The sequence below is a fragment of the Microtus oregoni genome, unplaced genomic scaffold, assembly GCF_018167655.1.
Source record: "Microtus oregoni isolate MIOR12 unplaced genomic scaffold, Mior012 000012F_ref0000307, whole genome shotgun sequence".
Taxonomy (NCBI): domain Eukaryota; kingdom Metazoa; phylum Chordata; class Mammalia; order Rodentia; family Cricetidae; genus Microtus; species Microtus oregoni.
The window spans coordinates 37,773,257-37,917,435 of NW_024543071.1; the positions used below are offsets into that span (position 1 = coordinate 37,773,257).

Below are 144,179 nucleotides of genomic sequence, written 5' to 3' on the forward strand. Positions count from 1 at the left end.
AAGAGCAGCTCTTAACTGCTGAGCCATCTCTCCAGCCCCATGTAATTGTTTTTTAATCACAATGGTTTTACAGATGGAATCTGGGTTGTGTTTCCAATGTGGTTGCAGGGAGCTTAGAAAAACAAAAACAAAAACACCTCATGTGCCTCAGCTTGTACCCAAAATCAATGAACTCATTAACTCCAATCTGGGAGGAAGACAGACAGTGGGGCCCAGGCCTGTGAACTTTTTAAGGCTCTCCAGGTGACTCCAACATACAGCCAAGGCTGGGCTCCTCTCATGGAGAAACTTGTTCCCTGACCTTTTAATGCAGTCTTGCAAACCTGTGTGGGTGGTCATCCTTTATTTCCGCCAATACCTTCTTGAAATCTGAGATCTCAACAACTACAGAGATTCACAAATACACACACACAAAATACATGCACATGTATTTTTGTTTATTTAACTTAGGCCCTAATTATTAGTACATAAATCAGAAAAACTGAGTGTCTTGAAACTTGCAACCCTTTCTAAATATTTTTTTAAAAACCTGAACTCTAAAAAAAAAAAGCACACATCAAATATATTTAAGTCATAATATAACACACACACATTCCCACACACAATTCAATCACCTTCAGGAACCATTACCCGGTAATATATCTAATAGGTAAGATCTCGCTGTACAAAAAAAGAAAGAAAAAAACAAACAAAAACCCACATCTGAAAAAACCCAAACAAACAAATAACCAGACTTTGATTAAGACACGTGCCCTTCCTATGAGCACTACAGTTGGCATGGTTTGTCACAGCACTTTGAGGTAGCATGTTCTGTCAAGGAACACAAGTCACAGAGACACACAGTACAGGCATCAGCCTCGGCCCTTCACAAAGGAAGATGAGCTTGTCTGTATGCATTGCTAGTGGCAGCCCTAAGATGCCTAGCTATTCACCCATGCAACTCCCCGCTGCACTGCAGCATTCGGATGCATCTTCCTTGTCTGCCAGGCCAGCCTCCTTTGCCACATGTGTCCCCACTGGCTGGAGAAAAGCCCAGTAGGAGGGGCACTGGACATCATGGCGTCCTTTCTTCTTGTGTTTGACAACTACATTCACGAAGACAGACTCCCGCTTTTAAGGCTATGAAGAGGTTCAATGTTGTCTCCATGATTCTGACCTAAAAAAGCTGTCTCCTTCCTCACTTGGAAACAATATCTATGGAGAAGCAGTGAGTTCTCTGGGATTTCCTGGTAGAATGATGAGCAGGGAAGCTTTAAAAAAAAAAAAATCCACACACCAAAACACAGGTACAAGATCAAAACCAAGGACAGATTTCTTTTCGCAAGTTAATTTTTGGGGGGAAGAGGGGTTGTTTTAGACAGGTTTCTCTACATAGCCCTGGCTATCCTGGAACTCACTATGTGGACCAGGCTGGCCTCCAACTCCAGAGATCCGTTTGCCTCTGGAAAGCTGGGAACAAAGGCATGTGTCACCATACCCAGCTCCCTTTGACAAGTTAAAATGACAGGGGTTTACAGTTTGGGAAGTGGCTTGCTTCTTTTAAGGAAAAGTCAGCTCAGCTCTTCATTTTAAATACAGATATACAGTCAAGACAGGCTAAGGATTAAAGCTGCGAAAAGGTCCACCAACTTCAGACCTGGGTGCAAGTAACCATTTTGTTGTTGTTGTTGTTTTTGTTTGTTTTTTTTTGCTCAATGGTCACAGATCAAAAAGATTTCAAAAGCCCTTTTGTCCCAATATGGTTCACCTTTCAAAGAGTTCAAAGGTGAACCCTCCAAAGCAATTAATAGACAAATGAGTGAAAAGAGTACGTGTCCAGGCAGGAGGAGCATGTGCTGGGCCTGAGTGGCCACTTAAAGCCCTCACCGGCTGTCCAGAAATGAGCCCCCGGCATCACTGAAGGCCAGCCACTGGAGTCGACTGCACAATGAGCATTAGGCTTCAAGTATCAAGGTGCTACAGCAGCCGCTGGGAAGCCCTCCCCGCACCCCACTACACAAAAAGGGAAGCGCTGCTGAGCGGCTTATTGGTGCGAGAGAACTGCTCTCCGAACTCAGCAGCCTCAGGAAGACAAAGCGTTCTTTACCGTCTGCGCAATGCCAAGGCGCACGAGCTGGTACTCGAGCGGTTGCTTTGAGTTCTTTCTTTCTCTCTCTCACTTATTTTTTTTCTCAAACAGGAAAATGGTTCTGTTGGGTTAACAGTGTCACCTTAAAATGTCATAAATTAAATAAGTTAGTTCACATTTTTTTTTCTTTCCCAGCACTTAAATTACAGTAAGTTTCTAAAGCACTTTTGAAGCCTGCTGTAACAGTTCAAGGTCTCTTCTGTGGACACTGCCGGCCCTGGGACACTCATAGTCCTCCATCTGCAAAGGGACGTACTGCTCGAGCACTCCCAGGCCCTGCTCCGCAGGACTCGTGAACAGCTTAGTCCATGAGGGTTTAAAGTTTCCGCTGAATCCCAAAAATACAATACCGTCTATAAAGAAAGAGAGAAAATTGAAGTATATAGCTACCAATTCCAGCAAGATAATGAGGGAGGTGGGTCAGAGATGAGCAACACAAAGACACACACACACATATGTATTAAATACACACACACACACGAACACCTCCACTTCCTTACGTCAGCAAGGAATTCTTGCCACCCAAATGACAGGCCATATCTCAACACAGTTCCTCTGACACGGTCCTTTATGAAGAAATTATTTCAACGACACTCAAGGAGGGCTCATGAAATCAGTCTAGCAGACAAGCAGCACCATAAAAATATTTTCACTGCCGCATCCTAAGGACGTCGTAGGATACTGCAAATACAAACCTTTACTATGGAGGTGTGCTGGTTTGACCAATCCCAGAAGTACTAATGAATCAGAGATATTCATCTGCTTCATTTCTCCTCTTGTGCTCAACAGAACAATTGACCTGTGGGTCAAAGTTAGAACGTCAGAACCAATGCCAATCATTCAGCACGGATTTCCTGAGAATCTTTCTGGACTGAGAGCAATGGAAGAACAGTAGACAAAACAAATTTAGAAAGGAAAACAGGCCAGATGCTTTTCATCCGCGGTGACACAAGTCTCAAGTCCCTGCTGCAAAGGGAACCTCTCATGTTCTTAGGAGGGGCAGCAACACAGGGAAACCCAGAGGAATGGTAACCAAGAGTCACTTAGGTGCAAGGGCACACTGGAACCAAGCCTTTCAAGGACTGGTCTATTCTCTAGAGTACTCTATTATTGTATGTGCCATTACCGCTTTATTATAAATGGGTAAACACAAACTTAAAATGTAAACATAAGGGTTGGAGTGCAGATTATTGGTGAGTATTTGTCGGTCTAGGATAGAGAAGCCCTAGACTCACTCTCCAGTATGCTACAATAACAGTGCTACAAATAAAAACATATGTAAGCTATTCTCTATGGTTTAAAAAAAATTTTTTTTTAAAAAAATTGTTTGTTTTAGTTGCCGTCAGTAGGGCTGCTGAGGTGGCTCGGCAGTTGAGAGCAGTTGCTGTTCCAGAGGACTGGGGTTTGATTCCCTACATGATACCTACATGAAAGCTCACAACCACCTGGGACTCCAGTTCTAATGTACCTGATGCCCTCTTCTGGTCTCTGCAGGCACCAGGCCCAAACATAGACACACAATAGTAAAAATGTACAGTACATCAACACAATGCTCAGAGCAGTTTGTGGATTCCTGCTTTTCTTCCTGGTATAGTTGCTATGGCTCTATGGTTTATTTTAGTATCTAACCAACACGCTATTTGTATTGGTATAATTTCGTTAAAAAGAGCTCTTCAAAGTAGATTGCAATACCAGCTGCCAAATACTACAGGAAAGTAAACTGTGAGTTCCCACATATAGAAAGTGTGCCACTTGCATAATCTAATTTAGTTAGGGATATCTTGTAATATTAATTTCTTCTTTTTTTTTTTTTTTTGGTTTTTCGAGACTGGGTTTCCCTGTGGTTTTGGAGCCTGTCCTGGAACTAGCTCTTGTAGACCAGGCTGGTCTCGAACTCACAGAGATCCGCCTGCCTCTGCCTCCCAAGTGCTGGGATTAAAGGCGTGTGCCACCACCGCCCGGCTTGTAATATTAATTTCCATCCAGAAAAAGAATGCCTCCTTTAACTCTGGCTGCAACCCCGTTAGCAGTGCAGATACTGTCTTCATTCGGGCTTTGGCAAGTGCTTACACAGTGCACTTGGTTGTAGTCCTCCTAAAGCAGTGGTGATGGGATTCAGAGTTCCTGGAGAGGACTGGCCACAGAAGTCCTGCAGTTCTCAACTTCAACAGGATGAAATTACCAGGCCAGTCTGGAGAGATCCTTACCAGATGCACTCAGGCATGCATGTCTGACGCATGCATGAACACACGGGTGCATGCATGCATGCAGTCTACCCATAAGCTCTCAAAAGAGACACTGTCAGTAGCACTAGGACTTCATTCTGAAGCTCTGGCTGTCTCACTTTTGCTAAGCAGACCAGGTTGGTCTCAACCTTATATAGTGATCTTCCTGTCTCTGCTTCCAGGATGCTGAGATTACCACTGCTTCTGACCCCTGCCCTGTAACTTCTCGACCCTGTATTAAAATGCAGTATATACTCCTAGCAATCTTAGGGTCCAATGCATACACTTCTGCAAACTAAACACAGTAATATAATCAGCAGACAGCTGGCAAAATATCTCACCCTAAAAAGTCTCTCTAAGATAGCCCTATTGCTGACCCCCTTAGTCACAGGCTCTGCATACATAAATTCAACAAGTCATTCACCCAATTTACTTGGGAAAAAGCATCAATCAGATGGCAGTGGGTGACGAAGGTACTTGCCATGCAAGCCCGATAACCCAAGTTCAATTCCCAGAACCCACATGGTAAAAAGAGAAGAACTGTAAGATACTCTCTGACCTCTACATGTGCCCCCTGGCATGCATGGACCCACATTCCTGTCACATACAAAGGAAACAGTGAAAGACTAGGGGGAACATCTGCATGTATACTGGAAACAAACACATGCCTTCCCTTAGCACTGTTTCCTAAACAATACAGTGTAACAAGTATTTACAAGGCATTTCCATGGATCTTGCCATTATTCAGAGAGAGAATTTAAAGTATAAAGAAGAACTATGAAGGTTATATGCAAATATTACACCATCTGAAATAAGGGACACAGGCATCTGCAAATTCAGGTATCTGCAGGGGGAACTCAAACCAAACTTCTCTGGATACTGAGGGAAGACTACAGAGAAATGACCTCCTACACACACACACACACACACACACCCACCATGCCCCCCCACACACACAAACAACACGTAAATGTTACTCCAAAATATTCTAAAGACTTTATGGGACTTATCAGGAGCAGTTCTGCAGGCTAGGAGAACATACATCATCAGATCAATGGGAAGGGCTAGAGAGTCAGGGCAGCCTCACTCAACAGGAAACTTGGGCTCTTTTCAAAAATGGCTGCACAGAGCAGCAGGATCTTGAGTTCATCACCTGTCCTCAGTCACAGTCCGGTCAATCCCGAAAAAGAAACATTCACCGGGGCCTCTTTTTTTCAGAGATGAACGAACAATAAAAACCAGACCCTGCTCTTAAAAGAGAGCTGGGACACACAAACAGTTACTCTTTTCCAGATACCAAGTGACCTGAGCGATGACCTCCTGAATCCCGATCACTGTACAATGCTGTGTGAGAGACCAGTGGCCACTGAAGAAAAAAACTACCACACAGAGCCTGAAAGGCTCATGGAGTGAACAGAGCTCAGAAGGAAACCTGGTAATGAGAAGTCACATCATAAGGTAGCTTTTCTCTGGTGCAGGGCAAGCTTGACCTACCTTGGAGGGATGCTAGTCTTTAAATACTCTTCCATCTGACTGACATCCGCAGGAAGGAACATCTTTTTTTCAGTCAGCCGGAAGGGAACTCTGCAGGCATCCACAACCAGGAGGAGCACACCTGCACTCCGGAAGGTGAAGTCCGTACCATTCACCTGAGAATACAAAAGTACCTCGAAGTTGCCACCTCCATTTTAGAAACATCCCTAGAATGCTTGAGTTTGGTTAGTTCCTTCTAAGCCCAGGCTTCAGAGTGTCTCCCTGCAATACCTAAAATGGTACCCATAATCCTGCAGATTTCAGCTTCTTCAACTGTAGGTCATGACTGAAAGGCTTCTTGGATGCACAAACCCAAAAATCCATTAAAAAATAAAACACATAATGCATCTTGGGTATTTCTGGCTGTACTCCGTCATGTTGCATCTTGTGACTTTACTGGAACCTTGACTCTGCACATCCAACATGTGGGCTTTACACTGTGCACGCTATCAGTCACATAGTCCCAGCAAACGCTGCTTCAGGCATCTCTGCTGAATCAAGGATTCTTTTGTCATTTTGTATTACGTATTTATGTAAGGTGGCATTCTCAGCACTGATGACTACAACATCGAAGTATGGATAAACTCCAAAAAAACACTGAAGATATTCTGCATCTTAGAGTATCAGAGATGCCGTCAAAATTTAATTCCTTTTGTGAAAATGAGCAAACCCAGCCATCTCACTATTCAAATTCACTTTAATCTTTGACAACAATTAGTAAAATTATGTGCAGACCAAGAATTGTTTTGAAATACATTTCTTTTAGTGTTTGATTTGTGTAGTTATTTTACATATTTATATAGTCGAGGTTTTACAAAAATTCCTCTGTAAAAAGAAGGCTATGAATGGGAAAACGTTAAGAAGTCTTGCTAGAGTCTGCCCCAGGAATTGTTGCCGGTCACATAACATCTAAGGGAGATAGGGCAGCCTCCGGCTAGCTGAACAAGTGACATTGACATGTTCAGACCTGAGCCATGAACACTTGGGGCATCACTGAGACTAGGGCTCTGGAGTCAGCGCTCAGGTGCTGGCACCCATCACACATAACCCTTCAGCATCTAGGTCCGGAATACCAAAGACAATGAATGTCTCCTTCCTCCTCCAGATATAGCTCTCCTCTGACATCGAAATGGCAACGTGGGTCTTTTACTGACACTTAAGTTATGAGGTACTGAAGCAAGACAGAATGAGGGAAGAAAGGAAATATGGGAAGGGAAAGGAGCCCTCACCCTGGAACCTGGCTGAGAGTCAAGACACGGCAAGGAAACAGCTAAATGAAAATTGCCCACTAAGACAGCACATGTCTTCCTAAGATATCTTAAAGAAGTTAAAGAAAACACGCCACATAGGGTCAGAATGTGTGTGACTGTGAGTTTTACCATGTTAGCACCCTAACAACCCTGAGCCCTAAAAGCACATCTCACAAAACCACCTTATAGCTTCACTTACAAAGTAAGAAAGCCAACTTGTATGTTTCCTTCCATGCTTACGTTTAATCTTTGAACTCCCCCCCCCCCAGTCCCCTTTTGGTTGCTGTCTCTCAGCTCACAATGTGAGCTCTCAGGGATCTCTCCAGTACCATACCTCCTACCTGCTGCCATGACGGTCATATTGAAACTGTAAGTGCCAATAAACTCTTCCATCAGTGGCTTTTGTCATGATCTCTTCACAGCAACAGAAAGTAACTACAACGCTCTACTTATTAATAAATTCATTAATATTGGCTTCTTGCCCTAAAATTCTTTCTATGGCAGTCAAGGACCCAGCTTTGCTGAGAGGAGGCCCTTGAGGTCTCTGGCAGCCACACTGTCCTACCTCTCCCTACCACTGACTGCATCACTACACTGTTTCACAAAACCTTCGCTAAGTGGCAATCTGTGATCTTGTCAAGAAAAGGAAATGCCAAGCGGGGGCGGGGGGCAGGAAGGCACACGCCGTAATCTCAGCACCCAGGATTTCTGAGGCAGAGGACCATGACTGCCAGGCTAGCCTGAGCTAAAAATCTTGGCAAAAAAGAAAAGGAAAGGAAAGGAAAGGAAAGGAAAGGAAAAAGAAGAGAGATAATGAAATAAAATAACAAAAGGGGAAAGCCAGAATTACCAAATATTAATTTCTCATCAATAAAAGAGAAAACAAAGCAAAAATAACTTCATACTGACCAGACACTGCTATCTATTAAGAGTAAATCCTATTACACTGACAGTTAACAAGGGCTCGACAGGTTCTCTCTGCTGTGCCAGTCCTTCCTGAAATATTACTTCTAACCCACGGCTTAGCTCATGAGAACTCAAGATGATTTGTTTAGCTATGGTTATGTTGCTCTAATTGAGGAAATAGTTCTGCAAATTCCTGATGTATTTTTTCTCCTTTTTAATTGTATGCTATTTATGTGTGGCGCGCGCGCGTGTGTGTGTGTGTGTGTGTGTGTGTGTGTGTGTATGTGTATGAAGAGATGTGTGTACTATGGCGTGAGTGTGGAGGTCAGAGAACAATTTACAGGAGTCAGTTTCTTCCTTATACTGGGTCCAAGGGACTGAACTCAGGTAGTTAGGCTTTGTGGCAATCACATTTAGCCACTTAGCCACTGTGACTCTCATGTGAAGAAAGAAAGAAAGAAAGAAAGAAAGAAAGAAAGAAAGAAAAAGGAGAGAGAGGGAGGGAGGGAGGGAGAGAGAAAAAGAAGAAAAGTGGATATAATCCTTTATTTACAAATGTCAGAGCCGGGCGGTGGTGGCGCACGCCTTTAATCCCAGCACTTGGGAGGCAGAGGCAGGCGGATCTCTGTGAGTTCGAAACCAGCCTGGTCTACAAGAGCTAGTTCCAGGACAGGCTCCAAAACCACAGAGAAACCCTGTCTCGAAAAATAAAAAACAAAAAACAAAAAACAAAAAACAAAAAAAACAAATGTCAGAATATTTAAATTTCATGAAAGACAAGAAATTTCATGATTCTCAGAAATTCAAACTGTGCTTGTAAAAAGCACCTTCCCCTCCCCCTGCCAAAACAAACAAAAACCATAAAGAAGGGGAAGAAGCTTCAGAAGGGGCTAACATCATGCCAAGGCCTCAGAAGTGAGTTATGATGTGTAAGTTCTGGAGAAAAGTGTGCCAAAGGAGTCTGCAACCGTTGGTAAGAAACCCTGGGTCGGGCGGTGGTGGTGCACGCCTTTAATCCCAGCACTCAGGAGGCAGAGGCAGGCGGATCTCTGTGAGTTCGAGGCCAGCCTGGTCTACAAGAGCTAGTTCCAGGACAGGAACCAAAAAGCTACGGAGAAACCCTGTCTCGAAAAATCAACTGGAAATCAGGGCTCAGTGGTGGCAACAGCACCCATGGTACATTCACATCACATGACTGGGCATAAGGCTAAGTAAGATGGCAAATTTCATGGTATGTGTATCTTTCTACCTTAGAACATTGAGGCAGGTGTAAACCTAACTTTGTCCCACACACTTGGATTTGGGATCATCTTACTCATTGCTTTAACACAATGAGTTCCTGCAGAGACCCCAGAAGGCTAGAGGGATGCTGGACTTCTGCTAGCAAAGAGCTCCTTACACAGAGATCCCTAGACCACCCTGACTTTGGACAGACCACAGTTGAGTCCTAGTTTCTAACTGGGCCAGCAGGCCAAAGTCTAGTGCTGATGCTATGACTTGCATTGTTCCACTGATGCTCTCAGAGAAGACGATACTCTGACACTGCTTTCTTCACAACCTTCCTTTAAAGAGATGGGGAGCCTTCAAAGAAAAGGCTAAAGGAACTTGGAGGCCATCGTTTCCCATATCTTAAACAGCCTGGGAATTTATTTTAATTCACAAAACAAGATTAGACATGGTTTTCCATATTTAATGAACATGAGAGTTATTCTTTAACTAAAGGTACCTTTCCTGTGTAATGGTGACTGAAAAGTATTTTAAACAATTTTTTAACACTAGCCTAATATAGCAAGCAGTTCTCCATCTTCCTAATGCTGTGCCCCTTTAATACAGTTCTTCATGTTGTGGTGATCCTCCATCATAAAATTATTCTGCTGCTTCTTCATGACTCTAATTTTGCACTGTTATGAATTGTAATATAAATATCTGATATGTGACTCCAAAGGGGACACAACCTCCAAGTTGAGAACCACTGGTCTAAGAGTAATCAATAAATAATCCTAAAACACAACCATTTAAGAGGCCTTTACACCTTAGCTGTATTCCTGACACAAGTAAATCAAATGGGGTAACAAACCCGTGATTGGTCCCAAAGTAATATATATCACTAGAACTGACAATCAAAGCAAGAAGCCACAGCAGTGCACAGATATGCAGTGCTCTGCACTTGGCAAAGGCCAAGAAGTGATGCTGTGGTTCAAAATCTGTGCTCCTACAAATTCATAGTCTGAGATTCTAATCCCCAAAGCGATGGTATTAGGAGGTAGAACCTTTGAGGAATGGGGGAAGCCCTGGTGAATGAGACGTTACAGGACACAGAGAGGAGGGCAGTCTAGGAGCCAAGAACCTAATCCTGCCCCACAGTACTTTACCATAGCCTTCATCTCAGACTTCCTAGATCTAAAACTGTGAGCAGTAAATTCTGCTGCTTCTACGTTACTTAGTCTATGGCATTCTGTTGCAGCAGCCCCGAAGACTGAGGCAAGGCCAAACTGTACTTACAGAAATAACAGATGGCTCTCCTCGCTGAGTTTCTGCTTTCCCGGGTGACTGGAACCGTACAGGGAGGTAGCTCTTGTGAGGGTCACTGGTAAACACCATCTAGACAAGAACACATTGCATCTTTGAAGACAACTGTATCCATGTCCCATGGGTTTCTCAAAACATATTCAATTATCCCAAGTGGCTATTTCTTTATCTGAACTTTATACACCCACTTCATGACCTGAAATTCTAGATCATGCATGTAATCCACAAAGTGTATGCTTCTTGATTTCTGGAACAATCATGGTTTCAAAGAAGAATCTTGTTAATGAAATCAAAGTGGCTGGGGGTCTGGCTCTTTGGTTCATCACACGCTTACCACGCATTCCCCACAATCAAGTCAATAAAACTAACTCAGTAATATGTGCTAAGTGTAAATCTTTGCAAATATGTCATGGAAAAACGGGCACACATCTCTTTAAAGATGATTTCTTTATTGTTTATGTATTTATGCAGTGTGTGTGTTTATATGAGTATGAGCACGTGTTCAGGTGTCCATGGGGGCTCGGAGGGGGATCAGATCCTCTGGAGGAGCTACCGATTATTGTAAACCAAACCACCCTCTATCAGTACTAGGAACCAAACTCCTATCTTCTGCAAGAACAGCGAGCCATCTCTTTGGTCCTGGAACACATCTTTTTTTTTTTTTTCCCCGAGACAGGGTTTCTCTGTAGCTTTGGTGCCTGTCCTGGAATTAGCTCTTGTAGACCAGGCTGGCTTCGAACTCACAGAGATCCGCCTGCCTCTGCCTCCTGAGTGCTGGGATTAAAGGCATGTGCCACCACCGCCCGGCTGGAACACATCTTTTTAAAACATCTTTTTCAGATCCACTATCCTGAACTGAGATTCATCAATCTAGGACCAAGGTTTACGGAGGGCTATACTGTTTACTAGCTTCTAGTGTCCTGAACAGGGCCAGGTCTCAGCCCCTCTCCAGTGTCTATAAAGTGCTGCATAAACACAGCCAGTCAATACATACAGGCCCCCATTTCCCTCTGTCCTATCACCCGCAAGAGCCAGGGCAGCCCTCCACTTCCCACAGGTACTCCTGTTCCTTCTGCCTCTCTGCTTTCTCTGATGCTGCCCTTCCCACCTTCACCTTTCCCTTTCACTGCTCCAGTTTACTCTTGGTCCCTAAAGCCCACCTCTCCGACCAATGTGTCTCAGTCACAATTCAGGCAGATGAACAGCATACAGTCCTTACAAATCACCATCAACAATTCCGTGGAAGAATAATCATCATCATACCAAGCAACATTTGGAAGCTGAGTATGTCTTTTGAGTCTTGGTTTGGGGCAGAACTATGTGAATCTTTCCAATTGTTCCCAATACACATGTGTTTGGCTCTAAGATATAACAAAAACACTCCTCTCAAGTTTCCAAGTAAACATGATGCTCCCCAAACACTTCAAATGCTTCGCAGCTGCACAGCCAATCAACTGCACTGTTCCTTCCTTTTTTCTTTGTGAGGTGGGTTTTCTCTACTGTAAACCAGGCTGGCCTCAAACTTGGAAATCCTCTCACCTCAGCCTCAAGTACTTGAGATTATAGGCACACATCACCACACCTGACATCAACACTTTTTAAAAATGAATTCTTCTAGATGTTTGTGGGTATAAGAACTAAGAATGCTAAAGGTAGGAGAAGAAGCCAAGGACACCAGTGATAATCAAGTTATTTTGAAAAGTCATTGATGTGGAATGTCCTGTATATGTGTTGCTTTTATTGGTTGATGAATAAAGCTGTTTTAGTCAATGACTCCGCAGAGTAAAGCTAGATGGGAAATCTGAACAGAGATATATAGAGAGAGAGTAGGCAGAGTCAAGCAGACACCAGCCAGCTGCAGAAGAAAGAAGACATGTAGAAAATGAGGTAACACTATGGCCACATGGCAATATATACACTAATAGACATGGGTTAATTTAAGATCTAAGAGCTAACTAGAAATACGCCTGAGCCACTTGCCAAACAGTATTGTAATTAATATAGTTTCTGTGTGATTATTTGGGTCTGGGTGGCCAGGAAACGAAAGTGCAGTCTGTTTATAAGTTAACAAGTTTATTCAGTATTGAAGGACATTATGAACACTGCACTAGACCATTCAGTGTCTTCCCCAATATTACCTAAAAGTGAAAATATTATATGGGACTGGGAATCTCTGTGGTAGAGTATGTATTTAAAATGTTCAAGGCCCTACATTCTGGACAAAGCAAGGAAAAGAATTTACATGAGAGTCAGGCGGTGGAGGCGCACGCCTTTAATCCCAGCACTCAGGAGGCAGAGGCAGGCGGATCTCTGTGAGTTTGAGGCCAGCCTGGTCTACAAGAGCTAGTTCCAGGACAGGAACCAAAAGCTACGGAGAAACCCTGTCTCAAAAATCAAAAAAAAAAAAAAAAAAAAAAGAATTTACATGAGCCAGGCAAGAACTCCTATCTAAAAGCATATACCCACATGCAAGCATTCTTCTTGCACATGGAGCCTGGAGTTTCTTGGTGGCTTTCTGTTTTACTTGAACGGGAAGGCAAAGTAAAAATACGAGAGTGGGGTGGTGACAGTGAATGACACTGCAGAACTGCCAGCAAGGTGTGGTGGCTGAGGCAGGAGGATCTAAATTTCAAAGTGACCTTGAGCTACAGAGACTCAGGCTCAAAACACAATATAAAACAAAATAACAAGGGAAGGGGGTACAGGAACCATCTTTTCCTTCACTTATTTGTTTCTTGGAAGATTAAGCATGTCGTGTGGCCATTAGTTCTGTACTTCTTCTTCACTTGGAACTGGTCTGACTGTCCTTGGAACCCCATTTGTGCGCAGTTCTAGCAGGTTACTTCCACTGCCACGTCTCTTCAAGATAACTGGGACATATTCTGAGCAGGCGCACTTTTACCACTAACCAAAGTCAGTCTGCATTTTCAATTACAAGAACATATAATAGCATATGCTTCAAAAAGTGACCATACACCTTTAAAAGGTAAATCAACTATCCAGACAATAGACACTTTTGATATAAATGGGGACTGTGTTGCTTCTTATGTGCAACACACTCTAGACAAAATCCAAGAGGGGTCAGCAAGTATTTGTAAAGCTGCATGGTAGGTTCCAAAGCCAAGTACTCCTACTGCCAAGACGAGAAACTGTGGCTTCCCTCCTCAGGTCCCCTCCTCCCTGCTTACCTGGTGGGTACCACAGCCCTGACAGAGTCCTACAAGCATGGCTGGCATGCGCTTGACTGCCGAGGGCTTTCGGTAATACTGCGGGTACGCTTTGGCCATGCAGTTACTGATGTCTTTGGAGTCTGTTGCTGCCTGAATCTTGACTCTTTCGCATCCCTGAGATGAACAGTAACTGTGACCATCTCTGTGGCTATGGGCTCTGAGATACAGAAACAATAACCTGTAAAGTAGAAACCAAGTCAATTGATGTTCATTCCTCTCAGAAGCATAAAATTTCCCAACTTTTAAACCTTAAAAGAAAAATATATTGCAAAGCTAATAAAATGTTTCACTTTCCTCCCTATCCCCATAGTGTCTCAGATCGCTGCCTTAGGGAGCGCTGTGATACTTTGATTCAATCGCCCTGAAAGACATCCAAGTTGATTTCTGGTTTAAATTAGTTCAAGGGGTCATCTGAGAGGAAGGAATTTAGCTTGCCTCAAAAACTTGAAAACTATATTTATATTGAGCTTAGAAATGGAAAATTAATATCAACTATTCCTTTTGTGGTTGCTGCTCATAAATCATTGTGGAGAGAAGGATAATAAAGTAGCTACTGTGGCTTGTTTAACTAAGGTCAAGACAATCAAAGCCTTGGGATGCTTTCCAAGAGCACATGGGCCTGGGGTCCATCCTTCTCCATGGGGCCAAAGCCAGTTCTGAACTAAAGTCTCCCTACCAAGATGAAAGGGAAATGTGCGTTCTAAGAAAAGCTGCAGTACTGTCTGCAAACCTAGTGTTTCCAAACCGGAGGAGTCAAGATGCAAAGGGCTTGATTAAAAAGTGACTGATTAATCAAGAGTTCACTTTTTTTTTTTTTTTTTTGGTTTTTCGAGACAGGGTTTCTCTGTGGCTTTGGAGCCTGTCCTGGAACTAGCTCTGTAGACCAGGCTGGTCTCGAACTCACAGAGATCTGCCTGCCTCTGCCTCCCGAGTGCTGGGATTAAAGGCGTGCGCCACCATCGCCTGGTTAAGAGTTCACATTTTAAGATGACGTCGATGCAAAGTTACAACTGAAAGGTAGCATACAATCTAAACTGATGATACAAAATTCCCAAAGATAAACAAAAACATTATAATAAATTGGTTTTAAAAAGTAAGAGCCAAGCGAGGTGGTGCATGCCTTTAACTATAGCACATGGGAGGCAGGACAAGTAGATAGATCTGTGAGCTCAAAGCCTGCCAGGTCTACACAGAGAGTTCCAGGCCAGCCAGAGTTTATAGTGAGACCGTCTCCCCCCGCCCCCAGAAAAAAAAAGGTAAGAAAATTGGTGACTGTCCAAAAATCTAGTCATTTTAGTGCAAATACTTAAAAAATAATAGGGGCCTAAATGGGCAAGAGCCTTTTAGTATATAATTTAAATGGTCAAAATGAATACAATTAAAAAGAAAAAGATCTTCAGAAGCTGGATGTTTTTTAATAACCGAACCGGAAAACAAAGTCCCATCTTTGTACGTGCACAATCACTAATTTGTGAACACTGGAATGTCCTTACAAATTTGGTCATTCCTTTTATTTTTGTGAAAATTCAACTAAGCGTGTGGAAATTCTGTCGTCATTAAAATAAATGTCCCGTTAGACTGCTTATATTTAATTAGAGGTCGAAACTCGGAGACTCTTAAGCTTACCACACTGGCTGCTGGGTACCGGAGGGCAAGCAAGCTGCTTTGTAAACAGAGGCTAACCAGATAGTTACCAAAGAGCCCCAACTTTCATCCCCCAAGCAACTCTGCTCCCACTTCTTCCCACTCTGAACCGTTTGTCTTCCCCAAACATGCCATGCCCATGTTAGTCCATGCTTCCATGCATCTGTGCACCGTTTCTTCTCCTGCGCCTCCTCACCCAGCTGTTTCCACCTCCCCGATTGCTCAAGATTAGCTAACGTGCAGCCTCTGCAGGATGTCACTGTCCTCTCAGCTCACCTGTGAGTTACCTACTAAGGCACGCTAACTACACCGCTGTAGACTTACAGCATTTAAGCCTTCCCCTCTCTGATAACTTCAGTGACTGCAAAATTCCTGCCAATATGGAGTCTATCTACGTCTGTATCTTTACACCCAGACAGCAGCTGGTCAGTTGGCGGATAGAGTTGGAGGGAGCATGCTACTTGCTGGAGAGAAGAGGAGAGCAAGCCTACCATAGCCCACAGGCTCAGAGACTGTAACTGGACAAAAGCAGACAAAGCCACCAGGACCCCAGGAGAGCAGGATAAGAATTAAAAAGTGGAAAGATGCAGCCTAGAGAAAGTTGGAAGCAAACACGCCACGGTTACACAGTGATGTTCAGAAACTCACGGTCAGCTTGAGAACTAACCTTAAGTTCGAAAGGGGAAATGGACTTCCAATGAAATATAAATAGTATCTCATGTAATTATTACAGAGTTGTTGCCGAAGAACAAACTAATTTCCAATTGGGCCTACTGATGGCTCTTGACAATGATAATCTCTTCCCCTAAATTGCCTTAATAAGTAAATAGCAAATATCTTCACTTGAGTCCTACTTCCAACAATAATTATTAGTCATCTGAGCTGTGCTCCTAACCCCTAACAGCAACATGCCCAAGTGCCCACGCCAACTGCTCTGCTAAAGAGCTGTCACACCCCGTCCGTTCTTAGCTATGCAGAGGAACAGAATTTCATCGTTAAAGCAAAACAGCATTAGTTCTCATCACTGCTTCTGTGAATTACCCTGTGCCAGAGTCAAAATAGAATTTCCTCTCGGACGGCTTCCTCTGCAGCTCCTCCATCGACTGTGCCGGCTCATAGTCTTCCATTCTGGACAGAGAGCCATTCTGCCGCTGCAGGAAGCCGAAGGTAACCTGAAAGCTTGTGTTGGATGGGTAGCAGAGGCCAACTCGGATCCAGTCATCCCTTTAGGGAGAGACAGCAGAGAAAGTTCATACCTGAGTTAGCCTCTTTAGAATGCTGCAGTACATGGACCTTTCAAGCATGACCTCTCTGTCTTTTGAGACCTGAGCCTGAAACACTTAACTGGTTCCCAAATAGCTTGTATTAATGTATCTAGAACAGAAATATGATCGACCAAAAAAAAGAGAATATTTAAATAAATTTAATATTTAAATAGTATATAATTTAAATATTTATATAAATATAAACTTATATATAATATATAATATAAACTTATATTTATATAAATATAAAGAGAAAATATAGAAAATTTCAAGAGAAGTTGGAATTTATTTGTGAATTAAAGTTAGACAACATATTCTTCAAACAGATACAGTTCAAGTTGCACAATTAGTTACACTACCATGAAACAACCAACATCCTGACATCCTGCTTTTCCATCCACGGCACAACTGAGAGGAATGAAGGCACGTGCCATTTATCCACACCACCAAACTACTGTAATGGTCTTCCCGAACATTCTTAGATATGAAATTATTTCTTTAAAAAAAAATAAAATATTTTCTTTCTTTTGGCATTTTCTCATGTGACATTTTTATGGTGATGAGATAAAATATAACCTAAACTTTTATCACTTTAATCATTTCCAATTGTAGAGTTCAGTGCATTAATTATATCCACAGGGCTCCACTACCACCGCCCTTGCCGTAACCTTTCTCTATCATTCTAAAGAGCCTTAACACACAGCCAGAATTTAAGCCCGGAGGTGGTGGTGGTAGTGGTGGCGGCGGCGGTGGCACACGCCTTTAATCCCAGCACTTGGGAGGCAGAGGCAGGCGGATCTCTGTGAGTTCAAGGCCAGCCTGGTCTACAAGAACTAGTCTCGAAAAATCCAAAAAAAAAAAGAATTTAATACTACTCATACATTTTACCAAGTAATCTCACTAAGGAACAAACATGAATGCAGACAAAAAGCTGTAAAAGCAAGGATGCCCTATGAGGTATCGTTTATAACAGCAGAGCATGGTAGAAATCCTCAATGTTCATGACTGTTTTTGAACAGCTAAGGTCCATCCACAGGTCAGAAAGTGTGAGGGTGAAGGGAAAGGGGACTCTAATGTTTATCTGCCTTGCGTTAGTTAGGATTAAGGGTTACTCAACTTGCTTTTTGGTTTGTCTGTATTTTCCTTATTATGTTTAATAAGTACAGCATTTAAAATTTTAAAGTGTTAGCTTCAGAAGTAGTGTGTAACCTCTCTGTAATTACACTAAATTCAGAAAAATTATTCATCTCTTCCTCTGGCCTCTGCCCGTCATGAAATTTTTATGAACTTTTAGCTAATTGGGCAAGGAAAAAATGACTTTATTCCAAGCTTGTGTTGATTTTTGAAACTTCTAGGCTCACTCCTTTTACCCTTCAAAAGTCTCCCTTGTCCAGAGCTGAATGAAAGTTTGCGTTGCACTTTACAGCACCTGTGCATCATGTCACTGGAGCATCCCACCTCGAACCCATGATCCAACTCAACAGAACTGGCAGAGCAGGGACTCTCTTTGGCATCTCTCCCCACCCTTCCCACTGTTCTTTCCTCAGTGGCTTCTTTGCAACTAACTCCCTGGCAAGATCAGGCTGGGCCTGAAGAAATCATACTAGGAACCAGGACTGAACGTGGGGAGACTGAGTAGGGGGCTGCTGCAGGCATCTGGGCAAAGGTGTTAGTGGCCTAAATTCAGCCATAAACTATGGAGACTGAACTGGAAATATCCGAGTGACATTAAGGAGAGTCTGCTAGCAATGGGATGGAAAGGGAAGGATTAGCATGAGGAATGAGGTGGGCATTGGGGCTTGGCGGTATCAGTAGGACACTTTGTAAGCTGTAATGTTAGAGAAGAAAATGATGGTTTATTTGCAGAACCCACCAATCTCACATCAAGAATGTCCACCATCGTGAGCACCCAGCCTTGGAAGTGAGCTACTCATCCCCAAACTCCCAGTCCGTTTCAACTGCTTATTAAGCAAAGGCAACAACTCAAAGCTTCATAGCCAATAAGATAAACAAACTAATCAATATCCAAGTATAGGCTTGAGGAGCTGCATGGAATCCCAAGAGCTTGGCCACAACAAAATTCTAGATTACTTTACCCTGCAGCTTCTACATAATCAACGAACCAACTGCAAATTGAAACTATTCAGAAAAACAAAACAAACTACTATAATTGTTCTGGAAATATAAACTTTTCCCCCACCATTGTTCCTTAACAATTTAGTGCAACAACTGCTTACAATGCTTTAACACTGAAAGCAATCTACAGATGATCCAAAAATACAGGAGCATGCACACGTGTGGATCACATGCAAACACCATGTGATGTGACCATCTATGAAGTTTAATATTTGCAAGGTTTCCTAAAATAAAGCTACCCAAAGACACCGGGCAATGACTATTGCTCCCCTCCATTCTCGTTTACATTTCTATGCCTTCTCTGATACTCCTTACATTCCTATTTACCAAACCCACCATTCTGAGACCAGGCCCTTTCTCAACTCTGGGCTTTTGAACAAGACTGACAAGTTACAAGATATCACTACCTCTCTGTGTCCTGGCTCGACTCCCCTGAGCAGAGTGCAGAATTAGTGTCCCCATCCTATGTCTACTAAAGAAGACTTGGAAGTTGATGACAATGAGGAGGAGGAGCAGCAAGAGGAGGAAGAGGAGGAGGAAACAAATATCTATTTACTTGATAACTTCCCCACCTCTCTAATGTGAGCTCATTCATCTTTATGTCAACTGACAGACAATAGATGAATAAACTAGTGGGAAATAGAGCCTTGGGTTAAACGTGATACTGTGAGGAAAGTCACCTGGTTAATTGAGACAGTGTGGTGAGACATTGTCTAGAAATCTCTCTAACATTGTAAGATTCTAAGGTTTTGGTTTTTTTTTTTTTTTTGCCTCTAAATGTAACCTTTATCTAAAGAGAGAAAAACAACACAAGATCTATATCCCTTGGCTTCCTTCCTTCCCCATTCCAACTGTTCTTTCGTCCTCCAGGATTGAACCCTGGCTAGGGCCAGGGAGCACGACAACCCCTCAAATGGGGTGGGGGCAAGGGGTATCTTTTCAGAGGAACTGTTGTAGAAGTCTCAATGTCTTGAAGTATCTTCTTGTCTTCTGCTGTGACCACGATAAAAGCCACACCATTATGGTCAAACTGACCACCACAACCAATTCTGTGGATGTAGTTTGCCCGGCTAATGGAACAGTCATAATTGACAGCTTCTGACCAGCAGATCAGGGGTAATACTCTTCTAGACCAGACCAGAACTCCCTCATGGTCACATCTCATTCCTTTTGGTCCATATCCCCAAACAGTGCAGAAACAGGGAAATCCCAGGCATGCATCCTCTCGGTGAGCCACATTTTCCTGCTGGTACTAGTAAAGACTACTGCCTGGGTGACAGTATCACACAAGCCACAGTGTGTCAAGCTTCCATCCCTCTCATTCCACACTGATGTACACTGGCGGATACCCTCCAGGTCAACTCTTCCTTCTTGACAAGAATCCACCCCTCTCATTCCACACTGATGTACACTGGCGGATACCCTCCAGGGTCAACTCTTCCTTCTTGACAAGAATCTGAATGGGGTCTCTCAGTGAACTTCTTGGTGACCTCAAGGCACTGCAGCTGACAGTAAAACTACCAGGTACTGTTGAGCTTTTGAAATATATCATAGATACGGTCCTTGAACCCATGGCTTAACGTTTCATCTGCCTTATACAGTACAAACATCTTGATGTAGTTGGAGGACAGGTATCTCAGGTTAAGCATATCAAACACCTGGCCAGGGATCCTCGCAATTATATTGGGGAGCTTCCATCTATAGCTTCTGTACCTAATCACATGCACTGGTGCTCCCGAAACAAGCAAGACAAGAGGCACCCATGCAGTCTCTTAGTGCCATAACTATGTTTCGTATCTGCTGAGTCAATTCATGAGTGGATACCAGAAAAGCCCTGAGTGGCTTTTAAATGTAATTCAATCTGCTGAAGAATTGATACGGCAAATGTAGCAGTTGTCCCAGTCCCAGAGTGGGCTTGAACAATCACATCAAAACCCCTTGACACAAGGAAGATTGGCTCTCTGCTGGATGGCAGAGGACTTCTCAAAACCAGAGGCATAAAAATCACAGAGGAGGTATTCAGAGAGATTCATGTCACCAAATCTCATTCCAGTTACTTTGGATGATGGCTTCAGGCTCCATCCTATCAGGGCCATTGTCTCTGGATGGAGAATCCTGATTCACAGACATGATCCTTAGTGAGACTGAAACTTTTGCTGGACCTCACAGCCAAGTTAAGAATACTCCTTGAGGCCACTTAAGACTGCTACCCTACCGTGTTCTCAGCCTGTCAGATTAACTTGCCTTTAAAAGAACACTGTACCAAACAACCTCACTTGCCTTGGATTTCCTATGTAATCAACTTTTACAAACTAAGTTGTAATTTTAAGTTATGCTCTCTTCTGTGTTCCTGACCCAGAGTATGTTATGGTAATAAATGCTGAAAATAGCAAACAGGTTGAAAGCAACCATATAAAACAAACATCCACCACAGATGCTGAAAGCCACACGGATACAGGCTGATAAGATTGCCTGCGGCGATGCTTGCAGTACCGTTTGTTACCTGGGACAGTTGGACTCGGACTCGTGAGTCAGTAAAACTTCATTCCTTGTGAAAAGGTTTAAGCTTTCTCTAAAGTGCCCACCTTCCTTCTCCATGTGATGCTTTCTGTGCTCTTCAATCGATAGAGTGAAGCCCGAAGCCCTTTGCTAAGGACAGATGCAGACGCAGGGACGGGGACAGACAAACAGCATTCAGGCAGGCAGATTTCCGCTCACACAATGGGCAGTTTACAGGGAGGAGGCAGGAAGAAAGAGAAGTGCAGAGCCCAAATCTGGGCTTGAAGCCTACTGGTGGGAAAACTGCTTCGACTGACTTTCCTGAGGGCAACACCAATGCATTCTGGGGACTCAGAGGTTATTATCGGTGCACTGAAAGTGACACAAGACAAGACAGAAGGATACCTCAAGGCAGGAGTGGAAACCTCAAGGCAGGAGTGGAAATACCTGTTGTTCATGCCCCAATATGCCTTCCTCTTGTCCTAGACGGCATTACCAACTACACACGCCACTTTCTTTTGTGCAGTCTACGCTTGGACTCAGCATTCACTGTTGTCAGCTATTGTGATTCACACCACAATCCTAGCACTTCGAAAGCTGAGGCAGGAGGACTGTCACAATTACTTCAAGGCCAGTGTAGACTACATAGCAAGGTTCTACCATTCCTCTTCCCCACTGGTGGAGGGTGGGGTAGTGAAAAAAGAGAAAAGAAAGCAAGCCAGCCTTTTAATTTAATTTTCCACATGCTTACTCAGAAAACCACATAAAACTGAGGCCAGCATTAGAAAACTGCAATCTCAGCAGATGGCTTCAAAACCTGTCTTCTGAGTTGATGATACGGCTTTGAGTAGAGCTCTTGTTAAGATACTTGAGGTCCTGGATTCAACCCAGCTACCTCAGACAGCAAAAGCAAAGCTGACCCCACTGTGAGGCAGCCTTTCCATACAGGACATCTGATAACAGAGAAAAGAGCTGAATCGGTCTGTGTAATCGATTCACACTATCACACTTCCATGCACACAGCCTGTACGGACTGCTTCTCCACAAGAGTAAAGTGCATGCCGTGGCCATCCTTTTCTCTGTGGACTGCCTGCGCAACGGTTTGCAATGACACAAATAAAAACATTACTTGTTGAAGTTCACGAGGTACAAGAAGGTGATACGTGGCGCCGGACCGGTCCAGTGGATGGTGTAGCCCTTCTCCAGCATGACGACGGGCTGGTACTGTGGGGAAATGGCCCTCTGGTTGATGCCCCGAAGCACCATTGGGTGGGATGGGTACTCATCTCGTGTGATGATCATGCTAAGATTCGGAGTGTTCCATGTCTGAACATACACCTTTAAGAAAAAGTGAAGAATTGAAGGGATGTGAATAAAAGATTAAACAGCTCCAAGAACTTACCCAGTACATGTCAAGAGTCTGTGCTTTGTAAAGGGATTCTGTGGTAAATGCCAGACCAAATACGCAGTAGTCAAGTGGTCTAAGCCATGCTTATGATGTAGCCTGCTTGAGCTAGACATGGCTAAAACCAGACCCTCATTCCACTAGCCAAGATCATCATCAATTCCAACACCACAGGCCAGCTTATTCATCAGAATGGAGAACGGCTGTGGCTAGCACAGCCTGTCACAGAAACCCATCAGCCAAGGCAGGGGAAACTGATATGCCCCAGGCAAATCTAAGACTCCCCTCTGATCTAAGAGGTGGTAAATTCATCTCTGAGGGCTTGGGCTTTAGTCTTCCATGATCTCCACTTGCCCAAGAAGTCATTTTTCACCCACTCATAAATAAAAGTTAAAAAGCTCTCTACAGCATCTGGAAAAACATGTTAAGCTTAAATAAACTGGAAAGTCCTGAAGTTTTTCCAGTAGCATCTGAGCCACGTTCCAGGCCAAACTAAAGCCTTCTGCCAAGGCATCCTCCGCAGGACACGCCTCAGAACAATTTCCTAAAATAAATCAATATCCAGCAACATTCTCCAGGAGAACAAAATCATATGCAGAATACTAACATTGTACCCATAATTCACTGGACTCTTCTAGAACTCCGTTCATACTGGCTTCTCCACTTGATGTTCTTGGAGTCAGAATATCTCTCCAATACATCCTCTTGAAGATTTTAATTGTGTACTGACCCCATTTAAAGATGCAAAATAGAAGCAGGAAACTTTGTAAGACTAGCAATTATGTTTCTTTAAATACATTTTGTGTGTGTGTGTGCACATGTGTGTTCATGTGCACACTTTTGTGTATTCTTGTATGTGTGCAAGTGTGTGCGCGAATGTGCGCATGGGACTGTGGAGGCCAAAGGATGACTCGGGTGTCATTCCTGCTCAAACACTGGCCACCTCATTCTCTAAGACAGGACCTCCTACCGGCGTGGCCTCATCTATTAGGGGTAGGCCAGCCAGCCGCTGGGATCGACTTGCCTCTGCCTTCACAGCAACAGGATTACAAGTGTGCACCACGTTACTGTGCTGTTCCCCAGCTTTTAAATATATATTTATTACAGACATGGCAGACATGATTATTATCGTAAGTGTATTCATACTTAGCATAGACTTTAGAGAGAAACAGACAGACACACCTTCTGCCAGAGGACAAGCTGAGGTTGTGGGCATAACCATGGGCTCCCAGCATGAGCGCTGTTCTTCCTGAGGGTCTCAACTTTCAAGCCAGTCAGAAGTGGATGGAAATTCCCCCTCAAATACTTATAAGACTAGCATAAATATAATAAAGAATAGCAATTTTGGAAAGCTAGGTGTGGGGGAACACGTCCTTAAGCCTGGCACTGGGAGGCAGGGGCAGGCGGATCTCTGAGTTAAGACCAGCGTGGTCTACAGAACGAGTTCCAGGACAGCCAGGACTATTCAGAAAAACTCTGTCTCCAAAAAACCATAAAGAAAAACAAGCAAATAAACAAAAAGAATGACAATTCTATCTTGACATCCTGCACCAAAAATGCACACTATATTACTTCTGAGTGAAAGCAAACAGCTACAGATTCGGGCTTCTGCCCAAATTTCAAATCTTCAGGAAAGAACTTCTAACCAATGGTCCCCGAATTCTCAGAGTCTCCTGGGAAGCATGTACAACTCAAGCCTTCCTTCAGCTACAAACAGAACTAAAATGACTGCCCTGCTTCCTAAGGTGGAATGATTAGGTTCGTATCTGAAATAGCATTACAAATCCAAAGAGCCAAATAGTGAACTGAGTAAATGAATGAGAATCTGTAGTATTTAATTTTTTTTTTTTTTAGTTTTTTGAGACAGGGTTTCTCTGTAGCTTTGGAAGTGTTTAGTTTAAAAAAAAACTTGGAACTTATGAAAATTACGAGCTATATAATCATATACCACATACTTTACAGATGTATAACATCTTCATTAGTGAGCATTCACCATTTTCAGTCAGTCTGGCACACGGAGACACACACACACACAGGTACACATGGTTAGTAAAATAAATAAATAAAAACAGCAGCTACAAAAAAAGTAAGCCGGGCAGTGCTTTAATCACAGCACTCGGGAGGCAGAGGCAGGAGGATCTCTGTGAGTTCAAGGCCAGTCTGGTCTACAAGAGCCAGGAAAGGCTCCAAAGCCACAGAGAAACTGTTTCAAAAAACCAAAGGAAAAAAAAAAAAAAGAATAAAGGCTCCTTATTTTTCTTTTGTTTTAATTTTAGAGTATCCATATTGACAGGGACATTTAATGTGGAGCTGAGCAAATCTGAATAAGAACAAAATGAGAGCTGGGATCACATTTTAAACCACTCTCTTTTCTTTTTTATTAGCTGTAATTAACTCTCCATCCACCCCTCATCCCCTCTGAAGGACTTGGTGCTCTGTCACCACCACCCCCATTCTGTCCAAAGGAACGAAAAATTCCCACAACAAAGAGTTACAGGAAATGATGTCCAGCCTTGATCCCTCTCGAGCCTTTTGCTTGTCTACAGAGAACAATCTAGACTTCTTTTCTTTTTTCTTTTAAGACTAACCTTCTTTTGAGTCATTTCAAAGTCAAAAGAGTAATGATGAATTCTGCTCTAAGGCAACGACAGAAGGCTGAGAAGACGAAAACCACATCAAACTTGGGGTACTTGAGGAAATACTGAGTGAGAACCCACAAATGCGTACACTTGTGTGTAGCAGGCTGGGAAGCCGCAGGAAAACCACACAACAACGAGAGGCCTCTGGTATGGGCCCTCAAAGTCCACTGTGATATAAAACACCCTTGTCCCTTGTTCTTCCTCCAGTATCCTTCTTTGTGTTCAAATCAGCCCCTTCTTTTGTTCTGTAATCTCCTCTGATTTTTTTTTTTTTTTTGAGACAGATTCCTACTCTGTAGCCCCAGCTAACCACAAAATAGAGATCATTCTTCATTAGCCTCCTGAATGCTGGAATCACAGCCCTGCATTCCCACACCTAGCCTGGCCATCTATTATAAAATCCCACATTTTTACTGCTCTAAATAAGGGGCTGAGGATTCTGTCCTCTTCCTCCAGATTCTGGGTAACTGACGCCTTGGTTCTGTAAGTTCTTCCATCACCCCAAATCTCATGGTTAAAACCAGCTTTGTTGCTTACAGCGACTCTTCAAACGGCAAAGGCCAGACCAATGCTAAATGTGTTACAGGACAGCCTCCCGTCCTGTCACTGTCCTCGTTACACACAGCCACAAAATTCCTTTGAATATGCCCACTTCTCATTCCAGCAATAACAAACGTCCAGGGTTCAAATCCCGCCAGCCTGACTTCAGAGCCTTTAATAACAAACGTCCAGGGTTCAAATTCCGCCAGCCTGACTTCAGAGCCTGTGCTCTCCAGCATGCATACTTTGCCAGTGAGCCTCTCATGAGTTAAAGCACACACTAGCTTAATCATTTCAAAGAAGCATTTCCCCGTGTGTCTGTCCGTGCTGTCCCTCTATGTCTCCACAGACTATCGTCATATCACTAGGACTTCCCTGGATTCCTTCTCATCTATGTATTGCCAAACCTCATTCTTTCCTTGAAACACTCGGCTTTCTCAGTGACTCACTGCTGTTCTGTCTCAGCGTCAGACTTGGCAGAGAGAAGGACACGGAAAGCAAACGACATACTTGGAGTGGGGTAAGAAAAACTTTAAGAGTCTAGAAACATCAGAGCTAACTATCAGTTTTGGTACATGCCTACAGTCTCAGCCCACAGGAAGCGAAGACACAGCCGGGAGGATTGCCAGCTCCAAGCCAGCCATGACTTCTCTTGTCCAAGCTCTCCCAACTTTATCTGACTAAGTGCATTTACCTCACCTCCCCTACTTACCCACTTCTCTGATCTAACTGATTTGGGGGAGCTTTGAGTAAAGTGAACCTCCTTTCCCTTCCATCATCACTTGCTTTTCTCCCCTCCCCCATAAAAACTGTTCTCGGGAAGCCCCGAGTCACCCTGAGGTGTTGCCATCCTCGGCCTGGACTGCCTGCCGGGCCTACCTGGGCATAGGTCCCACTGCAGACCACGGCATTCCACTTAGTGACGTTGATGCAGTTTGGATGGCGGATCAGGTAGTTGTCCATCCTTCCCACATAGGCATCCTTGTATCCCGTCACTGAGCCATCGACGTCATGGAAAATGGAGTTCTTGTCACCGTCCAGCTCACAATCTTCAAACCAGGGGCCAGGCTTCCCAAAGAAGACGTTCAGAGAGACCTGGGCAGAGAAAAACAGACACATCACAGACACTGGCTCCTGCCACTAAGCAGTAGTTGATCTGAGTCCTACAATACAGCAGGCCTGAGCATTTCTAAAGCCTCATGAAGCTCGACTGGGGAGCATTAAATTGCAGCTTTATTTTTTTTCTCTGCCCCACACCTTAAGCGATAAAGCTAGAGGAAGAGGAAGTGGAACCAGCCCTGTTTATTTGTAAACTATCATAAAGTCCATGTGTAGAGGGGCATGGTGGCGCACACCTTTAATCCCAGCACTTGAGAGGCAGAGGCAGGCAAATCTCTGTGAGTTTGAGGCCAGTCTACTCTACAAAACAGTTCTAGGAAGGCCTGTTCCAGGTCTACAAAGCTAATTCCAGGAAGAGCTGTTACTCAGTGAAACCCCGCCTCACAAAACAAAAATAAATAAATAATCTCCACACATGAGATTCTGTACATTCCTCTGTAAGCAAATCAAACCTGAGTTAAACAAAAATCTATTCCAAGTACACCAAAATCATTTTACTTCACTCCAAAGGACTTAGTTACTTAACCAGATGCACAGTCTCACCCAGCAAAAACTCAGTATAGTCCAAAACCAACACAGTGTTGGTGCTGGCTCAAGATGGCAAGGGCTGCTGAGCGCACTAGAATCTGCCGGGAAACAGCTGCTGTTGCATCTCCTTTGAACGCAAAAGATGCCTGGCTCAGGAGTCCTGTTAAAGCCTTTCCTAGGAGGCTGGGGTTGTAGCTCAGTTGGTGGCACCCTCGCCAGGGTATGTAAGGCACTGGTTTGAATCCCTAGCACAGCAGATGAAAAATGAGATGACATAGACTGTTTACTAAACACAGCATCCTGTTAGAAAGTTGGCTGTGGGTGATAGCACTTCCAGCTCTTAGCTATTTCCCATTAGGAGCCAACGTTTGACAGGGCACACAAAAGCGCTTCTAAACGCGTCTGTGACTCCTCAACCAGGGATGCCTGTGTGTCAGCAGCACATCTAAATGATAAGAGCCTCGAAGGAGCAGCATTGCTTGGAGTCAGCTGGCGCCAGGTTCTTGGCTACTGTTCCCTTTTCTCATGCATTCGCACACTGTTCCCACAGCATCCCCACCATAGGGAGGATGGAGGAGCCCCTGAGGGAATCACTATGGCTTCTCGTATGCTAAGGCTTGGAAAAACTTATCTTAAGCCCTATTTTAAACCAGACCACTCCACAATTTATATGGACATGACAAAAGAACTATATGCTATGTTCCAGTTCTGGCTGTCTGTGGGTCAGAGAGCTGGAGGCTCAGTCTCTCTCATGCCACAATTATGGCATGGTATCGGCAAGATGAAGCAGGCCTGAGGTGCCAAGAAGATTGTCCTGTATATTACGGGTAATGGTGAAATTGCTAAGAAAAATATTCTGGGGCAACTGCAACATAAATACAAATTCTAAGTCTTTTTATAGTCTTCTGTCTGATCCAATTTCTACCACATTGCCCCATTATGTCTCTTTATTCTACCTTTTTACACCCCAGTTTTCTACAAGTCACAGAGAAGTGACCAGCAGGCAGGACCCCAATCTCTCAGTGGAGATGGGTCTACTGTCCAGTTTACTACTCAGTGCTCCACAATCACATGCCATCTTTTCCTATGAAACTGGACAATCTTCCCATGTCATCACTCTAAGTCATCCTGTTGAAGACGTCACCTACTGTCAAAAACAGCCCAAGTCACACCAGACTTCCGTTCCCACCCCAAACTTAATGGGATTGAGTGTATAAATTAGCAGTTGTAACTATATACAACTTCTTCCTGTCATTTAGACTCAAGGCATGTCCTATGTTTGGAACTTGTCTGTGGGAACATGTTCTTCCCCTCCCCCACCCCATCTGCACCTTTTCTGTGGGTATGTGGTCTTCCCCTCCCCCACCCCATCTGCACCTTGTCTGTGGGTATGTGGTCTTCCCCTTCCCCACCCCATCTGCACCTTGTCTGTGGGTATGTGGTCTTCCCCTCCCCTACCCCATCTGCACCTTGTTTGTGGGTACGTGGTCTTCCCCCCCTCCCACCCCGTCTGGACCTTGTCTGTGGGTACATGTTCTTCCCCTCCCCCACTCCAGTTCCTGTGATGGAGTTATGAGAACGCACTCACCTGTGGACCAAACTTCACAAGGGAAACATTATTCCTGGGCGTTGTCTGCCAGGAATTCTTCATGAGGAAGCCAATGGCACTGCTGTACCTGTCTGGAGTTGGCATGTACTTCTTGAACGTGCTCTTTGTGAGATGAATGGGCCCATCATAAATCTGAAAACCTCGAATTGGGAATGTCCTAGTAAAATACAAGATATATTTAATAAACGTAGGCCAATCCCCTTCACAGCATTTATGTTTTATGAAGACTGCTAAGTATCTTATAAGTACCAAATAAAATTCCAAGACACAGTGGTAAGCAAGACACAGTCCTAATGAAGCAAAAAATACAATATCCTCGGAGAGACCAAAAGTAATGAAATAAAAATAAGGATAACTGCAGATAATTGGTGCTATGGCGACAATTAAGACGCGGTAATAAAATAGACTGGGTGGGGAGAGACCTGCTGTTTGGGGTGTGACAGAGGTCTCTCTAAAGAACTTCCCTGAATCAACTTTGTGGTGATGCTTGGTTTAGGGCTGGGGATATAGCTCAGACTGATGTAGTTGTAGAGTGATTACCTAACATGTTCAAGGTCCTGGGTATCATGCAAAAAATGAGAAGAAGGGGAAGAGAAGAAAGGGAGCAGAGGAAGATGAAAGGAAGGGGAGGATGCTTCATCTGGTCACACAGACAAATCTGTGTGAGCAGAGAAAGCCTTCTGTGAAGCCACAGAACAATGGTTTAAAAAAAAAAAGCAAGATATATAAACAGGTGAGACAAAGACAGCTGACCTGAGCTCGTGGGAGCTCACGGACTTTGGACCAACAGTTAGGAAGCCTGGACAGGATCCAGCACGATGCACCAGGAAAACCTACAGTCTGTCTGTCCAACTTCCCTGCTTCACCCTGAACCACACCCAGAGAGAACATTCCCAAAATGGGCTGATTCTCGATGCACCATGCATTAGCACAGAAGTGGGGTCTTGAGAACATGGCTGCGGTTTGACTGCGATTTTCCTCTACCCAGTTTTCCCCAAAAAATAATGTAGACAGCTCCAAAGTGAGCCTCAGACCCAGGTACTGGGCTAACAAGCTTTGAAGGATGTTCTATAGTGCTAACTGTTGTTTGAAGAACTCTCACTGTCAATATGGTAGTTCCATAGAAAATTGGGAATCAGTCTAACTCAAGACTCAGCTATGCCACTCTTGGCCATACATCCAAAGGACACTCCATTCTACCACAGGGACACTTGTTCAACTATGTTTGGTGTGACTTTATTCGTAATAGACAGAACCTGGAAACAAGCTAGATGTCCCTCAACCAAAGAGTGGATAAAGAGAATGCAGTACATTTACACAATAGAGTCTGTGTGACTCAGAGGTTTATGAAGAAAATGACATCATGAAATTTGCAGGCAAATGAATGTAACTAGAAAAATAAATGATTCTGAGTGAGGTAACCCAGACCCAGAAAGTCAAACATGGTATGTACTCACTTATAAGTGAATATGAGCTGGTTAAATGATAACCAATCTACAATCCACAGACCCAGAGAGGTTAGGCAGGAGGTCAGACTCAAAGAGGAGAGCTATAGGAGGAGCAAGGATCTCCCTGGGAAAGGAAAATAGAATAGATTCTGAGGGTGATTGGGTCAGATAAGGACCAGAATGGGAGAGATGGGAGGGTGGGGGATGGAGGGAGAGAGTGTGATGAGAGACAGCTGGAATTGGGGAGACTTTGGGAGGTGGTGTGGAAACTTCCTGGAATCTATCAGGGTGACCCCAGTGAGGACTCCTAGTAATGGAGAATATGGAGTCTGATCTTGCCATTTTTTATAGCCAGACAAGGCTTCCAGTGGTAGGACTGGGTTCTATTCCATTAAGTTGTTGACAAAGGAAGTCCTGTGGAGATCCTGAAACAACCCAGGCTGACGCTAGGACAGAACACTGCCCTCCGCAAACTGACAGAGGGGTCCCCTTGCCAAGGTCGACTTCAACGCAGCTCAGTGAACAGATAGAGGTTGAGCTGGTGAGGACTTGGAGCCTTCTCCTACCTTCTAGTCTCTTTGGCACAAGAAGGGGCCCTGTAGACTGCAGAAAGAGAAACCTAGACACCAAATCAGCCATAAAACCCTCGACCTACAATCTGTCCTGCAGGCAAGATAGCTGGGGCAACAGCGTGGCAGTGGCCAACAATGTCTGCTTTAACTAGAGGCGCAGTCAACGAGAGGGAGTTCACGCTCTATCTATACTGCCTGGGTGGTCAGAAACTGAAGACTGGGTGGCCCAGAGACCTAGGGTGGAACTAAACACAAATGGAGAAAAAAAAAAAATCACTGAAATGATTCCTAATGATATCCTGGTATATTCATCGGTGCCTTGCCTAGCTGTCATCAGAGAGTCTTCCTCTGGCAGCAGATGGGAGCAGGTACAGAGACCCACAGCCAGACAAAGAAGAGTCTAAATTGAAGGTCTCCATCGGGTCTCTCCCCCGAGAGATCGGGGAACCCCGCAGAAGAGGAGGAGGAAAGACTGCAGGAGTCAGAGGGAATGGAGGACACCAGGAGAACACGACCCACTGAATCAACTAAGCAGAGCTCACAGAGCTCACAGAGACTGAAGGGGCAAGCGTGGGGACTGCTTGGGTCTCCAGTGGGGCCTCTGCATGTAGTTATGGCTGCTAGCTTGGTGTTCTTGGGAGACTCCCAACAGTGGGAGTGGGTTTATCTCTGACTCTTTTCCTCGTATTGGTTCCCTTGTCCAGCCTCCACAGGAGGGCTTTCGCCTTGACTTACTGTATCTTATTTCGTCCTGTCTGGCTGTTGTCTTTTGGAAACCTGCTCTTTTCTGAAGAGGAATCAGAGGAGGAATGGATCTGGGGGACACAGGAGGTGTGGGGGAAATAGGGGGAGGGAAAACTGTTAGAGTGTTTTGTATGAGAGAAAGATCTATTTTCAATTTCAAAAAGTTCACAAGAAAGCAAAGAGAACTCCGATTGTGTTGACAGAAAACCCAGCCCGTCCTGCCCCCATCCCTCACCATCTCAGACACATTTAATTACATTGCCTCAGCTGGGTTCTGAGTTGGCTTTGGCATCCACCGAGTTTCATTTTCTAGGGCTCTTTTCAGAGGTAATTTCCCTTTTCCAGTGGCTATTTCTGAAAAACCAGCATCATGAATTGCAGGGAAACTGACCTAATGTCATAGTTTATGGTTTGGCAACTTCTATGTCTCGAGAAGAAGAAAACATCAAGAGAAAAAAAAAATCCACTTATATAAGGTCTTATGTAAGGGATAAGAAACAAGAACAGCTCCTTCATAAAACTGCTAAGAAAACCTGTGACATGGATAATTATTAATGCTCTAAAATCCCATGAAGACAATAGACAATATAACAATGGTAATAGTGAGTACTGCTAATAAGACAGGAAAGGAGCCATAATAAGGCAATCTATCCAGGCTTAATGCAGGAACAGGTTCTGTCTCTAGTGTTTCATTCTCCACTGCCAAAGTTCAACTCACCTGTTCCTGGGTAGCGTCCGAGGCTTCTGATCTATTCCTCCTGTACCCATGTACTTGTTTTGGCCACCTTGAGATCCATAATTCTTACTCTCCCCGACAAAGAGGGATTCCGACACCTCCTGGCTTGAACCTTCATCACTTGGGAAGCTCCCATCACTGGTGAAATGAGGACAGTGCTTAGAGACATTCTTGGGGAACTTTAAGCAGCCCCCCAAAGAAGGCAGGCTAACATTTAAAAAGCTAAAGCAAAAAAACTTAACCTAATGCCTTTTTCTAATGTGCATCAGAAACCCTCAGAAATCATCTTTATACTATAAAGATTCCTTTCATCAATTAGTGAGCTAGTTGAAAATTATATATAAACACGTGGAATTTTAGGCTAGAGGTGCAGAGCAGCTGCAGAGTACATCAGAGGCGTGGACTGGTGTGATCCCCAGCACCGTGGAAAAACAAAAGCCCATACAGAGACCCATGTATACACACACACACACACACACACACACACACACACACACGGACAGTGCATCACCAACATGGACCAAATGTGATCCCCTGCACCGTGGAAAAACAAAAGCCCACACAGAGACCTATGTATACACACACAAATACACACACACACACACACACACACACACACACACACGGACAGTGCATCACCAACATGGACCAATTGTGATCCCCTGCACCGTGGAAAAACAAAAGCCCACACAGAGACCTATACAAACGTACACACACACACACATACAAACACACACACGGGAAGTTTAGTTCTCAAAGCTCATTTCTACATTAAAGCAGGTTCTAAGAGGAAAGTTATTATTTTTCATCTTCACCCTGTTTATCTTCCTCTTTCATCCTCTATTTTTAAAGACTTTTAGCCTGAAGATCGAGAGTTTTCTTGCAAATACAATTAACAACTACCCTTCCCTTCTGTGGAATCTCAGCAAAATTGACCTACAACTTTGGCATAAATGCAATTATTCTATTTTTAAAAAAAAAGAAAATATGGTTTTTTGGCCCTCTAGTGGTACCAAGAAGAGAGTGATTTTTTTTTTATTCTTTTTTTTTTTTAGTACTAATAAATTGTAAAGAAAACTCCCTACCCCCATCCCAAAACATACAAACAAAAACACTTAGGTTGATTTTACCTTATAGCTTTAAAATAATCAAATGTTTTAAAGCATTACAAACCTGGCAAAGGTCAACCCCTTTCCATTATCTGCAAATCTGTAAAAGGAAACAGATGACAGTACACCTAAGTCATCAGAAAACACGGAAGAGGTAATTCCCTAGTACACCTAAGTCATCAGAAATCCCTCAGTGAGTGACCATGAACCCCAGAGTCCTGATGCTCACTCTCCAACCACATGGAAGTTCAAGCTCCCAGTCACCACAGTCTGATTTCAAGGCAAGGTGTCAGGTTCAAATCCCGACTCTGCCAATTGGGTTCTCAACCCCCTCCCTCTATAGTTTAAAATAATAAGTTCTTTCTTATAGGATTCGTGAAAGAATTAAACACTAACTCATTTCAAGTATTTGAACAGTGTTTGAAACATAATAAACATCAGATAAAGGTATCAGTTAAGACATCTGTTTTTAATCATTATTTTTTAGAAAGAATTATATCATGCTATTTGCCTCAAATGTTTTCAATCTAAGACCAAAGCCATCCCTACAGATTTAATACAGTATCAAATTTGGGAGTGAAAACAGTCAGAGATGGTGGAAAAAGACAAGAAACTAATGGTCTAGACTGTTAACATTAAAACTTAATTCACTATGCACCAGGTCTCTCTCAAAATCATGCAAGTGGAAAAAAAAACAACAACAAAAACAAACAATGAACAAAAACAAGTGAGGTGCTTCCTGCCTCCAGTAAGACATGGAAGAGCAGGCATATTAAACTGGACTTAGAAGACTTTCATCTTCAGTGGATGGCAAGAAGATCAGACAAACTTTAAAGAGTTTCCAAGAACAATACAAATAAAATAAAATAAAAATTAAAAACCCCAGAGAATTTCAAAATTTTTATTTAGCTCTTCAACATAGTGTTTGCTATATAAAGCTAAATCCCAGGTTTCTGGTTCACCCACTGAAGCTTTCTCAGGCCACCAGACAAGTTCAGTGCCACAAAAGTTCCAAAATGACAGGACTCTAAACATCTGCAGTCTGTGAGCTGTAGAAGCCACTCTCCAAGTTCATTCTGTGTGGAAGCCCAAAAATGTGAGCCTATTTCTAGCTGAACAAAGGTCAGAGAGTTGGAACTCACCTCTAATCCTTCAAGGCTGTCGTGTTTCTACCTCAAAGAAAGGTCCCACCTAGATTTAGAGCAGAGTCCTGGTCTCTCAAGGTTACTGTTAACAGGGTGTGGCTAATACCAGACCTTATATTTCAGAAATAGAGAAGTGGTTGTTTCTACTTAGACAAAAGTCTAAGGATCTAACTAAGGTTTCAGTCTCCTTTAAGGAGACAACATTGGATTCCACCCAGGGAGTGGTTTGCCTCGGAATGTTTTGATCTAAAGCGTGATTTGTTTTGTTCTAGAAACAGAAATGTATAACTATTCATGTTGCCTGTGACCTTCAACTGGTCTATTCATTTCCTTGTGTCCTGTTAATGTAGTTTTTTGTCTTGCTCCTACCTTTTGGGGTCAGAGGTATTTTAAGCAATTAGAAATTAAATACAAGTGATTTTCAGTATTCACTAGAACTCCCTGCCAATATTATGTTTTTCTGTCTTATTATTCTTGTGTCTTCGTATTCTTTACTAATATTTCTAAATTCCAATGCCCTTACCCTGGTGAGAGGTATTTTTGTCGAGGCTGGTCCCTGACAATCCTGTGCACTAATAATATTAATAATATAATATATTATATACCTCAGAAACACCTTCATTCTACTCAGTTTAAAAAAAACATCCAATGGGCTGTGGTGGCGCTCACTTCTAACAGTACTTGGAAGGAAGATGGAGATCAGGGTCACAGCCACGGCAGTGAGTTCAAGGCCAGCCTGGAATACCACCTCCCCCACTCCCTGCCCTGTCTTCAAAACAAAAATAAAAATCTTAAAAGTAGCCAGCAGTGTCAGCAGATGTCACCCCTACATATCATACTCACGCTGAGTTCTGGACAATGATGTCTCCTCCTCTGACCCAGGCACCATTATCGTTGTTTTTAAAAGCAATTAGCCTGTCAATGACAGCAGCAACTCGTGGCTTTTCAGGGTCTGCATCCTGATGAGGCCGGAACCTACAGGGCCAAAAAGTGAAATGAGCCAAGGAAATCAGAACTGTCTATGTATACACACACTAAGGGTCAGGAGGAAAATCAGAACTGTCTATGTATATACACGCTATGGGTCAGGAGGAAAATCAGAACTGTCTATGTATATACACGCTAGGGGTCAGGAGGAAAATCAGAACTGTCTATGTATATACACGCTAGGGGTCAGGAGGAAAATCAGAACTGTCTATGTATATACACGCTAGGGGTCAGGAGGAAAATCAGAACTGTCTATGTATATACACGCTAGGGGTCAGGAGGAAAATCAGAACTGTCTATGTATATACACGCTATGGGTCAGGAGGAAAATCAGAACTGTCTATGTATACACACGCTAGGGGTCAGGAGGAAAATCAGAACTGTCTATGTATATACACGCTATGGGTCAGGAGGAAAATCAGAACTGTCTATGTATATACACGCTAGGGGTCAGGAGGAAAATCAGAACTGTCTATGTATATACACGCTAGGGGTCAGGAGGAAAATCAGAACTGTCTATGTATATACACGCTAGGGGTCAGGAGGAAAATCAGAACTGTCTATGTATATACACGCTATGGGTCAGGAGGAAAATCAGAACTGTCTATGTATACACACGCTAGGGGTCAGGAGGAAAATCAGAACTGTCTATGTATATACACGCTATGGGTCAGGAGGAAAATCAGAACTGTTTGTATATACACACTATGGGTCAGGAGGAAAATCAGAACTGTCTGTATATACACGCTACAGGTCAGGAGGAAAATCAGAACTATGTATATATACGACACAGGTCAGGAGGAAAATCAGAACTGTCTATTATACTCACTATGGGTCAAGAGACAGGATGTAGTTTGGGCCAAAATAAACAAATCAAAAAAAAAGCTAAGATATAACTTAATTATTTAAAGTTCAAATATAATTACATTTAAGTTTCCAGAAAAATATGCTTTCCTATATTCTTAAGGCTTCTGTAAACACATGCACAGAGAAAGGCAGCCATATGCAGACCAAGCATTCAGTGTATCTTCATAAAAATTTAAATCACATGTTACCAACACATGCTCACTGCAAAAACTAATCATAAACTACAACATAAATCTACATGAATTATGTTATTAAATTGTAGGCTGTTTAGATGTTTTTAGCTAGAGAGACAAATCTAAATTTGTAGATTCAGTAGGCTTGGAAATTTAGGCTTGGAAATGCCTAAACCTAAAAGACTAACTGAATTTTTTATTAGAAAGACTGCATTTCCCGTTTCCTTCATTCAACAACTTTTACACAGACCTTAATGAGAAAGTCAAAAACTGGTCACATTCAATTCCATATGCCTACCACATTACAAAGATAGGAGAAAGAATTTTTAAAAAAAAAATGTTTTTAATTGAGTTTCAAAAATCAATTCATTGCGCTGAGTTTTTCAGTCACACAGGAAGGAGGCGCCTTTGCATGAAGCTGCTACTGCATCTGCGGGCCCACAGTAGGTGCTGGAACATGGCAACGAGAGACGCATCTTCGTGGAAAGAGAACCCAGCACAGGTGCCTCAGGCCTGTGAGCTCCACATTCTCCACCAACCACTGTACTCTACAGCAGGCAGGTCACTGGGAAGGAGTGAGGCGGGAAAGGGTGGAATAGAGAGGCACGCGTGTGCCTTTTACTCAATAAGCAAATGGGAGGGCAGTGAAAGCTGGAAACCAGGAAGCCATGTGATCAGATCCCCACTTCACCCCCACCCCCAATTTCCCTCCCCTCCCAACATATCACAGGATGCCATCTGGTTAATGGATTGATCGTAAGACCACACAGAGGTCCCTTATGTACTTTTGAGAGACACCGGTGGTGAAGAATGGAACAGGAGCATCAGAGATGATGAAGATGACATCCACGGCTGTTGCCCTAACTAGCTCAGACTGCCGAGGTAAAGGGCCTCATGCTGGGCCAATAAAACTTTCCTGACATTGGACGATCTGCTGAAAAGCTTTGCCTAAAGTTGTTAAAGGAAGTCCAGCTGCTAGAAGAGCAGGAAGGGAAGGATGCGGTGTCCTAAATGAAGACATCCAGGTACCATAATGCAGCACGCGGTCCCCTGTAACAGCCTCATCATCTTTCCTGACTCTGCCATACAGGCCAGTGGCTGATCATTTGCACCAAAGTGATGCCCCTGATTTCAGCATTTTCATCTGGTATTTAGAAAACAGTTAGGGGCTGGAGAGATGGCTTAGCAGTTAAGAGCACTGTATGCTCTTCCCAGAGGACCTGAGTTCAATTCCCAGCCACCACATGGCAGTTCACAACATCTGTAACTCCAGCCCCAGGGAATCCGAGACCCTCCTTTGGTGCACAAAAGTGGTACAGAGAATATAAACAAATAAAATTTTAATTTAAAAAAAGAAAATAGTTAATCAGCCCTTTTTTTCATCATCATGATGGTTAATTTTTTTAAAGATTTAATTTTATGCATGTGTATGTGTATTTCTGTGTTTCTGTGTATGTATGAACACAAGAGTGCAGGTGCCCACAGAAGTCAGAAGAGAGAGTTGGGTCCCCTGGAGCTGGAGTAACAGGTGGTTGTGAGCTGCCCAGCATAGGTGTTGTGACTGAAACGCCTGTCTGTCCTCTCAAGAGCAGCAAGCACGCTGAACCGCTAAGCAATCTCTCCAATCCCCTGACTGTTAATCCTGATGACAACTTGATGGGATTTACAGACATTATAGAAACACATCTCTAGCCATGACTGCGATGAATTTTCTAGACTGGGTTAACGGAAATAGGACAAACCACTCTAAATGCTGGTTTCATGGTTTGGGGTCCTGGATGGAACAAAGCGGAAACAGTAAGTTGACCACCAGCGTCCCGTCCCCCCCCTCCACCCCGTCTCTGTCTGCTCAATGACTTGAAGTCGGCTGACCAGCTGCCTCACACTACTGCCACTTCGCCTTTCCTTCCCCGCCATGATGTCCCTTAAACTGTGAACAAGCATGGACCCTTCCCCCCTTGAGTTGCTTCCTGGAAAATATTTGGTCACAACGACAAAAATAACTAATATAATCACTTCCCCTAGTAGACAAAATTGCCGGGGAGAAAATTGGGATCTTGGGGGTGGGGTGGGATGGGGGTAAGGGGAGATGGGGAGAGAAAAGGGAGAAGGGGAGGATGGGGGGAACTTGGGGAAAAAGGATGATTGGGATAAAGGAAGGTTGGATAGGGGAGCACGGAAGCACAATTCTTAGTTAAGGGAGCCACCGTAGGGTTGGCAAGAGACTTGAACCTAGAGTGGCTCCCAGGAGCCCAAGGCGATGTCCCCAGTTAGTTTCTTGGGCAGCTGAGGATAGGGAACCGGAAATGACCCTATCCTATAGCAATACTGACAAATATCTTGCATATCACTATAGAACCTTTATCTGGTGATGGATGGAGATAGAGACAGAGACCCACACTGGAGCACTGGACTGAGCTCCCAAGGTCCCAATGAGGAGCGGAAGGAGGGAGAAGATGAGCAAGGAAGTCAGGACCACGAGGGGTGCACCCACCCACTGAGACAGTGGGGCTGATCTATTGGGAGCTCACCAAGGCCAGCTGGACTGGGACTGAAAAAGCATGGGATAAAACCGGACTCTCTGAACATGGGCAACAATGAGGGCTGATGAGAAGCCTACTTCATGTTCTGGCTTTGTGGGAGCCTAGCCAGTTTGGATGTTCACCTTCCTAGATATGGACGGAGGGGGGAGGACCTTGGACTTTCCACAGGGCAGGGAACCCTGACTGCTCTTTGGACTGGAGAGGGAGGGGGAGAGGAGTGGGGGGAGGGGGAGGATGGGAGGAGAGGGAGGGAAATGGGAGGCTGGGAGGAGGCGGAAACTTTTTTTTTCCTTTTCTCAAAAAAAAAAAAATCACTTCCCCTGATTTAAATGTACTAATTAGTTATGATGCAGTAACTGGCTATAATGTCTCACCCTGCCCCTTCTAAAAAGTTCTTTATGAAATTCCCCAATTTCAAATGAAGTTCTCTTGGAAGTCCTCATCTTCAGATTCCCATTATTTCCCATCTTGCAGCCATGGAGAAAGACTCATCTGGTAATTAGTGAGTCAGCTTCCCCCTAAGGGACAGACTGAATGTATCTGCTGGATCCTAGGATCATGGCATTGAATTCACAGCCTGACTTATTACTCATTTGTGCTTTGTCATCTTTACTCATGTCTGAATTGCATGAACACATGTGGGCACAGTCTACACAGCAGTTTACATAATACTCAACACAGACACGGCTGCCAAGCATTTTGTCGTTCTTCTTCTGTAATTAGTTCTTTCCAGGTCAACCTCCCAATGGAGTCTAATCCTCACCAATGGGCACACATTTGAAGCAGATTTGAGAACTTGTGGAGTGCAGAGGAAGGACTGCCATCTTCCTAGTATGCCCTTGGCCATACAGGAAACACCTTCTGAAGCCATACCGGGCAACCTAGTTACGATGCCAACAAGCGTCTTAAATCCATTGACTCCACCATTCATGTGCTGACATATAATCAAGCACGTTCGCAGGATACCATGTGCCTCTGCACACATGCGCGAAAGGGTGAGGAACAAACACATGTGGAGGCCAGATGTTCCTGTCTGCTGGTTTCCTCTCTCGCTCTTCGCATTAGTTTTTGAGACAGGGTCTCTCGGCGGACCTGGTGCCTGATGATTGAGCTAGACTGTCTGTCTGTCCAGCAATTTCCCAGGCTCCTCTTATCTCTGCCTCCCACAGTGCCTGACTTCTCCGTGGGTGCCGGAGATTGAACTGACATCTCGCACTTGTGAAGTGAGCACTGAGCCAGCTGAGCCTCCTCCCTGCAGCCCGGTATAAACTCTTTCAAGGTGGGGAAAGGAGCCAATTGTTCGACAATGTTTCTGGTGGCACCAACTTGGCAAAGCACACCTCACTAAAACTATCAATTATAAAAGACTTTTAAAAAGCAGGTGTGGCCAGGTTTGGTGGCTCCTGCCTATACATACAGACACTTGGAACCCTGTAAGTTCTAGACCAGAAGGAATTCCATAATGAGACTGTCTCATGCACACACGGGGAAAAAAAAAAAAAAAGCAGGGGAAACTTTCCATATTGCCATAGCAACTTCATCATTCTTTTGGCATCGCCAATACACTGATTAGCTTTTACTGTTTAACCTGATATAAAGTAGTCACCTGGGAAGAAGTAACCTCAACTGAGGAACTTCCTACATCAGACTGGCCTGTTGGGCTGTCTGTGGGGCATTTTCCTGATTGCAAAATGGTAATTACATGGTGCTCCCCCTTGGCCTTCTTAGATGTTCCCTGGTCACTGGTCTCCAAGGTTTCAGCTTTAACTTGACCTTGAGAAATCCTGATAGGTAAGTCACCAAGTGCATTTCCCCAGTTTTCTCCTGACTCACATCTTAGTAATACATGGCAAGAACCCTGCCTTGCACACTAAGTCAGACTCATCAACCTCCCGTGTGTTCCTGCTTTATTCCTTTAACACCCGAGCCAGTCATTATTCTTCCACATGCCTAGCAAGTCTTTGCAATCTATCCCCCATTCCACCTCATCATCTGGTCAATAAACCTGGAACCTATGTATAAAAAGAGTATGCTCAGCGTCTCCACTGACTAAAGTGTGATGCAGCACACTTTACTTCCACCCGAGACGTTTTGTTTACTTTGGCTGGGATGCAGCACACGAGCGAGCCTGCTGCAACACCGACCCACATCCCAAACACATTATGTGGTTACGCAGGAGAATACCACAGCCTGCCAGGAGGGGAGCCTGAGTCTACCAGCAAAAACCAGAGCCAGCTCAATCACTACATCTGGGGCCATTCCCTTGAAATAAATCCAATGCAATGTTCCATTTGACCACTATCCATGAAGTCCAGATGTTTAGGTTTGGGGGGGCTGACTTGTTATTCAGTGACTCAGACTTGTTCCCAATGAGAAACCTTGCTAACCTGTCTTCTGTTTGGATTTCCTCCTGTAATTCCTTCTAACATCAATTTCCACTGTGATAAAGGAGAAAGGAATCAATGTCCCTGGTATTTTGTTAAGATAAAAGCCCACGCTCAGGACTGAGACAACAGAGAGATTTCCCAAAACTCTTACAGGAGCTTTCAGAACTTCCTCTACGTGGGCTGCATCAGAAAGAACACCACGTACTTGAATCTGAACGTTCTGACCGAGAAGACAAGTCTGGGTGTAAACTGAAAAGGCAGCCCTACCTTGCACTGTTATCCAAGCAGAGGTATTCCCTTGGGTCCGAGGCACTGGAGTTGGTTGTTTTGACACCTTTGTCAACAAATAAGCCAGCCTGAAATACACAACGATGGGCTAAAATGAATATAGAGCCTAAGGTACATCCACACGCATGACAAGGCGTGAAAATAGTTTTCAGCTTATCCTATCACCTAAAACTGGAAATGGGGGGGGGTGCGGTAGCGACCCACAAAGCAAAGATACTGTGAAAAGCAACAGTTTTCCTGGGTATTGTTTGCTTAGTCATTTGCTCATTCAACAGATACTTATTTATTGCACATTTAATGGCATGTATGTTAATTAACAAGTAAAATATATTCCCTGCTGTTACTGATATACAGACAGTCGGGCATGCAATTAAAGAAACTGCTGTGCCCAAGGCTATAAGCACGAGGACTGGGAAACAGGAGGCATTGGTGGCAAAAAGGCAACGAGATGAAGCTCCCTCAGGGTAGGGAGAGAACTCCAGATGTGTCTCCTACATGATGCTGAAATCCTCAAGATGGGGAGGGACTGACTGAGCAGCAGAATGGGCAGGTGGTAAGCATGAAGCAGCTTAAGGTCCCAGAGAAAAATACTCACAGAAGAGTCTGTACCAAGAAAGTCTAGAGAGAAGAGGTAGCATGGGATATTAGAGGGCAAGTCCTCGATAGGACAGACAAACACGACAAGACAGACAAACAGAACCATGGGAGGGGAGAGAAAAGATAACCACATGTCAGGCCATGCACACACACACTTACACCTGCAGATCTAATTCTCTTACAACTAATGACATAAGTATGTGTTGTCATGGCATATGACACCAAGAATTAATTAGAGATAGTTTTTGTATCATAAATATAATTTTAAAAAATGGTATGCTGAATATGTAAGACAACAGGGATCTTACAAAAAGCATCAAAACCAACACTACAAACAAAAAAACAAAAAAAAATACTGCAACTAAAGATGGGTTAAAGGGGGCAGAAGGGAAGAGACCAGACATGAACGAGAGACACTGTCAGTCATTCAGGAGGAAAATAAAATGACCCAGGTTTGTGGCAAGGGGAGAGTGACGGCACAGGGTAATTGATGAAAATCTGGGGCCAAGAAGGGAAGCTTAGCTACTTTTTTAAAAATTAGGTCAAACATGGAATCAACTAGTTGTTTAATACACTGAAATAGACACAAAGAAATAGGGCAAGCATAAAAGAAAGGATTTCCATTTTGACTGTGTTTCTAACATGTCCATAAAACACTGCAGTGGAACCCAGTAAGCAGCAAATGGACATGGCTGACCTGGACCCAGGAAAAGGTTCAGGAAGCCTCAACAAGCAGAGCCACAGGGGCTGGTCGGAGTGCACAGCCGAGCAATCCCAACACGGCGGTTTTCTCCTTAGGACTCCAATTCAGTTTCCTTTAGTTATGAAATCGTCTGCATAATCATTCCCAAGTTTAACAAATTAAAACCTAATTATACGCTCAGGTTTAATACTCTTATAATTAAGTGCATACTGTCACGTCATATAACACTAAGAATTAGAGATCATTTTCATATCACAAATGTCATTTTTAAAAATTAAAGATTCGCCCCTTTGAAATGCTACTTTCCAAATATTAGCCTTAGTCAGTTACCCATCTCACGATAGTCACTGCAGCTTGTTTCTTCTCTCAGTTCTCAAGTAATCCAAAGCCTCTCCTAACGCGGGTGTCTGAGTATTGTATGTGCACGTGTATGTGGGGTTGTAGGGGAAGTGAATCTGTGCACAAGTAGGAAGGTCAGAGACGAGCATCAGCTGTCCTGTCTATCACTCCTCACTTGATTCTTTTGAGACAGGGTCTCTTGCTGAACCTGGGACAGGGCTGGTAGCTAGCAAGCCCCAGCCACTCTCTTGTCTCTGGTCGCAGCAGCTCAGGGCTTACAAGCGCACAGCCACACCCAGGTCTTTGTGCAGGTGCTCGGGTCCTAACTCGGGCCCGCATGCTGCACAGCAAGCATCTTATCTGCTATACCGTCTCTCCAACCCCAACACTCTGATAGGTTTTAAAGGATCCTCTGAGGCTCCCACATGGAAATGTTAACTGTGTTCTGAAGCGAGTCATATCACAGCGAAGATCTAATGATTGCACGTGCAGTAAAAAGTGACCTGTGAGCAAGAAAGGATTCAAGGATGTTCATCAGGATGGAAGGGAGGAATGAGTGGCAAACACAGAAACTGGGGTTTCTGAATGAAATCACCTGTAGGTGATTTAAATTAAGTGCATGTTCTGAAACAGTATCTCACCATCCATCCACATACTTGGTAGTAGTACTGGCTAAGAGATATTCAACGAACACTGTGGAGAGAAGCAGGGAAGAGAAGCAGGAGTCCTAAGCCCCAGACATGTATCCTCTAACATATACGATCCCAGAAACTTCACAATGAGGATAAAAAGGTGAGGGAGAAGGAAGGCGGGCAGGCAGACGGGCGGGTGGGCAGATGGGCGGACAAGCAGACAGACAGCAAGGGACAAGAGAGAAGAGGACTGATCAGCGACGCTATGACAGATTTATACAGATCGTACATGCAAGTGTATGCAGTGTCCTGGGATGATGCGACTGGACTAGTCCTTACCAGATGCTGGCCCTACATTAGGAGTCCCAGGCAGCAGAGCCCTGAGCCAAGTGAACATCTGCTCGTCGGAAATGACTCTGTCACGGCAGCAAGAGGAGGGCCCGACGGCAGCAGTGGATCTGCCCTGTCAGACACACGTCAAAAGCCAGAGCCTACCTTAAAATTTGAGTGCACCCTGTTGTTATAAAATATTCCCAGTGGAGTGAGTTCCGGTTTCTCCAGGAGCTGCAGCCCAGTGGATTCCCCAGTGGGTTCTTTGTGGAATAAATACCATATTCCAGCATCCTACAAATGAAAGGGCAAGGTCATTAAAAACACTGTTTTTAAATTTTGTTATGATGTTTTCACATGCATGGATCACTATGCCTCGCTCATATTCATCCCATCCACCTCTGGCCCTCCTCCAAGCTTCTCTGTTTTCCCCCACAAACAGTTCCCTCTGCTTGGATATTATATACACAGACAGACAGACAGATGACAGACAGACACACACACACAATCCAGGTTCTTTCTAGGAAGAAAATGTATGGTATTTATCTTTCTTCCTTGCTTCCCTTCCTTGTCCCCCCTCCCCTTGTCCCAACAGACACCTTCTTCCTGACCCCCTGCCGTTCCCTCCTTTCATGTAGTATATACACATACTTGTATTATATTTACATTCTGAATGAGAGAAAATATACAACACCGTCCTTTCATGACTATAAAGCCTTGGTTTTTATGAAGCCACCATGTGAAACACCCTCATAAACCCTCTGTAACAAATGTTTCCCATTGTTTAAATTCCGAATTGAGTGCAGAAAGGTTGCCCGCATTATATAGCATCCCCAAGCAAATACAATTTTGCTTACACGATTGAACAAAAGACGTAGCTGGCAAATACTCAAATCCAGCTTTCCCATCGTTATAAGTCTAAAATGTTATGCAGACGCAGAGCCCTGCTTGCCTTCTGTATGACCGGGACAGCACAGCCTTTAAGCAATGTGGTTTTCCATGTTTACCTCCAAACCTGATCAATAGATGAGTCATGTCTATTAAACAACTGTCTGCTGGCAGGCACAGCTCACTGGCTTCTTTCAAACAACTCCAATGCCCTTCCTGTTCTCAGGCAAGTTTGTGCCAACACGGGGGAGAAAACGCCACATGTATGAATCAGGGTGCTGTCTCTCAGTGTGGACCCTGTCTGTTTTACTGAAGGACTACTGGCCCTAACAGCAGATCAGTTTAAAAGTGAGACATGAAAACAGAAATAAAAGTTCTTATTAACTTCATTCCCATTTTTTACATTTTATAACTGAATTAATAATTAGCCCAAAGTGAAGGATAAATTCACATTATGGAATGTTGATAAAGCAGCGTTTTAAAACTTATACAGTATAAAAAGATATTGGTTCAAACTCAGCATGTGTTTATTTAGTGCTCACTACGTGGTTACGTGTAATAAGACTATTGTCGAGTAATTCACAATCTAACGGGGAAGAAAAGGTAACTAAGATATGGCACACGCAGTATCCTGATAGGTGTACTAAGTCCTTCAGGGACACGGAGGAAACAGAGTGTGGAAAGTATACACACCTACACACCCAACTGACTGCAATGTCAACATTTTTCCATGATCAAAGTTTACAAATGGGTCTTAATAAAACAAACTATCCTGAAAGAACCGTTGGCCACCTCAACATTTTGGATGCAATTCAGACAGCAGAAGAAAACTTAAGGGGGCTGGAGAAAAGGCTTGAGACCATACCCCTGCAAGCAGAAGGCAAAGGCAGCCCTCCCAAGATGCCATGGGTTTGGGGTGGGGGATGGAGAGGCACACAGCAGCGGTTTGCTGTTAGGCACTGTCATGTCTAAAGAGGTGATGACAGCTTTGTAAAAGGCAAAGGTAAAGTACAATGAAATAAATGGCTTCTCCTACTCTGCGAGAAGAAGGCCCTGACAAATGTTGTCTTTACTGAAACAGTTTTTCTAAAGAGAAAACAGAAAATTCCAGAACGACCAAAAGAACATGCGTGAGACACATTCGTTATTCTCACTCAAGATCAGGAGGGCGTCTCACAGACTTGCCCCAGGCTTTTGTGGGCTATTTTCAACCGCTCTCCTCTGAGGTCCCAGCTTCTAGCAAAGCTAAAAGGAAGCAGCGTTCTGGCTGCTGACTTAAAGCAGGCAAGGCTGCAGGCTTGCCTCTTGGTCCTAACTTTCCAGGAAGAAACGCTGGGCACAAACCCACACGAGCTCCTCAGGTACTGGACAGAGAACGAAGGAATGGAAATAAGAAATCATTGACTGTCAAAAGACAGTCTTCAAATGTCAGAGTCCTTCAGGTTACATTTCGTGTTTTCAGAACATCACAGATGCAGGTTCCGTGGTTCCACAGTGATGCCTGTATTCTGTTTGCTCAAGGAAACACTCCCGTCAGCTCCCCTCTTTACAGACGCCTCAGAAATTATTTTACACATTCCCAGCCCTTTTAACATGTTGAACAACTATGATACACGCATACGGATATTGACATGTTGCCAAATGTTCACAGACCTACATCCTAACTTTCAGCCCAGTTACAGTCTTGATAGTTTCGTTAAAAATTCATTTGTATAAATCAGTAATTTTGAATTACACTCAACTGTAAGGATAAATTAGCCTGTGTTTACCAATGGGACAATCTCTATCTTTAAAAATAATGTTTTTTTTCTCATAGAAATTGTTTTCCTGTGTGTATATAAACCTATCTGTTTGTCTTAAACAATAGTAGCTGAGGTTTTAGCTGCTTTATCACAATGTCCCTAAAAGAAACTAGCCCTTGCACTTACCAAAAAGATGTGTTCCTTGACCAGAATGACAGAGTAGTCTACACACTGTCTCATTCCAATAAGAACATGGGAAGGCCTCCCTTTTTCATGAGCACCAGAGTTGGAAGTGATGTGTTGCTTGTCCACCAGAGACAAAAACACGAGAAACCAGAAAGACCACATAGAGCACACTGTGAATCCCTCCTGGAGATGGCGCACTCCTAAACCAGCTCACCTGTGTTCTTTCATTGGTCTTCTGTCTAGACAGAAGCTCCTAACTGGCAAGGATTTAGAGAAACGAGAATCACCTCGGTCAGCTCACTCTCAGTAGACGAGCAGCACCAGAAGACCGTATGACGCTTTCACCAAACATCACTCTCACGGAAGCCAGCGTAGTCAAAGCATGAAGACAGCCAAAACGGTGTCATTTACCTGTGAGCCTGCAGCTGCGTTACTGATCAGATGGTTGTTGGGGTGGGCAATCCAGAAAGTTGAAACGGCCCTGCGAGGCATTGTGGAAGGTGACGGAAACATTCTTCACCGAAACCCTACCCCTTAAAATCTCCCCAGCAAGAGTTCCCCCAAAAGTCAAAGGGCTTGACCACCACCCAACTCCCTGTCCAGTAATTACTCACATACAGTCCGTGGTAGGCACAGGCACATAGTTTCCAAACACCCCGTCACGCATGATGGTGCACATGGAACTGTTCCTGTCCGTGGGGAGGAGAGTTCCTGGCTTGGTAAGAAGCCCCAGGTTATGGAACAAAATGTTTCTCTGTTCCACACCATCTTCCAAAAAGAAGCAATGACCTAGTGTGTCGAATCCAATGGTGTCTTTGATCTGCAGAAATATAGGTGCATAACGTCACTGGACACAGACTGCTTGGAGCTTCCGTAAAAACTGATCATATAAGACAATTGAGGTCATTTCAGGAAAGACTAGGCTTCTACAGATGGAAAGACAGATTCTTCAGTAGGAGCAGGTGGAAGCACAGCCTGTGGTCAAAAGCTTACTTGTATAAAATGGAGGCGTCATGAGAGTAAGGAGAGCTAACATTTCAATAACCGGTCCACGTCAGCACAATGTGAGGCTACTTACCAGCAAGCCATTGGTCCCATGCACAGTGATGCACCTTGAAAAGCTGTGGTGAATAGACAGGCCATCCACAGACGCTGGATGTCTGTACCCTCCTTTAGAGTCTACGTCTCCGCACAGGTGAAAATGGACAGGATAGCGCCCCAGGTGCTGCTGGCCCATGTGTTTCATTTCCACATAAGAAAGATGGACTGAAGTAAAATTCTTCTCTATCTACAAGGCAAAATATTCCGAATCAAGTGGAATCCTTTCAGGACAGGAAAGAAGGAATAAGCATGCGTATATAGTATGTAAACAGAAGATGTCTACAGAGGAAATATCTTACAACATTTTGGGGGTTGGGGAGATGGATCAGTTGGTAGAATGTCTGCTATGCAACCGTAAGGGCTTGAGTCCAGTCTCCAGCCCCAGGTAAAGAGACAAGGAAGGGAGGTAAATGTCTGTGATTCCAGTACGGGGGAGGCAGATGAAGGCAGTTTCAGGGGGCTTGTTGACTGCCAGTCTAATTGGTGAGTCCTAGGTCCCAGTTAGACTCTGTCTCAAAATCAAAGTGGATGACTCCTGAGGAACAACCCTCAAGAATGACTTCTGGCTTCCACATACAGGCAGCATGCGCGTGCGCAAACACATACACACACATACCCACACCCCCACACAAGCATACACACACCAATAAAATAAACTGAGCACATTCGTTTTCCTTTTGTGTTTTACCAGAGCCTCACTTAATAACTGAGCACCTTAGGGGCTAGCGATGTAGCTCAGTCGTAGTGTTCAATTGCATTGTAGGAGGCCCCCAGTCGGACTCCCAGTACTGTGAAAGGGGAAAGCAATAGTCAATGCTTCTTTGTGCAGACTCATGTTTCAAAGAGCCATGGGACTGACTTCTAATCAGAAATAAGGAAAAATGAAACAAGGAAAATCACGCACTGCTTTCTGGGGATGGGGGCGGGACAGGGTAGGACAGGGAGCTGTAGGGTGGGGCCGGGTTTGTTTTATTCCTCAGGCATTGCTATGTAGCCCTGGCTGGCCTGGCTGGTACTTAGTATGTAGCTCAAGCTGGCCTCATCATCACCTTTAGAGGAATCCTCCTACCTCAGCCTAGCAAGCCCTGGGATGAAGGTGCACACCACTGTACCTACCGGCGTATTTTGTTCAAATGCACGTAAGACTCAACAGTATCAGCAAGGCTACACATGATGAAGCCACAGCTGAACTAAAGAGGTCAGAACCTAAAGATGCACTCACTTCGCCCCCATAACCACAGACGAGAAAAAGATCAAAATTCTAACTGTGCTATACAGCGACCACTAAGTGGACACTGCTTTTCATCTTGATGCCAAGGTAATTATTAAATCAGATCAGAGGCTGTCTATGTGGGTCATTCAGAGTCTTATTCCCTTTCATCTCTCTATCCTCCACCACAGCTTCTTATCTACTGCATAGCTACTTATTTCTAACTCCTTCCCAGTGTTTAGTTGGAAAAGCTCTCTTTCCCCTATGGGGAAATCTCCCCTGTGATGCAGAGCTGGAATACTCTCAATATCTTCAAGCCCTGGGTTTCTCAAACACATCATTGAAAATAAAGCAGTAACGCTGCATCGGCATTTCTGAAGCCAGAGATTCAGAAGCAGAGCCAATAATCAAAGGCCACCCGACCCAGAAAGAGAGCTCAGACACTCGTAGCCAGATGTGGATCAGACCCCAACACTGGCCACACAGAATACCGTCTGCCATAAGGTAACGGCTTGTTTTTCTCCAGAATAAAAATCTGCACACAGTAATTTTTATGGAACCAGTTTGATTGTGCATATTAGTACTGTCGACCCCTTGGTAATATCAGCTTTTTCAGAAGCCAGGAGATTCTGAGAAATTGCAAACATGGATACCAAGGTCATCATGGTGTTCTCTGTAAGACTGTGTTATTCATGATGTCTAAAGTTAACAATTCTTCATAGAATAATTCTTAATGGATGAACTACAGCACAATGTTCTTCATGTGTGTGTGCATGTGTGTGTGTTTAAGACAGGGTCTTACACAGACCACTACATTAGCCAAAACTAGCCTTGAACATCTTGATGTTCTTGATTCAGCTTCTCAAGTTCTGGGATTACAGGTGTATACAACACCTTGCCCTCTTTTAGGTTTGTTTGGTTTTGTTTTTAAACATTTTCTAATATTTAAAAAAAGAATTACAATGTCTTTTCTTTTGTTTTTAATATTTATTTATTATGTATACAATATTCTGTTGGCGTGTATGCCTGAAGGCCAGAAGAGGGCACCAGACCTCATTACAGATGGCTGTGAGCCACCATGTGGTTGCTGGGAATTGAACTCAGGACCTTTGGAAGAGCAGGCAATGCTCTTAACCGCTGAGCCATCTCTCCAGCCCCCTACAATGTCTTTTCAATATCCATATATGTGAATAACACCACACAACACATATATACATACCCTACCTAATTCCACCACTCAAAAGTTCCTTAGCAATTTAAACATGTCTCAGTACTTAGCTACTAGGCATCACAGAAGCCATCAAATCCTTTGGCCCACCATCACATGTCCTCCAAAGGTGTCAAAATCGAAGAACTGGCACTGATTCTCGGCATAGCAGGAGGTCTCCATTTCTCCTTGGATCACAACGTTCCGGGTGAGAATTCCAACCTCAGCTCTCATGTCTATCCCATCTATGATCTCACCGACATGCAGGAACTGCGGGGTCTCTGGTGATACAGAGGAAGGAAGGATAATGTCAGAACAAAGAAAAGAAGATGAGAAGCCACCCAGAAAAGCATTCTCCCTCATCTGACAATCTCAACACATTATCCAACACCTCAAGATGACAGACTCCCAGAGGCAGGGATCTTACAGACTGTCAATCCACTGCCCGCCCAAAGCCGGAACTCCTGCTGCTGCCCTCAGCCCCAGGCATGGCCAGAGAGCTTGCTTCACCATCTCTAGCTCAGTCCCACCGTGGTTAGCACTAAAGGCATGGGACTGGCCTAGGTCTAGCCACCCGATGACTATAGGAAGAACCAAATGCCAGGGAATCTGAGGAATAAAGGCATTTGCAGCTCTTGTTACGGGATGTCACACTGTGCTCCCATCTCACACTGTGAGCCAGCATCTGCACACTAGCCAGCCCCCCCCCCACCTTTTTTCCTCCTGCTTACTGTCTTTGAAATAGCTACCTTTCCCAGAAGTTGATAAACAATTTCAAAGAAGTTTAGTTTCTCTCTCTGATGTTTTTCTATTAAACTCAGGAAGGAGTATGGGACTTTCCCCAGATAGTAATGATGGATAGTTATCACTGTAACATGGGAGTTTCCTTTTTATTTCTGTGTGCCTGATGTTATCAAAAAAGGGAAAAACTGAATAAAACATAAAGGGAAAAAAAATGCCAACTCTAAACTAAGAATTCTACTTAACATTCTACTTACTCTTTTTTCTAAAGCACAAAGTTTCATACTTCAACGTTCTTTACTCAAAAACAAGCATGTACTTCTTGAAGGGTGTCTGTAGCTTTTGCTCTGTGGCGTCATGGTCAAGTCGTGAGTACAGAGATAAGAAAGCAATGAAAGGAAACAGCGTGCTAAAACCCAGAAGGGAAACGCGGACCAAGGCCTTTGGGCAGGCCCAGCGAGCAGAGGCAGGAGTGGGGATGAGGGCCTGGCACACGGCAGCCGTTCTTGGTGCTCACAGCTCACAGTGCACCTCGTAATCTGCTCTCTTCCAAAAGATGCACTATTCACAATCACAGCAGGAGAGGAAAGTCTCATCAAATTATCTTATCTGGTTCTATTTTAAACATGACTAACAATCTCTTTTCTTTTTTAGTCAAGCAAGTAGGAATTCAAAGAATACTTTCTTTACTTAAGACAAGCTGATATTAACGCCAGGTAGTGGTGGTACACACCTTTAATCCTGGTGCTCGAGAGTCAGAGGCAGGAGATTCTCTATGAGTTAGAGGCCAGTCTGATCTACAAAGCAACAGTCCTAGTCTTTTTGGCAGCCAGGTGTATACAGAGAAACCCTGTCAAGAAAGGAAGGAAGGAAGGGAGGGAGGGAGGGAGGAAGGGAGGGAGGAAGAAAGAGAGAAAGAGAAAGAAAGAAAGAAAGAAAGAAAGAAAGAAAGAAACTAAAAATCAATTCCTTGTTAGTCAGGTTTACTAATATCTGACAGTAAAATAAATAGTAAGAAACCAGGATGGACTTCAGAACACCAGTCTGCCCAGTGCTCATCCTTGCCTTTAATAAGGAAAGGGAGACAGAGGAGCACCAATCACCTGCTCCGTCACACCCGTGGTGGGAACACTGCCTGCAAGGGCAGCTTTCTGTGTGCCACCCTCTGGAATCTTGCGTTGGGTGCACTTACCACTAAGCCCTTGAGCAGGAACCAAAGACCAAGGAAAGAGTATGTTTCCAAAGTCAAGTGAGGAATCCGGTACCTTTAACTTTGACCTGAAAACGGCTGCACTCGGAACACGGGAGAAGAGTGAACTCCTCTGCTTGGTACATGGAATAGTCGGTGCTGGCAACCACGATTCGGTCTCCGGCTTCCCAGCTGCTGACATCGTCCAGCAGGTGAAGCTTCACTCCATCTGCAATCTCCACCCGGAAACCCGAGAGAGAGATTCCTACACAAACAAACAGGCATCAGGAGAAGTGTTTTCCAACGTACCTAAGGCCCAGCAGTACTACTTTTGGGTATATACCCAAAGGATTCTCAATCGAACCACAAGGACATGTGCTCAACTATGATCATAGCAGCATTGTTTGTCCCACTCAGAACCTGGAAACAACCTAAATGCCCCTCGACTGAAAAACAGATAAGGAAAATGTGGTACATTTACACTTTGGAGTACTACACAGCAGAGAAAAATAATTCCATCTTTTGTCCAAGATACTATACTAAATAAATAACTTGATTTGAAAAGTCATTAGAATTTATTTCACTTTTTAAAAAAAATAAAAGTCAGAAAGGACTTGGGAACACTTCAGTGTTTGATAATTTCTCACTTTTTCCAGGCTGAGGAAAAAGCCCTGCCCACAACAATCTCCACCTGGCACTCCTCACTGACGTCTAAAAGGAAGAGAGTTTAGTCTCCTGCTTCCTATGGAGAATTTCCACCCCTTCCAGAAAGCAGGAGTCACTGAGGAAATCAGCCCATGGCAGATGGCAGGAGTTCCCACTTTTAGAAACGAGCAACCAACGTGACGTGGAAATTAAGGTCCCTACACAGGAAGAGCTGACTCAACCCCTGCTGTAGTCATCTCCAGCCTGGAACTTTCCTATAGACTGGGCTATTGCACACACACAGGACCAAACTCCAGCTAGGGCTGGTGTTTAACACCTAGGCCTGAGGCACTCTGGAGGCCGGGAGCAGGGCTGGGTCCAGCTTCTCCACCCAGCGTAGGTACCACTTCTGCTCTTAAACCCACGTGGCTCAGAAGCAGTATGTAAAGAGTTCTTGTCACACGTCAGAGATTCCAATTATTTAATTTTTTTAAACATTTTATTTATATGTATTTTTATTTTATGTGTATGGATATTTTGACCACATGTATGTCTGTGTACCACATGCATGCCATGTCTACACGCGCCAGAAGAGAGCATGTCAGATTCTCTGGAACTGGCTTTACAGACAGTTGTAAATTGCCATGTGGGAGCCAGGAACTGAGCACAGGTCTTCTGGAAGAGCACGGTTCTTTTAACCACTGAGCCATCTCTCTAGCCGCTCCCCCCCCCCCCCGATTTATTTGCTTTAAAGCAGAACAGTGTGTTTAATGACAATCATACAAAGGATTTTATTATGACCCAAGTCATATCTGTGGCAGCGTCAGCATGTATTCAGTGCCTACATGTACTATGTTAAAACTTCATGTGTGATACATACGGCATCCTTATCCTGTGTTTCTCTTCTCATCCTCATTATTCTTCAAATGAGAAGACTGAGGTTTAGGAAGTGAATCCCATGTCAATGATCAAAAGGAAGCAAGAGAACCAGGATGGGATCCCGGACATTCTATCAACAACTCTCCAAATTAATGAAAGATTGGTTTGGTTCACTGATGAGCAAACCTGGGTAACTGCAGATACAATAAGCATCTCTTAATTTTGCTCAGCTCACATTCATTTCATATCACACTTGCTTGAAAAAGGCAGGGATTATTAAAAAAGAGAGACAGGCAGGAGCCAATCCACAACTAATGTGGAAAAAAAAAAAAAAACCTGAAGCAAATGGGTAAATTAAAGAAATCTCAAAAATCAGACAGCCCCTAAATCCCCAGTGCTAACTAAGCTTTAGTTGAACAAATCACAGCAGCCTGGGCCACACAATGAGTGGCAAACAATGGGCCATGGAGGGAGAGTCTGTTTAAAGAAAAACCAAGTTTTAAGGATTACAATAAAATGTTTATCTGAGATTACTGACTTTTTCCTGGTGCATTCCTAAAGCATGAGGTTCTAAAGACGATGGCAGTGCAGAAGCAGACTCAGGCTGGCCAGAGGATCAGGTTCAAGGCTTTTGTCACTATTGGGGGCTACAATGGTCATCATGTTGGTCTTAGTATTATTTAGTACTACAAGGTGGTAGCCACTGCCATCCGAGGAGCCATCATATTGACCAAGTTTTCTATGGTCCCTGTGCAGAGAGGCTACTGGGCAACAAGACTGGCAAGTCCCACATTTTCATGCAAAGTGGCAGGCCGCTGTGGCTCTGTGTTGGTACAACTCATGCCTGCCCCCCAGAGGCACCAGCATTGTCTCTGCTCCAGTGCCCAAGAAGCTACTGATGATGGCCAGTATTGATGACTGCTACACATCAGCCAAGGGCTGCGCTTTACCTGGGCAACTTTGCCAAGGCCACCTTTGATGCAATCTCTAAAACCTACAGCTACCTGACCCCTGACCTCTGGAAAGAGACTGTGTTCACTAGGTCTCCTTATCAGGAGCATCTTATGAAAACCCGCACCAGGGTCTCTGTTCAGAGGACCTAGGTTCCAGCTGTGGCTACCACATAAGGGTTTTTATACAAGAAAAGTTACGTGAATTACGTCTGTTAAAAAATAAATAAAAGGGGCTGGAGAGATGGCTCAGAGGTTAAGAGCACTGACTGCTCTTCCAGAGGTCCTGAGTTCAATTCCCAGCAACCCACATGGTGGCTCACAACCATCTGTAATGAGATCTGGCGCCCTCTTCTGGCCTGCAGGCATACATGGAGGCTGAACACTGTGTACATAATAAATAAATATTTAAAAAATAAATAAATAAATAAATAAATAAAAATAAAATTGAAAATCCTAGAATATTGTGAGCTGGAAAAAAACATTCTAAACAATATGGTTAAAATAATTTTGATACTGCATTGCTCCTTTATTTTCCATTTGCCCATAAGATAAATATTTAGATAAGATTATCAAGAGGTGGGGCACTAAGTAACAGGGTGGGGACTTTCCCTCTGCAGGTGGCCAAAGGTGGCATGTACTAGCTCTTCTACATAAAGAGTCTAAGCATATCATCACGTCCAATCACGGTGTACACCAACCAGATTGGCTCCGTTGGTCAAAGCCAAGAAACGAAGCTACTTCTATTACTTGTGTGGCTGTAATAAAAGACCCTGACAACAGCAATGTAAAGAAGGATTGTTTTTCCCTCACAGTTGGAGGGGATACTCCATCACGGTGGGGAACTCCAGGTAGCAGGAGCTTGAAGCAGCGGATCACACTGTGTCTACCCACAGAGAGCAGAGAGGGACGAACCCTGGGCAGGGAATAGTGCCGCTCACAGTGGTCAGTCTTTCTGTTTCCATAAACCTTGCAAGATACTTCCTCAACCACCTGCATGCCCAGAGGACAGGGGTCTGTAGAACTCATCAAGCTGACAACCAAGATCAACCACCACATGACTTAATTAGACACTATGACTCAAGATCCAAAACACAGTCCAAAGAGGGCTGCCTAACCTAAAATAGATCAGTAGCTAGTCCAGACTTCCTGAGTCTACAAGATCTAAGTTTAGTAGGAAAATCTGCCAAGACAGACAGATGTCTGAACACAGTAAAGCCTTACCGCTATCTGTCTCGGTGCTTACCCATGTCTCCCAGGGTTCAAACCCCCTCTGCCTACCTTCAATCCATTCACTATAGGCTGTCACGGAGAACTTCTGGCCCTCCAAGGTGTAAAATTCTCCTTGAGCCAGAGCCTTCCCGCCAGTGCTGTGGTTTTCATAGTTCCTCACAGATTCGTTGCAGGAAGAGCTTCCACCATCGATGACACCAACTAAAGCCCAAGCTTGCCTAGAAGGAAGACAGCAAGCACATCTGGTTATCTGTTAGAGTAACACCCCGAGCCCCGGAGCGGACATGAATAGTGAGGGAGGCTGCTTTTCAACATCTGCACTTCATTTCCCACTCTTCCCAGGAGACTGCCGTTTCCAGGCTTTGGCTGAAGCCGCCGACGTCACAGAGGCAAATTCACCTGATTTTCACAAACTTGTTTTTCCAGCTTTGTCACAGGTGAAGCAGTGATGACTACGGCATCGGTTAATCACGGACTTCCTTCCTGGACACCCACACGTGAGCATATGTCATTCTAGACATGATCTCTTGCTGTCTCCTAAAAAAAGACTGCCACCTGCTCTCCTGCAGTGTTTGGTGGTTGTTTTTGTTGAGATAGGGTCTTGGGTAACCCAGGCTAGCACTGAATTATGTCACTGAGAGAATGATCTTAAATCCCAGTCCCCTCTTGCCTTCACAACCAAAGTGCTGGGGCTGCCATCACACCTGGCTTCTCAATTTGTTTTGTTTTTGTTTGGTTGATTACATGGTATCACTAGAGATAGAGCTCATGACCTAAAAGCTTTAAAAGTTAATGCTGGGGGTCTGGGTACCTGAATGTTCAGGTAGACTAACTCAACACTGAGGTGAACCGTGGCTCTCGAGCCTCAGCAGCAGAACAACCTGAGGGAGGAATCGCTGAATCAGATAGCTGCCCCCACTCTGCAGCCACCACAGCCTGACAGTCAGAGGGTCAGAGAATCTGCATGTCTAGCAAATATCCCAGTGATGCAGAATGATGCTCCTAACCGTAGTCTGAGAACCCTTAGGATCTAGGGAGTAGGCTCGGTCAGTAGAGAAGCTGCTGGAAAAGCAGAAAAACCTAAGTTCAGATTCCCAGCACCTTCTAAAAGGCAGGGTCCAGTGGCACACATGGGTGAGCCTACTATTACAAAGGCAGACACAGGTAGATCACTATAGCTTCCTGACAAGTTACCCTAGACAAATCTATGGACTTCAGGTTCAGTGGAAGGAAGGTCTTATCTTAAAATATGAAATGGAAAGCAATTGAGGGAGACACTAAAGGTTGTCCAAAGGCCTAATCACACACCCACACCCACCCCTAATTTAGAGGTCACAGTTTACAGCAGTAATTATCACTCTTTTGTCTTGGGTACTACTCTTTGAAAACAGGCTCTAAGACAACCCAGGCATTACCAGTTTTTTAATGTCTGTGCATTTAGAAACAGTTGAGAATCACTAAGTACGAAGTTTCCAAACATCCTTAAAGCCACAGAATTGCTAGCCAACAAATTTCAATTAAAAAAAAAAAAACAATTACCTGTAGAAAACAAAGTGTTTTTAAAATGTCAAAATGGACTCGTCCCAGCTTGTGTCCAAAGTTTGTCAAAGAAAAAAAAATATATAGCCACAAAAGCCAGGAAACTCTTTTTAAGCCTCTTGTTTCAAAACAAAGAAAAATGTGAACTTCATACTTTGAGAAGAAAAATACTAAATGTAATCTATGCCAGACAGATGGCTAGACGCTCAGAGAAAAAGTTCACTAAAGCAAGCCTCCAGCCTTCCACGTCCCACAGCTGCCCCTAAGGATTAGGGGCTGAGAACCAGTCAGAGCTGTTTCTATTCCTTGATACAGCAGAAAGGATCAAACAAAGAGTGTCTCAACTATTATCTCCCAGTAGAGAGGAGAGGAAGAATGTCAGAGGCTCCCTTTCCTGCCCAGAACGGCCTCAGCAACTACCAAACAATGTTCTGTTCTACTAACATTATCTCAAGAGCACTCCCACTTCCTCCTCCACTTGTGGGAAATTTCAATGCAGTAGCACCCAGTCTTCGAGAGGTGCCTGCTTCTGTACACTGGAGGTAATGTCAATACAAGGGAAGCTGGTGTACAACACCGTTCTAACTTCTCCATTAGTTGAGTGGTGATGTGTTAAAGGGCATTTATAAGGCAGATCAGTAGAGGGAAAAAGCAAAGTCAAGACAGTTACCACTGGTGACACAAGATCAGAAGCACTGAGGACCTGGGGGAACAGAAGCTGCCACTGTTGTCACAGCTACACCAGGAAGCATAGCAGGTACTCTGTGGTGTGTAATATTAGTGACCTCTAAATGCTGTGGAACATTTGTTTAATGATGCAAAGATGCGTTGCATTCTTTTATGTTACATTTGTTTAATTTTGTGAAGCTGTGTTTCTCTGCCTGTCTAAAACACCTGACTGGTCTAATAAAGAGGTGACCGGCCAATAGTGAGGCAGGAGAGAGACTAGGCGGGGCTGACAGGCAAAGAGAATAAATAGAAGGGGAAATCTGGGAAGAAGAGATCAAGGGGAAAGAAATGGAGGAGGACATCAGAAGCTAACCACCAAGCTACACAGCAAGCCACGGAGCAAGAAGTAAAGAAATGATGGAGGAAGGTCATTGGTTAAAAAATAAAGAAACTGCCTTGGTCCATTTTATTGTTTAGAACATAGGTGGGTGGAGTAAACAGAACAGAATGCTGGGAGGAAGAGGAAGTGAGCTCAGAGACACCATGCTCCCCTCTCCCGGGCAGACGCGATAGCTCTGCTCTCTGAGTCAGACGGCAATGCAGCCAGCCACCAGGTCAGACATGCTGAATCTTTCCTGGTATGTGCACCTCGTGGTGCTACATAGATTATTAGAAATGGGTTAAGAGGCTGAAACTAATGGGCCAGGCAGTGTTTAAAAGAATACAGTTTGTGTGTTGTTATTTCTGGTGTAAAGCTAGCCATGCGGGAGCAGGGCGGGATGAAAAGCAGGCCCGCAGCTCCCTCAACAAAGAAAGGTATATATGATAAACCTAAAAGCTCAGAGGTAAAAGGTAGATGGGATAATTTAAGAAAAGCAGGCAAGAGAAAAGCCAAGCTAAGGCTGGGCATTTAAAAGTAAGAATAAGCCGGGCAGTGGTGGCCTTCAATTGCAGCACTTGGGAGACAGAGACAGGCAGATCTCTGTGAATTTGAAACCACTCTGAGCTACAGAGCGAGTTCCAGGACAGGCTCCAAAGCTAGAAAACCCGTCTCAAAAACCCAAATAAATAAATAAATAGAAGTAAGAGTAAGCCTCTGTCTGTGACTTATTTGGGAGCTGAGTGGTCACCCCCCCCCCCAAAGAGCAAAAGAAAAGAGAGTAAAAAACAAAGCAACTGCAACTCTGATTTGGAGCTTCAAGGTCCCCCAAAAGGCCCACGTGTTGAAGGCTTGTTTTCCAGCCTGTGGAGCTATTAAAGAGTAGCTGGACCTTTAGAAGGTGGTGGGGAGAGGGAGAGAGGCCTTAGGGTGGCCAGCTAAGGGCTATAGAGGAGTTAAGAGTACTGGCTGTTCTTCTGGAAGACAAATCCTAAGTGACCTGCACTACAGGAAGCAGCTTACAATCTAGCTCCATGGGATCTGACACCTTCTTCATGCCTGTGTGGACACACACATACACATACTCACACACATACACACACATTTACACATGGATCACTGGAGGCATGCACCAGCAGGGCTTATGGCACTACACACACACACACTACAAACACATACACACTCACACACACTGCAAACACACACAACACACACTCACACATGGATCACTGGAGGCATGCCCCAGCAGGGCTTATGGCACTACACACACACACACACACACACACTACAAACACATACACACTCACACACACTGCAAACACACACAACACACACTCACACATGGATCACTAGGGGCATGCCCCAGCAGGGCTTCTGACACTACACATATATACACACATACCCACACACACTACACACTACACACACACACATATCACTGGGGCATGGCCCAGCAGGGTTTCTGGCAACCCAGGTCCCTCTTCTCACTTTCTATCCTGGGCACCATGGGGTAAGCAGTTTTACCCTTACTGTGATGTTCTCTGCCTTGCCACAGACCTAAAGCCACAGCGCCAAGTAACCATGGACTGAACTCTCTCAAATTGTGAGTAATCTCTCCTCCTAAGTTAATGGTCTTGAATACTTATTTTGTCATGGTTACTGAAAGCTGACTAACACAACAGACATGTATGTACCTTTATTTATCAAGAGTAGGTTTCTCCTCCTGGTCTATCATTATAGGAATGGGTGCATGCGCACATGTAGATGGGTAAAGGAACCGTTACAGAAACACATCTTATAACAGGTCCGAGCTGGAAAGGCATTCTGATATCCACAATAAACTGCAATATATTCATTCAATAGAAAATAAACAATGGTGGAAGCTGGGCATAGTGGCACATGCCTTTAACCCCAGCACTTGGGAGGCAGAGGCAGGTGAATCGCTGTGAGTTAGAGACCAGCCTGGTCTACATAGTGAGTTCCAGGACAGCCAGAGCTACACAATGAGACCCTGTCTCAAGAAAATAAACCAACAATGGTGAAAAAAAGCTCGCCCTATGTGTTGAAATCTGAACAGCGCTCATGAGGTGAGCAAAAATAGCCAGACACAAACTATTTGGTCTGCTACCATTTCTATGAAGCTCGAAAGAGGACTAACCTAAACCCTGGCATGCTCCCTAGTTCAGGAGAACACCGTCTTCGGAAAGGAAGGAATGATGGGTGCACAGCAGAGGGGGCAGGAGGGCTATGAGCTGCTGCTGATGTTTTGTTTCTTGGCCTGGATGGCGACTACATAAGGACCGCCTTGTGATCCACCACTAGGCCTCCCATCCCTATTACAGCACTTCTCCATTCGTGTTCTTGGAGGAAACCCTCGGAGGCTTTGCTCACGCTCTCCTGTGTCTAGACCTCCGTTCTTGGCTGCCTATGCAGCACACTGCTCAAATTCCTGCCCCTGCCTCTGGAGCATGCCTATGGCCCATGCTAGCTTTTGGCTGTTGGTTTTCTGTCTTGTGTTTTGACATCACATAAGAACAAGTGAAAAAGAAGCAATTCAAGATGGTAAAAGACCTCTTCCCTTCACTAACATTATCTCCGAGGCTTTCTGTAGATAACACTGTGCCCAAAGGAAGTTTCCACATGCAGTTTTGAGGCCCTCTCACTTCTGACATTTCCCAGTGTGCCTAAGAACATTCAGTAGAATTACCTATGGGTTGTTTTTTTGTTATCTCCCTCCCTTCCTTCCTTCCTTCCTTCCTTCCTTCCCTCTCTCTCCTTCCTTCCTTCCTTCCTTCTTTCCTTCCTTCCTTCAATTAAATGGTGACCCGGTTACATCCCTCAGCCTCCAGACAGCATTAGAAATTCCAGGGTGATGAGTAGAGACTCTTCTAGAGAATTAGTAGAGATAACTTCTATATAAATAATTAGCTTAGCTCTCCAGCTTTTGGCTGCCTCTCCTGTGCCGGAATGAAGCAAGTGGAATCAAAATAGCAGTAAAGGATTCCAATCAAATTAGCACGCAAAAGATTCCAAAAGAGAAAGAAACAGAAACCTAAGCATGCCTGCTACCCCTCAGGGCTTTGATGACAGGCTTTCTGTGGACCGGTGCCCTAAGCTCTCAGCTGCTCAGGGGTCTCAATTAGCCTAGGCTCCAGCAGCTTCAGCTCCATTATGCTCAGAAGGTAATGGGAAGAGGAAGTCTGTTCAGAGGCAAATTATCTTCACTCTGCCCAGGGATTTTCAGACCCACATCCCTGTGCTTTCCACTGGCCCTAGAGACAATTCATGGAGGACGTCGTAAACCGAAGCCAAGAATGTTCTGTGTACCACATCTAACAGTTAAATCCGTGGTTCAAACGAGAGGCAACCTGATGCACCAATAGGAAAGGCCCTTGGGAGTGGCCGTGCAGCCAGCTAAATCAGCAGCAGCTGTCCGTGGTTTTCTGCCCACCTTCTCTGCTTTCACAGGATGCAGACTCTACCGCAGGGCTGGGAAGAGAGGAACAAGGTCTACCTACCTGTAGCCCAGCCCTTGGATCAGCTTACTCCCCAACCGGTCCTGGATCATCTGGATTGTTCCCTGTAACAGGCTCTTGACTGCTGAATCTCCAACAGCAATAGCTATAATCCGACCGGGATCCTGAGCTCTCAAAAATTCCTGAAGTCGCCTGCTCTCATTGTGGTACTCGTGGGTATCAAACTTCTCATTTTCCAAAACTCTGGCTGTGTCTTGGTCAATGACCCTCACATTAAGGCCCCGGGAAAAGTCCTTTTCAAAGGTATAGGAGCCAAAGGGCAAGCCCGAGGAATGCAGAGTCCTTGCCAACATCGTCCATGATGTCCTCCGTGCCCCATGCAACTCCAGTGTCCCGCCAGCCTCCACGCCAATAAACTTTTTGCCAAATGTTGGCATACTTTCACCTTCATCTGATTTGCCATACAAGGTAATTGTCGCTTTGGATCTATAGCGGCATTTTTCTGCTCCAATATGAAGCGCCCCACCATCCTGGATCAGGATGTAACGAGTCCTCAAGGTAACGTTTCTGGATCCGTCTTCAGCATCCCCAAACACAAGCAGTCCTGTAAGGAGCAACACTACTTGAACCTTTGCAACTGTGTTCTAGTTAGCAGACGGGGGTCACTGGGGGTGGTCCAGGAGGGTGACTGGCCCTCTGGTTCCAATCCCAGTTGTTTCCTGGCTGCCACCACGATGTGACCAGCTGCAAGCTCCTTAGAGGAAGAGGCACCGGTCCATGTCTTTCCTGCCATTGTGAACGGCACCCTTTGGAGCTCTGAGTCAAAATAAACCCTCTTAAGACACTCCTGTAAGCGCTTAATGCCAGCAATGAGAAAAACTGGGTATCCTTTTGTCTTTTTTTTTTTTTTTTTTTGGTTTTTCGAGACAGGGTTTCTCTGTGGCTTTGGAGCCTGTCCTGGAACTAGCTCTGTAGACCAGGCTGGTCTCGAACTCACAGAGATCCGCCTGCCTCTGCCTCCCGAGTGCTGGGATTAAAGGCGTGCGCCACCACCGCCCGGCTATCCTTTTGTCTTTTATCTTTCTTTTTTTGGATAAAATCCACTACGGATATTCTATATGAGGATCACAGAGCACCCATGAGCCCCCACAGACAGGGACTGTTACCTACCTCCATCCTGAATGACTATAGAATCCACTGTAGCATCTGAGGTCAGGCGGAACATATCTCCCTCCTTGATAACAACATGTTTTGCAGAATCTTGTCCTGGATCCCAGTTCCTGAGACGAGGGTTTTGATCTGGACAATTCTCTATGAAACAAAAACAACACACCCCTGATACAGAACCCAGTCCAACCAAGTACAAGGAAACCACGTGACCAGCCAAGCCCAAGAATTACTGTCATTGAACACAGATTTGCATGGAAAATGCAGAGACACTGATCTCCTGCCCCTGGAATGGAAATCCCACCCCTTCCCAAACACAAGAGGTATGAGTTCTTTTCTCCAATATATTAAAAAAAGATGTTAGCACAAAATTAAGTCATCACCTGGTTCAGACCAGACTTCACAAGATACAAATGAAGTTCCCCTAACTACCTACTTTGGAAACAACAGTAATTTCTCTTGAACCCACACTGTAATGATGCTTTAGAGAAGAAAATCATAGGCTGGCAATGGAGCTCACTAGCACAGTGCTAGCTTATCATGGCTGAGGTCCTGGATTTGATTCCCATAATCTCACAGACAGACAGACAGACAGTCTCTCTCTCTCTCTCTCTCTCTCTCTCTCTCTCTCAAAATACCTTGACTAATGGAAAGAGAAATTGCAGAAATTTCCAACAAGTGTGTTAGATATCCAAAAGTTCCTTCCTAAACACAGAGATCCAGAGAGTCGGCAGTAACAGCACCTCTTTCCCCAAGTGTACACTTGCCCAACGGAACGACAGAAGGCAAGCGGCCAAAACCATAACTTCTCATTTTCAGAGATGAGGAAATTGCAGAGTAGAGAAGCCAACACAAAGATTAGTTAGCAAGTTGAGTGATGTGGAAGTTCCTCCTGAAGAAACGAGGTTCCCGTGCTTGTAAGCTTCTGTTACCAGAATTGTAACTTGCCTCTTGAATAGTAGATAATAAAATGACGGCTATTTGTGTATGAGATATTTCTAGGGGAAAGAAAAATCATAGCTTCACTTTTCATCAGCTAACAACTCGTGATTTGCTGGAGATCATTTTGTCCACTCTGTAGCAGAAATTATAAATCTTGTAAAGTATAGATGGGGATGAGCATATTTCTACACGTCTATAAACCAGCCTGGGAGAAAAGCCAGCATGTGTGAAATAAATAAATGATAAATAATGTGGTCCTTAATTTAGGTGCAAGTGTCCTCAGGCAAAGGAAGAAAAAGCTGGAGGTACTAAGGCAGCTCTGAAGATTCAGACCCCAAGGGGTGGAACTTAGTACTTAAATAAGAAGAGCATGAAGAGACAAGGATACAAGAAATGTTGGGACTGGGGAATAGAACAATGAACAAGGCTTAAGAGCATGGACCGCTCTCAGAGTTTGGGTCCCAGCACCCACATCTGGTCACAATGGCCTGCAACTACAAGGCCTGTAACTTTCAAGGGATCCAGTGCCCCCTTCTGACCTCTGTGATCAACCCTCATATGTGGCAATCACTCACACAGATATATATACAAAGCTTCATTAAAAACAATAAAAATGAACCTATTTTAAAAATATGCGTATCTATGTATATACATCCCACCAACCTAGTCCATTGGTTACTCAGGTCACCTGTGTTTAAACTAAGCAGAGTCAGGAATGAGTGACATGCGCTTGAGGACAACAAGAAACACTGTGCCGAGGCTGAAGGCCCTGTGTGAAAGCAGAGACCACTGGTAAGGAAGAGAGCATTCTAAATTTGCCTTTTGAACCCAAGCATCCCATGTTGTAATCTTCATACGCCATTGCTCTGGAGTAAGACCAAGTAGAATTAAATTAGTCTCACTAACTAAGGCCTTGGCAAGTATTCGGTGGGATTATTTTTCTCATACCAGATATAACTCTTCACATAGTTCATTAAACCATTAAACCAAAGGCAACCCTTGGAGCTGGCAGTGTTGCTCGGTGGTAGAAACGCTTGTTTAGCACAAAGCCTGGAGTTCAGTCCCCAGCCCTACAGAAAATAAAATGACTTTTCTTCAGCCTCCCTATTTTCCTCATAAATCCTAGAGCTGGAATTCTCCAGAGTGTAAGATAAGAAGCAAAGGTCACATGTTACAAGCTACTGCGAAGGAATTCCATCTGTGGAGACCTGAAGCCCACTGTAAGAGTTACGCAATTCTTCAGAACCGCTTGCCATCAATTCCTAGACAGCACACTCCATCAAAACTACCACCCCAAAAAAATTCCCGAGTTGTTCCTTCCGGTAACATATACTTAAATAAGAAAATGTATGAAATCATTAAAAAGCAACTCTGCCAGCCCCCACTCCTAGGCTGGCCCACTTGTGGAGTAAGCACATTTGTAACAGCAAAAGCCACAGTGGGGCTGGCCATAAAACACCTCAGCACCCGAGGTCTCGCCAGCATGGGGAGCTCAAGAACACTGACTCGGAGCCACACCTGGAGCCCAGTGTTTTCTAGATAGGCTAAGAGAATACCAAGGAAAGCCACAGATTGCAGCTCTGATTTCCCACTAGTCTGGCTTCCCGCTCCTGATGATTATTTGGAAAATGTGAATCAGAACGTGGTTATTGTGTTTGGAACCGGGAATAGAAAGCCAATACTACATGCAAGGGAAATCAATGTTATAAATTCACAGTGTAGCCAACTGGCTTGGTCATCTCTCTCACTCCCTGTTTATTCTTTTAGAATTGCTGGTAACTTACTTCCCCTCCAGGACCCTAAAATTGGCAAAATCCCTAAAGTACCTCGAAAACCAAAATAAAATAATATTTGTAAGTTTTACAAAGGGCAAAGGGGGCCTCAACTGTTACACTATTATATCCAGTTAAGGAGGTTTCTACTCAGACAAAAATCTGTAGTAGATTTTGTCCAAAAAAACAAAAACAAAACAAAAAAAAATGGGATACTTAACTCAGGTTGTAATGGCCTAGCCCTCTATGTCACACTTCAATGAAGCTTCTGTTTGTTGAAAACATACTGAAGTTGATGGGCAACAAGTTTCTCCAAAACCAATCAAAATAAATTCATTACCATTAAATATTCTTTCTCTCTCTCTCCCTCTGTGTGTTTGTGTATGGAATGTGTGTGCATGTGTGTCTGAGGAGTGGGGAGTGGGTAACACACGCATGTGGAGGCAAGAGAGGAAGGAGCCCACAGAGTTACTCCTCAGTCAGGCTAGGCTGGCTCCATTCAATCTCAGTAATCCCCCTGATTCCATCATCCCAGCGCTGGAATTATAAACACATGCGACCAGATCTAGTTTTAAGATTTTTTATTATTATTTATGTGTGTGTGTGTGTTTGTGAATGGATGTCATGTGCATGCAAGTATACAAAGAAACCAGAAGAACCCTGTTGGAGACCCTAGAGCTCAACGTGCTTGTGACCCGCTTGTCCCACCGCTCATAGGTTCTGGGAACTAAACTCAGATTCTCACCAACTAAATTATCTCCTCAGCACTGATCATTACATTTCTGACCTGGCTTCTTGAGGAGCAAATATCATTTAAGAAACTAAAGCTTCCTACATGATATTCAGCTAAGAACTGATTGGGTAGGGCTGGACAAATACATCAACTTACATATATAAATATGTTTCTTTTAAGGATATACTTTATAAAAGAGCATTTAAAGCTTTTTTTGCACTGTTTACCAAGTCTGTTTCAAAGCACAAAACAATTTCTTTTTTAGTTACTTGTTTGTTTTTTAAATGAAGTCCACTTTATCACTACATGTTTGACCAAATAAACTCACTGCAATCCAGAACTTTAAGCTCCCACAAAGTACAGTCCTGCACTCCCACGGGAATTAGCAAAGACTCTAAAAAGCATTTTAAGAGATGCTCCAAGAACAACTTGAGCCCTGAGACACAGTGTGGGGCCAAAAATGCTGAGAAAGCCAAGCCCTCCCATTTACAATTTCCCACAGATTCGTCGAACAACTGCTCCCATTCATAAGATGTCACACCCCACCCTACCCGTGCATCAGGGTGTTAGAGCCAGCCTAAGCAACAAGAGGTTTCTTTTTGTTTTAAAGTATTCTACCTCCGCTCCTTAGCTCTTCTTTTGGACCATGCACTATGTGCACGCTCGTACAATGCCCACGGGCACGCAGTACATACCATCTGGAGCATATTTTGAGGATATTCCCAAAATGACTGCAAGCGCCACAAAAAACGAAAAGCTGGTTATAGCGAAGCAGATGAAGGTGTTCTTGTGTCTCTGCTGCTTTCGGTCCTCCCTCGGCGTCTGCTGCTCCTCCGGGGAGAAAGCAAAAGTTGTTGGGGCTTCTTGGCTGGTGGAGGTCAATTTGGCTGAAGCGTGGTTCTTTGGAGGAGGAGGAGGCCGTAAGGGAACCACCTTCCCAGGAACGTAACCAGGTGAGCGATGGCCGTTTCCGTTCTGAGGTTGCAGGAAAGCAGGGGAGTGTCCCCTGGAGCCAGCGGCATACATGATACCTTGTCACTGTGAAAAGGAAAAGAAGGTTTAAAAGCGTACCCTGTAAGGGCTTTAAAACTTGGTTTTGAGGCAGGGTTCTGTAGACCCGGGTGGGCTAGAACTTAGTATGTTAACCAGGCTAGCCTCAAACAAATCTACAAGTAGGCAACCTTATTCCCATTTTGTTCATGAAAAAGCTGAGCCCGACAAAGAGATTCACACCAGCCCAGGCCCTGACTCTAAAGATCAGGCTCTTCACAATTTATGATGGCATAATCAGAACCTCAACAACATGTTAATCTCTGGAATCTTCCATGAATAAATTCACTCGGCTAATGATACAGGATGATTTTTTTAGGTGGGAAAAACTGACACACACACACACAAGGCCCTCCTCTTCGTGTTCATTACTGTTAGCACTAAGAACAAATTGTAACTGAAACTGTTAATTTCATAGGGAGAAGGGAGGGAAGAGCCAGCTAGCTCCACCATACAATGTCTTGCTACAGTAACTGTTGATAACTCTGATGTGCTCAACAGCTTCAGAAATATGACACCCAAACTCCTCCATTACATTCTTTCCGGAGCATCCCGAGTCACCTGACTTCATCCAATGTCCTCACAACAAATTCCCCATGTCTACTACAAAATAAAGGACAAGAATTTAGTTGTACAGGGACCTCCAGATTGCTCTAAACCATCAACAAACCCATTAAACATAAAATGGCCCACTTAGAAGGGTTTCCAGGACCCAAATGACATGGAAATTAATGGGGAACACAAAGAAAGTCTCATCAGGAATTGATCATGAGTTTACATGAGGCAAAGATCATTCTCCAAGTCGGTGTTTCTGGCAAAATGATGAGGTCTATGGGGCTCGATGTGTGAATAAAAATCATTGTTTAGATGAAGCTTAAAGCCACTATTTAGAAGAAGCTTACACTTCAGACAAAGAAAACACACTGGCATCCAAAGTGCTATTGAGGAAACTGCTGTATGTACCAAGCAGCAGACTCAAACAATGAACGCAGCCAAGCAGAGTGTGACCTCCTGCATTAACAAAGAAAGGGACAGAGAGGATGTTCCTGAGTGCCAGGTTCACTGGAGGGGACGCAACTGTCATGATCTGCTGTGAAAGGGGTGGGATCGATGTCCCTTGAGCCTCAGTCTTTCTGCCTCATTGTCTCAGGGTGAGAAGGGCCGATGCTATTTATCAAGCTGAAGAGCTCTTTCGGGAGATAATGTGCGACACCAGATGTAGCCACAAAAATACAAAAAGCAGTGAGGGGCTCAGGAGATCACCAGTCCTCTGGAAATACCAGAATAACAAGCCATCAATGTCACAAAACGCCAACTTAATATGAAAACTCAGAAGGCAACCACCATAAATGAATCCTTCAGAATCCATTAGCCCACTGGCTGAAAACGAAAAATGAGCCACCATTCTTGTCCTCAAAAGTAAGCTAGTACTTCCATGATATTTTAGAATAAAAAGTGCAAAAACAAAAATCCTATTTCCAATTCATAAAAATAATTAAAATTATAAAACAGAAACATGTTGCCTTCAGGTTTCATTCCACATTGATGGATTTACTCTAGACATGGTACTATGAGTATAGTACTTTAAAACACATCAATTGCCACTTAGGGATGTAAATTATTCATGAAAAACGACGTCTCACTAACTCAGGAAGCAACGGTGCTGAGACTGTCATGACGGAAATTATGGGGGTCAGACAAAAGCATTGCAGCCCAAGACACCCATCTCCCAACTCAGTTTTAAATCACTTGTTTGGAAGATTAAGGTATAATTCTCCCAGTAAATTGCCAAATTGGGTTCAGCCTCCCAAACTCTCAAGAATAGCTACTTAATTCTGAAAATCCTGTAGCGAAGGGCACTGAAGTTTCCTCTGCCGCTCCAGCTTCTGTGCGAGATCAAGCCCAGTCTGGGTTTTACTGGGGCCGCCATGCTTCACAGTAACGGTGTGTACTGGCATCACCCGTCACTTCTTTCTATTTATTTTTATTTTATGGGCATTATTCTTATCTTTTGTTCCGTTTTGTTCTTTGCCTGTACGTATATCTGTGAGGGTGTCAGATCCTGGAGTTACAGACAGTTGTTAGGCCCAGGACCTCTGGAAGAGCATTTAGTGATCTTAAGCACTGAGCCATCTCTCCAGCCCCGTCAGTCACTTTTTAAAGGTCGCTCTTATAGTATAGATTATACAGAAGGGGCTCATCCATGTTTTATTATACTTTGTTTTGTTTGTTTGGTTTGGTTTGGCTGGTTAGTTGCTTATTTGGTTGGTTTTTCAAGACAGGGTTTCTCTGTGCAGTCCTGATGTCCTGGAACTAGCTTTGTAGACCTAGCTGGCCTTGAACTCACAGAGATCCACCTGCCTCTGCCTCCTGAGTGCTGGGATTACACCACAGCCCAGCCTTACTATACAGTTTAAAGGCTACTATGGCATGGCACAGCTCCTAAAATAAACAAGCCATCTACAATGGGAATACCCAAATCTTTCACGTAGATATCAGAAAAACATTCCACAGTTTTTAAGACATAATTTTTGGGGTTTGATGATATTTCAAAAGACCTTGAAATAATTATCTTATGAGTATTTACTTACCCGGTACCTTAAAAATATTAGTTCAAAAGACTTGATAATAAACAAGTAAATAATTACATTTTTACACTAATAACTCTCCTCACTTACCCCAATAACCCTAAATCCTCCCTGTTATTTTAATTAAAATATTTTTCTTGAGATACAGACATGTGCCTCAAATAATAGTAAGGCTGGAGGAACAAATACAGTTGATAAGGAGGTATAAATTAATTTATGTGTTATAAGTACAGTCAGTTATCACAAAAAGCAATTATTTTTAATTATCACAATGTTAAGGGCACCATGGGTTTTAACCTATAAAAAGGGGTGTGGCTTTGAGAGCGCTGTTGGGGGAGGTAAACAAAGGCTGCACTGTCTTGGAGATGTGTAAAAACTGTCTGATTTGGTGTGAAGTTAGAGCCCAGAAAATCTGTTTAACTACAGATTTCTCTATTTTTTTCTCTTCCCATATCTCCTCACTCCACTTTTTCTCCCCGCCCACCCCCTCCACAGGAATTTCCCATTTAACCTTTCAATATCCACAGGTCATTAAGAAACTTAACTAATCTGTTTCACTGATTGCAGCTGGAAGAAACTAAGAACATTATTTCAAGAGAAAATAAAATCAATTCTTGTTTAATTTTTCCAAAATACAGCTCTAAGCCACAGTCTGCTGACTGGTGGGTTGAGTCACATCTGCAAGCAGGAATTCTACAAACTAGCTATAATAGGTTCAATCACAGAGTATGAAATGCAGGAGACACGAGGGAAAACAAATGGGAAAACTTCCCTTCCACTTCTTGCTGACAGGAAGAAATGATGAGCCGGATCAGAGGGAAAGTCCTCTGTAAACGGAGTCAGCAGGCGCACACTCAAGTGCTTATTACAGGGTGATGGAGGACACTTGCTCCCAGTCTGTATCGGTCTCCTAAAACACCTTCCTACCCACTGCAGAGGCTCCCGCTGTCCTTCATCAGACATGCACACACCCAGCCATACAGAACTCAGTAAGAATCCAAATGGCAGGCATATGGTACACACCTTTAATCCCAGCACTCAAGAGGCAGAGGCAGGTGGATCTGTGTGAGTCCAAAGCCAGCCTGGTCTACAGCGTGAGATTAAGGACAACAAAGGCTACAGAGAGAAACACTCTCTCAAGGAAAAAAAAAAAAAAAAAAGAATGCAATCCTTTTGCCTTGTTTATACTCTTTCAAGTTCCTCCTTTAATTTTTGTGTGTGTGTGTGTGTATGTGTGTGTGTGTGTGTATGTGTGTGTGTGTGTGTGCGTGCTGGGATTAAGGACATGTGTCACCACTGCCCAGCTCCCACTATAATTTTAAAGAGAACATATTTTTTTCCTTTTGGTTTTGATTTTGGTATGAGTGCTCTGTGTGTATGTCTGCATGCCATGAGAGGGCATCAGCTCCCATTATAGATGGTTGTGAGCTGCCATGTGGGTGCTAGGAATTGAACTCAGGAATTGAATGGTAGCCAATGCTCTTAACCACTGGGCCATCTCTCCAGTCCCAAGAAAATATATTTTTAAACGGAAACTTTAGGCTTGTGGAAACAACCACGATATCAGCATAATCCAATCAAAGATTTCCTGAGCAACAACAGTCAACTGAGTGGTCAACAATCTTTGTTTCTGAGACTGTCTGCACAGCTCTTAAAATTTGGCTAGGCAATCTTTCTCTTCTATTAAGATCTTAGAAAATCTCTACAATGTAATCACTGCTGTGTCTAAAAAGAAGTAAAAGCAAACAACGAAAAGTAAAATATTTCAGAAAAGAGGTATACATAAATTTTAAAAGCAAATAATACATTTTACTATAGTCATCTGAACTTCTGACCCAGTCAAGCTGTTGGCTCCCAGCTGCTTTGAATTTTCAATTAAGATTCTATATTCCCAACTTCCTGTCTTAGAAAGAGGCATGACAAAGAGAACATCAAAGTGACATTCAGATTTGTATGTGGTTTAGTTTAAAGGGATAATGTTATGGGGTCTCATTTAATTTTTCTTTACATAGAGATTGTCCCTGCTGCTAAACAATGAGTTCAGGCTTGCACACACAAAACGGCTCAATAAGAAATAAACTCAGGGAATGGAGAGATGGCTCAGAGGTTAAGAGTACTGACTGTTCTTCCAGAGGTCCTGAGTTCAATTCCCAGCAACCACATGGTGGCTCACAACCATCTGTAATGAGACGTGGTGCCCTCTTTTAGTCTACAGGCCACCATGCACACAGAATGCTCTACACAAAATAAATAAATAAATAAGTAAATCTTTAAAAAAAAAAAAAGAAAGAAAGAAAGTAGAGAAAAAGGAAATAAACTTAGAGCCAGTGAGGACGCACGCCTTTAATCCCAGCATTCAGTAGGCAGAGACGGGTGGACCTCTGTGAGTTCAAGGTCAGCCTGGTCTCCAAAGTGAGTTCCAGGACAGCCAGGGCTACATACACACACACACACACACACACACACACACACACACACACACAGAGAGAGAGAGAGAGAGAGACAGAGACAGAGACAGAGAGAAGAAATAAAGAGCATCCAAAAACTTTTTAGAAGCTTTAATTTTTCAACTTTCAAAGTGCATACTTAAATGTCATCAAAGTCATAAAAATTGTGTATTTAAACACATATAGATTTCTATGGAACAAAGAGAAGCTGGAAAGGGGTGAGTTTGTGTGTGTGTGAAGTTTAGAAAAATATACATTATACATTGTATTCCTAAAGTATATAATATAAAATATGTATTTCTAAAATAACCACTGTGAGGAATTCAGCAAGGATCCTACGTCTACACATATAATGGCTACTTGGAAGAAAACAGCAGGTTGAAAAAGCTATGTGCTCTTTCCTCCGAGATCTTAGCTTTAAATGAGCGCACCCCCAGAGAACTGCAGGCCCCCCGGCCCATACGCACTGCTACGACAGGACACACACTCCGCCAGGACACTGGCCCTTAGCCCCTGCCATTTCCAGCCCGTCTCAACCCCAAAGTATGTCACAGTCCCTGCAACTGTCTGGCTTTGAAATCTTCGCTGACTTCTATTGCAACTGATCTTAGAGCAATCCTCTTTCACTGTCATGGAGCTCTGTGTCCCAGTCAAGGTTCCCAGGTACACGAGGAACAGCTGTGCCCTGATTACAAATCTCCCCATGAACTGGAAGGATAAGGGATTCAGAAGCTAATTACTGTATATTCCCCTATCAGCTTTCTCCACTTGGTCAATGTAGACACGCAGGATGAGCATCACCAAAAGTAACTACTCAGCAGTATCCACATCCTCTTCCTCACCAACAAAAACGCCTCTAAAATATATGAAGTCTATTAAGATACAGCACAGGGAAAGTATAAGGAATCTTTCAAACATACAATCCTAAAAAGACTAACCATGCTATAAGAAAGAAAAGAAACATCAGTGCCACTAATCATTTACATTGGGATAAGTATCTTTACTTAACATTACTTTTCCTGCTCCAAAATTCACTTTTCAATTAAGTTATACTGTCCTAGAAAGCTTCAGTCAGGGTATAGTAAACACCTGAAAAACAAAAATTAGAAATAATGAGAGGCTTCCCTAAAAATAAGCAAACAACTACGTACTTACATTTAAAATAGTAAGTGTGCCTCGTGAAATAGCAACTTAGGTACAGTTTCGCTGAGAGTATGTCCTTAGCAAGTTACACTGTAATCGTCTGGGCAGATACAGACCCCTCATGGAAAGGATATTTAGGGGCCAGAGAGGTAGCCAAGAGGTTAAGAAAATAGGTTGTTCTTGCAGAGGACCCGGAGTTCAATTCTCAGCATCCATATGATGGCTCCCAACCATCGATTATAACCCCAGTTCCAGGAATAGGATGCCTTCTTCTGACTTCCCTGGGCACCAGGTATGCATGCGGGGCACAGATAACACATGTGAGCAAAACATTCAATAACACAAAAGAAGTACATCTTTAAATTTTTTAAAAATATTTACAAATGTCTAAGACCAAAAAGCAGCTAAGTAATACTTTCTAACTGTAAAAGTGACCTTTAAGCATTTTCATTAATTCTTATGCCCCTGTCATTCACATTCTATGAAGAATACATCTGACAATGGTGGGGGGGGGGAGGTACACCATCGCCCCAGTGTTAGGAAAAATACTGGATATCTGGGGGGGGGGGGGGGGCGGGGTTGAGGCAGCAAAGAATATAGCCAATACCACTTCTCCAAGCAGAAAGAAAAGCAAAAGGGGGCAGAGAACACAAGCCTCTGGGTGGGACTGTGGAGCTGTCAATCATGAATGGCCTCCTTCTAGAATAAGCTCCTGCAATCAAACAAAGAGACCAGACCAAAGCAAACTGGATTCAGCCACTCATGCTCAAAGCCCTGTAACCGAACTGTAATTCAAAGAAGGAAAGAAGATCTCAAAACAAAAATTTCCCCTGAAATTGAGGACCTTACAGTAAGAAGGAGCGGACCCTCCCGCTGTGAGGCACAGACAATAGGAACCTGCCTTAGGCAGATGCTAGCCAGTCAGCTTTTACTGACCCTTCTGTTTCATTCTTCCTACCTTACAAAGCCCTCTGTCTGCCAGCCTTTCTACAGAGTGAGAGCTGTCCCCATTCACAAACCCCAAATAAAAGCCAAGCAGATCCACTACTGTTATTGTGTGGTTCCTACTTCTGACAGATCTCAAAGGTTCCCAATCTGAAGAATCAGACAAAGGGGAAGTCATTTGCATCTCGGCCCTTTGCTGTTTCTGTTTATCCCATTACTCTTCTTCAGATTCCCTCCCTCTCCCCCATTCATCCTCTTAAAAAGCCCCTTCCACCCAGTTCCAAGGCTCCTTAGATCAGTCTCCCCCTTCACCCTTGTTCCCCATTGGCTAGAAAGACACAGAGAGGCTTCCAACCTGCTGACAGTGACAGATGGCTGTGCAGAGGCCCACAATGGAGGCTCCCACGCGTCATCTCCTTGCAGCTGACCTTCCAAGGAAAAACCCAAAGCTGGGGTCTGACCTGAAGGAGGCCGATTTAATTAATACAGCAAAGGGCAGGGCTGCCAGTGGCCTGCATTGGCTGGCTGCATTCTCTGCAGACTGCTAGGGACAACCCTTTAAAATGCTGCCCAATAAGAAAGCGCCAGCAGAAAGTTGTGTCAGTAGAGCTGAAAGGTAGGGGAAAGGCCAAAAGAAGAGGTGTGCTTGACTAATCCATGCAGATGAATGCGCAGACGAATCTAAAGGCCATCATCTAGTGACACACTAATACTGAAATGTTAGGACTCACAGAATAAAGACTATGTTCTGGCCTGTTTTGCAAACCAAGGACGATTATCAAAGATGCCCAAACTGAAAATACCCAGGCTACTCAATCATGGGAATATAACCCAAGTAGATTACCGTCTTTCGCCCCAAAAAGCTTTCTAATCAGAGAACACAAGAACAAATTCTAATTTGTTTGTGTTTGGTTTTCGAGACAGGGATTCTCTACGTAGGTTGGCTGTCCTGGAAGTCTCTTGAAGTCTTTGGATCCTGAAGGCATGACATCACCTGCAGGTGAGTTCCAAGCCAGACTACAAATCATGCTCCATCTTCTCCCAGAGCATGTGAAACCTCAGCCAAGCAATGTGGGCATATTCCACCTTGTCAGCAATTGCCCTGGTATTCTCCATGACTAAACATGCCTGGTACTGCAGTTGCTCCTCCCATGACCAAGATGGTGGTCTGACTTTGTGCAGCTAAACAAGGGAGGGATGAAAATCTAAGAAGCATGGCCTGCTTAGGTGTCCCAGATTCAATAACAACAGCAACAAAAATGAAAAAGACTAGAAGGTTCCAGGTCAAGATAAGACAATGTGGTAACTGGGCAACTCGGAAAAGTTAGTTACTGGCTGGCCTTGGTGAAAATGGCTGAAGGTCAGACCCTGGCTAGGTAGTCAACAGCCGCCCCTAGTAAGTGAGAGGATGCCATAAACCTTGCAGAAAAGGCTTCCTGTCCCCTTCCCTTTCAAGGAACTAGTTCCTCACTGCTAAGAGCCTTTATTTCTATTTGATCATGCCACCCGGTGGCTGTGAGTGGTCATGAACGCATTCCCATTGAGCAATTAAAGCCACAACTTTCCCTTCACAAGTATAACCTTTTAAGCTTCATGTGGGGGCTTCATAGTCAGTCAAGAAAGTTGGTTTTATTGTAGTGGCCTTTTCAAAAGAAAAGACGCCCACAGTGAATTTTTCTCACTTATACTGAAATGGGATATAGGCATTTTTTTTTTTTCTGCTACTGACTCACACTTGCCAAACTATTCATTCTTTAGGAAAGAGTATTGGAACCAATAGTCAAAACCATTATAATGCTGAAGGCTTCCAGGCTCCAGAATGAAAGCCAATAACTACGGGAAAGCTTCCAAATCAGTAACTGGTTCACTCAAGAGACTCAGTTTCCACACGTGACCAAAAGGACACCTAGTTTGTAGTGCAGTGGAAACTATTCCTTTCTTAGTGGCTTAATAAGAATCGTCTTAAACTGCAATTCTCCAAGAGCATTTCTACACAGTGCTAAAACTACTGGAATGCACTAAAGACCACCATCTCTCCTCTGCAACTTGTAAGATTCTCATCCACGCGGCAGTGTGACAAGCAGGAGACAGACGTAGAGTTCAAGGTCATCCTTCTTCAGATGACAAGTTCAAGGCCAGCCTGAACTACTTGAGACACTCCCTCAAACAAGCAAACAATACCAAAAGTTCTTACTAAATACAACTTTACTTTTGCTTACTGTTCAAACAAAGAAACAGTCTTGGTGCGCCTCATGTAAAAAAGTCAACCATTTTCCGCCTTGAAAAGACAAATCTGTCTACAGAGGGAATTTCAAAACAGATTTGTCTCATAGATTAAAGGACTAATTTGTAAGGAGACAGTAATTACAGTTTCTGGGTGTTTCACTGTTTTAAAGACAACATTTTACTAAAGACCCCATGCCTCCTTTATCTATCTGATGTCATATTCCTTACCTACTGTAAAAATGCAATATTTGCTGGTTCTTGACAAACAGCGTTAAAGGCTCTCAAAATGAGCAAGAGGAAACACACACATACACACACACACACACACACACACACTATCCCTAGCATGCTTTTATCCTGTGAGTCAAAAAAAAAAATGTTTCCAGGAACTTGCTTCCTAGGGAAAAAAAAAAAGCGCACTTCTACAATATTGCAAATTTGCATCCTGTTTACAGAAAATGCAAGTAAAGCTAACATTTCGAGTTCCTTATTTATCAAATAACACTGTACTACATGGATAAATAAGAGATGAAAAGACATGAATCTACCTTTTAAATTAAATACAATGGGTTTCTAAGCCCAAGTGAAAACTACTTAAACACTAAAATAACTAATTGCCAACAAAGGCAAAATGAACTAAAAGAATAACTAGGCGAGGTGGGGAAAATTACTGTCTGGAAATAAGAACAAAGGAGTTCTTGTCCCTGCTCAGCCATCAATTTACTACATGACCTTACCAATTAGTGAGCCTCTTGGGTCTCCACTTCCTTGCTTTATCATTCGTTTTAAGACCCCTGGAACCACAGGCCGGGATTCAGCAAGTACAGCAGTGTCTGACGCCCTGGCTCCCCTTCACGTCACCCAAAAGAGCCACACTAAGCTTTAAACATCTGAGTCTGGGTTTCCATCAAAAGCAATTTACAAAATGTCAGCTGACCCATCTCCAGAGGAGAACTAAAGCCAGTAGCACCCACAGTTTCACATTTCACCCCGACAACAGCAGCTTTTAGGAGAGCACTTAACAGTCTGGTAGAAAATGATACCTCTTTACAGATGGAGAAAATAAGAGTGATTTTCATAGTCTCAGAAACACAGCTGCCCCACCCCCACCCTAGGCATATGTTGACCTTGTTGAGACAGTGGCTCAGAGAGAGCTGCCTTGGGAGACAAACTCAGACAGGCCCTCTTGAGTGATGCCCTGGACCAGACAGCCCCTCCCTCTCATCAATGCTCACAAGCCAAAGCCAGCAAATTTTTTCGGTGAGTGGGAGGGGCAGACGCCTTGGCAGGGGAGGTACATCACAGGACAGCAGCCAGGCACGAACACCTGCTTCCATTCTGGAAAGAGTCAATAAACAGAAAACCTACGGCCGAGGCCAGTTTCATTAAGCCATAATTTTCATTTATTTGTAGCTTGTTTAAAACTACAGAATAAAGTACCATTGGATGGGCAGTGTTAATTCAGTAATTTGCATATCAACTGCAAATTTAATTGACTCCATTATACTCAACAAGCATTTTAAAACTTATCTCATAGATGAAGAAATTTAGGGATTTGCCCAGTGGTAAATTGTTACCAACTGCCAAAGTCTTCTTTCAAAGCAAACCTTGCCTGACTTCCCACCTTCAATTTTGCTGGGTGTGATGACAAGCCAGTAACCCCAGGGCAGTCATGGTGACTGAGCAATGAGAGGCCAGCCTAGGCTATAGGGGGACCCTGTTTCAAAAACATAGACAAAGGTGGCACTTCTTAAGCCAATTTTCGGTCCCTAGTATTCTGTCTGATTTAACAAATAGTTGTTTCAGAAACTGTTCCACTGCCCAGCCTCCAGGAGGCACTTCCTTTGTCCCCCAAAAGCTTAGGCACAGTGGGTCCCCACTCAACGCTGGGGAGATCTTAGTGTTCTTGGTCCCCAGTTACGCTCATTTCTTCGGCTTCAGTCTTCCTCGTCTTCAATGGAAAGCACACAGGAATCTCCTGCCCCTGGCTTCCCCATCTGCAGCCAGCCACTCCTTCACTTCCCTCTCCCACTAACAGAAAGTGCCACAGAGCATGCTGAGAGTCCTTCCAGAATGTCCGGCACATGATGAGCGATTTGTAAGTATTCGGTTAATGGATCCATGGCAGCTGGGGAGACTACTAAACTGTTTCAGCGCACCTTATAATGTGTAGAAATTTAAAAACGTGGCTGTCAAACTATAAATTCAACAGTGATTTTGGTTTTCTCTCTCTGAAATGTGGCTCTGGCTCATCTCTCAATTTCAGAAGCTTGCCTGGAGGCGCACAACTAGTAAGCGGTATCCTTTCAATTTCATAATGGCCCACAAGCCCACTTAGCTTTGCGCCCATTTTCCTGGCAGCTATGAGGAGAGGCATGGCTGTGCCTTCTAGAGTGGAACTGAGGTGCTGCCACACTTCGCTTTTCTGCGATTCTAATGCTTCAGGAAATCCACTAGTGAGAGGTTAGATAAAGAAAGGAGACCGTCCTCAAGCAACTAGCCATGGGACCAGTACTGCACAGAACTTCACAGGAGCCCAACGAAGAATTTCTATCCTCATGTCTTGCATACACAAACACGCAGATGTACACACTCACCACACTTCTCAGAGAGAGAACAGGTGATGGATCAAATTCACTTCTAACCTTAATTCTCTGTCCTGTGAGGACAAAAAATAAGATAAACAGTAAGGGACAGACAGAATTTAAAGTCAGAAGACAAAGTTCCAGCCCCAACCCACCACCTCCTTTGACCATAGTAATTAAGGTGAGCTATTTCAAAGACAGGAGAGGGCACCATGGCAAGCTGTCCTCTCTTTACCAAAAGAACAGCATGCCGGGTGCAGATTCTGCTTTCTCCAGAAATACAAACTTAAAAGAACCCTTCCATAGATAATGAGGGGCACACCAGATTAGGACTCCCTGACAAGTGCTGAGGGCTCCAGTTTCCTTAATCTCTAAGGGTATGTTTAATTTATATGTATGTGGATTTAGAAACCTGTTCCGGCATATATACCTGGTTACAGTGGTTACAGGCCTCCCTCAGCTCGGATGGAACCTCTCTCCCACCTCCTCTCCCTCTTTTTCTTTCTTTCTTTCTTTTTTTTTTTTACTGGTAAAAGCTCTCAAGACATCCGCCCACCTTCAACATGTTCGACCATGCAGCACCACATTTCATCACTGGCACAGGGGAGTCCAAGTCAGTGAGCGGAGCCCAGTGGAAGTTCTTATATATTAGGCACTCTCTTTAACCCCAACTGCTGATGGAAGGAGACGTATATCAAAGTCGGCTTCCCTAGCCTTAAGCGGAGGATTTAAGTGAGGTGTTTCCGCTTCAGAGAGAGAGGTCTGGTGACAAACACCAACCTTCACTGGCGAGTCAGGACCTTAGTTTTATTGCTGGGGGGAGGGGGGAAGAGGGGTAGTAATTAGTACTAAGTACAGCCCCTCAGGGCACTCACAGTGAGAGCCCGGTTCTTTGCCAGGACCTGTGGGGAAGTGTTGGGGGTGGGGTGGGGTCCTGTGCTAAAACTGGTCCCCAGCTTTAAAGATGCCCAGATTCTGAAGCCTCGCTTTCCCACAAGGATCAGGGTCACACTAACGCGGGGGACTAGGAGACAAAGCTCCCCCACAAACTTTACAGAAGCGCGCGCGCTCGCGGACGCCCGAGACTCCACAATGCACATTCCACCACCAATCTTTCACTGCAGTCCGCATCCCCCACGCAGCCTTTCCAGAAAGTTTAGTGCTGTTCACACCGACTTTAAAACAGCCATTGTTACCCTCTCCGGGAACTCAAAGTGAGCGAAAAAGGGATCACGCTCCGTTTCCCAAGGACCCTTTTTCGTGGAAGAAGGTTGAGTCTCCGGGTGCGTGCGGACAACCCCGGCGGGGAGGCGCCGGCGAAGGCGGACGCCGGGACCCACGGGGACGTTGTGCTTCTCCGCAAAAAACGCCAGAGCACGGACGGCCAGGCCTCCAGGATGCCAAGGTGCACTAGCGGGGTCCGTGCCCTCCAGACCCCGGGGACCGCCAAGGAGGCGGGGCTGGAGACCTGCGACCGGTAGAACCTTACCTTCCCCTCCCCCTCCAGGCGTCGGTCTACTCAGGTGTCTACGCGGTAGCCCGAGGAGCAGGAAAGGAGCTCCCGGTGTCCCCGCGTGCGGATCTCCTCTCCATGGCCAGGAACCAGGGACCCGCCGCCTTTTTGAAGCCAGCGGCAGCCGCAGCCTCCGCCGAAGGAGAAGCAGTGGCGACCGGAGAGTAACGCTCCTCCCTCCGCCTCCGCGGCCACCTCCTCCAGCCAGCCCGGCTTGGCGCTCTGGGATCCTTCCCTCCCGGAGGAAGAGGAGGGGAATCGTCGTCCAGCCGGCGCGAGCCCGTGCGGCCCTGAGACAATAGCGACAGGGCGCGTTCCCGAGCCGCGCAGGTCCCCGGTCGGCGGGCAAAGCGGCTCGCTAGGGTCCCCCTCGGCCGCCACCGGCCACACAAGCGCCGGCTCCGCTGGGCCGAGAGTGCTGCGGATTGGGCAGGGGGCCGGGAGTTTAGGGAGGCGGGCGTAGAGGCGGGGCCTAAGGTGGTAGGTGGGGCTTTGTGGGCGGGACGGAGCCTGCGGAGGCTCCTCCCACCTCAAGCAACACACGAAGGTTCAGCGCCTCCCGCAGCCTCCAGCGGGGAAGAGCTCCTGCTGGCACTGCCGGCGGCCAGGGCTACCAAGCAGCGCCCTGGGCTTGACTGCAGACGACTACCTGGGCATTCGAGGAAACCGGCTGGGCTGAACCTGAGTCTGTGCTCCTCAGTAACCTTAGCTGTGCCTGAATCGGTTCCCCGTCGTCTCCTGCTGACCTGAATCTGCGTCCTCCTCACCTGCAGAAATCTGACCACGCTATTTGGCAGCCATTACCTCCAGGGTTAAGCCGGATCCTCTGCCCTCATCACCCCTAGCTGAGACTAATACTGCTTCCCTGTCACCTCTTGACAAGGCCTATGTGAGCCTACAGTCCCCATCACTCGAAACTGAACCTGCATTTTCTCCTGTCTGGCCACGCTGCTGAACCCCCATTACCGACAGCCTCCCAGCCCCCTGGGTGGATCTCTATTCTCTTCACCCGAAACCTCAGTTAGGCGTGATCTTTGACCGCTCCCGAATAGAGCTGACACGGAAGAATAGAGCATTATTCCCCAGGAAGACCCCGCAAATTCCCCCACAGTCCAAACTTTCTGTGCCTCAAGTCACCGCACCTCGACTGCCCCCACCTGGCCAGCAAGGATCTGGGTTCGTGTTCGTAGCCCTCCCGCAAAGGCAGCGTGCTCTTGACTTCAGACGGTTCAGTAGAGAGACTGAAGCAGCTCCAGCATTTCGCGAAAGGGCCAGAATAAATATACCTAGGTCTGACCACGCCTTCTACTCGCGCTGTTCTGGAGTGGCTGAAACTTGCAGGGGGCGGGGATGAAACACTGAAAGCCACTCTACACCAAAATACACTGGCCTGGTTGGTGGCTTAGGTAGCCCTAACAGCACCTGGTCCCCTCGCTGAAATTACTCTTGCGGAGGAAAAGTCTTGCCTGCAGCAAAGGGCGCGACCTGGCTCGACCCGTTTAGACCCACGAGGTCCAGAGCTAACGACAGCTGCAAGATTGCCAAATCGGGACAGTCATCATCCTCTATTTAATTCAGAGTTGGAAGTGTTACCCCTGGGGAACTGTTTCAATGAATACTGTAAGACAGGATTGCTCATTTTTCAGTCTTGCTTTCTTTGTTTGCTTTCTCCACCCTTCTAGTAAAAATTCAACCTTGTAACCATGACACACTAACAGGCAGGAAGGGGAATACCCTGTTTCCGAGGTTTGGTTCAGGACTTTGTAGTTCAGTGTTTCCAGACTGGGGCCGATAAGAATCTTCTGCGATCATGGGAAACTTGGGTTCCCCCACCAAAGCTCTATGGACAGAGTCAAAGGAGTTTGCAAAATGCAAATTTTGGAACCACTTCTAGAACACATCCACAATTAACTAAAAACCTTGGAAAAATGCCGCTTTCCAAGGAGCAGCTCCACCTACTTCTGAGACATTGCCGAATTCTTACCCATCTGCTATCTCCAGCCCCAGTCCCTTCTGGGGAGAGAAAAAGGATGACTTAAAATAATTGCACAGATGATTTTCTTTGTACAAACTGCAGAGGAAGAAGGACATTTTCAGTGGCCTCAAAGTGAGACATTCAGAATTTGAGAGCCCCTGAAGGGGGTGGAGGGGCTGCTGAGATATGACTCGGTGGTTAAAAGCACTTTTTTCACTTCCAGAGGACCCAGGTTAGATTCCAGGAACCTACAGGCCAGCTCACAGCTGTCTCTAACTCCAGTTCCAGGAAATCCAGTGCCCTCTCCCGGCCTCAATGGTAAGTACACAGATATGCAAGATATACATGTAGGCAAACTACACATAAAATAAAAATAATTCTTAAAGCAGGGCGGTGGTGGCGCACGCCTTTAATCCCAACACTCGGGAGGCAGAGGCAGGCGGATCTCTGTGAGTTCGAGGCCAGTCTGGTCTACAAGAGCTAGTTCCAGGACAGGCATCAAAACTACAGAGAAACCTTGTCTCGAAAAAACCAAAATAATAATAATAATTCTTAAAAAAGAGAGGCTAGTCTCTCTTTCTCACACACACACACACCACACACACACACATTTCTCTCTATATCAAGATTCTAATCCTGTTGCCTTCTGGGTATGGAAATGGCATCTTTGCAGATGTAATTAAGTCGAGGGTCTTGACTGAGAGATTTTTCTGAGTTATGAAGGTGAGCCCCAACTTAATCACACTTGTGAGAGGAAGGCAGAGAGAAATTTAAAACAGTGGTGTGGAAGGTGTGGGACCAGGGAGGCAGTGATGGAAGTGACGCAACCCAGGACTCGGGGAGGAAAGCGGGCACCAGAAGCTGGAAGGATCCAGGAAGAGTTCTCCCTAGGAACTGAATACGGTAGTGAAACTGTATTCAAATGCCAGACCTCTAGAAACACAGTAGTCAATCTGCTGTTTTGATCTATCAGTTGGTGGTGATGCGGTTCTTCGGTACCTGCATCCTGACTTGTGCCAAATTTGTTGAAAGCGTCTCTCCCCTGGATCTCTACTGAGCATCAGGCCCTTTGCTCAGAATTCAGATATCTTATACAAATCCTCCCAAAATGTTATTATGCCAGTTTTGGAAAGGTAACACTGAACCTAGAATTTTTAAATAGTGTTTGCAAGAGTGTTTTCGAATTATGTGGGCCAACTAATCCATAGCTAAAAATAACCATCACAGATTCATATAAACCATCTTACTAGAGGGTTTTGTTTTTAATTGTGAAACGCTCTTCCACTATCTGTATTCACTGGCACACCAAGGGACATGGATGCCTGGAGTTGGGGAGACAGGAATTCTGTGTCTGTTTTCTTGCGAAACTAAAACTAACTTCCAAACTGAAGTCCATTAACAGTGAGCGGCTGGACATCTTTTTCATAGACTACTTTTGAAAATTTTATAAACTTTGTTTTGGCTAGTCATCTGGAACATGAAAAATCAAAAGAAACTGATAAGAAAGGAAGAACAAGAGACTCAGACTGAGAGCACAGACCCCCCATCAGTAAAAATGACAGTGGGTCCCAGGGAATCAGGCTCTGAGGAAGAGTGGGGCCGGATGTTCTTGAGGCCTGCTCACCACGTGACCTCTGTAAGTGGAAGGGCCGAGAAGCAGGTGACAGGAGAGGGGACACTGTGTGGCAGTGTGCTCTCAATGCCCGCCACCAACCCCACTGGAGGTTTTTGGGTAAGCATGGCCCAGTAGATTGACTGGATCTAAATGGCGAGGTGTTTGGATACTCTCTGGAGCAGCCGTCAGACATGGTCCATCCTGGGAACATCACCCACTTACTTGGTGTTTGATGTCCTCACCAGTATGTTCAAAAGCATCAAGGAAAAAGAGGTGCTCAGCGGATGGCCCTCCACCCCGACTCTGCTCGTGACGCTGTCTCCACCATCTCGAGGCAGGATAACTCATTGAGAGTTAAGATCCTTTAGTCAGATTGCCTGGGTTAGAACCCAGGTCCACAGCTCAATACTCTACCTCTGATCAAGATGCCCAACCTCTCTGGGTAGAGTATTTGCATTTTAGAAGCGGCATAGGAATGGTAGCTGGCTGGCAGAGTCATTGTAAGAATTAAACACAGAAATGCTGTAAGCAGCTTAATATGCAACTCGTAAGTTCCCATCAATTTGTGCTGCTAGTACCTCTGATCATCCCTTCTTTAGCTCCCCATGCTTAGGCCAAATTGGAGTTTTAAATCATATTACCTTCACCGTGACTTTTTTAGGGGGGCATAGGAAACTGGCTGCTCTTGGAACCCAGACCATACCTGAAGGTCATAAATAAATAAAAAACACTACCCTCTGCTGCCTGTCAGGTGGATGGAAATGGAGGTACGCTTGGAAAAAGAGGGAGGACCTTATGCTGAGACAGGGAGCGTTTTGCATCTTCCAGCTTTAAACCTTTTGATGATAGAGCATCCCTTGACTTTCATCTGCTCTCCATGTGGCAGTTTTCCTCCAGCCTGTTAGAACCTAGTTCCTGTTCCTTCAGTCTTTCACCCTGAGAGTGTCAGAATGGTCCTTTGAGGGTTGTGTAGACCTGGTCATTCTTGTTCCTGTTAGCACCGGTGAGTGCATGGGTATGGAAATGATTCATGAGAAAGGTGTTGATTTCCCATCCACCCCTTAATTAAGTTGTAGAAGCAGCCCCGCCCCCATCCTCTGGGTGCGGGTGACATTACAGAATGTCAGTGTGACCTTTCTCCACCTTAGCCCAACTGTGTGTCTACAAACCGTCTTTTTTTTTATTTATTTTCCCATGTCCAGCCAACTACATTCTCACACTTTATTGATCCTAATGAAGGCTGCGTGCTTCCTGTTGAGCTTGCTGGCCATTTGCCTTAACCTGTGATGTAAGCAATCCTGGTGTAATTAAAACTCCTGAGTTCCTTTTCCACAAAAATAAAAAAAAATGTATGTACTCTATTTCAAACCTCTAAATTCTGTTTGATTGAAAGGAATTAAATCTCTTCTATCATTCAAAAAAAAAAAACAAAAACAAAAACAAAAAAACAACCCAAGATGTTCTACTCTGAGAAAAAGGTAACCTCATACAACATCTTAAAAGATTTTACACAAAGTATTTTGTTGTGGTGGTGGTAGGTGTACATGCGTGCTGTATCAAACGTATCTGGGTGTGTGCACACATTCCCATGCGGAGCCCAGAAGTGAATACTGAGTGTCTTTCTCTATCACTCTCCACTGGTGTTTTTACACAGGACCTTTCACTGAACCTGGAGCTCACTGAGTGGGTAGCCGAACTGCCCAGCAAGCCCCTGGGATCCACATGTCTCTGCCCCCCAGCACTGCTGTGACAGCCACACTACCACACCTGGCCATTTACATGAGAGTTGGGAGCTGAAGTCAGGTTCTCGTTCTATGCACCAAGCACTTGACCCTACCATGAATCATCTCGCCAACCCCTAAAAAACCTTTGTAAGTGACATATTTTCCGAATTTTCTTTTCTTTTTTTCTAGTATTTTCGTTTCGTGACTTACATAGCCTCTTTTACATATGTGATATTCCTTGCTGGTGGTACCCAGAGCTAAGAATCTGAGAAGGGCATCTCTCGCTGAGTCTCTTCTCACAGTTGAGGACTGCCCCTGGAAATGGTTATGAGTTGCTTCAGGTCACTCAACCTGAATGAAGTTGCTTCTGTAGCTTGATCTGGATTAAGATTTTACAGTATATGTGCCTAAAATACCTTCAGCTTCACTATTCCTGTGTTGTATGTACTTCGTGACATCTGTAAAGAGAACAAAGACACAAGAACTGGAGCATCTCTTCAATATGCTTATGTACACAGTATACTGAGAGATTTCTAATAAAATGATGGATTTGTATAGAATAGAGTGTACTTTTTTCATACACACACACACACATACACACACACATACATACACACACACACGCACACACACATACACACATACATACACACACACGCACACACACATACATACACACACATACACACACACACATACACACACACATACACACACACATGCACACGCACACACGCACACACACATACACACACACATACACACACACACACACACACACATACATACATACACATACACACACACACATACACACACACATACACACACACATGCACACGCACACACGCACACACACATACACACACACATACACACACACACACACACACACGGCACAAGTGTGGCCCACAAAGGGTCATGTGCCAGTAGCTAGCTGCCCAAGGTGACGATGGGAGAGGTGATGGACCCCATAAAGAGATGAAGCTGAGTGGAGGTTCTAGATTAGGTTGGGGAATGAATGCAGTTCTCTCCTGTCCAGATTCTGAGGTTACCTCCTCAAGGGAATGGGTTGTTACAAACTTTAGAGAGTGAGACTAGGGCCTCTGAGTCGGGAGTTTCCTCCTCCACCAAGCCCTTCATCAGCTTCCAACGCTGTGACCTCCCTCCCTTCTTTAGAAGCTGCCCAGGTGTTTGGTCATAGCAACCCAAAATGGAGTAGCCCAGCACATAAATGTCAGCTTGGAATAATACCAATATCCTGAATCACATGTTGGCGCCTGGATTTTATTTCTTCCTTCCTTCCAGGCACCCAGCGAAGTATAAATCCACTGTCTCGAAAGGTTGGGAACCTTGTGTTCTCTCCGAACAGGAGAATGAGCAGGGAAATGTGTAATTTCCAGTAATGTGTCACTATTAAAATTATCCCAAATTTGTATTATACAAAATGCTCCATATTCCCCAAGTTATTACTGAAAACCAATTTAAATACCAAGGTCATAATAGAGTCCCTCAGCATCCCCAGACCACTGGATGGGAAAAGAGTTTTCTAGGAATTGCAAGCTCACCGTGAATTGGAAAATCATAATTAACAATTTTTTAAGTTACCATTACAGTTAGATTTCACAGTTTTTAAATTATTTTTCTACATTTCAATATGAAAAAAAATGAGTACAAAACTATTTTGAAAGACACTGGCCTACTATATGTGGTAACTCCTTACCCAAGGTTCACGTGCATCAAACCATCACACATAAAGTTTCAAGATATTATTTATTTATTTATTTATTTATTTTAGTTTTTCAAGACAGAGTTTTTCTGTGATATAGTCCTGGCTGTCCTAGAATTCATTCTGTAGACCAGGCTGGCCTCAAACTGACAGAAATCTGCCTATCTCTGCCTCCCAAGTGCTGGGACTAAAAGCATATAACACCACCATCATCTAGCTTTAATATACAGTATTTTTATGTGTCAATTATGCCTCAATAAATCTAGACACAAATTACTTAATATTAACAAAGAAAACTGTCAAAAGTTCCCTATTAAAACAAAAAGAAGGACGGAAGGAAGGAAGAAAGGAAGGAAGGAAGGAAGGAAGGAAGGAAGGAAATGCCATTCATGACAAAAGTAAAAAATCTGATTTTATATTATATTTGGATATAAAAATTTCTACATGCAGCTGGGCATGGAGGCACGTGCCTTTAATTCCTGCACTCACGAGGCAGAGGCAGGAAGATCTCTGAATTCAAAGCCAGCTTGGTCTACAGAGTGAGTTCCAGGACAGCCAGAGCTAGAGAGAAACCCTGTCTTGGTCAGGGAGCTACATAATTAATCTAAGGCACTGTCAGAAAACCACTGTTAAAATGTATAAGTTGCTTTATAGTGAGGAAAATTTTCTAAACTTTTGTATTGCTGCATTGCTACATCTTTTATAGGTAAGCTACATTCTGCTCAGAACATCCAGAGAGAGCTCAGTTATTTCACAATTATTTGCTGTTTTTCCCTTGCTAAATACTGATGGATTCCAGAATAAGGTAAATGGGGCCACAAAGTCCCCCCATTTTTATAGAGGTTTGTGATAGTTAGCTTTTGCCTAGTTGGCAAAACTAAAGTTACTCACCTGGGAAAAGGGAACCTTGCCTCCATTAGATTAGTCTATAGATATGTCTAGAGGACTGAAGCATGATTAATAAAAACTCAGGGTCAGAAACCGGGGTTCAACCTGAAGATCCAAAAAGCAAGACAGCCAGCCACTGGCTTTTACCTCAACCGCAGTCTGAAATGGAGATCATGCCTCCAGAAATCTCAGAATGAGACTGTATGTGAGAGCTGTCTCTCCACCACCACCCCCAAACCTCACCCCCATTTTATAATCCTCTCTTGGACTGGGATTAAAGGTGCATGTCATTGTGGCTACTGGGATTAAAGGTGTGTGTTATAACCTGGTCTGTAAGGCTGACCAGTTGAACTGTTTTACTCTCAGATCTTCAGGCAGTCTTTATTTATTAAAATACAATTGAAATGACACTACAGAGGGCATTTGATTAATGATGATGTGGGAGGGCCCAGCCCAAGCCTGACCAAATGGTCATGAGCTACACGGGAGATAAGGTTAGCAAGCCATGGAGAGCAAGTAAGCAAGGCTCCTCCATGGTCTCTGCTTCAGTTCCTGCTTCCAGGTTTCTGCCTTGAGTTCCTACCCTGACTTCCATATAACCTGTATGACATAATAAAACCTCTCTGCCCCCCTCCCAACTCGCTTCTGGTCAGTGTTTTATCACAGCACCAGGGACAAAGCGTGGCAGGGTCCCTTCGTCTGATGAGCAAACTGGCCTGAGGTGTAGCCCAATGGGAGAACTCTTGCCCAGTGTACACAAGGCCCTGGATTCTAGCCCTAGCACTTGGGGTGTTATTAGTTATTTTTGCTATGATAAAACTCCATAACCAATGAAATTTCTGGAAAGGCGGTTTGTTTTGGCTTATGGTTCCAGAGGGTTAGAGTCCCTTTACAGCAGAAGAACATGCCAGCAGACAGGCAGTAAGTATGTCCGCCAGAGCAGGAAGCTGAAGGCCTACATCCTTTACCACAGTTGTGAACCAGAGAAGAAACTCCACAGGGATTTTTAATTCCAAAGCCCATCCCCAGTGTCGTGCTTCCTCCAGCAAGCCTGGGCCCCTAAACAGCCACACACAGTGCTACTGATTTGGGACCAAGTGTTTAAACATCTGAGACTATGGAGGATAACTGTCATTCAAACAACTACAATGGCTCAGATGGTGACAAACTCTCTAAAGTAAATGAAAACTTTGAGTATTGAGTAAGATGGAAGTCGTATCTGTAAGAAATGACCTGGGGTCTCAAGGAAACGGCCAGGTAAACCCAAAGTCTTTCAGCGAGACAAAAAGTTTTGCTTCTACAGAAGGGTGCACAGCTGTGCTAAACCGAGCAAGCCATCACACCAGGTGGGTGTGCCACTAGGGTGTGTTGCTAAACCATGAAGAGTTGCGCCCAATGGTCAGAGTTTAGCCTCACGTTATTGAACTATCAGCTACTACAGAGCAGCGCGGTTTCTAAGGAGAAATGAAACTCAAGCATGGATTTTGATTTCGAGAAATGCAGACCTTGAAAGAATTTGAATTTCTGCCAAGTAACCTCTTCACAGTTTTTTTTCCTTTTTTTTATGGAGTTTTGTCTTCTTTAACCCTTACATAAGAAAGATGATGGATTTTATTTATGCTTCCCAAATATTGATGGCTCCTGGCATTCACAGTCTTGTGAGCTCTCTTTCCCATCGACTCCGGACTGGACATATGTCTTTCTCTGTCACATACGTTCTATAAGGAGAGCACTTGCCCAGAGAGACGGGACTTGGTAGGAGAAGGAGAAGTTGTGATAATATCGACAGGGAATTATTCTCCCAAAATGCCATAGTTCAGCTGAGATCTAAGGAAATTAGTTACCCTGCAGAAGAGAATTTTGACGAGAAAGATAAGCTATGTTGGTGAAAAGGGATGGACTGAGGAGAGTCTGGGGAGCCAGGGAAAGGCCAGCTAAGGACTCTTCTCCCTAACTTCTGTTGGCGCTGCTGTCTACCCAGATACCACACTGTATCAAAGGAAGTCATAAATGTACGGTCATTATTCCAGACAGTGTTTCTCTGCATGCATCTGACCAGACAGTCCACAGCTACCGTGTGAACGCATCCTGCTAGGGAGAGCAGGGGATAGACCATAGCATCTTTACTCAGTCACTGGACTGAGAGGTCACAGGTGGGGAGAGAGGACCACAGATATGAGAGAGAAGGAGAGACCTAGCCGTCTCATTATTCCAGTAGAGCCTAGTCCCGCCTGCCCTATTGAATAAATTCAGCCATTAAAGTAACCATGCAGGAACACCGCAGCTGAATCCAAGAAAACACGTGACAAACCAGACCCGTAGTTTTCACTTCCTTTCTCTTTAGAATCGGTCTCACTCTGTAGTCTGTAGCCTAAGCTAACCTCAAACTCTCCATCATCCCGCCTCAGCCTCCCACATGCTGAGGTTACATGCGTGAGGTTCCATTCCAAAATCAATGTGTGCATCTTAGAGAGGGGTGATCTTGTCTCCCAGAAGGTATCCGGCAACATCTGGAGGCAGTTTTGATTTTTTTCACGCAAAGGTTTGGGGGTAAAGTACTACTGGCATTTGTGGGTATAGGCCAGGCAAGATCCTAAATATCCCCCAGCTCACAGAATGAGGCAAAGACTCTTCCAAACTCTCAATAATACCTATCATAAGACCTAAACAAAGCAGTTTCCTATAATTTATGAAAAGATCGTTGTCACATAATCCCTCACTGAGGCTATGCCGATGTATTTTACCAAGGACATTAAATGAAAATGCCATAGGTTCCTGTCCCTTCACCGGAGTCACAGAAAAATACTGTAAGTATACAGCCTATCCCTACATTTCAATAGAAACAGCTGATACCACGATCTTTAGTAACAGGGGATTTAGCTGTCGTTTCTTCATGCTCACTGTCTGTCCCTAACTTTGTTCTCTTCCTCTGTGCTTTATCCTTTTTTGTGCAGTACTGAGGATTAAACCCAGGCGAGCACAGCCACTTGATGTCTCCAACCCTTTGTGTTGATTTGCTAAAGCTCCAGATGTGTCCCTTTGTTTATGACTTTAGTTGAAACTATGCTCTGTTTAGCAAACTCACTTAAAGTAGTAAGTAGCTGGAAACCAAACTATACCGAGAAAAGTACACGTAAGTGAAAAAATATGTTTGCATCCTGTAACTTGAACCAGTGAAAGAAACCAACAAATGATGTGTCGGAGGAAAAAAAATACTAATATTTGCTGCCAAAAACTGTACAGCGAGATACAAAGAGCCAGCATGAGCGAGCAGGGGCAGATGGACTACGAACCTCAAAGAGGACACAAGAAAGCCCCCTGTGAGGCCAGGAAGCTGAGGATCTGAGAAATGGGATTTCAAAATGCATGAAACTGCTTAAAAAAAAATAGTGAGACTTGGCAAAAATCATACTCAAGTTTAGTCTCTTGATTCCCCTTTACTTTCTGAGCCCTGTGACCCTTCTCTCTCTTTCAGCCCCACATATATAAAAATAGCTACCGTCCCATGGCTCAGATTCCGTCTTGGCTTTACGGGGGACAAGTTGTGTGACTCTGCAGGAGCTACTTAACCTCCCCACGTCTCCACTTAATGATCTGGAAAATGAGAATAATGATTCTCAACCCACAAAGCAGTGAGTTGGTAATCAACATGACAAAGAGGAGTAAGCATCTAAAGGTAGCTAATATACGTGTGCACACTAACGCATGAACATGGTTGCTCTGTCTCTAACAAATGGCATAGTATCTGAATATTTAATCTCCTGTTTGGGGTACCCATCCTCATTTCACAGACAGACTGAAAGTCAGAGAGAGCGAGTGAGACTCATTTTCCTCATCAACTTTAGGCTGTCTGCAATATCAAAGAAACAACTGTCTTTACAAGGTGTGGTGGTTTGAACAAAAATGACCCCCATAGGTCCATAGGGAGTGGGACTATGAAGAGTTGTGGCCTTGCTGGAGGAAGTATGTCACAGGGGGTGGGCTTTGAGGTTTCAAATATTTAAGTCCAATGTCACTGTTCTCCCTCCTGCTTGATGATCCACATATAGAACTCACAGCCACCTTTCCAGCCCTGCTTGCATGTCGCCGTGATTGCATGCTGCCGTGCTTCCCACCGGGATGATGAGGGACTAAACCTCTGAACTGTAAGCCAGCCCCAGTTAAATGTTTTCCTTCTTAAGAGTTGCTGTGGTCATGGTGTCTCTTCACAGCAATAGAAACCCTAACTAAGACACTGGGGAACCCAAGAGCAAAAGAAGTCTTCGTCACACAGGCAGTTGGAAAAGGATCTTCAAGTATATGAAGAGTCATTGTGAAGACCAGAAATTAACCTTGATCTCTGCAGTTGATCACGGAAGTGATCAGCAACAAAGTCAAGGGATGCAGAACTTGGTTCTGTATCATTTCACTTGCTGCGATTTCTACAAACCTCCTTCAGGTCTCATCTCTGATTGGGTGTCTGTTGAACAAATGAAGAAGTCTAAGAAGTCCAAGTTCAAATCTTGACTCATCCATTAACTCATTCTTTCACTTCAGACAAATTTATTAATTCCTTTATGCTTCTGTTTTACCACACATAAGCCAATAAAATGAATGCAAGTAATTTCCCAAGGAGACAGAACACTGTTTATAAAAAATAAGATATCTACCAAGGTACCCAGCATAGTCCTGGTACTACACTCTGCTCCCTCCCCCAAACCACACAATACCATAAGCCACATGTGAGAACTGGAGTCATAAATACCTCACTTCAGGACCTAGAGAACCTTCATCTCCGGTGGTGATTTTTGCTTGCTTTTGTTGCGTTGGGACCTCACATTCCCACTGAGCTCATAGAACAAAACCTGCAAATAAATAGTGGACCAGGCCCTGTGTGTGTGTGTGTGTGTGTGTGTGTGTGTGTGTGTGTGTGTGTGTGCGCGCGCGCATGCGCATGACAGTAGAAGTGGATTCTGTTGGTCCACACCCCATCCTTAGGAAGTAGGTATCTGTGAAAGAACTAAGACAGAACAGGTAGTTTATCTCTAGAAAAGCATGAATTAGCACAAGCAATATGAACCCAGGGAGTCTTGCCCATTAACCACTTCCTGCACCACAAGAGAAAAAAACAAAACAAAGAAACTTCATGTGAGCTCCAGTGTGAAGAACCTTTGACTGTCATAAGGCAGATGTTGATCCAGAGAGCACAGGGATCCCAGTCAAGTGCGGACAGCTGAAGGGATTCAGGCTCAACAGAGAGTATAAAATAGTAAGCTGGACATGGTCTGATGCCAAGGAGGGGAATCCTGTTGGGTAGAGCTCAGACAGAGCCATGAATTGGGGACCGTTGGGGTCACCTTGTGACATGGAGCCCTGACGTACTTTCACTTAACACAGGAAATAACCCTGTCACCGACAGTTGTTCACTGTGAGAGATGCTGACGCACAGAGTTGAGGCGGGGGCGGTGGGAGCGGGTGGCGGGAACAGAGGCAGGAGAACTTTGTGCCTGTTCTGTGCCCCAAGTCATGTCTGCAGCAGAGGGAGATGGACTCCTGTAGCCTGTCTTGACGTTTTGGTTGTGAGCCTAGCTTTTAACAGCTGGACCTTCTCTCCAGCCACCCCTCCCCCAACGAGTGTATCTACAAATCAGGTTTTTAAAGTTTTAACACCAGGTTCGACGTGGGGTTAATTTTAAGGGGGAAATGGGAAGAAATGGGTAAAGAATTATTTAGATATAGTATTGTACCAGGCTTTTTCTTTTGGGCCACCAGCCAGCTCCCAAATCATGACACGGAGACTTATTATTAGTTTTGAGTGCTCAACCTTGCTCAGGCTCTTTTCTGGCTAGCTCTTTTAACTTAAAGTAACCTGTTTCTCTTTACCTACCTTTTGCCTCCGGGCTTATTACCTTTTTTACTTCTGTACTTTTTACTACTTCATCTGCCTGGTGGCTGCCTGGCTTTTAGCTTTGGGAATCTCCCTCCTTCTCTCCTCTCTTTTTCTTGAGTTCTCCTTTTACTATTCCCTCTGTCTATTATAGCCCCGCCTATCCTCTCTCCTGCCTACCTCTTGGCCATTCAGCTTTTTATTAGACCAATCAGGCGCCTTAGGCAGGCAAGGTGAAACAAATGCAACACACCTTTACATAATTAAACTCACATCCTTACATAGTTAAACAAATCCAGCATAAACACATGTAACACACCTTCACACAGTTAAGGTAATATTCCTCAGCCTAAATAATTGTAACACATCTTTACATAGTTATATTAATATTCTACAGCATAGTGTCTTGTGCTAACCCTCAAATATTAAGTCTCTTTGCTGAAGAAAAAACAGTAGTGCCAGTTCGCTGTGTGTGTATCAGTGAAAAGAATGCACACACACGTCATATACTTTCTGGAACGCATGAGAGACTGTCAATATCACTCCACAGTGACAGCAGTAGGGACCCTGATGATAGCTAACACTACCCGTAGTTTCATTCAGTTTGTTTTTTTTTTTAAAAATCCTTCATTTTAAAATTAAGTGTGTTTTGGTATAATTAGCCTATGTGTAAAGACTTGCTAACTGTCTCACCCCACTCCAGACTGCCCTCTGTTGAGGTCAGGAAGAAGGGAAGAGAGTGGGAGAGAGCAACAAGAATTCTCAGAAGAGCCAAGTTAATACGTGCTTTGCCTCTGGATTCCAACCAGTGGAAGAATGGCACACTTGTGACCAAGTGAGGGTACTTGAACATGGACCAAGAATTAGGTGCCATTCAGGGATCACTGCTAATCTAGTCAGACTTGACCAGGGTGCCATGGTTACAGATGTTCTGATAGCCTTACTTTAAAAACGTTAGCAAAACAGTTAATGAAACATCTGTAGCACTTTGGGGCTGCTTGCTAACTCCAGGTTGTGAGCAGGTGAGGGTTGATTCCGCTTTTCTCTGTGTGAATTTTTCTGTATGTTAAGTTTTCCACATCGAAGTTGTTACAAGTTGCTTCTTTTTCTCTTGAATGTCCTTGTCTGTTTTATTTTGAATTTTTATCTTTGGATTTTCTTTCTTTAAATAGAAAATTTGGTATATATGAGACATAATCTAAAGCCTGATCTCATATTTGATTGATATTTTAGAGGTGTATCTCTGATACAATTCCAGCATATACACATGGAAATAATACTAAGGCCTTTTTTTCTTTTCATTCCTTTCTTTGTTTTCCCTCTCTCTCTCTTATTTTTGCATGACCGAGTGCATACAAGACAAGTACTCTGTGACTTAGATCACTGAGCTACATCTGAGTCATTCCCTTTAAGACCTAAAGAGCGCATCTCCTGGGAACAGGGACTTTAGAACACTACATAACACATTATCAAATTCAGCACACAGTACACATTCAGGCTTCATCAATGGGCTCAGCATTGTCCCCAATCCAGAACTCAGGATCTAACCAAGGGCTGTGTGTCACACTTGTCATGTCCCGTCATGCCCTTTAGTCTAGACTAGCTTGTCAGAACTTCTCTGTCTTCTATGACATAAGTGTTAAAGAGCTCAGGCATTGTTTTGAATAATGTCCCTTAGTGTAGGCAGAAAAGCCAGTGACTGTTTATTATTAAGGCTTCTGTCAATTCAACCTTTCTCTTTTGTAAGAACAGCTCTAACTGGTTTATAAGAAAAGAAAAAAAATGAACGGTTAAACTTGCGAAGTATCCATGAGGAGCATTATCCTCTAGAAGGTTAGGATAAGTTTTGCTAATGAAAAAACTTAATAGAATAAATTTCCCTGACAGAATCAGCTTTAAACTAGGCAAAAGATAATTAACAGCTAAAATAACTTAGTATTAAAACATGCTATCAAAGAACTCTTTGGGGATTTCTAGAAGTTTGAATCTGTTTCTGTTAATTTCACTTATTTTGAACCTTGTAAGATATGAGTATTTTATCTGAGCTATGCAAGATATATTTAGCAAAAGCAAGAAAACCATATTATAATTTATGGATATCTGCCATAATTAGATTCGTAGATAGAGGGAAACTTGGAGATTATTCCATTCAATTCTTGGTTTTTTGTTCGTTGGTTGGCTTGTCTCAGAAAACAAGGCCCATATCTAGACAGCATCGGACAAACTCTCACAGACATTTGTACAAGGCAGCTCACTCGGTACTGTTGGTAGGAGTCTAGAAGACCTCCCACCATCCATACAGATTCTCTGTCATCATCCACTCGTGGTGTAAATTAGTGAGACACCCAGGAGATGTGAAGTGGAAAGTAAGATTCTAAAATAGCACACACAATAGAATCTCACCTTTATGAAAGCAAGTACAGATGGTTATGTGTGAGTGGAGAGCAGAGTTGAGAGATAAATACACCAAATGTCAGTAGCGGTTGCCTCCAAGTAAGACTAGAATTGATTTGATCTGACTTTTGTGTGTGTGTATGTGGTACTGGGTTGAAACGAGGGCCTCTGAAATGCCAGAGAAGTCAAATACTTCACAGTGAGCTACACATGCAACCAATAACTGAACATTCAATCTGAGTGCAATGAGAATGAGGAATGTGAAGCATTTTGGTTTTGTTTGATTGGGTTTTGTTTTGTTGGTTTGATGTTGTTGTTGCTCTCTCTTTTTTTTCTTCCTTTGTACCCCTCCCCCAGTTTCACAGTTTTGTTTTGTTTTGTTTTGAGACAATGTGTAGCTTAGACTGGCATGGAACTTTATATTTAGCCCATGCTGGTCTCTTGATTCTCCTGCATCAATCTTTTAAATGCCTGTATTATGAGTGCGTGCCACTACGTGCAGCCTGAGGATTTTTTTTTTTATCCATATTATTTCACTAAGCAGGAAATTTCAAGCAGTAGCTGTTCCACTTTCCCTAGTGACTATCGATCACTATCAAAAGTGTGTCTGGCAGTGTTTGAAACTGTTGCTGGAAGCACTATTCCTAACACCAAGGGCCAGCCCTGCATACATAACAGTCAAGCAAGTGAGCTCAACAGAGAACTCAACAGCGGTTCAGACACCATCAGAGACGTTTTCTCCTGCAGTATATGGGGACAAACATGAAGACCCACAGCCAGGCCTTAAGCGGAGCGTTTGAGACCTTGAACCACTCAGCCTTAAATGGGATGTTTGTGTTAAATCACTCCCCCTCAGAGCTCCAGGAATCCTGCAGAAGAGGAGACAGAAAGTGTCTAAGACCAGAAGAGATGGAGCGGATCAGGGGAAGAAGGCCCTCTAAATCACATGAGCAGAGCTCATATGAACTCACAGAGAGTGACGTAGCATGTTCAGGGCTTGCACAGGTCTGCACCAGATCCTCTGCCTGTACACAATGACTTCCAGTTTAGTGTTTTTGTGAGATTCCTGAGTGTGCAAATAAGGGGGGGTCTTTGACTCTTGTGCCTTCTCTTGGGCTCTTTTTCTTCTATTTGTCATGTCCAACTTCCATGTGATCGTTTTTATTTTATTTATTTATTTATTTTATTTGTTAATTTTTTAAATGAATGACTGCATGACAACCTAGCTACTAGGGTAAAGGTGAACAACTGGACTGTCATGTATAACTACCTGGAGATGGAAAACCAGTTTTTTCTCATAAAGTGACACTGGATATATCAATCCTTCCAGGTCTGGTCTCATGTTCAGGAGTAATTGACCAACATATAGGAGACTCCACAGTCTTTTGTTTGTTTACTTGTTTGTGTTTTGGTTTGTGTATCACTAATTTTAACTGTTCTTTACAAACTCAGAGTCAGATATTAAGGGGTAAAAGCTGAGAGATAAGAAAAGCAATGAGCCAGCCACTAGAGAGACCTTTTACCTCTACCAAATCCTCAGACCAAAGGGGCGATCCTGTCCTCAGACTGCATCTCCAGACTGCACTGAGCTCCTGTCTCTTCCCATCTTATATGCCTCTTTCTGCCCAGCCATATCCCTTTATCCCTTATCCCTTCCTATCTCCACTTCCCTAGTGCTGGGATTAAAGGTGTATGCCACCACTTCTGGCTTAGCTCTGCACTCTGATCTTCAGGCAGGTTCATTGTAGGTGTATATGTGTGGGTGCATTTATAGTTTGTTTTAGGGTGGTGTTTTGATTTTGAGGCGTTTGTTGTCATCTTGGATTTTCCTTTGGTTTTTGACAAAGAACTTAAAGCTGAGTGAATAGGAATGAGGGAGGGATCTGGAGGTACTTGGGGGAGGAGAAAAATATTATCAAAATATATTTAAAGTTAAAAATTGTTTTAAATAATAAAAATAACAAAAACAAACAAAAAAGTGGTGTTATACAGAAGGGATTGGACTCTGAAGAGGAACAGAATGGACCTCCATCAGTTGAGAAAGGTTTTCTTTGTACAAATTGTGGTTTGTATGGAACGGAGCTGATAAACAGATGAACAGAAAAGTGGATGTAGATGGATAAACAGTAACATCGATGTGCTTAAATATATATATGAACAGATGTGGTGGATTGCAGTCCAAAGGATTGGAGATGGGCGGAGGGTGCAACAGACGACTGTAAGGCCTGGGTTTTTATGTTTTAATGCACAAGGTGATATTCATAGCGACTACATTTCTTCATGCTGTTGACACCCTTGTGGGGAAATCCAGGAAACCTCAGGGATGTACCAACCCTGAAACTTTGCCCAATCAATTGTCCTGTGTCTTGAAAGGCATCCAGTCATTGTGGTGCCTGAAAGAGTGGGTAGAAAACTGGAAAGTGGTTGCAATCAACCATAAAGGAATTATTTTTCCTTAAGACAGGGTTTCTGTGTAGCCCTGAATATCCTGGAACTTGCTCTGTAGACCAGGCTGGTCTTGAACTCAGAGATCTGCCTCTGCCTCCTGAGAAGCAAGATTAAAGGTATATGCTACCACTGCCTGGCTAAGAAATTAATTTTTTGAGACAATGTCTCATTAGTTAGTTCTGGCTGGTTTAGAACTCTATATTAAACCAGGTTGGTCTCAAACCCACAGTTCCATGTGCTGGTATTAAATGTATATGCCACAATGCTTAGCCATTTAAAGAATTTGTGATCTCTGTAGAAGGGCTCCTTTAAAAATCTACAAGAATCTACAATTTATCCCTTCAAACAAAGCGAATAAAGAGCACATTATTGTAGCAAATTCCAAAATGAATTTCCAGACCTATTCATTGACAGCTCTGAGGTTCACCAGCTCCAGATTAAGAAATTCTGAATTTACAAAGAATCAAGTAAAGAGGGCTCCTAAGCGCTCACAGAGACTGAATTGACAATCATGTAGCTTGTATGGGTCTGAGCTAGGTCCTCTGCATATATGTTATGGCTCTGTAGCTTGGTGTTCTTGTGCAGTTCCTAACAGTGGGAGTGGGGGTGTCTTTGACTCTTTTACCTACTCTTGGGGTACTTTCCCTTGCCTCATCCAACCTTGATACGAAGGTATGTGCCTAGTCTTATTGTAACTTGTTATGTCATGTTTGGTTGATACCCCTGGGAGGCTTGCTCTTTTCTGGAGGGAAACAGAGGAAGAATGGATCTGGGGAGAGGGAAGAGGGGACAGAAGAAGTGGAGGGAGAGGAAGCTGTGGTCAGGATGGAATGTATAAGAAAAAATTTCTTTTAAAAAAATCTGTATTAAACTGTAATAAGAAATAACTGGTGCTGGTACTGAGATACAGAATTGGCCTGAGAAATTTTGGAGATCATATCTTTGTATTTTATTGGCAGGTTCTGGCAACTTTAGTTTAAGTAACTAGGCACTAAAAATAAGAGAAAAAAGTCAAGCAGATTAGTGTACATCTATTATCTCAACAATTGAAAGGCTAAGGCATGAAGATTTTAAGTTCCAGGCCATCCTTAGCTACATACTGAGACCCCGCCTCAAAAAGCAAAACCAAAATTAGAAGAAAGAAGTTAGAACTCTCTATTTTTTTTCTGGTTGATAATTTGAGTTAAAACAATGCCTTTCAGAATAAATAATTCACCATAGTTCCAAGGACAAGAGTTCATGATTCCTTACAAATCAACAAAGGAAGCTATATTCACTGATTAACAAGTCTATTGAATTCCCAGTGTATGCCAAGCCTTGTCCCAGGAGCTGAAGACATGACAAAGAACACTGACTGACAAAGTGCCTGCCATGGGGAAGCTACTGTCTCCCTGAAGTGAAGGACTGAAACAATGAACAAATGTATGTGGCGTGATGTCATATTGTAGTACGCACCCAGAAGAAAACTGGGATTAAGAAAAGAGAGCAGTGGAGAGGTGTGTGCCAGGAAGCAGACAGGCAAACCTAACCATTCAGAGGGCTCATCACAGCTATGCCGAATCTGGTATCTTTGACGGACAATAGCAGTAATATGGTCCCAGGCAAATGTGTTCTTTTCTACCGCGGTTAGGGAAGAAGGGCCAAATGCTGTAGATAATGATACACCAGAGCAATCTTCCCTCGGGCTCTATAGACTTGTAGCCCTCCACCATAACTTAGTCCAGTGAGAACTAGACCATCTCAATATCTCACAATACGTCACATTGTGTGAGCAAGAAGATATGTGGCCTTGTGTGAGCAAGAAGAGGCTAGCCTGCTGAAGGCTGCAGTAACAGACATGTATTCCAGAGTGTGAGGAGGAGGAAGCCCTGTAAAAATTCAGGACTTCTTCTATATCCCTAAAACTTTAAGGACCCTGAGAATCAGGTGTATGCCGGAGGAAGTTTCTAAAGTAAGGGTTAATTATTGCATCTTACATCTCTCCCAGTGCAAGGAAACACAATGTCTCCGGGGCCTCTGTGAGTACAGAACGCAACCCCTTCCATACCTACACTCATGGTTGGGGACCCTACACTGAGTGTCACCAAGCGCTGCCAGCTTCAGATAAGGCCCTGCACAGGAAAAGAGTGCAGATCAAATCTAATCTGCCATGGAAGCTGCCCTGTCTCCATGGGGTGTGCCGACTCTGTGATGCAGCCACAAGAGCGGTGTGGAGTTTTCCCCGGAACCCTAACCTTTCCCAGAACTGCTCCTGAGCAGGTCCTTGAGCTGAGCCTTCCGTAGACGATGGCACCACTTTATTGTTGGGACATCTGGCTGGCCTGGCATGTGATAGGAGTCGCTCTCAGATCTCGGTTGCTATAACCAAGTCCCTTCTCTACTGCAGAGCTACGTGGACTTTCCCAAGTCCCCAGAAAGGAGTTGTTCAGAGGCCCAGGATTCAGGAGAAAGAAAACTCTTCCTCAAAACTCGGCTGCTCTTCAAGGCAAAAGGAGTCCAGTGTAGCCACCTCGTCCCTACTCTCTGTGGCTGACACTCACGCCTTGTGAGGTCAAACTCACAAAGCTTGTCCCCGCATCGCCTTCATATCTGCTACCCTGGCTGCTTGATTCACACATTCACCATGCCAGCAACATAATGACATGGGCTAGCTGCCAGCCCACTATCCCAGTAACTCTGCCTGTGGGCTTTCCAGGCCTCTTCTGTGCTATTCTCAGGTGGAGGTTAGCATTTCTAACCTCCCCTTCCGTCACCAATCCTTTTTCTTTCCAGGCTCCTGGCTAACTCATCAAGCCATTTGCCCATGGATTTTTATGAATTTTAACCCCAGACTGTTTCTGTTAAAAAAAAAAAAATGGATACCCAGGTGCATAACTAAAAGTTGTTCTGCCTAGGAGTTTTTTTTTTTTTCATTTGTCAGCCTCTCTATCCCACCTCTCAGTGATCCACAGATAGAGACAAGGCTTTTTCTCTTGTCCCAGTTGGTCATAGAGAATCCCTTTCCAGCCAAGAGTGTGCCCTGGTTGGGAGGATTACTGAAGTGATGTCTCTTTAAATGTCTGGGTGACTCCTCACATGGTTTACTTGTCTCCGCTGGCTCTCCTAATGCTCAAATCTAGATGTCTCACCTTTATTTAATGCTGCACAAATAATACAATCCCAGAGACAGATATTGGGTTAAAGCTGAAGATCAGAAAAGCAAAGCACCCAGCCACTAGACAGACCTTTAACCTCTACCAAGTAATTCTTCAGACTGAAAGGGCGAGATCCTGTCTCCTGAATCCTCAGACTCCACACTCCCCTGAGTTCCTGTCTCTTCTCCTTTATATTCCCCTCTCTGCTCAGCCATATGGCTCCTGTCTCCACCTCTCTAGTGCTGGGATTAAAGACGTGTGATCCAAAGAGTGGGAATCACCTTTGTGTGAGCTCTGTTTCTCTTTTAGACAGATTCAATCTCCTGTAGCCCAGGGTGGCCTTGGACTCACAGAGATCCCTCTGCCTCCGTCTCCTTAGTCCTTGCATTAAAGGTGTGTCCCACAACTTCCTAGCCTCTAGTGACTTGGCTTTACACTCTGACCTTCAGGCAAGCTTATTTATTAAAATACAAATAAAATATTACTACAATTTATGGAAAATTACTGCTGTATTTCCCTTATCTTAAGATTTTGTTGACAGAAATATCCAGGGAAGGCCTTGGAGTAGAGCTCCCCATGCCTGGAATACTGATGGAAGAATAAGTTGGTTGGGGTATCCAGGCCTTCTGGGTGGAGGAGAGCAGTATGAGAGTTCATTGGCAAAGCCCAAGTCCTCCGCGTGCATCCCAGTGAGGACTCAGAGGAGAAAACAACCAAGTCAAAGGCCGAGAGCTGAGGAACACAGCCCAGAGCCCGGAGACTTCTGTCTAGCTCAAAGGCAGCTTCTAAGCTTGGGGCTGGGGGCTCCTGTCGCGCTATGTCAACGCCAGCCCCTGGTCTCCAGCCACACTCTACTAAATAAAATGCAGCTTTCTCCGGACGACGGCAGTTCTACCCTACCGCAAGATGGTTTTAGATGATTTTACTCTAGAAGTGTGCAGCTCCCTGCCATGGAGAAAGCCCAGGGTACCACTCACAGTTAGAAACGATCTTCCCATCAGTTAATGTAATCAAGATAATCTCCCACAGGCAAGCCCAGAGGCCTGTCCTGTGGGTGATTCTAGATCAGAGATTCTCAACCTATAGGTCACGACCGCTCTGGGGGGCCCTATCAGATATGTACATCATGAATCATAACAGTAGCAAAATTACAGTTATGAAATAGAAGCAAAAATAAAAATAATTATATGGTTGGGGTATTAAGGGGTCACAGCAGTAGGAAGGTTGAGAACCGCTGCTCTAGATCCTGCCAGACTGACGACTAACGTAAACCTTCACAGTCACCATGCCTGGCTCCAGCTTTCACTATTAAAGTGCCCCACTTTTAAAGCCCTTGGTCACCCTGTTGGTTAATTATTTCCCCCCAGTGGTGGTATAAGTGACAGCTGTGCCCATGGCTGCCTCTCTGGCTTTATCGTCATTCTGCCACTAGCTGCTTCCACATTTACCCCCATCCATTTTTGGAAAATGTGGTCAAATATAACAGGCAAGTTATCATCTTAGCCACCCAGAAGGTGTGGTGGTTTGAACAAGAATGGCCACCTTAGGCTCATAGATTTAGAGGCCCAGGGAGTGGCACTATTTGAACGGATTAGTAGATGTGGCCTGTTGGACAAAGTGTGTCAATGGGTGTGGGCTTTGAGGTTTCAAAAGTCCATGCAGGGCCCAGTCTGTCTGTCTGTCTCTCTCCCTCCCCCTTTGCCCGTGGATCCAGATGTAGAACTCTCAGCTACCTCTCCAGCACTATGTCTGTCTGCTATGAAAATGGACTAAACCTCTGAAACTGTAACCAGCCCAATTAAATGCTTTCTTTTATAAAAAAAAAAAATAAAAAAATAAAAAAAAAAGATTTTGTTGATATGCCTTAACTAACAAACAACAAGACTTTTCACAGCTTGGAAACTATAGACTAGGTTCTGTCTCTGTCGGTGCCTTGCATCAAGGAAGGAGTCAGTTTTAAAGCATGATTCTTCCCCTGGAGATACTGTGCCCTTGCTGCCAAGTTCCAGGGCTCTGAAGCATGGTTTTCTTACCACAAAATCCATAGGACATTTCACCACCAATGCCAACGACATCTGCAGGATCTCATGCCTCAAGTCACCAGACCTAACATCCTACAGAAGCTTTCTCTGCACTTGGCCCCAGCATGGCTGAGTCTTCCACATCACCCGAAATGTTTACTGGCTTCAAATTGTCTTCTATTGCCGGGCCCAGCACTTGGGAGGCAGAGGCAGGCAGATCTCTGTGAGTTTGAGGCCAGCCTGGTCTACAGAGCTCATTCCAGGACAGGCTCCAAAGCTATAGAGAAACCCTGTCTCAAAAAACTAAAAAGGAGGAAAATAAATTCGTCCTCTATTTTATAAGAAAGAGCACTGACAGTGATTGGAAAATTGGAAGACCCCTTTGGAGTGATTTGGTTATATGCAAGGTTTCAGTCTTGGTAAGCATAAAAATAAACAACCTCCCTCCAAACCAACTTGGACCACTTTTTTCTGAGACAGGCAAAAACCAAACTTTCTAGTTGATCAGTCAGGCATGAACTCTTAACACTGACAAGAGGGAAGTATGTTCTGCTCTCCCCCTGCCTTGATCTCAAACAAGCTCTTGCAGATATTAATACATTGCATGTCCTTAAACATGGGAAATAGCTGAAGTCTGTTTTTGCAAAGACTAAGAACAGCACAGTGCTTCTCCCTTCAGGCTCAGAAGCTGAGACTATGTCTAGCTGGTTCATTAAACCCAGCAGAAGGGGCTGAGTATTCATATACCTTCTTAACTGTTCTAATGTAAATAAAATCTCATACTGCGGTTATTTTCAGGTCTTGCTCTTGTAGGGTAGCTGGGCTCCAGTGGTGCCAGATTGCCCTGGCTGTTGTTGATTGTATTCTTACACTGGCATTTAGGCATCTGGGTTTGGGATGATTAGGTCAAGGTCCTGATTTCTGAGTTTGTCGTTGTTGGATGGCTGTTTTGTTCCTTGGTTTCTGTTTGCCTTTTGACCTTCAAGTCTTTGTGGCCTGGATTTCTGGGGGCCAGCATGACCTCTGATCTAGTAAGGAATCTCTGTCCAAGCTGGGAGCCGGCCTTCCAGCCATTAGCCTGGCCTTTGTTGCTGCTGTTCTGACTGGTGCGGCCTGCTCCTAAGCAGGTGGAAGGCTGCCAGAGCTGGGGAGAAGGGCTGTTCTCCTGACTGGTGTCCTGTATCTGAGCCACAGGAGTCCCACTGCTGGGGGTAGGGCTCAGCAGGTGTAGGGGTGATGAGGTGGGAGGGTCAAGGACTGTGGGATGGGCCTTGGGGAACAGAGTGGAGGGGGCAGTTCAGTCGGCAGGAAAGTCACTCACCTGTTCTTCTGCCTCACTTGCAGCTTTTGTTATTGTTATTGTTGTTTTGTTTTTTGTTTGTTTTATTTTTTTGAGCAAGGACTCCTACCTCAGGATCCAGGGAAATCCAGAATTTCGCTCCAGAGGACCCACCAAGTCCTTGCTTGTTGGAAGAGGTGTGTAACTGGGGTGGAGGTGGAGGTTTCAAAAGCCCGTGCTATTGACAGTTAGTTTGTTCTCACACTTGAGGCTATGTAAGTATGTAAGCTCTTAGCCACTGCTCCTGCTGATGGTCATAGACTCGCCCTCTGAACTGTAAGCTCCAATAAACTCTTCCATACATTGTCTTTGATATGGAGTATTATCACGGCAATGAAAACGTAACTAAGACAGTAGGCAAGAACTCTATCAACTAAGCTGTATCCCCCACCCTTTATTGGTTTGTTTGTTTATTTGACACAGGGTCTTGCTATGTTTGACTGCCTGGCTTCAACTTTAAAGCAATCCTTCTGCTTATTCTCCCAAGTTCTGGGATTACTACATGAACCGCGGGGTGTAGCTCACCTTCAAATATTTCTGTGAATGAGTTTTTTTTTAATGACTTTAATGTTTGATTATATGTAAATGCAGTACCAATGGCGGCCAGAAGATGAAGTCAGGTCCCCTGGAACTGGAGTGACAGCCCGTTGTGAGACGCTATTTGGGTGCTGGGAACTGAACTCGGGTCCTCTGCAAAAGCAGCCAGGGCTCTAAGCCCTGAGCCGCCTCTCCAGCCCCTAAATGAATTCTTTCACCGATAGTTGTATATGTTCACAGTTATCTTTACACCTAGAAATCTACGGGTAGAGAGAGAAGGAAGAAGGCTTTGTGCGAATGACTGTGGTTTTACTTGGGGCTGTCAGGTCAAGGACTGTACTACTAAACCACAGTCTCAGCCCCAGGGAGTCTCACTATTGCTCATTTCGAAAGCGCTGATGATCAAAAAGTAAAACATTTTGGCCGTGTACTTTTGTTGGTTTCTTTGCATAAAGGTTCGTTTTTACTTTGACCAGTGAGGTGAGAAACTAGTGGTGTGGCCCACCAAACTTGTGATTTCTTCCTAGGATGTTTAAATAATATAGTGGCTGAATCACTCCATGCATGGGGCATAAGTTAGACGCCTCATGAATATTTTCATTGCTACTATCATAAATATCATTCAGTGATGATAGACAGACAATTTGTTTGAAAACACTCTACTTTCTTTTAAAACCAGAAAGCCAGAGCTCAGAAGTTAAGAGCACTTGTGCTCTTACAGAGGACCCGAGTTTGGTTTCCAGCCCCTACACGATGGTTCACTACTATCATTCACGCCAGTTCCAGGGATGCACAGCCTCTTTTGACCCCCATGGGCACCAGCCATACAGGGGCTACACAAGATGTGCAGAAAAAGCACACACATAAAATGAAATAAATCTTAAACAGAACCAGGAATTGATGGAGGAAGGTCATTGGCTAATAAAGGAACTGCCCTGGCCCATTTTATTGGTTAGAGGATAGGTGGGAGGAGTAAACAGAACAGAACGCTGTGAGGAAGAGGAAGTGAGGTCAGAGACTCCACAGCTCTCTCGGGAGCAGACGCCTCAGAGAGAGACGCCATGCCCCGCTCCCGGGATGAAGCTCCGACCCAGGATGGACTAGGCTAGAATCTCCCCAGTAAGCGCACCTTGGGGTGCTACACACAGATGATTAGAAATGGGTTAAATTAATATGTGAGAATTAGCCTAGAAGAGAATGGGCCAAGCAGTGCTTAAAAGAATACAGTGTCTGTGTAATTATTTTGGGCATAAGCTAGCCGGGCAGGCGGCCGGGGGTGCTGGGAACGCAGCCCCGCCACCCTTATTACTTCAAGGAATCTGTTCCTTCCCTTCAGAGATAAAATATGTATTTATTGTTGGCGTTGCTCTTATCTATGAGGATTGGGTAATGGGAAAGTCATGTAAAAACCCAGGTGACATATCCTGAAAGTGTAAGCCTTTCTCCTAACGGAATGGGACACCAGGAAACCGGAAAGCCAAACCACCGCTGAGACCTTGAGAACTGCGGAGCGAGGAATGGAGGCTATGTTTTATGGGTACTTTCTTGTAAAATTCCTGGTAAAAGCTTGTTTGGTTGGCATGTGGCTTGCTGCGGTGACAGAATGATGAGAAACGATTGCGTACAGATGGCCCTAACATGTTTTAACTTGGCTAAAGTTCATTCTTTGAGGAAAAACTGGCGGTTTATACCTGTCTCTGAAGAAACTGCTGAGTATTCAGAATAGGGCCAGCCAATGTCTTTACTATATTTTCTGTGACCCAGGAAGGAAGTCATTACCTTATGATCTAGGACAGTAGTTCTCAATCTGCAGTTTATGATCCTTTGGGGGTCGAGAGACCCTTTCACAGACACCACATATCAGATCTCCTGGTATCAGATATTTACATTACAATTTATACTGGTAGCAAAAGTACAGTTATGAAGTAGCAATGAAATTTATTTTATGGCTGGAGTCACCACAACACGGGGAACTGTGTTAAAGGGTCACAGCATTAGGAAGGTTGAGAACCACAGCTGTAGGAAGTGGCTTAATCTGCTTTCTATCTTTTCTGTATTACCTGGTGTAAGGAATTCAAATGGGTCTCTGTCTTTCCAATATTTCCTATTGACTCAGGAAGGCCACTGTGTAGACATATGCTCGGTGAGGGTTAGGGACTTAAGAAGGTGATAAGACTTTGCTTGAAGGATTTAGAATATTTCACTGCAAGTTGTAAAAAGCGTTTGAAATTTAGAGTCACAAACTTTAAAGTTCAAGGCTCTCTCTACCACCCATGAGCTCTGTGCTCCGGGGTAAGTCAGGTTCTCTCTAAAACTCTGTGGAAGAAGACAGTACTATCTGTTCTCCCAGTGTAGAGTTTTTATGAGAACCAAATAAGTTTCAAATATTTAACTGTTTCATGAACATTTCAATATATGATGACATTTCATACATGATAATGATACTTCATACTAACTAAGTGAAGGTCTTGGAAGGAAGAGTCACACAACTCTTGGGGGTCAGGGAGTGTCGCTTTCTATGCCTCACGATGAATGAATAAGATCTAGATTAGAGGCACAAAGGGTGTAAAAGCCAGAAGATGGGGGGGAGCATTGTGAGACACTGTCTTCTGAATGTGATGTGGCTGAAGCAATCATGAAATCATAACAGCGGTGGTTGCCTACACAAGACCTGGACAAGATCCAGCCAGCCAAAATTACAGCCTAGCTGGGGTAGATGAGTCCAGTCCTCACCTGATGTGGGAGTGATTTCTTTCTAATCTGTTGCTTTCATTGGTTAATTAATAAAGAAACTGCCTAGGCCCATTTGATAGGCCAACCCTTAGGTGGGTGGAGAAAACAGAACAGAATGCTGGGAGAAAGAAGCTGAGTCAGTGAGTCGCCATGATTCTCCTTCCAGACACAGATGCAGGTTAAGATCTTCCCTGGTAAGACACCTCGTGGTGTTACAGGGATATTAGAAATGGGTTAGATCGATATGTACGAGCTAGCCAATAAGAGGCTGGAACTAATGGGCCAGGCAGTGTTTAAAAGAATACAGTTTCCGTGTAATTATTTCAGGTATAAAGCTAGCCGTGCGGGCGGCCGGGTGGCAGGAAAGTAGCCCGCCGCTCATAACACAACACTCACCCCTTCCTCAGGAGCTGTTAGCAGTGGATAATTGCTAGGGGGAAGAAGACTCATTCGTTTGGAGGATGACACCACTGGTAGATTTCTCATAACAGCACGCAGGATCCCAAACTCATGCACATGTGGGCAGCACTAACTGGACTGAGTGGATTTTTTTTTTAAGCTATGCAATTGGGAAGGGGCATGCTAAGGAGTATATAGGCAGAGTCGGAGATGGGAAATGGAAATTAGATATGATCATATTTCATTATGCATATATGTGTGCCATTCTAAAAATAGAGAGAAAACTTTAAAGAATTAAATTACAAAGTACGAAACAAAACAATCCACTGCAATTCTGGAAAATTGCTAAATTCAATATAATTTTTTTTAAACCTAGCTTCTTTCTGTGATATGCTAGGAAGATATTTCCGCAGAACTGACACAGTTGTGATCCAAAGGAGCCAGGTTATGAATCCATCAAGCAGAATAACTTGGCAGGATCATCAATGTAGTACTGGTTTTGAAAACATGGTGACGTGTGTCAAGGTAAGAGTTCTGACAAAGAGGTCCTGAGAAGTCCTTTCATGTAGCTCCAGTTGCTGTGGAGACCGCAGGATATTGCAGATGCCAGGACCATGGTTTGTACACCAAAGGGAGCTGCAGGCATGTAGTGGAGCTTAAGAGATAATCTATGTGTGCTGTGGGGGCAGAATTGGAAGGACTGAGCTACTCAAGCCCTTTGAAGTCCTCTTGGTTGCAGTATGAGCTCCAGCGTCAGACATGGAGCTGCAGGATTGGTTGTTTGGCCTGGTGGATACTGCCTTTGTTTTGCTTTGATCAATGCCTCGGTGTGCCAAAATTCTTCCTTTTGGAACAGGAAGATCTGCTCTGTGCCACTCTATCCTGGAAGTCATTTTTTTAAAATCAAAACTGTGTAGGCACGCGCAGTTAAGAAACTTCGGACTGTTAGTGTGTTAGAACTGCTACAGTGAAATGAAAACTTTAGAATTAAAAGTTCACTTGATGTTTTACATCACTTTTAGACTGTCTGTCTGTCTGTCTGTTTTAAATAACAGAGAGATTGGGACTGGGAACAATAGTGGCACTTGTCTAGCACGCACAATGTCCCGATTTGGTTTCTAGCACCACAAAGGTACAGGTCCTTTCTAGTCTTCTAAGCCAAGCTTAAGAAACACCTGGTGACCGTTTAGTAACATGATCCACAGGAATAAATGCGTGACTGTAAGGTGCAAAGACTTTGAAATACATGGCCAGGAAGTGTGGACAAAATGACCAAATTATTTTCCAATGTTTTAAACTATTATAATCATTAACAGGTTATGCCTTGGTTTAGTTTCAGTACTTGGAGCTTTTTATTTATTTATTTATTATGTAAAGGTCTGTTTATTTTTACCTTGTGTTCATGAGTATTTTATCTGCATGTGTGGTGCACCGTATGCATGACTGGTGCCTGCAGAAGTCAGAAGATGGCACCAGATCCCCTGGACCTAGAGTTGCAGATGATTGTAAGCCAATTGCTAGGGCCAATAACTAGAGTTACAGATGATTGTGAGTCACTAGGTAGGGGCTTAAAACTGAAGCTGTAAGCAGGTCTTCTGACAGAGCAGGAAGAGCTCTTAATCACTGTGCCATCTTTCCAAGATTTTTTTTTATTTCTCTGCATTTTACAAACAGTGTAATTGTTATTTTCATAAACAAACTAATCATACTGCATCTTTGTTTTGCACGCGTATGTGAGTGTGGTGCATATGTTTGCATGCACGTTCACATATATGTGGGCACACATACATGTATGTGTGCATGCATCTAGAGCCTGAAGTTGATGTCAGGAGTCTTTCTTGGTCTTGTTCCCTCTAATTCACTGAGGCAGGTTATCTCAATAGAACCCTGAATCAGTATACAGCTAGTCTAGTTAACACTTTTAGCTTTTTTTTTGTCTTGGGATATTTATTTTGACATACATGGTACATAATTGGCTTGAATCCCTTGGTAACAGCAGAGAAAGCCATCAGTATATCAGATCAATATAATTATATGGAAGATCTCTTTCTGAACATATGCTCCTGCTTTCTGTCTGTTCTATGTTCAACAGTGTCATAATCTTTTGTAAAGAGCATGAATAAATTTTAAAGTATGATATATTTCCATCTCTACAGAATATTTTCATCCCATAGGAACCTAAAACATAGATTTCTGCATAGAACATTTGTTCTAAAATTATTACTTTTTATACCAAGTTTTAATCATTTTAAAATTATTTTCCCCTGTGGAAAGCTAAAAGAGTTATGATTTTTTTGTACAAGGTTTTCAACATTTTAAAAGAAAATTTTCCCTCAACATGAGTAGTTTTTCTTCTTAATTATGCAATAAATAGAACTATGCAAATGGAACTATTGGTTTTAAAAATACAGGGCAATATAAAAGACTTTTGTTTTCTCTCGCTCCAAGGAAATCCAATATAGTGTTTTAAAGAAGTTGGCAGGGGCATAAAGCGGGCTGAGGAGGGCCCTGTGCCCCAGTTTCAAGTGTTTGAAACTCAACCTGAATTCTAGACTGTTCACTGTGTGTGAGGTCTTGGCTTTCGGTCTAGAATATTTTAAACACATAAAAAGAGTATTTTAAAATGTTTCATAATATGTTTTAGAAATGAAAGTAAGACAGGTGCCCCCCCAAAGATAAGCAATTCATAATGAACTGTGATATTAAACGCATAGAGCAATTTCTTCATGTCCCCAAACATGGTGGTTCTCAGCCATCCCTGACAAAATTATTTCAGGCCTTTTTGACAATGACACTATGGAAGAAAAACTTAAGGTGATGGCCCCATTTCATATTATAGTCTTTATTTGTAACTGACCACAAGTCACCTCTCCAAAACCAGTTAATTATCAAGTAGCTTTTAAATATCAACTTTGACTCTGTGTCAATATGTTCACACCAGTACAAAAGATCCAAGAAATCATGCTGTTAAAGAAGAACAAGACTTTGATTCTTAAACAGAAAGAGGAATCTGTTTGTTTATACAGGAACGAGTACAAAGCCTTGCCTGCTCACAGCATCACCCAACTTACTCTGTAAGTGACTGTGAGTTCAAAAGCTAGTGCTCTAGAGATGTCTGTGCCCATATCCATCTCCAAAAGAGAAGAATGAAAAGTTAAATATTCAAAGCCTGGGATAGATCAGGAGACTCTTCTTGGGAGAGGATTTCCCACAGTTCTAGCTTCAGAAGAATAGGTTGTCTCACCGAGAATACAATTGTAGGATGTTATGTGTCTTAGCTTCTCTTCTGTCACTGTCATGAAACACTATGGCAAGAGCAACTTAAGGGAGAAAGGACTTATTCTGGCTCTTGGTTCCAGAGTATCAATCAGTCCCTGTGGGAGTCCAAGTGGCGAGAGCTTGAGGCAGCTGGTCACATTCCAGCCACAACCAAAACAGAGTACAACAAATGCATGTTGCTGCCCAGTCCCCACCCCCTACATAGCCCAGGACCCCAGCAGGAAATGCTGTCACCCACATTGGGTGAGTCTTCCCATCTCAATTAATACCCTCTGGACAATCCCCCAAAGGCATGCCCAGAGGCCATTTCCCAGGTGATTGTAGATTCTTTCAAGTTACCAGTTAGCACTAATCACATTATTGCAATTAAAATATGATCATAAGACTCAAAGCTTTTAAATACGTGAAGACGGGCCTTTAATCCCAGCACTGGAGAGGCAGAGACAGGTGGATCTCTGTGAGTTCAAGGCCAGCGTGGTCTATAAGAGTTAGCTCCAGTACAGTTTCCAAAGCTACAGAAAAACCCTGTTTCGAAAAACAAAAATACTTGAAGACATTTGACATGAATAAATAATATGGCAACACAGAAATCATCCCAAGAGCTCCTGTTCTTCAATGGGAAATGCCTTTCTCTTTTTCCTTTCTTTTTACCATGAATTCCTGATCTACCTTCCGATGCTGTCCTTACAGGCATGTGCTACCATACTTGGTTTTATGAACTGCTGGGGATCAACTTCACGGTTTTGTGAGTCTTCTACCAACTGAGCTGTGTCTCCAGCTCCTGTAATAATATTTTGATCATGTGGAGCTGAGCCCTAGTCATGCTTATAGCCATGAGAATGCTGCATGTTTAAAGGAATCATCACTTCAGAAGGAAGGTAGGAAATAGGAGAAGCTCTTCCTGTTGGAGGTTCTAATCCTCGCAACAGGCTTGCCCAAGGCCTTGGCGCTGCAGAGAGCGGTAGAGGAGGTGCCTAGGGTGTTGTCCATTTCCGCTTTCCAGCATACCTGTTTGGAAGGTATGAAGATGTTACTTTAGAAACAAGGTTACAATTATGAGATACCTTAAAGGTTTAAAGTACAATGAATGTAGGGGTCCAGTTTAGTATGGGATAGGCTGAAGAAGGTTGGTGTAAAATTCTCCTCCAAGGAAAAGGGTACATGTTATAAGTAGTAGATGAAGTCACAGCTACATGTTGTTTAAAACATGAGGAATTCTGGGCCTGGAGAGATGACTCATCGGCTAAGAGCACTGCTTGTTCTTCCAGAGGATATAGGTTTGATTCCCAGAAACCACATGGTGACTCACAAATGTCTATAAACAATTCCAGAGATTAGGATGCATTCTTCTGGCCTCCCCAGCACTAGGCATGCAAGTGGTGCACAGACGTAAGTACTGGCAAAATATCATACATATACATTTTATGTATTAGAAAATCCATGGGGAATTTTGGAGATGGTCTTTTGTTAATTCAATGACTATCTGCTAAACAGTAAGTATTTAGGATGTATCTACTTTACACTGAGGCTTACGATAAACAGTTGGCTCTCACACCAATCAGGAGTTTATTGTAAATCAATGTCTTATTTTTTTCTTTTTTTGTGTGTGTGTGTCTCCAAGACCTGAAACTGAAAGCCACCAGCCAGCCAGTCAGTCATGTGTCACTGGAAATCCGATAGCACTGGATTTGACTGGAAAATCAATGTCTTATTTATAAATAAACTTTATTATATATAGCTAATCTAAATGTAAAAATTGCAAGCCCACCATCCCTGTGACCCTATCAAAATGATGCTTTTTTTTTTTTTTTTTTTTGCTATTGTGAGGGTTAAGAACGCTCCATGGAGGTTAGGAAAATAGCTCAGTTAGTCAAGCACTTGCCACGCATGCATGAAGATCTGATTTGATCCTCTGTGCCACCACACATTTGTAATCCCAGAGCTCAGGAGGTAGGGACTGTAGAAACGCTGTGATTGGCAGGCTAGCCCCTCTAGCCTAATTGATGAATTCCTGGTCCATGAGAGACCTTGTCTCAAAAAATACGCGGTATTCTGCTGCTGAGAAACACCTGAGGCCAACCTCTGGCCTCTATACACATGTGCAAGTTCACTACCCCACCTACACACATCACACACATACACATCACATCACATCACATCACATCACACACATACACACACTCACTCAAATGAAGCCCCTGTGGTCATGTGACTCCAGATATTTCTGGAGACAGCTAAATACATAGTTTTAAAATGCAGATTAGGAGTGCATGCAGCATGCTGGACCTAACAGCGAGGCATCCAAGTTGCTGGCACTATGGGGCCGCAGAGCGCTAGCATGGCCAGGATGGGTGGTGAAAGGACCTCTCAAAGTCTGGACAAGCACATCCAAGCAACTGACGCCACTGACTGTATCATGACCTTGGGCTGGGAAATGAAGGTGGCACAGTATCGTTACAATGAAGACAGCTGTTCGCAGAGACTTAGTCCACTTGTGAAAAAGCACCCATTGGAAACAGGGACGGTGACTGACAGAAGCATCACAGACGAGAGCATCATTGCTCTGCTTTATTTTAGAAACTGCAGGCATCTGCCCTGAAGTGAACTTCCTGGAAGATGAGAGAAGGGAAATACTGTCTGAGTCATTAAGATGGCATGGCCTTCTCTAAGCTCTGGAGACATCTGAACCAGGGTAGTATCAAATAGAAAATGTCTTGCTTCAGTATCAAAGGCCGTTTTAAATCCCTGATTCTAAACAGCAACCGGTATTATAAAATAATCAGTAGAAATCTAGAGGCATCACGATATGCCACTGTAGAAGATTCACCTTCAAACAAGACTTGCTAAAGTTATTCAGTTGGAAGTAAGAAATTGCGTGCATGCAAACATTTTAAGAAGAAGGAAGCTGGGTGTGATGGTGCGCACCTGCAATGCCAACACTTTGGAGGTAGAGGCAGGGGGATCAGGAGTGCAAAGTCATCCTCAGCCACCCAGTGATTGTGAGCATAAGCTTTTAAGGCCTTTTCTCAACAAAAGAAAGGAAGGGGGGAAAGGGAAGGAGATATCACTCAGTATAAATGTATACTATACTCATTTCTTGGTCATAATATTTAAGTTATTTAATGTGATTTACTTATGCAACATGGATATTCTTTATTGTATTATAATAATTTCTACTTTGTTTAACTCTGAGGTTATTTAAGCACGCTATGATAAAGCACGATCGTGAAGAATCGGGAGCTCAGGTAACTGGACTGATGGAGCCAACAATGTACAGTAGTCTGGTTGTTGATTGACACCTGCCCTTCACAGTACTTCCAGGGGCTTGCCAGCATTCCTCGTGCCCTTGTTTCTCATGTTTCTGTGTTCTTGGTAGAACATGCCATTGAAGTATGTACGCTTTCTCAAATAGTTGTCGATAATTTGGCCCATTTTTAAGTTTTATTACAATTGAATATAAATACTTGCCTAAATTCAAATAGTTTTTGCCAAAACAAGAAAACAGAGGAAACAGTCACAGAGACTTTCAAAGGCTATCATTACTATTTTCATTAATTAAAAACTTGTTCCAGAGGGCTGGAGAGATGGCTCAGTGGTTAAGAGCATCGCCTGCTCTTCCAAAGGTCCTGAGTTCAATACCCAGCAACCACATGGTGGCTAACAACTATCTGTAATTAGGTCTGGTGCCCTCTTCTGGTCTGCAGACACACACACAGATAGAATATTGTATACATAATAAATAAATAAATATTTAAAAAAAAAAAAAACTTGTTCCAGAGGCTGAGGAACTCATTTGATAAAATCCTTGCCTAGCTTACAGGAAGACCTTGTTTTGATCCCCAGCCCTGCATGAAACCAGGCAACACAGTGTACACCTGTAATCCCACACTGAGGAAGTAAAGGTGGGGGAGGGGAGATCAGAAGTTCAAGGTCATTCTTAACCTATGGGCTGCATGAATTCTTCCCTCTCTTACATACAAATATAAAAAAATAAATCTTCAAACAAAAAAGTTTGATGTGTCAACTAGAAACTAATTTTACTCCCTTAACTATCTTGGGCGTTCCGTCTTATGAGGTCAAGCAACATCAAAAAAGTACAAAAATGAAAAATCAATTTGTATCTAGAAAATATTAATATAGACATAAATGTATCCTATCCCTCCCCAGAATGCTTCTGTTTCTACTAACCCGTGGGCTTAAATCTTCATAAACTAACTCTGTTTCAGGGAGAGGAGAAAGAAACTCTCTCCTTGAGATAGTTCTAGTTCCATTATTATGGTTATACGCTGGCTTGATTGCCTTACACCATCAACATTCTCGGGAAATTTTTTGAAAGATATTTTATGGTTTTTGATAAACTTCATAAATGATTAACTTTATTCTTCATGTACTAAAATGCCCCCAAAGGGAATTACTGTATTTCATATTGCCATGGAAACTGAAGTCATTAAACTAGAGATGAAATTATACTATCTTCTACGTTTAACTTAAGTAAATCTTATATGAAACAAACACATAAAAGCTATCAGGAAAACATTTGGTGTTATAAGGATTTGACCCAGTGAATGCTCAGCTAGCAGATTTCTGCTTTTTCTGGAAATGGCTCCACTCTGCCAGCAGAGGGCAGCCTGTGTGTACAGGGCCAAAAGGTGACGTTCATTTGCATTTTAGCACATGGCTTGGCCATCTCTGAAGAAATAGTACAGCCGGTGTGTGCAGACCAAAGCTAGTTAGCCTGTCGCTACACAGCTCTGTGGAACCTCGAGATTTTGTAAGACTCCTCTTAGCATCAACATTTAAGAGGGTCTGAGTGCAGCCTTAGTCCAAATGGGAACTCTGGTTGTAATTATAATTTAATGGCCATTTTGGGACATTCCTATCAAAGTGTCCAGATTTGAGCGGGAACAAGTTAGCAAAAAATGAGTCAGTTCTGTTTCTATTCTGTGAAACCAACTCTACCATCATTTTGTATGGATAAAGTGAGAGAGCCAATCAGTCTAGAAGCTTGGCTTTGGGTTTTGTTTTTTCTTGGGGAAAAACCTCTCCATGTAGCTCAGACTGGCTTCCAATTCACAGACCTCCAACTCTTGAGGATTAGAATAAAAAAGCCTAGGCTACCACAGCCAGTCTTGGCTTTTATTGTATATATTAATATGTATTAAAATATATTACATATACTTATTCATATATATGTATGTATAAACTTGGTGTGATTATGAGAATTTATATTCTCATTAAATATTCATCAAATATCTGGCATGGAACAATATATTCAAACATTTTATATGTAGTATGTTCTAAGGCTTAAATCCAGGTAATATTTATTTTAACTGTGCTATGGTAACATAACTCATATGACTCAATTATTTTCAACTGAGACACGAGCAAATTGCAATGACAGAGTGTCACCACTTAGAGGCAGTGGGGTCTGGGACAAAGGAGTCAAGAAATGAAGTAGACTAAAATCTCACGCACTAGCCAGCTCTATTCAGAGCCTTAGACAAGGTATGGGGGTTAGGAAGGCCACACGAGTAAAGTCCTCATGAGTTCCATCTGTATGCAATCACAGACAAGCTGCGTATGGCAACAACACGCTTTTCCATAAAGGCAAATAAAGGCTAGTTTAAGATTTGATGGCTCCCAACCATCTGTATTGAGATCTGGTGCCCTCTTCTGACCTGCAGATGTAGATGCAGACAGAACACTGTATACATAATAAATATAAATAAATCTTAAAAAAAAAAAAACTACCTTGTAAAAAAAAAGGAAGAAAGAAAGAAAGGAAGGAAGGAAGAAAGACAGCACTTGTCTTTCCTTACCCAAGAAACCCACAGAAATCCATCGATGTTGACAGCTGGCCTTGAGGAAGGAATCTCGGCAGGAAAGGCTCACAGCTACACAGCTGTTGTGATAGGATGGGAGACAGAGTATCCATGTCTCAGGACACCGCAAAGCAGAAAGACACCCGAGCCGTCTTTATCCAGATCCAAGTACGACCAACAGTTCATGGATCTCTGAAACCAAGGGATGGGTGCTTGTAAGTAGTCTACATCTAAGTAATCAAACACTCTCATTTTTTACTCTTCCCATTGGAAGAGATTTTAAAAGCGAATTTCCCATGCTGCCGAGGATGTTGAGACATTTGTCCTATGCTGCACTATTGACAAGGGTATAGATCAGCATATCCATTCTGGAAAATTTATTTGGCAGTTGTTAAACTTGAGAATCTTGAGGAGAAAAGACCAAATTCATGATTATCCTATTAAAGCAAGCTGTGTTTGGGGGTGCACCCAAGAGTGGTCAGCCCTCTGTCTTACCTTAAGTTGGGGTTTAAGAGAGTGACCTCTACTGGTCCCTTGAAGACCCTTTAATAGGAGAGATAAGGGGTTCCCAAAAGCAAGTGAGTTTGCTGTGTGTCGTACAATGTTAAACAGACGCAATGGAAGGGAAGGAACAAGGGTAAGGATATTCTACGTCACGTGAGTGCGGTTGCAAGCAGTTTACATCAGATCGGACTGATTCTTAATTGAAAAAAGAAACCTTACCTTGCAAGGACTTAAAACAGGAAAAACAGGCACTTATTCTTAGCTGTCTTAACTGTAAACAGAGCCCTTAACCTGCAAGGAATATTGTTCCTGTTTTGGTCTCACACAATGAACCACAAGTTTAGAAACTAGTCTAGAAACTAGTCATGACCTCTGATTTGACAACTTTGTTTCTCCCTACAATGGGGGTGGAGAGAAGGCTCAGGAACAGAGCGCTTGCCACACAAAACCTCAGAACCTGAGCACCCACCCACATGAAAGGCCAGGTGTGCTTCAGGACAGAGCCAGGTGGAGGCTTACAGGCCAGCCAGTCTAGCAGAAAGCCCTGACTCAGTGAGAGACGCTGTCTCAAAAAGGAAGGTAGAGAAGCAATTGAGGAAAACAACCAGACATCTGAAAGGCCCGGCCTCTGGGAGAGCCCACTTGTGCTGGTGCACCTATACACACGAAATGCAGATGTATATATGCCAAACATACACACGCACAAACACAGAGACAGAGACAAAGAATTCGACTACGAAAGCAATCAGAACTAGAGAAAAAGGAAGTTCATGACTGCCTTATTTATAACAATATACATGCACACACATGCGTGCGCACACACACACACACACATACACACACATCCTCCCAAATAAATAATAACCTAATGCATAAGTATTCAACCACAAAGAATTGGCATTTGTCAGGCAAGCAGAATTTGCCTGTAATCCTATCGCTTATAAGGAAAGGGTTATGAGTTTGAGGTTATCTTGGTCTATATAATGAGATCTAGTCTTAAAAAACAAAACAATGGAGCTAGGTGTGGTGGAGCAGGTCTATAATCCCAACACTTGAGATTTAGGGAGTAGGAGGAGTTCAAGGCCATCCTTGGCTACTCAATAGGTTTGTCAACAGCCTGAGCTACTCAAGATCCCATTTCCAAAACAACAACAAAGCAAACCCAAATGTCTGGGATGTAGCTCCGCTGGCAGAGTGCTTCCCTAGCGAAAGTGAATCCCTGGGTTCAATTCCAGCACCACACAAAACTTTATAGGGGGTGTAGGCCTGCAGTCCCAGCCTTCAGAAGGTGGAGGCAGGAGCATCCGAAGGTCAAGGTCACCCACAGTGAGCTTAAGGCTGGCCTTGGCGATTTAAGAAAAAAACAGACCAACAGTGGAAGATTAGCAGGAGAGTTCTATTACAGTTTGAGTCTGAGCATAGACTGGATAACTGCAGCTGCTGAATGCATTGTTACTGAGCTTTAGCGGCACATGGAAATGTATATAATGCTCTATTCCATGGAGAAAGATTGCACACATAGAAAATCCTTATAAATGTTTATCATTTGGGGGATGGGGGAGGTTTAGTCTACCACTGAAGTATAACCCAACCTGTGTGTGTGTGTGTGTGTGTGTGTGTGTGTGTGTGTGTACACCTTAAAAAATTACAGACAATGCATGAGAAAAGCTTCGCAGTGATTCTTCCTGGCACCATGAAAAAATGGGACTTATTTTGTATTCTGTATCCCTCTCTGCTTGTAGGATTTCTACAACCGACATGCAGTATGTTGGTCAAAGAACACATAATTACATGCAAATGACTTTATAAAGTCTGTGACTTCACACAATGAATATGGCCAATAAACATACACACTTTACACTTGATCGTAGCGAAAAAGCCAATGAGTGCAATAAGTAGATTTTTTTAAAAAATCAATCCTTTCTAAGTTGACTCTCCAAATGAGATGAGGACATGTTTTGGAGAAAGTGCACAACAGTGCACAGTGCAAGGGGTGTCCCGGGCGCAGTTACTGCTGCAGCGGTATACGAAGCCTTTGCTAGCCTCAAGCACAGACACCCTCTGAGCTGAGCACAGTCTTCCTTCCCCAGCCCATTGCAATCCAAACAGAAGCACCTTGGTGGACTGGCCCAGAGCCAATATGTCTTCCCACACTCCACGAGAGCCACAGAAAAGCCTACTCCTCTCACACAGGCAGATGGAGGAGCATCCTCTTAGCTCCTGTACAACCATCCATAAAAAACACAAACAGGTTCCCAGGGCCAAGTGACGTGAGTTTTCTCTCAACGGGAGCTGGCCAAGGCCAGCTGGCATTGCCAGCAAAGCCTTAGCCTTTTTCAAGGAAGCTAATGGACAAACACAGAGAGAACCTGACACTGGAGGCCTGAGTGTGTTGACGGGGGACAGAGCTGGGCAGTGAGCACTGTGGAGATGCTGTCAGGAAACGCCCATATGAGAAAGCTCTGGGCTGAGAGCTAGGAACCTGGTGCCCTTCTAATTCCAGTTACTTCTGTAATAGAATGGAGAGTGAGTGGGGAGCACATAAACGAGCTGTGGAGTTGCTTCCAGCCTTCACAACTCACACAGAGACTTCTAATGAAGATAAACAACAACAAATATCTCAGTTCATGAAAAATTCACTCGATGCCCGTTACACAAAGAGAAACCAGTTAAACAAACCAGTGGGCCTCTGCACGGTACTGTGACGTTTCTAATACAGTAGGTCTCAACCTGGGGATTGAGACCTTTTTGGGATTCAAATGACCCATTTGCAGGGGTCACCTAAGACCATAAGAAAGTACAGCTATTTACATTATGGTTCATAACAGTAGCAAAATTGCAGTTATGAAATAGCAATGAAAATGATTTTATGATTGGGGTCGTCACAGAATGAGGAACTGTATTAAAGGGTCAAAGCATTAGGAAGGTTGAGAACCTCTGTTCTAATAGCTATAATGATCCTTATATAAGGGATGTTGTCCACCAAGGTTTGATTTTCTCTGTTGTCAGAGAAGCTTCCTATCCCACAGTCAGTGAGCAGCAAGGGTTTTTATATTCCGACACATGTGGATTTGATTAAAAGCATGAATCCAGTAAGTCTGCACGCTATTTCCCAACTGGCTGATCTTTAATGATGTCTTAAGCCCTCTCAGCTTCCATTTCTTTGTCTTTGAAATAGGAAGAGTAAGAGCGCCCTCTTCCCTAGTGCTATTGTAGGGTGAAAATACCCCATACGGCTCCATAAGCCATCGGGATCTCGGGATCTATCTTAATAAAGGAGATACTAAAATGCCAACTTCAGCAAAGCACAGGATGCAAAAATGTTAGATTTGAAAGGCACCTTAAACATAATCAATTTTGAGGCCAGAGAGATGGTTCAGTGCTTAAGAGCATTGGCTATTCTTCCAGAGGACCTGGGTTCAATTTCCAGCACCTACATGGCAGATACAACTGTCTATAACTCTAATTCCAGGGAATTTGACACCTTCATACCAAATGTACATCAAACAAAGTTAAATAAATTACCTTTAAAAAAGAACTAAGTATTTAAAAATATAATTTCATAATTCCATTTCATTTTTCATATCAAAATCATAACTCTCAGAGACTAAGTAGGGCTCAGAGACCCATAACAGCCTCTCTCTTCTCCTTCTCCTCCTTCTTTCCCTCTCTTACTCTCTCCGTGTTATTTATATTGGTTCTCTTTGTATAAGTACTATTGGTTAGTTAGCAAATGTACCTTTCTAAAAAGCAAACTGTAAAAAATGTTTTGCAAGTGATTTGGAAATTATTTCTAACCATTTCTACTTCTTTGAATACTTTATAAGCTTGTCACTGCCATTCAGAGAGTCTTTCTAAGATGAACTTGGCATTTGACCGAACAGCCCAAATGACCCTTGCCACAGTTCACCCAACCCATCCTGGCTGAGTTACTCCTTCACATATAGCGCCCCCCTCCCCCCAGCCTGTTTTGCTACTTTTCGTTTCTCTTGTCACTTTTGGCTAGTTTGAGAAAAACAATTATAAGTTTAGACAATGCATATGGATTTCATTCATTCCAATGTCACAAAACATATTTTCCAGAAATCAAAACTGGATGTGCAACAGTGTCTGGCAGGTAGGAAGAAAACTCAAGGAACACGGAGAGACAGGCACTGTGTGGTCTCATACGCAAGGAATCTAAGTCCGCTGATCCCACAGAGGTTGCAAGTGGAAATAAATAGTAGGTACTAGAGAGGAAGCAGGGAGGGCAAAGGGGATGGACAGGCATGGGTTAGTCACGCACAATCCAGAAACTCTAGTGCTGACTGCACAGTGGGCCAACTATGGAGACAATGGTTGACATCTGTCCATGTATTTCAAAGTAACTCCAGGAGTGGTGGTGCACGACTTCAATCCTCTCCAGAAGCAGAGGCCTGTGGATCTCCATGAGACAGGTCAACCTGGTCTACACAGGGAGGTCCTGGCTAGTCAGAGCTACATGAAAAAACATTGTCTCAAAAAATATATTTTTTTAATTAAAAAAAAAACTAACTACAAAGGTTTTGTAGTAAGCCACAAAGAAATGAAAATATTTAAAGTGACAGATATGATTTGATCATTTCCATATGGATTCATGGATTATGTTATACTGAATAAATAAACTCTATTATTTGGGCCAATAAGAAATAAAATAAAATAAAAAGCCAATTTGATGGTGTAGGCATAGGAGAATTGGTTTTCAAGTAGACCAAGACAGGAAGACCACAAGTCAAGACCAGCCTGGGCTACAGACTGAGTTCAAGGCTAATCGGATAATTTAGTGAAACTCCGTTGCAAAATAAAAAGTAAGAAGAGGGCTGGAGGTTTAGCTCAGTGGTGAAATGCTTGCTTCCTATGCACAAAGCCCTTAGTTGAACTCCCATTTCCACAAAAAAAAAAAAAAAGATGAAATAAATCTTTAAAAGTAATAATAGTGATAAAAAGGAAGCAAACCAATGAGACAGAAAGGAGCTTGTGTGTTTCCTGTGTTTTCTAGGTGGCTTGGGACACATGAGTTCTCCCAGTAACCTGGTTAGTCATCTGTTAGGATCCCCATTTCAGGTGAAAACACAGAAGGTCAGAGGGCGACTTGCCTGAAGTCATACAGCCAGGAAGTGATGAATTTGGGATCTGGACTGAGGCCATTGTGTTTCCAAACTACATCCTTTAAGTACACTTGCTCCAACACACGCTATTCACGACACTCAGCTGATGGAAAACCTTTCCATATAAAAAGTTTTATAGTGTTCTATAATATGGTCCAGTCATATGTTTGGAGACAAGAAATCTTGCATGAAATTCACTAAAACATGTCCAGCATCTAGTAAATATTACCAAAACACTCCGCTTGAATCCGAGACTCCTCCCAAGTAGGAAGGAGGCTTTCGTCTAACCTGGCATTGCTTTCTGTGTTTCTACCTATTCCAGGCTGGCCTCAGCTTTCCTTCCTTCCACCTCTCCCTCCAAGTGCAGGGATTATAGTTAGGTGCCAGCAACCCCTGCTGGTAACATGGCTTCCATGTACTATGGATTCTGACCCTCTAACACTGTCAGAAATGCGAGTGACTCATCACAGGCAGAGCAAGCACTGGCCACACTTTTTTCTCCTAAACCTTTGTCTCTAAATTCAGTGTCTTGGTAATGGGTCCATTCCTCTATTCTGCTCTCTCTGGGAGCGGTGATTCTCTGCTCTCTTCGCTGGCTTTTATTCAACATGTTTTTTCCAGTCCACTTACAGTTGAGAACAGATGTAGATGCTGGCCCGCTTCCAAAATCCTGCAGCTGACTCCTGACTCTGCCATTCCCCACGGACCAAGCAGTGCCGAAGTAGAAAATGACTTCAACCCATGGCTGATCTGCATTGCTGCCAATCCCATTTCAGCCCAAAGGAGCCAATCCTATTTGCGGCCCCCCTTTTTTCTTCTCAGTTCATGCTGAGCATGTCCAGGGTACACCACATTTCGGTGATTTAAGGCTTCTTTCTCACTCCGCTGGCCCAGCATCTTCATTTGTCCGTTCCCTGGACTCTAACAGCAGAAGGAACAAAGTCTTTGGAGAACCTGAGACACACAATAGATCAAGATTATCTGGACTTGGCTACCATGCAAATGACCATGAGCTCAGACAGAAAATAAAGTAGGTTTTTAAGGAGTAACTGCTTCAGGCTGGAGAGATGGCTCAGCAATTAAGAATGTGTACTGCTCTTGCAGAGGCTCCAAGTTCTGTTCCTAGTCCCCACATCGGGCAGGTCACAATTGCCTGTAACTCCAACTCCAGAGGATCCTATGCCCACTACTGACCTCTTTAGGCATTTCCACTCATGGGCACACATGCACATAAACTTAAAATTAAAAGTAGATCCTAAAAAAGAAAAAGAAAAGAGAAGAAAGTAACGGAGGGAATGAGGTTAGAGCATGGGAGCAGAGGAGCAACACAGCGTAACTTTGGGGCACTCGTGTGTGCTGATGTCAGCTGTATCATTTCCGCATCACTGACAAATACAGGAAACTGTCCTGTGTTGATAAAGAGCAGATGAGAAGACAGCCATCGCTAACGCGGTCTTTTATTCCAGGAAAGCTAGTGCAGAAAAGCCCTGCTGCAGCAGAGACATAAAGGGACAGGATGGCCTCTGCACAGCCCTCAGTTCTGGGAAGAGCTCATAATGCTCACAGTCCTTCCGCTGGGAGAGCTGAACATCCTCATTGCTTCTGAAACAGATGCATCATGAGCCGTCTGTCCTTTGGGCAAATGTCAGGGCTCAAGAATCTACCCAGGGTGCTCTTTTCTATCGGTTTCACTTAACCGAGACCCTGGCATCCCCTTCAGCACCCACACTGGCCTCATGCACTTATTCACTCACTAAATATTTGATGTCCAGCCTTGAATCAAGCACTGTCTGAGACCCAGGGAACAAAGCTGAACCAGAACAACCAGGGCCTTGCTCTCAGGAAGCATCGGGCCAGTCCGACTCCATTCTCTCGGGGCAGATTAGAAGCACCTTCATCAGCCTAGGGGATAATTAGTGCTTGGGAGTGATATTTCAAAGACACTATGTCTTTCTGCTGATATCCATAGCTTTTTTTCCTCCAAGGATTCTTTTAAACTACAAAATGTACAGCCCCACATAATAAGAAAGCAATAAGAACCTGGAGACTTGAAAAGAGTCATTTACTGCTCTCCTAAAGGGTCAGCAGAATAATGTTAATGAGGGTAAGTGAGGGGGCGGTGGGGGGAAGGGGTGGATTCTCTCCAAGGCACTCAGATCACTGTTCTTTGAGACACATAAGGTTATAAAGATACCTCGTTAGTTTTTGTTAATAATATTTGAAGAACTTTCACAAGTTAGCACAAAGGACTAGGCCAAGTCAGTTCTCTGAGCAGCCTGTATAAGCAAAACAAATGATAATTTACTTTTTGAGAAGGGCCACTGGACTGACACACTATTTTTATAGAGAAGGAAACAGTCTTGTAAAAGGCAGAGTGAATGGCGTTAAAGGCAGAATCTGGTCAAGGGAAGGACCTGAAAGGCGAGGGACCTTAACAAAATGGTGCCTGCAGTTCAGCATCTCCCCAGTAAAGGGTCACATCCTCCACAAGGAGGAAAAAAAAAGAGAACAAACAGGGAGAACAAGGAGGGGTGAAGCCTCAGCCAGGAACAACTGGCAACCTCAACAATATTGTCTCGTGGCAGCCTCTTACCTCAGAAGTGAGGGCACCCAATGGAAACCTGAACTCAAGGAGTCACAGTAGGGATGAAATTGAGGTTTAAATAATGCAGGTGGCCAGAGTTCTCCTGTTCTGCAGAACTTGGGAGGTTTAAGACAAGACGGCAGGCAGAATAATTACAGAATTTGAGAGGGGGTCAGAAAGAACACTGTGAGCCCCAGGGAAAGCAGCGGATTGACTTAGGCACATAGCACAGACACCCTTACCAGAGAGGTTATGCTCTGGGGATTGAAGTATAGGAGTTTTCATCTTAGTGTGGTGGTGCACACCTAGCTCCCAGGAAGCTGAGGCAGGAGAAACAGGGGTTTGAGGCCAGTCTGTACAACATAGTGAGGTCCCATCTCAAAACCAGAAATAAAAAGGAATTCTCCAGGGAGACAAATACAGAAGACAAAGGTTCAACTTCAAAAACAGCATGTGCAAAGGTAATGAATTAGAATCAAATGCCGTGGCTAAGTAAGGGCTCCACATGTCCCCAAAGCAAAGCTGGCAGTGTTTTGTGCTCTCTCTCTCTCTCTCTCTCTCTCTCTCTCTCTGTGTGTGTGTGTGTGTGTGTGTGTGTGTGTGTATGTGTATCTGATAGGATCTTACTGTATACTCAGAATGGTCTTGAGTTCCCCATGATCAGGTTGTTTCATTCAACCTCGTCTTGAAATTCATTTTAAACTTACAGAAAAATTTCAACAATGAAAGAAATTACATGGTGGTGGTGCCTTTGGGAGGGTGAGGCAGGAGAATTACAAATTCAAAGCCACCTTGGACTACATAATAAGAGCCTGTCTCAAAAACCAGCAGAAACAGAAAGAGATTTCACGGAAACCCATTTCAATTGTCAACCCTTTCCGTTATCATTCTCTCTCTGTGTCTCCACCCCATATACACATGATACTCTAACCTTCAGAGAGTAAGTCACGTGCAAACACGGAAGTGATTTCGGTAGTATAAGAACAATACGACCTGCGGCTTAGTTCAATGGTGGGACACTTACTCATCTAGTGTCCATGCCTGAAATCAATCCCCAGGCTTACAAATAAGGAAAGAAAACGAAGACAGTAATGCTCACAAAGAGAGGAAATAAATAGATATGAAACGTTTATAAAGGAAATTTGGGAGATTTCACCTTCATTTACACCAGGAGATAACTTGCTACTTCAGACCTCCAACCTTGGCAGAAGCCTGATCTCATCTTATATGCAAAGTTGTGTCTGTAAATGCTTTATAAGTTATATATTTTATTAATATCACCCACATTAACAAACGTAATCTAAACTGTGAAGAGTAGGAGGCACTTTTGATTACAAATTGCTTTTAAATTAGATGAAGCAAGGTTAGGTACAGAAATGGCAAATCATTTTAATTTCTATTTATATATTTAAAATGCTTTAAGTAGCTCTGGAATGAAAATCAGCATTTCCCAAGCGCCCCCTTGTGGCACAGACTGATGATCTCCCAAATTCCTCATAGATGGTTAGTCCAAACAGGGAAGCAGATTTCCTTTCCTGTGCTGGGCATTGAGCCCAGGGTCTTGCACTTCCTGGGCAAAAGCCTGAGCACAGCAGTGCACACCTGGCTGTAGATGTGTGATCTCAAAAGCCATCCAGACTGATTTCCGTTGAGTAGCCTCTGTGGTAGCCTGCAGCTTAAAACCTTTCCAAGGCCCCGAAAATGCTGGAAACAAACTTTGGAGAGGCACAAGGAAGCAGTGATAATTTCGCCTATCCTATAAGAAAACTGGGAAACAGATCGCCCAACGTCACCGAGAATGCAAATGTCAAAATGAAGAGCCGAGCCCAGTACCTCCTAGACCCTAATTGCAGCATCATGAATTGGAAGAACGCCTTATCCACTCCCTAGCAGCAGGCTGATCTGGGAACTCATTGAGTTCCGCAATGTTCCCCATATTGCCATTGCCTCTGACCGAAGGTAGCACAGGTAAAGCTACCAAGAGAAACTCTTTGGAGATAAACTCTTCCCTCTGAAGCAATTGGCATACACCAAAGATTGCCTTTAAGAGGGTGGAGCGAAATGAACAGGAGAAGGCAGTCCTCACAGGATGCTGGGTTTCTTCTCAGGAACCAGTCTGAAACTGACAAGGGAGAGCACTGGGCAGGAGCCCCACCCTCAAACACCGCAGCAGCCATTCTGCATTTAACTTTTGTTCTGCGGATTTTGTTGCTCCAAAGTGCAGCGAAAGCCAGGTGGAGTGGCTGGAGTCACAGCTAGTTCCAGAGTTGAGGCAGAAGCATCATTTGATTTCAGTTCTGGGCCAGACCAGAAAAACTATCTCGATTATTTTTCTTAAAAGTAATCCCAGCACTCGGGAGGCAGAGGTAGGCGGATCTCTGTGAGTTCGAGACCAGCCTGGTCTACAGAGCTAGTTCCAGGAGAGGCTCCAAAGCCACAGAGAAACCCTGTCTCGAAAAAAAAAAAAAAAAGTAAGAATGAGCAAACAAACCAAAACAACATCAGGAAAAGAAGAGAAAGTGCAGGGGCTGTGGAGATGACCAGTTGGTAAAACGATCGCTCTACAGGCATGGGGACCTGAGTTTGGATTCTCCACATCCATGTAAAAATACAGGCAGCATGTACCTGTAATTTTAGTTAGCACTGGGAAGGTGGAGACAGGAGGATGCCAAAGACTCAATGGCCAGCAAGTTTTGTTGAATCAGTGAGGTACAGTTCCAGTGACATACAGTCTTTTTAGATGAGAGGTTGCTATGAGTATCAGGAGAAACTTTGAACTCCTGAGCAGTGTTGGAACTGTTAAAGACTGTGGCAACCTTTTGGAGTTGGATTTAGCATGTATCAGAAGATGCCTGGTCATGAGCGTAGAGGAATCAAGGAGAGGAATGATATGGCCTGGACAGGAAATGTCCTCCACAAGATCACATGTTTAAAAACTTGATGCCATCCTTGCAGTACTGTTTGGGAAGTCTGTGGGATGCTTAGCGGGTGGAGCCTCACTGGAAGAAGTGTATCACAAGAGCTTGACTTTCTAGACTGCCCCCATTTCCTGTTCCTTCTCTGCTTCCTGAGTATGGGTAGATGCAATGTGACCATCCAGCCCCTATTCACACCACCATGCCTTCCCAGCTTCCTACCATGTCTTTCCTGCCTTGAACGATTGTATTCCTTTGGAACTGGAAGCCAAAAGTAAATTTCTTCTCATTTAAGTTGCTTTTGTTAGGGTTTTTGTTGTTTGTTTGTTGTTTGTTTGTTTGTTTTTATCACGGCAACAAGACAATAACTACACGTTCCAAGCAAGGACTGTGTTGCCCTGCCCTTTAGGTGTTATTTAATGAGTCTCACGGCAGGAAATAAATGAAGATCAAGGTAATCTTTATTGGGATTGGTCACTTTTTAATGTATCCTGGGCTGAGTCAGTAAGGAGGCCACACTCCTTGGGCATGCTCAAAGCCCACCCAGAGAGGTAATCATGTATAACTATCCAATCAGAGGAGTGATTACATGTGCTATATGCCTAGCTCGTGATCCTCCATAGTCCGTGTGCTGTGGGATGATGCTCTTGTAGCCTGTAAAGATTTGTCACTGGTATTGGTTTAATAAAATGCTAATTGGCTAGTAGCCAGACAGGAAATATAGGCAGGGCAACAAGACTAGGAGAATTCTAGGAAGAAGAAAGGCTCAGTCTGCAGTCTCCACCCAGACACAGAGGAAGCGAGATGAAAATGCTGCACTGAGAAAAGGCACCAAGCCCTGTGGCTAAACATAGACAAGAATTATGGGTTAATTTAAGTTGTAAGAGTTAGTTGATAATAAGCCTGAGCTAATAGGCCCAACAGTTTATAATTAATATAAGCCTCTGTGTGTTTCTTTGGTACTGAATGGCTGGGGGACCAGGCAGGACAGAAACTCCATCTATAGCCATTCCCTTATTTTCAAAGAAGGCTAACTCCTGTTTCACCCCCATAACTAAATTTCTCTCAGATGGTTTGTGGTCCTTTGCCTCTGCGCTCTCTCTCTCTCTCTCTCTCTCTCTCTCTCTCTCTCTCTCTCTCTCACACACACACACACACACACACACACACAGACACACACACACACACACACAAATTTATTTTATGAAGCTCTGAGCTGCTCCGACATTCAAAGCTGGCAGTTTTCTTAAAGTCAGACCAGCAGCACAGGCATCCCCTGAGAGCTTGTTAAAAATGCAAAACCTCAGTGCCCCACCCTGTCCCTTCAGAAACAGAACTGCCACTTTAACAAGACCCCAAAGGGGTTCACGTTTCCTTTAGTGTTTGAGAACCACTGCCCTGAAAGACAGTTTCTGAATGCTGTGTCTGGGAAAGCAGCAAAAGGTCGCCTAGGCCAGCTTAGAAGCCCAGAGGGCTTTCCTATGATTCCAGGCACAAAATTGCAGAAGATAAAATGTTTTCACTTTGAGGCAACACAGGAGTCTAGTTTCATCCTCTCTTCCAATCGCATGCTTTCTTTCGCCCATGGTGGTGCATTCGTTTCCAAACGCAGAGAGAACTGCCCAGCAGAGTTCAAGCATCATCATTTGAAGCAGATTGCATAAGAAGTCAACAGCTTCCAGCATGTAATGAGATACCGGGACCTCAGCAAATTACTGGGGTTTTCTTGATTAGTGACTTCATCATTAGTTTGGAGTCAGGGCTGTCAATCTTATGATCTTATATATTTCCCAAGGATGTTAAGCGATCCAGGAATTCCCAATCTCAGGCTGGGGAAATGATGAATCAGTACATGAAGTGCTTGCTGTGCAAAAGTGAGGACCAGAGTTAGGTTCATCCATGGCCTCCCATGCCAAATCCACTGCAGTTAATACGAGGCTATCGCTTCTCCCAAGGGTTTCGATTTGTCGTCACTGCTGTTGCTCTGGTTCTACATAATGTGTTGCTAAACCCTAGCGCTTTCTGGTGCCTCTGCTTCTGATGCCCTTTAGTTCATCTTTTAGTCTGGAATTATATAGATTCTTTTCTCTTTTAACGTGTGTGTGTGTGTGTGTGTGTGTGTGTGTGTGTCTGTCTGTCTGTTAGGAAAGGGTACATGCTGCACCACGTGTGTGTAGTCAGAGGACAGCTTGTGGACAGTTGCTACAAGTTCTTCAAGGTCAATTTGGTCAACACAGTGAGTTCCAGGGCTACATAGCAAGACAAATAAACAACAACAAAAAAACTCGAAAAAGAAAAAAAAAGATACAGTGAAGAAATGAGGGGGCTGGAGAGATGGCTCAGAGGTTAAGAGCATTGCCTGCTTCTTCCAAAGGTTCTGAGTTCAATTCCCAGCAACCACATGGTGGCTCACAACCATCTGTAATGAGGTCTGGTGCCCTCTTCTGGCCTACATACATACACACAGACAGAATATTGTATACATAATAAATAAATAAATAAATAAATAAATAAATATTTTTAAAAAAGAAAAAAGAAATGATAGGCGGAGGAACTAGGTGATGGGCACATGAATGTTTACTGTGTTATTTTGTAGAACTTACCTGCATTTTATAAGTATTTTATATCTACAGATGAAATTAACAAATGATTTTTCACCTAGAAAACATTTAATAAAATATTAAGAGCTTATATTCTATTTATTGTAAATTGCCTCTGCGGTAAACCGCAGTTTCTGTTTGTGTGTTCAAGGAGCCTGTGGGCTTCTATGGTTTCAAGGTCACCACCTAAGCCCCAATTCTGAGGATGCATTCTGCCCCTGCACTACATCTTGTATTACACACTCAGTTAAAACAGAAAGTAACAAAAATCATGGCTTTGATACTTACCAGCTATTCAATCTCAAGAGTGTTGGTCTTAGTTTTCTAACCCACAAAATGGGGCTAACAACTCCAACTTTACAGGGTTGCTGCAATCACTAAATGAGGTAAGTGTGCACCAAGTGCTTGGGACCCAGTGTTACCAATCCCCATGATGAAATCCGTAGGTCAGAGTGAATACGCGAGCTAGTATGCAGCTATGGCTGTCATTAACACACAAATGTAACCTGTACACTATTCCAGTTAACTGACCATGCAGACGTTCACTGAGAGGCTACTGTCTGTCTGACATTTGGATAATGAATGAATAGCTTCACCCTCACAGATGAAACCTCGCAGCCAGATCCCTGGAGAGATTTCTGGACCACACCACGTACCACACAAGGATGAAGTTAGAGAATCTAGGGAGATGGCTGAGTGACTAGGAGTGTTTGCTGCACACGCGTAAAGACCAAAGTTTGTATCTTTAGCACCAACATAAGATAAGCCGGGCGTGGCCATATGTGTCTACAGTGCTGGATGGTTGGAGGGATGAGACAAGAGATGCTGGGGTCAGCTGGGCGACAACCGAGCCGAAAAACAAACTCCACGTTCAGGAAGAGACAGGAACAAGGTTCTTGAGGGAACAAGGTGGAAAGTAAGAGATCAGGAACCTGCTGTTCCCCTTCTGGACTCTGCATGCGCATACCTGGGCAAGTGCACCCATACACGCATGCGCACATGTGTATATACCACACACATACACGCATGCGCACATGTGTATATACCGCACACATACACGCATGCGCACATGTGTATATAACACACACACATACACGCATGCGCACATGTGTATATACCACACACATACACGCATGCGCACATGTGTATATACCACACCCATACACACATACACCAAAATGAAAAAGAAAAAAGAAAACTAATGGAGTCACAGATATTCCACTCTGAGCTTGTAAAATGTTTAATAAATAATGGCAAAGGGATTCTTTTCTGCCAGCTTGATACTTAAGGCCATTCATACCCTCTGCTTCCGCTGAGTCATCGCTGAGCTGGAGAATATGGTTTCCTAAAGCTACCTGGAAGGCTGACTATGTCATCTCTGGGTGTAATGGCTACCAAATATATACCCCACCTCAGGGGCCGGGAGGGAGAGGATTAAACTCCTGGGAAGTGAGATGGTGTTTTGCTCTAGTTTACAAAAAATATCATCAGATTCCATTCCCAGAAAGTGGCCCCTGAATGACTCAAGACAGAGCAGCTAAGGAAACAGAATGCATCTTTTTAATTGATTATTTCTTTGAGCCAAATCCCAAGGTGCCTGATAAATTTTTAAAGTCTCAATGAGCTAGTTGCATTCTGAATAAGTCCAGAAATGATGTTCTAATTTAGATGCCACCGGCATGAGAGCCATAAGTCACTGCACACCAAATTGCTGTTTTGACCAATTGTGGGCTATGAAAAATGTGTCTTCCACATCCTTCCTACCTGCTCTCTCCTTCTTTACTGTATATCAGTTCTCAAAGATAAGGACGAGATTCCAATCTTTGCTCCCATTAATAATTCTGATGCTTAGGTCATAGAAATTCGGGGGGGGGGGGAGTCTGGAGCTAAGCTGTGGCCTGTGTTCCCCAAGATCATAGGTTTTAATTTAGTAGCTTTGTAACTGTGCATCAAAATCAGCTGGACATTGACAAAACACAGGCCACTGCTCCTCAGTCCTAGCGCCTATGATGTAGTATGTGTGGGGTCTAAAATTTGTATTTCAAGCAATTTTCCAGATGTTATTGACACTTCTGGTTCAGAAATCATACTGTAAGAACTAAGTATCTTAGTTCCTTATAGGGCAAGATGCAGAAGGCTATCCTTGAGTAGCTCAGTAGGTTTTCCAGAGGGCTGCTTTCTAGGGAAAAAGGGCTTCTTCTCTTTGTTTTTTTTTTTTTAAAGATTTTGTTTATTAAGTATACAGTGTTCTACCAGAAGAGGCACCAGATCCCATTATAGATGGTTGTGAACCACCATGTGGTTGCTGGGAATTGAACTCAGGACCTCTGGAAGAGCAGCCAGTGCTCTTAACCTCTGAGCCATCTCTCCAGCTCCAAAAGGGCTTCTTCTTTTCCAATTTGTATCCCCTTGATCTTCTTTTACTGCCTTATTGCTCTAGCTAGGACCTCAAGAACTATATTGAATAGATATGAAAAGAGTGAACAAACTTGTCTTGTGCCTGATTTCAGTGAGATCACTGTGAGTGATTATTTCCTGCCATCTAGTTCTCTTGGGTGAGTTTGTTTCTTTTTGTTCTAAAGTTTTCAAATGTTCTGTTAATTCACTAGTGTGGGATTTTCCCAGCTTCTTTATGTAGGCATTTAGTGCTATGAACTTTCCTCCTAAAACTGCTTTCATTGTGTCCCATAAATTTGGGTATGTTGCGTGGTCATTTTCATTGAATTTTAGGAAGTCTTGAATTTCTCCCTTTATGTTTTTCTTGACCTATTGATGATTCAGGTGAGCATTGTTTAATTTCTATATGTTTGTGGGCTTTTTGAAATTAGAGTTGTTAAATTCTAGTTTTATACCATGGTGATCCAATAAGATACATGGGGTTATTCCAATTTTTTTGTATCTGTTAAGGTTTGTTTTGTTACCGAATATGTGGTCAATTCTTGAGAAGGTTCCATGAGGTGCTGAGAAGAAGGTATATTCTTTTCTGTTTGGATGGAATATTCTATAGATGTCTGTTAAGTCAATTTGAGTCATAACATCTGTTAGTTCCCTTATTTCTCTGTTTTCTTTGACTGATGAGTCTATTTTCTCTATTGTATCTTCAGCGTTTGAGATTCTCTCTTCCATCTCTTGCATCCTGCTGTTTATGCTTGCATTTGTGGTTCCTGATCGTTTTCTCATGATTTCTGTTTCTATAATTCCATCAGCTTGTGTTTTCTTTATTGTCTCTATTTCAGTCTTCAAGTCTTGAATAGTTTCTTTCACATGTTTCATTGCTTTTTCTTTTCTTTTTTTTTTTAAAGGGATTTGTTGATGTCTTCCAATTTTTTTGTCTTTTTCTCCATTTCTTTGAGGGAAGTTCTCATTTCTTCTTTAAGGGCCTCAAACATTCTCCTGCAGTTATTTTTAGGTCATTTTCTTCTGTTTCATCTATATTTGGTTGTTCAAGTCTTGCTATTGTAGGATCACTAGATTTTACTGGTGTCATGTTGCTCTTTGTGGTATTGTGTGTGTTCTTACCTTGTCTAGCCATCTTTTCCTCTAATTGGTGTAGTTGGGGCTGCCTGTGACTCTGGTGATCAGTCTTCCAGGTGTCAGTGGATCCAAGGCTCAGATGGTTGTTCCTCATGGTGCAGTCAATGCCTTGGTTCTAGTTATACCTTTGGTCACTCTGTGTTCCTGGAGGTTGCTCAGCACTCCCAGGGTTTGCTCTGCTCCCTTGGAGTTTGCTGTCTCAGGCCTGTTCTGGCCTAGGTTGCTGGCTCAGAACTGTTACTGTAAATGTCCCTGGTCTGGATCTGCTCCTACGGAGGTCCCTGGCTTGGGGTTGGTCCTGCAGAGTTCCTTGCTCAGGCTTATTTCCTCAGATGTCCCAGACTCATGCCCGGACCTGCAGATGTCTCCAGTTCCTGCCCACTCCTTCAGAGGTCCTAGACTCACACCCTGACTCTCAGAAGTCCTGGCTCAGGCCTAGTTCCTCGGAGGTCCCAGACTCACACCTGGACCTGCAGGGGTCCTGGCTCCGGTCTACTTCCATGAAGGTCCCAGGCTCAGGCCAGGACCGGCAGAGGTCTCTGTTTCCTGCCTACGCCCTTATAGGTCCATACTCATGCCTGAACCTGCAGAGATCTCTGGCTCCAGCCCACTCCCTCAGCAGTTGCTTCCCTTTACCTGTTCCTGTGGAGTTGGCTGTCTCAGGTATGCTCCAGCCTAGATCGCAGGCTCAGTTCTGTTTCCATAAATGTCCCTGGTCTGGATCCACTCCCATTCCCATGGAGCTCACCATCTCAGGCCTAGGTTGCCTGCTCATTCCAGCTCCCATGGAGCTTGCCACCTCAGGCCTGCTCTGGCCTAGGTCACGGGCCCAGGCTTGCTTCTGCAAATGTCCCTGGTCTGGATCTGCTCCTGTTCCTGTGGAGTTCACTGTCCCAGGCCTGCTCTAGCCCATGTCACTGGCTCAGTCCTGCTCCTGTGGAGTTGGCTGCCTCAGGCCTGTTCTGGCCTAGTTCACTGGTTCCATCCTGCTCTTGTTGAGTTCATTGTCCCAGGCCCACTCCAGCCCAGGTCACTGGCTCAGTCCTGCTTTATGAAAGCTTGAAAGTTTGGCCTTAGCTTAGGCTTGTTTTTAACTAGCTTTTATAACTTAACTCATTTATATTAATCTACATTCTATCATGTGGTATTACCTCTCTTCCATATTGTATCTCCTGTTTCCTTTCCATGTCCCCAGCATCTGAATCTTCCCTGACCCCAGAAGTCCCATATAACCTCTTTTTGGCTATTAGATGTTCAGCGCTTTATTACACCAATCACAACAATATATTTTCACACAGTGTACCAATATCTAATAACACTGAGTGTCTCCTTCTCTTGCTCTCTACTATTGCTGTTCTGGTTGTAGTGAACTTTATTGATGGTATTTGTGTGAGCCGAGCTCCTTAGCCCTTCCTCATCTCCTGGAGGTCTGGTATTGAAACTGTGCAGAGAGATGTTGTTCATTTGTGTTGGGTGCTGGCTTGGGACAAGGACTTCACAGCAATTGAGGATCCCTTTCTTCCCCTCATATTCTTGCTCAGCAGATGGTCAGATACTCATAAACACTGGCAGTAGGAATCTGGAAGCCTTCTTATTCAACTCTGGGATGACCTTGCACACAGATTTGGAGTATGAGCAGATACAGGGGCGATGTTCTGGGCTACACAACACAATTTCCAGGAGAGGCCATTCACAGTCTTCTGGGTGTCGGTGATGACATAAACTATACTCATGAGTCCAACAATGATGCCTGTGGATTTGGGAAATGGAAATGAAAAGGGAAAGAGTAGGGAGGGGGGTGGGATGGGGGGTGGGGCAGAAGCTTAGAGCTGGCCTGCTAAATGGCATTGGGTTATTAATCAAAGGAAGAATAAATCTGAGGGAGTGAAGGGTACCAAATCAATCTGGCCTCATCAACACAGAAACACAGCCCTCATTTCAAAGGCAGTAAGAACTAGTTTATTCTGGAGCCAATTTTTAGTGACTGCATCCCAGGAACATAGATTTAGTTCTCTCCCAAACACCATGTTCCAACGTGGAAGCAGTTTCATGAAGTTTTTAGAGCCACAGAACAAAGGAAAGTTATAAATCAAGGAACTTTTCAAATGCATTGGTGGAAACATTGAGTAGGTAGTTAGAGTGCAGAGGGGAATCTCAGCTACAGCCTCAGATGTTATCTTCGCCCTTTGATTAGTAGAGAATAGGGTTTGTTAATACATTCCAAAGGGTTTAATCTGCTTATCAGGGCTTTAGGTCCAACACCAAGGTGGGCAAGGAGCGGCTCTTAGGCCCAGAAAAAGTGTAATTAGCCCCTAGACCCACAGCATTCCAAACTCTCCACACTCCTTGAAGTTTTAATCGGCCTTTTGGCCTTTGTAGATACAGCTTCTTTCCAGGGCTCCTTGTTTACAGCCTGTTTCTCGCTTTGCTGGAATCCATCTCAAGTCTGAGTCCCTGGGTATTCCTTCCCTGGCTCCCAGAAGTCTGTGGTGCAGACATTCCCCTCTTCTCATCTCAGGGCCTCCCTCTGGGGGATCTGCCTACCACTGTGGCCTGGTCATCCGCCAGTGCTTCACAGGTGGCTTCTCAGATGCTGGCCACACGCCTAGGTGTCTGTCAGTCTGTCAGACCAGTGGTGGCCAGGGGCCTATTCTTTTATTTATTTATTTATTTATTTATTTATTTATTTATTTATTATGTATACAACATTCTGCCTCCATGTATGCCCGCACGCCAGAGGAGGGCGCCAGATCTCAGTACAGATGGTTGTGAGCCACCATGTGGTTGCTGGGAATTGAACTCTGGACCTCTGGAAGAGCAGCCAGTGCTCTTAACCTCTGAGTCATCTCTCCAACCCCTAGGGGCCTATTCTTAAGTGACCTTTTGTTCATTCAGTGTGGCAGTCCCTTTTGCCTGAAAATTTTAAATGATCATGGGTATACAGTATATGAAATATTTAAGCAAATCAAATGCTTACTGATGACAAATCATAAAGTTATTCATATTATATACTATTTTTTTCTGTATTCTTAAGAATTTCATAGAATGAAACACAGTCATATTCACTACTCCCTTCAGTCTCAAGACCTATTCTTTTCTTTTTCCTTTTTTCTTTTTTGAATAATTCACTAAGTCCAGCTAGTGTTTCCAATGTGTATATTGATGAGGGTCACAAGAAATTTATATTAAAGAAATTCTTTGGTATGCACACAGTTTTCCTTTGTATTAAAGATGGAATCAAATTCGCATGGTAATGAGCTGGATGTGTTTGGTTATTTCTATATAAAAAAATAAATCATGGCAGCATTTGGCACTGCAGGATGTAGAGTAATATCAGTGCTTTTCATAGCTGGCCTATATTTTTCACTTTATGATCTTCAAGGCTGAAAAACCACACTTCACGCAAACACAAAACACAAAATGGCAGAAGTATGTTTGGTGCCATTGTCGCAACTGTTGAAAATTTTGCCCTAATCCCAAGCAAAATGTATTTGGGGTCTTTTTTGCGACACTCTGGTCAGCAACTTCAACAGCATCAACAACAGAATACAATCTGAAGGCAAACTAATCTCAACATGCTGCCTGTTGATAATGGGAAAGGATTATTAAGTACTTTGCTTTTCTGTAATTAAGTCATCATGTTTCTATAAACGCGGGAAACTGTACGCACAGTCAAAATACTGCTCTTCCTAACATATCATCTTCTGACGCCAAGCTGAGCTGAGGGGCTTCAGGAAGAGCTCAGTGCAGCTTCGTTGCATGATGGCATGCACAATGCAGAGTGCATGTGTTATATGCTCAGGAAAAGGCTCCAGTGAAGTCACGTGATACACCTTGGGCAAATATGACCAGAAGCACCTCAGATTCGTTACATATTTGGTTTTGAAGTCATTTCTGACATTGCAAAATCTTTCACCGTTGCCAAGTTTTCTGCAATCCCTACATTCAATTACACAACGCCTTGTGGGGTCACTGCCCACAGTTTAAGAAGCTGGGGTCTAAGGTATAGGTGGCTTTACCTTTCTTGTTCTCTTTTCTAGTTCTAGAGATCTAACACAGAGTCTCATCAACACTAGCTGCCACTGAGTCAAACCTCAGGTCTAGTCCGTGCTTTTCATGTTCCAGTTGCGGAAGCATGTGCTCATCTTTGCCATAAGGGAGTTTTGTTTTGTTTTTTTTTTCTGTATTAGGCCTGTTGAGAGGGGATGGTTTCACCAGAGAAGCACGTGCTTTCCTGTCACATAAAAGATCTGAGAATAGGATCAGATAACCCATAGGCTGACTTTGAGATTGTAGGCAAATTACTTAATTTGAGTCCTGTTTTCTTCATCTATAAATGAGAATACATTGGGTCTGAAGATCTGAGGCTGCTAAAATACAATGCCAAAACTGTTTGACACTGAGGCTCAAGATTCTAAACATCTAATTAATGGAACATCTCATTTAGCTTCTTTATTTTCAGATATGGAAACAGCTCAAGTGTCTTTCACAGCCAAGCCCTTGTGATACACAGCAAAGTGCGTACCGGAACTCAGCCCTTTACGCAGGTGTCGGTAAGGGAATACTGGGAATGCCAAACAGGCACTGTACCACTGTGGGCCATCTCTGCCACAACCAGCTGTTTTTCTTTTCTGTTGTGCGGAATTGAACCCGGGGCTCACTGGCAAGTGATCTACCACTAAGAAGCACCCCTAACCTCCCTGTTTAATTGTTTTTCTGATTTTGGGGTTTTTTTCCTCAAATGAGACTTGTTTTGTTTTATTTTAATCCCTTACATTGGGAAACTAATTAGCTAATTAATTAATGATATTTCAAGGCTAAACATTTTAGTACTGAAAACAGATTTCTGCAGCACTAAAGAAATGGAGACTATTGACAAGCCTGTCAAAGGGCCATTTTAGTCAAATTGATTTAATTCACCTTTCAAAGTGACCATTCTTTGGAATCCCAGGACCCAGGAGGCTGAGGCAGGAAAATGAAAAGTTTCAATCTGTTGGACTAGAAGTCCAAACATCAGGGAGGAGTTGCTCCAGACACCACTCACATAACCACAAGTTGATGCAAAAGCAAGAGGATTTTTATTCTGTCATGACAGGGTCCTTCGGGTTCGGGATATGAAGGACATCGATAGCTGTTACAGTCCATCTTTTAAAGCGAAAAGCCACAGACACAAGGGGGGAACCTATAGGTTGTTTTCCAACTTATTGGATTGACTTATTCAAAGGGTTACTAGTAGTGATTGGTCTATTCAGGGCAGGAGAATAGTTACGTGGTCAGGTGATAAGGCAGAGCATCTCTGTGGTCTTCCTGACCTTTGGTTCAGCGACTAAATCAATACATCAGGAACTGAGTCAACATCCGTGGGTTGTATTTGCCTCAATTCCCAAAATGGAGTTACGTTTGAAGATTATTCTCAAGGACACAGGGGGATGAGCAGTCCAGCATGTGGTTATTTACAAGGACACAGGAGGATAAGCAGTCCAGTGTGTGTGTGGGGGGGGGGGGGGGGCGACTGTCCCTTTTCCAAGATAGAGTGAGTGTAAGGTTTTAGAAAAATGTCTTAGGGTTGAGGGGGGCTTACAAATGCATTTAGAGTCTTTCAAATCCAGTTTGGGTTGTAAAATGAAGTATCTCAAAAAAAACAAAGTAATTAAGCAATCAGTCATCCATTTTGGTACAGAAGGGCTTGTCTGTCGTCTCAGCACTTGGGAGGCTGAGGCAAGAGAAACCAGAGTTTCAGGCCAGCCTGGGCAATACAACATGACAGTATCCAAAACCAAAACCAACAAAATGGGGCTAGCAAGACTGCTTGGTGGTTAAGAATGCTTACTGCTTTGCAGGGGACCTAGGTTGAACATGTGACGGCTCCCGCCTGTAGCTCCAGTTTCTAAGGATCTGGTTGCTGGTTTCTGCCGTGGCTGCAGCCTACCTTTGCCAAAGCAGTTAAGTTCCATCATCACCTACTGCCGGGTGCCTTTCCACTGTCGGCTATGCGACGTGTATATCCCTGAAAGGTGTCTGCTGCAAGGTGATAGTGGTGCCTTTAATCCCAGCACTTGAGAGGTAGAGGGAGGCAGATCTCTGTGAGTTCAAGGCCAGCCTGGTCTATCAAGGGAGTTCCAGGACAGCCAGGACTGTTACACAGAGAAACCCTGTTTCAAAAAACCAAAAATTAAAAAAACAAAAAAGCAACAACAACAAAAACCAGCCTTCCAGGCACAGCTTGCTCTCTTTGCTTCTCTTCCTCCTCTTTGTCTGTCTGTCTGCCCCTCTCATATCCCCACCCCCAACAGAGCCTTTTGCTCTCCCCCTCCCCCAATAAACCTCTTACACTAACTCTGTTGCAGGTGGCGTGTTTGCTTGGTGGCCTGCCTGGGCACGGCTCACCAAAACACACCCACTGCGCCTTTCCTTTGCATTTATCATCACACGGATGCCGGCTTCTGGTCTTCCTAGGTTTCTGCAGGCCCATGATGCACATAGATTCTCACAAGCACACAGGAGTGCACATAAAAATAAATAAATACATCTGGAAAAAAAAAACCCTCAAAACACAAAGCATCTAGTCATGGTGGCGCACACCTTTAATCCCAGTACTCAGAAGGCAAAGGCAAGTGGATCGCTACGAGTTTGAGGCCAGTATGGTCTACATAGAGTTCTAGAACTTTCAGAGCTATGTAGTAAGTAGTAAGGCTCTATCTCAAAACAGACAAACAAAGCCACTCCTTATGCAGTGTTGGGAAGCATCGTCAGTAGAATCAAAGGATGAAATTACAACCACTTAGCTTTAAGGCTTCAGATCTCCAGCCTTTTATTCGACAGTTGTTTGATACTGCTTTCAATAAAGGGGGAAGAGCAAAGGAGGTTGAAGAAAGTTGAGACAGAGTGAAAAGTGGCTACATCCAGGGGAAGGGCTGTGGTCCTGGCTACCTGCAGCCCTGGCCCTGGGGGGGGGGGGGGGGGACTGAAGCAGGGATTCTGTGTCTACGTTTGAATCCAGCCTGGGATGAATGCCACGACTCTGCCTCAAAACAAACTGCAGGGGACACTTTAAAGTTACTCTCCTTGTAACAGAAGGAAAAA

The 144,179-nt window shown here is 43.8% G+C and overlaps 1 protein-coding gene, 1 non-coding gene and 1 pseudogene across 3 annotated transcripts; all 3 read right to left on the reverse strand.

Annotated features, from left to right (window-relative positions):
- Nucleotides 1-416: 416 nt before the first annotated feature.
- On the reverse strand, nt 417-82,319 carry Cemip2 (cell migration inducing hyaluronidase 2). Of its 2 annotated transcripts, none has more exons than XM_041661384.1 (24): nt 81,907-82,319; nt 68,129-68,471; nt 63,990-64,130; nt 62,862-63,423; nt 56,805-56,974; nt 53,126-53,314; nt 51,231-51,400; nt 48,680-48,889; nt 48,216-48,421; nt 48,013-48,082; nt 44,951-45,079; nt 42,164-42,252; nt 35,783-35,914; nt 33,859-33,894; nt 32,668-32,823; nt 29,165-29,342; nt 26,809-27,024; nt 22,475-22,683; nt 16,487-16,669; nt 13,760-13,958; nt 10,545-10,643; nt 5,848-6,002; nt 2,824-2,927; nt 417-2,481 (listed from the first exon to the last, which is right to left on the reverse strand). In XM_041661384.1, exons 2-24 carry the CDS (start codon nt 68,457-68,459, stop codon nt 2,285-2,287), a joined length of 4,131 nt encoding a protein of 1,376 aa, XP_041517318.1. In that variant the 5' UTR covers nt 68,460-68,471; nt 81,907-82,319; the 3' UTR covers nt 417-2,284. The 2 variants fall into 2 exon arrangements, with proteins under 2 accessions (XP_041517318.1, XP_041517317.1); XM_041661383.1 differs by having other exon boundaries at nt 13,760-13,979; nt 81,907-82,318.
- On the reverse strand, nt 19,055-20,976 carry LOC121454165 (annotated as a pseudogene).
- Nucleotides 82,320-115,619: 33,300 nt separating the features above from the next.
- On the reverse strand, nt 115,620-115,720 carry LOC121454844. The gene has a single exon (XR_005975359.1). It is a non-coding gene; the product is annotated as a small nucleolar RNA SNORA54 (small nucleolar RNA).
- Nucleotides 115,721-144,179: the final 28,459 nt, after the last annotated feature.

Excerpts from the sequence above, each read along its gene's own strand:
- Cemip2 (XM_041661383.1), bottom strand. The coding sequence starts at position 68,459 with ATGTATGCCGCTGGCTCCAGGGGACACTCCCCTGCTTTCCTGCAACCT. Across the intron at positions 6,003-10,544 it reads GAGAGCCATCTGTTATTTCT|GTGAATGGTACGGACTTCAC; the intron begins GTAAGTACAGTT and ends TTGTATTCTCAG. Across the intron at positions 2,482-2,823 it reads AGCACACCTCCATAGTAAAG|ACGGTATTGTATTTTTGGGA; the intron begins GTTTGTATTTGC and ends CTTTCTTTATAG.